The 138,466-nt window shown below is 45.2% G+C and overlaps 2 protein-coding genes across 2 annotated transcripts; both read left to right on the forward strand.

Moving 5' to 3' along the window:
* The first annotated feature begins 17,528 nt into the window (after positions 1-17,528).
* Positions 17,529-108,200, forward strand: SLC4A11 (solute carrier family 4 member 11). The gene is made up of 18 exons (XM_058193522.1): positions 17,529-17,712; positions 40,687-40,733; positions 44,946-45,177; positions 47,759-47,840; positions 62,737-62,860; positions 66,315-66,521; positions 68,934-69,018; positions 75,471-75,596; positions 78,442-78,555; positions 79,855-79,987; positions 82,231-82,304; positions 88,824-89,040; positions 90,948-91,054; positions 95,007-95,175; positions 97,703-97,876; positions 102,388-102,583; positions 105,649-105,818; positions 106,707-108,200. The coding sequence occupies exons 1-18, from the start codon at positions 17,529-17,531 to the stop codon at positions 106,768-106,770; spliced, it is 2,505 nt and encodes an 834-aa protein (XP_058049505.1). The 3' UTR covers positions 106,771-108,200.
* A 14,856-nt stretch (positions 108,201-123,056) lies between these two features.
* LOC131203126 (5-hydroxytryptamine receptor 7-like) lies at positions 123,057-125,338 on the forward strand. The gene is made up of 2 exons (XM_058193068.1): positions 123,057-123,460; positions 124,567-125,338. Exons 1-2 carry the CDS (start codon positions 123,057-123,059, stop codon positions 125,336-125,338), a joined length of 1,176 nt encoding a protein of 391 aa, XP_058049051.1.
* The last annotated feature ends 13,128 nt before the right edge of the window (positions 125,339-138,466 follow it).

Raw genomic sequence — 138,466 nt, forward strand, 5'->3', positions numbered from 1 at the left:
CGGCCGAAAAAATGTTTTTAAAAGTAAAAAAACAAAAACACCCTCTGAAGATCGCGCGGCTCATCTGGAATTGTCAGAGCCTTTTAAAAGCATTTTTTCTACAACCTCTTTGGCAGAAGAGGTTGTAGAAAAAATGCTTTTAAAAGGCTCCTCTGGCCATCCCAGCCGAGTAGAGTAGAGTAGAATAGAATAGAATAGAATAGAATAGAATAGAATAGAATAGAATAGAATAGAATAGAATAGAATAGAATTTTTATTGGCCAAGTGTGATTGGACACATAAGGAATTTGTCTTGGTGCATATGCTCTCAGTGTACATAAAAGAAAAGATACCTTCATCAAGGTACAACATTTACAACACAGCCTGATGTCAGAGCCTTTTTTGTTCTTTTAAAGGCAAAAAAAAATGCTTTTAAAAGAAAAAGAAAAGCCTCTGACGATCAGGCAACTCAGCTGGGAATGTCAGAGGAGCCTTTTAAAAGCATTTTTTCTACAACCTCGTCCGCCGAAGAGGTTGCAGAAAAAATGCTTTTAAAAGTTAAAAAAAAAAGTTGGCCACGCCCCCTAGTCACATTACCCCGCCCCCACCGAGCCACGCCCACAGAACCGGTAGTAACAAATTTTACATTTCACCCCTGCCTTGGAGGTCTTCTAATCCAACCTTCTGCTTAAGCAGGAAATCCTGTATCCATGATGGCGAACCTGTGACACGCATGCCGGAAATGGCACGCAGAACCATCTCTCTCCAGCCATGCCAGTCATCGCCGGTTTTTCTTCCAGGTTACGGTGTGCACATGTGTGCTGGCCAGCTGGTCTTCACGCACGTGAGAGCGCCCAGTACTGTTAAGAGCAGCTCCCTGGCGCGCATGTCAGAATACAGAATAACAGAGGTGGAGGGGACCTTAGAGGTCTTCTAGTCCCACCCCTTGCTCAAGCAGGAGACCCTCAACCATTTCAGACAAGCGGTTGTCCAATCTTAGAACTAAGGAGAAATTTCCTGACAGTTAGAACAATTAATCAGTGGAACGACTTGCCTGCAGAAGTTGTAAATGCTCCAACACTGGAAATTTTAAAGAAAATGTTGGATAACTATCTTTCTGAGATGGTGTAGGGTTTCCTGCCTGGGCAGGGGGTTGGACTAGAAGACCTCCCAGGTCCCTTCCAACTCTATCGTTGTTATTATTATTATTATTATTTTTATTTGCATTTATATCCTGCCCTTCTCCGAAGACTCAGGGAGGCTTACACTATGTTAGCAATAGTCTTCATCCTATTTGTATATTATATACAAAGTCAACTTAATTGCCCCCAACAATCTGGGTCATCCTTATAAAGGATGGAAGGCTGAGTCAACCTTGGGCCTGGTGGGACTAGAACCTGCAGTAATTGCAAGCAGCTGCTGTTAATAACAGACTGCATTAGCAGCCTGAGCCACAGAGGCCCCCCTATTATTATAATCTCTTCTTGAAAACCTCCAGTGTTGGGAGCGCCCACAACTTCAGGTGGCAAGCTGTTCCACTGGTGAATTGTCCTCGCTGTCAGGGAATTTCTCCTTCTTTCTAAGTTGCTTCTCTCCGTGGATCAGTTTCCATCCGTTGCTTCTTGTCCTGCTCTCGGGGGCCTTTGGAGAATAGGTCGAAACCCCCCCCCTCTTCTTTGGGGCAGCCCCTCAAAGTTTGCTATCATGCCCCGTCACCCCTTCCCCAGTCCTTCTTTTCATCAAACTACTTATACCCAATTCCTGCAACCGTTTTAGCCTAAGGATAACGTCTGTGAAGCCCAGGTCCAGCGCAACTGGGAGATGTAGTTTAATGATCTGTGGTACCATGTTTCTCCATCCTAATTATTAAAGAAAAATAACACCTTAAACCAGACGTCTCCAACCTTGGCAACTTGAAGCCTGGCAGACGTCAACTCCCAGAATCCCCCAGCCAGCAAAGCTGGCTGGGGGATTCTGGGAGTTGACATCCACCAGGCTTCAAGTTGCCAAGGTTGGAGACCCCTGCCTTTAAACTAAGGGACTAAAATGGTTGGACTGGCTATCGGGTGGCCGGTGGCAGTCCACAGAGACAGACATCTGTCATACTGATGGGTGGTGTAGATGTGGACAGTGATGGAGTAGAACTGGGAGAAAAAAACAACCAGATGCCTCCGTTTCGGGAGGGTGGACCGAAAGAGAGAGCGCTTACGCAGAGCTCCTCGGCGTAGCGGAAAAGAGGCAATCTAAGTAAATGAGAAAGACGGCACCGCCAACGGTACTTTTACGGAACACTTGCTTTCGGAACGCGAAAGTGGGCAGTTTTCAGCTACCATCTTACTTAGGTTTCTCTTGTTTTTTTTTTCCATCCTAGAAAGTCCACCGGCAGCAATGTCCAGAAATGGGTACTTCTTTGAAGAAACAGGTATGTATTTTCCTTCCTTCCTTCCTTCCTTCCTTCCTTCCTTCCTTCCTTCCTTCCTTCCTTCCTTCCTTCCTTCCTTCCTTCCTTCTCCGTTTCTTCCTTCCTTTTCTCTCTTTCTCCCTCCCTCCTCCTTCCACTTCCACTTCCTTTCCTTCCTTCCTTTCCTCCTTCCTCCTCCCTCTGTTTCTTCCTTCCTTTTCTCTCTTTCTCCCTCCCTCCTCCCTCACTTCCATTTCCACTCCTTCCTTCCTTCCTTCCTCCCTCCCTCCCTCCTTCCTTTTTTCTGTCCTCCCTCCCTCCGTTTCTTCCTTTTCTCTCTCTCTCTCCCTCTTCCCTCCCTCCCTCTCTCTTTTTCTCTCTCTCTGGCTCCCTCCTTTCTTCCTGCCTCCCACTCCTTCTCCTTTCTTCCTTCTTCCTCCTCCCTCTCTTCTTTCTTCCTTTCTCTTCCCTCCCTTCCTTCTGTCCATCCTTTTCTTTTCTCGCCCTATCTCCCTTTCCTCTGTTCCTCTTCTCCCTCCCTCCCTCTTCTCTCTCCCTGGCTCCTTCCTTCCTCCCTCCCTCCCTCTGCTTCCTTCCTTCTTCCTTCTTCCTACTCTCTCTCTCCTTTCCTTCCTTCCTCCTCCTTCTCTCCGTCCCTTCTATCCATCCTTTCTTTCTCTCTTCCCTCCCTCCCTCCCCAGCAATTAGAACCAAATTAGTTGCTTATGTACATTTTTGTTTACATAAATAACATTACATAAGATAATGAACATGTAACACAGCACTAGAAGATGTATACAGTGGAACTACATGGAAGTTGGACAAGCTAGGACTAGAAAACACTGATACAAGTTATATCATCTTTCATTTTGCTTAAGTTTAAGTTCCCAACTGTAAGATCTGTGCAGGAGTGGAACACTTCGCTGAAAAGACCATGGAGGTGAGACAACGAGGGTCCTTTATAAGTATACATAAAAGAGAAGTTACATGGTAGATGATCAAGAACATTTTCTTTTGATTACAGCAACAAGAACCGATGTGATTCGCAGCTATCTAGATTTCACTTTGTTAAGGGTAATCTGGGTTCACAACGAAAATTGTGGACTGTTAAGCAGAGTACCCTACGCATGAAAACGACTGAGACTGGTTGTATACAATAACAGTCACTTGCAGACAAACCGGGGTTTGATATTCCTTTACTTTTAGGGAAAAGGCAAAGACATAGTCCAGAAACAATTCCAGATCATGCACAAATAAAGCCAGCCAGTCAGTCTTCTTACCAATGTAGACTTGCAAAACAAACAAGGTCTTCTTTCAGTTCGGCAAAACACAGTTCAATTCACAACAGTCAGAATCTTGAGGAATCAGTAACTAGCCATGATCAAGCAACGATCATAAAGCTCAAATATACAGTTGCAGCATGTCATTAGGTTACAATGCTGTAGCGTCCCTGTAGCTTCCCCACAAGCCATAATTTAGTAGTCCTTTTATACATTGGCTACAGAGCTCAACCAATCAGGATGCTTGCAATGATGCAGCACAGCCTTAAAGCAATATCATGCCTTTCTGCAAACATACATAGTTAGTTTATATATTGCCTGGCCAACTAGTTAGGCAAATAACAATTTCCTGACACACTTAAATATTAGGAAAAACACTTTTCTTTCCCCCCATAGAAAAGTCAACCTATGGCCCTGATGGTGAACCTATGGCACGCTGCCACAGGTGGCACGCGGAGCCATATCTGTGGGCACACGAGCGTTGCCCTAGCTCAGCTCCTGTGCGCATGTGTGCACCAGCCAGCTGATTTTTGGGCCTTTCAGGCCCACTGGAAATCGGGAAACAGGCCGTTTCAGGCCTCCGGGGGGTGGGGGTGGGGAAGACCATTTTTTGCCCTCCCCAGACTCCTAGAATGTCTCTGGAGCTTAAAGAGGGCAGAAAAGGGGCCTACTGGGCCCACCCTGCCGTCATGTGCCAAAAGAAGGGGGAGCACGGGAGGTGGGTGGGTTGTGTGCGCATGTGTGGGGTCGGAGTGCATTGAATTATGGGTGTGGGCATGCGTAAGTGTGACCCCCCCACCTCCACGCTCCCCCTGCTTTTGGCACGCAGTGGCAAAAAGGTTGGCTATTACTGACCTATGGAGATTGTAGGTTCTCCAACTCTGGAGGTTTTTAAGGAGAGGCCAAAAAGTCATCACTCAAAGATGATTTCATTGGCTTCTCTGCGCCTTGCAGAGAACTGACGATCTTGTAATCTATTTCAACCTTACGTTTTCAGACCCCGTCAGGGATTGGAATTAGAAAAATGTAAGTGGAGCTGCCATCGAGAGCAGGAAATACTTCCACATTTCGCCCCCCCCCCAAAAAAAAATTATGTGCTAGTCTTGTGTCGAGTAAAGTAATACAATACGTTACTCTGGAACAATACCTGTTCTGTCCCCTCCCGGCCTCAGCCACGCGAGCTGGCTAAAGAGCCAGTAATTGAGTTCACGGCTGCTATCAGTCTTGGCAGGCAATTTGCAGCTGCCTGCCCAAAGTCTCCCTTATCTTGGGGTTGCCGGGCAACCAAGAAGTTAGTAATCCAGGCCGAATGTTCAGCTCAATTCTCCACCAGTCAAAGAGGTCAGCTCACTTCTCCACAAGTCAAATAGTTCAGCTCAATTTTTGCTCGTCACGGAGCAGAAGAGCAGCCGGGGCTGCTTTTATACCCTGTAGGGTCTGGCTCCATGACTCAACACTCTCTAGGCCTGCCCCACCCCTTCCTTTGTTGTAGCCGCCTCTCGTATCTCCGAAACCTGGGATCCAGCCAGGCCTGATTGCCATCAGCTGGGTCTGGAGGCATGGCCTGGGGGGGAAGAGTCAGGGGACGGAGGCCTCGTTCTCTCCTCCACCTGGCCTGTCTCTGGCTCCTGGAGCTGAGCCAGAGGAGCCGGTGCTCCCGAGGTAAGTCCTGATGGCCCTTCCCCTTCACTTTCCGAGTCACTTTCTAACAGGGGGCCCGGCTCGTGGGGCGCAGACACAAGAATACCAAACGCTCGCCGTGTAAAGTTTTGCACGTCCCTTGAACGGCTGGGCTAACAATGAGACAAATGACAGGGACCAGAGGTGGCCTTCAGCAGGTTCTCCTAAACCGGTAGCAGAAATTGCAGGTGGGCCAGCAATCCTAATTAGGATCTTTTTATGAGGCCGGGCGCATGCGCAGAAGGCATTCCCAAGAGCAAAGTGCGTGCACGGAAGGCCGGCCGCAGGTGTGGAAGGCAGGTGCACGCATGAACTGGGTGCGCACGTGGGGCGAACCGGTAGTAACATAATGTGAAACTCACCGCAGATGGGGCGGTCGCATTTTAGAAAGCAGCGTTAATCAGCATTCTTTACAAATATATCCCAAACTTTGCCAACAGGTTAAGACAGGGATAGCTAACCTTTTTGCCATCGTGTGCCAAAAGCAGGGGAAGTGTGGCGTGGTCACATGCTCCCCCTGCTTTTGGCACGTGATGGCAGAAAGGTTAGCTATCCCTGTCTTAACCTGTTGGCAAAGTTTGGGCACCTGCGCACTCATAATTCAATACGCCCCCGTGCCCCACCCTCCCACGCATGCTCGCATGACCCCGCCATACTCCCCCCGTTTTTGGCATGCGATGGCACAGTGGGCCTGGTAGGCCCATTTTTCTCTCTCACCTGGCTCCAGAGCCTCTCTATGAGTCTGGGGAGGGCCAAAACGGCCTTCCCCACCCTTCTGGAGGCCCTCCGGAGGCCGGAAACAGCCCGTTTCCCAATTTCTGGTGGGCCCAGAAGGCCCGAAAATCAGCTGGAGCTGAGCTAGGGCAATGCTCGCGTGCCCACAGATATGGCTCCGCATGGCACACGTGCCATAGGTTCGCCGTCACGGCCCTATACCCATTTCAGATAAATGGTTTTTCCCTTCCTATTAGTAAAGCCCCAGAGTCAGGCTGCCCTGCTTGAGAATAAAATATCAATAAAAGTTCTTCTTTAAGGCAGAAACGGTCCCTGCTGCGTATCCGTTTAATCGTCGCAGACAATAACCTGCCCATTCGTGTCATGTGCTCTACTGGCTGGCAGGTTTTCAGGACCACAAAATGTGACGTTTTCTCCCCTTTTTTTTTTTTCGTCGTCCTTCTTCTGAGGATCCAAGTCAAAGCATTGGCATCCGGATCCTTGGGGAGACGAAGAGATTCAGCATCCATATAAGGGCTCGGCTTTGGATTAAGAGCAGCTAAAAATGTCACCCAAGAGCTTGCAAACTTTCACGCTTAGCCAAAATTCTTTAGCAAGCTGGAGTTTGCAAAAATAAAAAATAAAAAATGGGTTAGAAGCAAAAAAAGCCTCAAATGTTTACAGAAAGCCCAGAATCGCTATAAGTGGGTTGGGTGACCATATAGAATAGAATAGAATAGAATTTTTATTGGCCAAGTGTGATTGGACACACAAGGAATTTGTCTTGGTGCATACGCTCTCAGTGTACATAAAAGAAAAGATACGTTCATCAAGGTACAACATTTACAACACAAATGATGGTCAATATATCAATATAAATCATAAGGATTGCCAGCAACAAGTTATAGTCATACAGTCATAAGTGGAAAGAGATTGGTGATGGGAACTATGAAACGATTAATAGTAGTGCAGATTCAGTAAATAGTCTGACAGTGTTGAGGGAATTATTTGTTTAGCAGAGTGATGGCCTTCGGGAAAAAACTGTTCTTGTGTCTAGTTGTTCTGGTGTGCAGTGCTCTATAGCGTCGTTTTGAGGGTAGGAGTTGAAACAGTTTATGTCCAGGATGCGAGGGATCTGCAAATATTTTCACGGCCCTCTTCTTGATTCGCGCAGTATACAGGTCCTCAATGGAAGGCAGGTTGGTAGCAATTATTTTTTCTGCAGTTCTAATTATCCTCTGAAGTCTGTGTTTTTCTTGTTGGGTTGCAGAACCGAACCAGACAGTTATAGAGGTGCAAATGACAGACTCAATAATTCCTCTGTAGAATATAAACTTCACAGAGAGAGAGAGAGAGAGAGAAAGGGGAAGGGAAGGATATGGAAGTAAGTAGATGATATAGCATAGATGATAGAGATAAGAGGGAGATAATAGAGATGAAAGAGCTAAGGAGATCAATAAAACTGGATAGATGGTTTATATATATATTTATATAACTACAGCAAGAGAGATGAGAGATAAATGGATAACTAAAGATGATAGATAGAGATGATAGATAAGGACCCAGATTGTTGGGGGCAATAAGTTGACTTTGTATATAATATACAAATGGATGAAGACTATTGCTTGACATAGTGTAAGCCGCCCTGAGTCTTCGCAGAAGGGCGGGATATAAATGCAAATTAAAAAAAAAAGGAACAGAGATAAAAGGGAGATAGTAGAGATGATAATAAGGATATGAATAAAGCTAGATAAGAGTTTCTGTCTTTATCTAGAGCAGTGGTTCCCAACCTTTTCTTGTTTGAGGCACAACCTTTTCTTGTTTGAGGCACCCTTGGAAAGCCTTTCAAAAGTTCCCGGCACCCTTATAAGGAAATAGATATTTAAAATCTCCGTAGCTCAAAAGTTCCCGGCACCCTCAAAAGATCTCACGGCACCCCTTAGTGCCGCGGCACACTGGTTGGGAACCACTGATCTAGAGAGACAGAGAGATGAGAGAGATAAATAGATGAGTAGATAATAGACACACAGATAGAGGAAAGAGGATAGAAAGATAAAGATGAGATGGATGGATGGATGAATGGACGGATAGATAGATGATGGATGGATGGATAGATATAGATAGATAGATAGATAGATAGATAGATAGATAGATAGATAGATAGATAGATAGATAGATAGATAGATGAGAGAGAGAGAGACAGAGAAACAAGGTTACATGATCAAAATTCAGACGCTCGGCAACTGCCTCATATTTATGACGGTTGCATGATCCCCTTTTGTGACCACAAGTCCATGGGGAAGCCAGATTCACTTAACAACCGTGTTCCTAACTTAACAGCTGAGGCGATTCACCTAACAATCGTGGCAAGAAAAGTTGTAAAATGGAGCAAAAACTCACTGAACAAATGTGTTGTGTCTTGCCCGCCCTCAGAGCAGCCAGGGCCTTCTTACCTGCTCCCGAATATGGAGGAATGTATGCCTCCCGGCCCAAGTCCTGGCTCCATGCCCATACAAACTGCAGAAGAAGGAGCATCTCCCTGCCCCAGCCCTGACTCCATGCCCAGGCAAACGGAGCAGCTAGACCCCTCCCCCTCCTCCACAGCATGTGAGCCTGAGGAGGGTTTATTACCAACAGCTGATTGGAGTGACCCTCGCATCAGAAGACTGGATAGGCGGAGGCAACAGAAGGAAGGGAGGGGCAGGCCTTAATGAGTGCTGAGTCATGGAGCCACACCCCATGGCCTATATAAAGGATCTGCTTTCTGGCAGTCTCTGAGTCAGGCAAAGTCGAACTTATCTTGCTGAAGTCACTTACTGGTCTCCTGCCTGCTCTGAGGACTTTGCTAGGACTTTGGGCAGAGCTGCTGAGGCAAGCCTGATTCGGATTTCCCTGACCCGGCCGTCAGCGGAGGAGTGGGACACGACAAAATGTTTCATTTCGCAACAGAAAAGTTGGGCTCCATTGTGGTCGTAAGTCGAGGACTACCTGTACTTATTAATCTTCCTTACTTAATATGGGTAGTCCTTGACGTTTGACCATAACGGAAGCCACTATGTCCATTTTTCACACTTGTGACTGTTGCAGAATCCCCGTGTGGTCACATGATCAAAAGTCAAATATTCGGCAATTGACTCATATTTATGACGGTTGCAGTATCCCGGGGTCAAGTGGTCCCCTTTTGCGACCTTGCGACGAGAAAAGTCAGTGGGGGAAGCCAGATTCATTTAACGACGCCTGCAAAAGCTGGTCGCCGGATTCACTTTCCCCTCAACCAACTTAACAGTTGCAGAGATTCATTTAACCACTGTGGCAGGAAAGGTTATAATAGAATAGAATAGAATTTTATTGGCCAAGTGTGATTGGACACACAAGGAATTTGTCTTGGTGCATATGCTCTCAGTGTACATAAAAGAAAAAATACGTTCATCAAGGAACAACATTTACAACACAAATGATGGTCAATATATCAATATAAATCATAAGGATTGCCAGCAACAAGTTATAGTCATACAGTCATAAGTGGAAAGAGATTGGTGATGGGAACTATGAAACGATTAATAGTAGTGCAGATTCAGTAAATAGTCTGACAGTGTTGAGGGAATTATTTGTTTAGCAGAGTGATGGCCTTCGGGAAAAAACTGCTCTTGTGTCCAGTTGTTCTGGTGTGCAGTGCTCTATAGCGTCGTTTTGAGGGTAGGAGTTGAAACAGTTTATGTCCAGGATGCGAGGGATCTGCAAATATTTTCACGGCCCTCTTCTTGATTCGCGCAGTATACAGGTCCTCAATGGAAGGCAGGTTGGTAGCAATTATTTTTTCTGCAGTTCTAATTATCCTCTGAAGTCTGTATTTTTCTTGTTGGGTTGCAGAACCGAACCAGACAGTTATAGAGGTGCAAATGACAGACTCAATAATTCCTCTGTAGAATATAAACTTCACACAGAGAGAGAGAGAGAGAAAGGGGAAGGGAGGGATATGGAGAGAGAGAGAAATAAGATGATATAGCATAGATGATAGAGATAAGAGGGAGATAATAGAGATGAAAGAGCTAAGGAGATCAATAAAACTGGATAGATGGTTTATATATATATTTATATAACTACAGCAAGAGAGATGAGAGATAAATGGATAACTAAAGATGATAGATAGAGATGATAGATAAGGACCCAGATTGTTGGGGGCAATAAGTTGACTTTGTATATAATATACAAATGGATGAAGACTATTGCTTGACATAGTGTAAGCCGCCCTGAATCTTCGGAGAAGGGCGGGATATAATTGCAAATTTTTTTAAAAAAGGAACAGAGATAAAAGGGAGATAGTAGAGATGATAATAAGGATATGAATAAAGCTAGATAAGAGTTTCTGTCTTTATCTAGAGAGACAGAGAGATGAGAGAGATAAATAGATGAGTAGATAATAGACATACAGATAGAGGAAAGAGGATAGAAAGATAAAGATGGAATGGATGGATGGATGAATGGACGGATAGATAGATGATGGATGGATGGATAGATAGATAAGATAGATAGATAGATAGATAGATAGATAGATAGATAGATAGATAGATAGATAGATAGATGAGAGAGAGAGAGACAGAGAAACAAGGTTACATGATCAAAATTCAGACGCTCGGCAACTGCCTCATATTTATGACGGTTGCGTGATCCCCTTTTGTGACCACAAGTCCATGGGGAAGCCAGATTCACTTAACAACCGTGTTCCTAACTTAACAGCTGAGGCGATTCACCTAACAATCGTGGCAAGAAAAGTTGTAAAATGGAGCAAAAACTCACTGAACAAATGTTTCATTTCGCAACAGAAAAGTTGGGCTCCATTGTGGTCGTAAGTGGAGGACTACCTGTACTTATTAATCTTCCTTACTTAATATGGGTAGTCCTTGACGTTTGACCATAACGGAAGCCACTGTGTCCATTTTTCACACTTGTGACTGTTGCAGCATCCCCGTGTGGTCACATGATCAAAAGTCAAATATTCGGCAATTGACTCATATTTATGACGGTTGCAGTCAAGTGGTCCCCTTTTGCGACCTTGCGACGAGAAAAGTCAGTGGGGGAAGCCAGATTCATTTAACGACGCCTGCAAAAGCCGGTCGCCGGATTCACTTTCCCCTCAACCAACTTAACAGTTGCAGAGATTCATTTAACCACGGTGGCAGGAAAGGTTGTAAAATTGAGGCAAAACTGTCAGAACAAAACTCTCGCTTAGCCCACAGAAATTTTGGGCTCCGTTGTTGTTGTAAGTAAATAAGATCCCAGGAAAACCCACACCACACAACTCTCAAAAGTTGTCAAAAGTCGCACAACAGGGTTTTAAAGAAACAACTTGGGGACATTTCAGGTTGTATGATACAAAACCCAGATAGTGTTGTGGCCTGTTGACCCCCCAGCCCCTGAGACAGAGGCGGAGCCTGGGCCATCCGTCAGCCCTCAGATGGAGAGTCAACAGCCCTCAGGTCTGGAGGTAGCGGATGAGGAAGTGGAAGAACAGCTGGGTCCAGTGCCTGACGCGCGGATGCACAGAAGGCAGAGGAGAGGAGAGCAGTGGAAATCCGTGGGCTGGTCCTTGGGCCGTAAGAGGCACCACTGCTAGCGAAGCCCTACCCTAGCTCTGGAGATAAAAGGCTGGGGGCGGAGATGAATAGATGTGGCTGACAGCTATTCATCTTCTGACCTGGCGGCCTTATTAGCCTGCGTTGAGAGAAATTTTTTTGCCAGGGGCTGCCGGCGCTCCTAATTAAAGGAATCTTTGAGTTCACTTCAGAGGATTTGTAGTGTTTGAGGAGCTGGGTGAGAACAGATAGGATTTGTGGATTTGGTGTTCCAATGTACTATGAAAAGCGATAGGATAACAGCCTCCGCCTCTCCTCTTTCTTATTTTCCGTGCTTAAATAAACATTTCAAAAATGTGTTCGTATTGTCAAGCCGGAGCTGTCGTGGGTTTTTTTGTGGTTTTTTTGGTGCATTGTCGCAAACATGTTTTGCGTAACAGCTTTGCCAAGGGTGGCTTGAGAAAGGATTTTATTAATTTCCTCTTCTCATCAGCGTTAATTTTTCACGGCTCGTTGGACAGCTTTAAAAGGATGATTAAAAGGCTCTGGCATCCATATTAGCAGCGTTTGTGATGGGCTTGGATTGTGGTGACATTCAAGAGGGAACAGCCATGTGCTGTTGTGGTGCGGCGTGCTCACAACATGCAGAGTTGTTCTTTTAATTACAGGAACATATTTGATTGTTTTTTAAAAAAAAATATTCTTTTTTTCTGCAGCTGGGTACACGTTTCCAAATAAGTAAAGGAAAGCATTGCAATGAGTATTATTTTTCTCTTTGAATGTTTTTTTTCCTGATATGGCTAAAAAGTATTATTATGATTATGGAAACATTATTATGAATGGGAAGTGAACTTTGAAAGCAAAACTGATTTGAAAGGTCTAAGTGGAATGTGATGGGATGTAAGCAGTTGTGTTTTCTTTTTTTTAAAAAAACACAAGTTTTTATTAGTTTATAATATAGAATGCAAAGAAAATACAAAAGTAAACAGTAGGGAAGTTAGGGAAGAAAAAAGTGTGGAAAAGAAGGGGGAAAAAGAAAGAAAAGCCATTGACTTCCGACTCTCTTTGGTGCAGTGGAATAAGGCCTTAGCATCTAATCTCAACTTTTTACTTTTACATAACAGTATAAACTACACATTTATATAACAGCAAACACTGTCAAACTATTTAGTAAGACTGTATTAATATTATTCTTCTCATCTTTCCTGTTACCTATTTCCTTTTCTACTTATGACTATAACTTTGTTGCTTGTATCTTTATGATTTACATTGTTTAGTTAGATTCCTAGTACAATTTATGTTGATTCTATCACTTAAGTGCTGTATCTTATGATTTATTTTTGATTAATATATTTTTATGATGACTATGATCATGATTTATCATATAGCTTTTATGTAAGATGAGAACTTAAAGACAAATTTCAATAAATAATAAATAAATAATTCCTATTCTATTCCATTGCATTCCATTCCATTCCATTTCATTCCATATTTTCTGTTCATTTCATTTCTGTTCTGTTCTATTCTATTCTATTCTATTCTATTCTATTCTATTCTATTCTATTCTATTCTATTCTATTCCTATTCCTATTCCTATTCCTATTCCTATTCCATTTCTATTTCTATTTCTATTTCTATTTCTATTCCTATTCCTATTCCTATTCCTATTCCTATTCCTATTCTATTCTATTATCAAAGTTGGCAGTTGTGTTTTCTGATTAGGAAACTTTATTCAGAAGTTTTTGTACGTAGGGGGAACAAATTAGCCAACCTAGGTTGTGTATGTGTGTATGTTTATTAAATTTTTATTACTTTAGAAGTAACTCAGAGGAGTCAGCATGCCTAATACAGGTAGTTCCAGTGGTGGGATTCAAGTAATTTAACAACCGGTTCTCTGCCTTAATGATTTTTTCCAACAGCCAGTTTGCCAAACTGCTCAGAAAGTTAACAACCGGTTCTCCTGAAGTGGTGCGAACTGGCTGAATCCCACCACTGGGTAGTTCTCAATTTACGACCATAATTGAGTCCAAAATTTCTGTTGCTAAGCAAGATAGTCGTTAAGTGAATTTTGCCCCGTTTTACAGCCTTTCTAGCCACAGTTGTTAAGTGAATCATTGCAATTGATAAATTAGCAATTTGGTTGTTCAATGAATCCGGCTTCCCCATGGACTTTATTTGTCAGAAGGTCACAAAAGGGGATCCCATGACCTTGGGGCACAGCAATGGTCATAAGTGTGAACCAGCGTCTGAATTTTGATCACATGCTCACGGGGATGCTGCAAAGGTTGTAAGTGTGAAAAACGGTTGTAAGTCACTTTTTTCAGTGCCATTGTAACTTTGAACGGTCACTAAATGAATTATTGTAAGTCGAGGTTTATCTGTAGTCCATCCTCCTCCTCTTTCCCCCAAAACAACAACCTTGTGAGGTGTGTTGGGCTGAGAGAGAGTGACTGGCTGAAAGCCACCCAGACATCTCTCATGTCTAACTGACTTCTGTGCCTGGGGCAGGACTCAAACTCACAATCACCTGGTGATTGGCCCTGCGTCATTCAGCCACCTTTCCTTCCTAAGGCTGGACTAGAACTCTCCGTCTCCTGGTGACTGGCCCAAAGTCACCTAGCCAACTTCTGTGCCTGGGGCAGGACTATAACTCACAATCTCCTGGTGATTGGCCCTAAGTCACCCAGCCACTTTTCTTCCCTAAGGCTGGACTAGAACTCTCCGTCTCCTGGTGATTGGCCCAAAGTCACCCAGTCACCTTTCTTTCCTAAGGCTGGACTAGAACTCTCAGTCTCCTGGTGACTGGCCCAAAGTCACCTAGCCGACTTCTGTGCCTGGGGCAGGACTATAACTCACAATCTCCTGGTGATTGGCCCTAAGTCACCCAGCCACTTTTCTTCCCTAAGGCTGGACTAGAACTCTCTGTCTCCTGGTGATTGGCCCTAAGTCACCCAGCCACCTTTCCTCCCTAAGGCTGGACTAGAACTCTCCGTCTCCTGGTGATTGACCCAAAGTCACCTAGCCGACTTCTGTGCCTGGGGCAGGACTATAACTCACAATCTCCTGGTGATTGGCCCTAAGTCACCCAGCCACCTTTCCTCCCTAAGGCTGGACTAGAACTCTCCATCTCCTGGTGACTGGCCCTAAGTCACCCAACCACCTTTCATGCGTTAGTCGGCACTAGAACTCACAGTCACCCACTTTCTTGCCGGTGCCTTAATCAGGGTTGTGAGGAGAGCTTTAAAAGTCAAGCCACGAGCACGGAAAGAGTTAAGTGTGCGCCTCTTTTGTGTCACCAACTTATCCCCTACTCCTTCCTTGCACAACCGCCCCTCCCTGGGGGTATTTTGTCCAATTCTGGAACAAACGAATCTTCCCTTTCATCCAAGGCCGAAAATCAGCCGGTTTTTGCCCTCCTGCAGTGTCACACCGATTGTTGTGTGGCGATTAGGAAACTCACTCAAGAGTTTGGGCGGGGGCCAATAGTTTTTTAAGTACACTTTGTTGTCCCTGCAGCATCGAGATCGGGAGAGGAAGCAAATCTCATTAACCATGAGGTGGGTAGTCCTCGACTTACGACCACAATTCAGCCCAACATTTCCCTTGCCGAGCCAGACGGTTGCTAAGTTGAGTTTTGCCCCATCCTACAGCCTTTCTTGCCACCGTTGTTAAATGAATCACTGCAGTTGTGTCACGTTAGGAACACGGCCGTTAAGCGAATCGGGCTTCCCTGTTGACTTCGCTTGTCAGAAGGTCGCAAAAGGGGTTGTAGTCTCCCGGTGGGGGGGGGGTGTCGCACGACTCACTTTTGCGACCTTCTGACGAGGAAAATCAATGGGAAAACAGATTCGCTTAGCAACCGGGTCACTGACTTAAGAACTGCCGTGATTCACTTAACGACGGTGGCAGGAAAAGCCGTCAAAGCGGGCAAAAACTCACTTAGCAACTGTCTTGCTGAGCGGTGGAGATGCTGGGCTCAGTCGTGGTCGTAAAGCGAGGACTACCGACACCCATAAGGCAGGCTGCCTAAATTTTCAGCTGATCAGCGAAGGCGCTTCTGTGTTGACCAGGAAAAAAGAATCATAAACATTTAGAAATAACAAGCAATTGTGGCATAATTGAAGGTTGTTTCTCTCATAGGTTTGAGTAATTCACACTTTTGTGTCGCTCGTTTAGTAATTGGAACATTACCTTCACAGTTTGTGCAATTACCCACAAATGAGAATCTTAGCTCAGAAGTGGATAAAATGTTCATTAATTTCCTATTTTTTCCCCCCCACCTGCCTCAGGACTGCTGGCCCTTTAAAAAGATTTTCCTGAATGTCCTTTCAAAACCTACGCCAAATAACCATGCTCCTTCTCTCAAGAGTGTTGCATTTTATTTTATTTTTAAAAATCGGTTTTATTCCATTTATGTGACCGCCCTTATTGTAGTGACTCTGAGTGGGCAGCCACAATAAATACCAATAATGGAGATTTTTTTTCCACAAAACAGTCTTGTCGTTTGTTTGTTTTTTTATTCCGCCAAAATCGGAAAGAAAAAGTTTTCCTCCCACTAGATCAGGGGTCTCCAACCTTGGTCCCTTTAAGACTTGTGGACTTCAACTCCCAGAGTTCCTCAGCCAGCTTTGCTGGCTGAGGGACTCTGGGAGTTGAAGTCCACAAGTCTTAAAGGGACCAAGGTTGGGGACCCCAAAACTAGATAGAAGCAGCCTCTAACAAATTTTCCATTTCTATTCCTTTCGATTTTCTTCTTTTTCTCCAGCCAAAAAACAAAACAAAACCGTTGGGTTCAGGTTAAGTCTTCGACTTAACGACCATAATTGTGTCCAACAGTTCTGTTGCTAAGCGAGACAGTTCTTAAGTGAGTTTAGGCCCATTTTACGACTGTCCCCTGCCACAGTTGTTAAGCGAACCGCTGCAGTTGTTAAGTTAGCCACATGGTTGTTAAACGAATCTGGCCTTCCCCAAGGACTTTGTCAGAAGGTCGCAAAAGGGGATCACGTGACCCAGGGACGCTGCAACCGTCATAAATATGAGTCAGTTGCCTCACCTCTGAATCGGGGGTGAAATCCAGTAGGTTCTGACAGGTTTTGGAGAACCGTTAGCGGAAATTTAGAGTAGTTCAGAGAACCGTTAGCGGAAATTTTGAGTAGTTCGGAGAACCGTTAGCGGAAATTTTGAGTAGTTCGGAGAACCGTTAGTGGAAATTTTGAGCAGTTCGGAGAACCAGTAGCGGAAATTTTGAGTAGTTTGGAGAACCGTTAGCGGAAATTTTGAGCAGTTCGGAGAACCGTTAGCGGAAATTTTGAGCAGTTCGGAGAACCGTTAGCGGAAATTTTGAGTAGTTGAGAGAACCGTTAGCGGAAATTTTGAATAGTTCGGAGAACTGGCAAATACCATCTCTGGCTGGCCCCAGAGTGGGGTGGGAATGAAGATTTTGCAGTATCTTTCCCTTGCCACACCTACCAAGCCATGCCCACAGAACCAGTAGTAAAAAAAAAATTGATTTTCACCAGTGGCACAATCACCAGTGGGATCAAAGTATTTTTGGAACTACTAATATTGCTCTGCTTCCTTTCCATGAGTTACTCATTTCTTTGACCTGCTCGGAAAATATTTCGTACAGGCACATCACTTCCATAAGAGTTTAAAAAAACGTCATTTTGCTTTTCTTCAAAATCTCCAAATCTTCAAGATCACCAAACCTGACGGCTTTAAGACTTGTGGACTTCAACTCCCAGAATTCCTCAGCCAGCTGTGCTGCTGAATTCCCCAGCTATGCTGGCTGGGGGATTCTAGGAGTTGAAGTCCACAGGTCTTAAAGTTGCCAAATTCTTGGCTCATAGCAATATCCTGTTGAGACTTGGCTTTGATTTCTTGATAAACTCGTAGCAGGAAATGATCAATAATGGGTCTTTTCATGTGGCAGGTTACCTTAAGTGCGATACGGATGATGGCTGTGATAACAAAGAGGAAGTCGGAGGAGAAGAACTCTTCGACACCGTCAACTCCTCCATTGTGTCAGGGGACAGCATCCGATTCTTCGTGAACGTCAACTTGGATGTTCAGCAAAACGTTACAGGTAAGGTCGCTTCCCCGTAAAATCTCACCTGGTTGCTTTGGGGCTTTGGTGGTTTGTTCTGTGGGATCCTTGGTTGTTTTCTTGCAGACATTTCATGACCCAACTAGGTAGCGCCATCAGTGCAAGAAGGGAGTTGGGTTTGCAGAGTGAAGGAGGAGGGGGAGGACTGCGGGGTCCTTGGTGCTCTCTGAGCTTGGTTGTTTTCTTAAGAAGATGTTTCTTAAGAGATGTATCACCAGTGCTAGGAGGGAGTCCAGTTTGCTCTTTGTTTATATACAACGCCTTGCCAATGTTGGTGGAGTATGGTTTTCTTCTTGGTAGTTCCTTGATTGGGCTGTTGCTTACCGCTTGAACGTTTGTCTGGGGTTAAACCCTGCTTATCTGGGTGTTGTTTGCTACAGAGGATGTGTTCCGGTCTGTTTGTTTCTTCCTTAGAGTTTTATTCTTTTGTGGTCGGTCCTGAGCTACAACTATTCTCTTCTAACGGTTTGTCCCAGAGGGTGTAGAAGTCGTCATGCTAAAATAGCCAATCTATGATTTAGATTAAGCCACGGTTTGTCTCACGATGCTTGCTTTTCTGTGTGTGCGCCTATTGGCGCAGCTCACATGAAGTCAAATTCAGGTCGATTTGTCCTCTGCCTCAAGTCGTTTGACTTCACACAGATAAAAAGTAAACCAAGACAGATTACTACTAATAGTTCATAAATGTCATTATACTGTTATTTCCTTTGGGCAATTACCTAAACCCAAAAGGATTCCATCAAGTCAGGATACTGACAGGATTGTCTTTAGCAAGATTTATTGCAGAGAACTGGAGGGAGTTCCCGTAGATTTCCCATCTATATAACCAATCTGACTGGAGAATGGAAATGTTCTGACTTTTTTTTTTCTCCTAATAACCTTTGTATCATCTTCAAACGAGAAAGTTTGCAGAATTTTGATCCGTCTGAGAATTGGCTGTTAGGATAGGGTTACATGTGAATGCATTGGTGATAATTGATTTTTTTGATGCACAGCTGCCTAGCCCAGGTCCTTGGGTAGAACTTAATAAATGGATAAAAATAAAAAAATCCAGTCTACACATTCTAGGCTGAAGGTACAACCAATCCAGTGGTGAAATGTAAAATTTGTTATTACCGGTTCTGCAGCTTGGTGGGGTGGTAGTGGGGTGGTAATGTGACTGGGTGGGCGTGGCCAATTGTTTTTTTTTTTACTTTTAAAAGCATTTTTTCTACAACCTCTTCAGCCGAAAAAATGCTTTTCAAAGCCTCTGATGATCAGGCAACTCAGCTGGGATCGCCAGAGGAGCCTTTTAAAAGCTTTTTTTTTAACAACCTCTTCGGCCGAAGAGGTTGTAAAAAAAATGCTTTTCAAAGCCTCGGACGATCCCAGCTGAGCGGCGCGATCTTCAGAGAGTTTTTTTTTTACTTTTAAAAGTGTTTTTTTTTTTGGCCGAAGAAAAAATGCTTTTAAAAGTAAAAAATAAAAAACAACCTCTGATGATCGTGCGGCTCAGCTGGGCGTGTGGGCAGGGATTTTTGCTACCAGTTCTCTGAATCACCCGCTGCCATTGCTACTGGATCAGGCGATCCGGTCTGAACCGGGAGCATTTCATCCCTGAACGAACCCATAATACCGTGTTTCCCCTAAAATAAGACATCCCCTGATAATAAACCCAATCGGGCTTTTGAGTGCATGCGCTAAAATAAGCCCCCTCCCCTGAAAATTCAACCTTCCCGAAAATATTTAAACGCATCCACAGCCGGTCCTCTGGTTAGGGCTAGGGAGACAGAGCTGGATATCAGATAAGATGGCAAAAGGAGTCCCAAAATAATAAGACATCCCTGAAAATAAGGCCAAGCACTTATTTCGGGGTTCAAAAAAATATAAGACAGGGTCCTATTTTCGGGGAAACACGGTAGTAATATGGATAGTCCTCAACTTATGACTGCAATTGAATAACCAGATTTTTGTTGCTAAGCGAGACATTTGTTAAGTGACTTTTGCCCCGTTTTACGACCTTTCTTGCCACGGTTGTTAAGTGAATCCCCGCCTCTGTTCAATGAGTAACACATTCGTTAAATGAACCTGGCTTTCCCATTGAATTTGACTGGCCACAGAAAGCCACAAAAGTTGATCCTATGACACCGCGACCGTCATAAGTCATGAGTCCGTTGCCGAACGCCTGGAATTTGGATCACGGGATGCTGCAAGTATGTCGTAAGTATGGCAAACAGCCACAGGTTGTTTTTCAGTGCCGTTGTAACTTGGAACGGTCACTAAACGAACTGTTGTAAGTCAAGGATGACCCGCAGCAGCTGATCTTTGGCAGCTGTTGCCAAGTGGGTCGAGAAGATGGATACCAGGTTAGACAAACCAGCTGAATTAAAAGAGCTCAGTCTCAAAAATGGTTCAACATCATTTCGGTGCTGCGTTGTGTACAGATGTGTTGAAACAAGAACTCACCCGCCTCGTACTCGTGGGCTTCCAAAACCAGTTGGGCCGCTATTGACTGCTTCCTCCCCCTCCCTCCCCCATTGTTGTCAAGTTCCGAGCCTGCACACGTGGTTCTGGTTTGTGTTGACTGGCACAGCATCCCCGTTCCTAGTGCCAAGAACGGGCTTAATTCCTTTAATTTAAATACTTCGCCCTCCTACATAAGAGAGTGTAGAACGGCCTTCGATATTTGTCTATCAAGAGCGGCCTTCGATATTTCTCTTATGAAAGAAAACAGAGGTAGAAATAAGAAATTGGGAAAACATTATGATGCACACTGTCACATAATCTATAATTACGAAGTACGCGTAAATGCAGCCAGGCAGTGCCGACTGGCGACACCCAGGGGAAGGGCCTTTTCTGTGGGGGCTCCCACCCTCTGGAACGAGCTTCCCCCAGGACTTCGCCAACTTCCTGACCTTCGAACCTTCCGCCGCGAGCTTAAGACACATCTATTTATTTGCGTAGGACTGGACTAGAATTTTTTAATTTTAAATCTGGTTTTAATGGGGTTTTATTATTTATATTTCTATTTTAAATATTTGGCCTATTTAATAAGTTTTTTAAATTAATGTTTTATTCTGTATATATATATATATGTTTTATTTGGCTGTAAACCGCCCTGAGTCCCTAGGGAGATAGGGCGGTATAAAAGTACGAACAAATAAATAAATAAATAAATAAATAAATGTTAGAAGTCGGAAGAAGAGTTGAAATAGTAAAAAGGGCAAGAGATGATGGATAGATATAGAATACCTTTTAATCAAGGGTGGCTGCTGGGGGTTCGGGAGAACCTCTAGCTAAGATTCTGCGCGGTTCGGAGAACCCACAAATCACACTCCTGGCTGGCCATCCCCCACCCACCCCTTCCAGGAGTCCCCCACGCGGCCCGTTTTGGATGCAGGTAAGTGCAGCGTATGCGTGGAGGCTCAGGGAGTGCGGAAAAACGGGCCTACCGGAAGTACAGGAAGAACTCCAGAGCCTGGGGAGGCTGTTTTTGCTCTCCCAGAAGCTCAAGGAAAGCCTCCGGAGCCCGGGAAGGGCAAAAAACCTCCCCCCCCCCACCCAGTGGTGCAGGAGGCCAACTTGGCCACGCCCGCCATGCCACGCCTACCCAGCAACCAGGCAGAGAAAACCCTTGCTAAAATTTTTGAAGCCCACCCCTGGTTTTAATAAGGGATTTATTTTATTAAAAACTAGAAAACAGAGGTAGAAATTAGACATTGGGAAAACATGATTATGTTTTACTGTCACATAAATATAACTTACTACAATTACTAAGTATACATAAGTGTTAGAAGTTGGAAGTGTACTACTATGTATCCTTAAATAAGTATTATTTGTTATTAGTATTGTGTATGAAGTAAATTGACCCACTGTTCACTAAAGTAATCATGTATGTTAAAGAAAAAAACTATAAATAAAATTAAAAAGAAAAGCAGCTTATTATTTATTTATTTATTTACATTTATATCCCGCCCTTCTCCGAAGACTCAGGGCGGCTTACAGTGTATAAGGCAATAGTCTCATTCTATTTGTATATTTACAAAGTCAACTTATTGTCCCCCCCAACAATCTGGGTCCTCATTTTACCTACCTTATAAAGGATGGAAGGCTGAGTCAACCTCGGGCCGGGCTTGAACCTGCAGTAATTGCAGGCTGCTGTGTTCTAATAACAGGCTTCTTACAGCCTGAGCTATCACGGCCCTTTCGGATCCCTTAGTCCACTACTTAACAACAATTTGCTTAGCGACCGTTCAAAGTTACAACGGCAGCGAAAAGAGTAACCTGTGAGCCTCTGTGGCTCAGACTGGTAAGACAGTCTGTTATTAACACAGCTGCCTGCAATTACTGCAGGTTCTAGTCCCACCAGGCCCAAGGTTGACTCAGCCTTCCATCCTTTATAAGGTAGGTAAAATGAGGACCCAGATTGTTGGGGGCAATAAGTTAACTTTGTATATAAATATACAAATAGTATGAAGACTATTGCTAACATAGTGTAAGCCGCCCTGAGTCTTCGGAGAAGGGCGGGATATAAATGCAAATAAAATTTTGTAAAAAAATATTAAAAACCACGGTAGCAAGAAAGGTCGTAAAACAGGGCCAAACTCCCTTAAATGTCTCACTTAACAACAGAAACGTTGGGCTCAATTGTAGTCGTAAGTTGAGGACTACCTGTATAAGCTCTGTTGTTGAGATTCCGACATGCATGAACCCACGTAGCCAAAAAACGGAGAAGTAGCTAGTCCGTGTATTCCCGGATGGTTATTTATTGACTTCCTAGCCTAGCCTACAATCTTACCCAAATGTTAACTAGGTCTAAGTGGGCTACGTTTTCTAGAATCCACCAAGGTTGAGTCTTTGCTGCCACCTAGCTAAATAAATATTAGCAAAACTGCAACTGAACCAGTTTGGGCTAGTGGTTAAGGCACTAGGCTAGAAAGCGGGAGAGTGTGAGTTCTAGTTTCGCCTTAGGCACAAATTTGGCTTAGTGACTTTGGGCCAATCACCAGGAGGCAGTGAGTTCTAGTTTCATTTTAGGCTCGAAAGACAGCTGGGTGACTTTGGGCCAATCACTAGGGGCCAGTGAGTTCTAGTTCTGCTTGTGCTAATCACCAGGAGACAGTGAATTCTAGTTCCACCTTAGGCACCAAAGCCAAGTGATTCACCCTTTCTGTTTCATTCCAACCCACCTCACAGGGTTGTTGTAGTAGACAGAATAGGAGGAGAGGAAGGTGTGTTGGATACGTTGGCCACCTTGAATTATTTGTAAAAACAATAAAGGTGGGGTAAAATAAATAAATTGCCATGCAAGTTTGCACTCCTCATCTATCCCTTGCTCCTCGCAATGTTGGAACATCAAGAGAACCATCTAGATCAGGGGTGCCTAACCTTGGCCACTTTAAAAGTTGTGGAGTTCGACTCCCAGAATTCCCTAGCTAGAACATCTGAACTTCCACTCTCGGGATTCCTCAGGAGGATACATGAACTTCAACTCCCAGAATTCCCTAGCTCAGTGGTTCTCAACCTTTATAGTGCTGCGACCCCTTTAATACAATTCCCCACGATGTGGCGACCCCCAACCGTAAAATTATTTTCGTTTTGAATTTATCGCGCCTGAAGCCGTCTTGGCTAGCGATCTGAACTGCTTGCGATTGCCTTGAGGACGGAGGCATTAAAGCAGAGACTCCTCCCCTATTAAGTTTATGGCGCCTGAAGCCGGATTAGGCTAGCGATTGGGAGCGATTGCAGCTGGCTTGAGAGGGAGACATCAGGGCAAAGATTTCTCTCTTTGTTAATTCATCGCGCCAGAAGCCGAATTCGGCTAGCGATTTGAAGAGCCTGCAGCTGGCTTGTGGAGTCAACCATCGGAGCGCGATTCTTCGACTCGCAAGTATACTTCCCATATTTCCGACGGTCTTAGGCGATCCCTGGCAAATTGTCATTCGACCCCCAACGGGGTCCCGACCCACAGGTTGAGAACCGCTGCGCCTAGCTAGAACGTGTTGACTTTGGCTCTCAGGATACCTCAGGAGATACCTGGACTTCACGTTTGTTAAGTGAATCTCTTGCAGTTGATAAGTTAGTAACCCGGTTGTTAAGCGAATCTAGCTTCCCCATTGACTTTGCTCGTCAGAAGTTCGCAAAAGGGGATCACGTGACCCCGGGACATGGTAACCGTCATAAATACGAGCCGGTCGCCAAGCGTCTGAATTTTGATCACATGATCGCAACGGTCATAACTGTGAAAAACGTTCTCAAGTCACTTTTTTCAGTCCCGTGTGCAACTTCAAACAGTCACTAAATGAACTGTTGCAAGTTACAGTCTCCTACACTTAATTTTTTTAAAGCAGCTGCCTCATTCCGGAATCCTAGTTTGCGATCGGAAGCAAAATCGTGCCCAGCCAGGATGCAAAATCGTTGGATGCGTCGGACGTTTTTTTAGATCTGCAATTTATATTCCTGAGTTGGATACGCTCCAGTATCATCCTACATCCTCTCTTCCTTAGCAGCTGCAAATTGTGCCGCAGACGTTAATGAACTGATAAATGTATTTAGTGAAATTGTTTTTTGTTTGTTTTTTTTAAAAAAAATCCTTGGGGAACCATTCAAGACAAAGAAAGTTAGCTTCGTTTCTGAGGCATCTGAGCTGCAAATGGGAATTCTCCAGAGGTTTAGAACATAGAAGAGGAAGGTTGGAAGGGACGTCGGAGGTCTTCTAGTCCAACCCCCTGCTCAAACAGGAGATCCTGTTCCGGTTCAGACAAATTTTTCTTGGAAACTTCCGGCGGTGGAGCATCCCCAACTTCTGGAGGCAAATTCTTCCATTGATTAAAATGTTCTCGCTGCCAGGAAATTCCTCCTTAGTTTCAGGTTGGATGCAGGTTGCCTGTCGTATCCCACTCCTCCGCTGACGGCCGGGTCAGGGAAATCCGAATCAGGCGTGCCTCTGCAGCTCTGCCAAAGTCCTAGCAAAGTTCTCAAGGCAGGCAGGAGACCAGAAAGTGACTTCAGCAAGATAAGGTAGACTTTGCCTGACTCAGAGAATGCCAGAAAAAAGGTCCTTTGGGGTGTGGCTCCATGATTCAGCACTTATCCCGGCCTGCCCCTCCCTTCCTTCTGTTGACGCCCGCTTATCAATTCTCCTGAAGCGAGGATCTCTCCAGTCTCAGCTGTTGGTAATTGACCTTCCTCAGGCTCACATGCTGTGGGGGAGGGGGAGGGGTCTAGTTGCTCCGTTTGCCTGGGCATGGAGCCAGAGCTGGGGGCTGGAGGTATTTCTTCCTCTTCAGCCTGTCTGGGCATGGAGCCAGGGCTGGGGCCGGGAGGCATGCTAGGACATTCCTCAGCGTTCGGAAGCAGATAAGAAGGCCCCGGCTGCGGGGAAAGCGAGCGAGACACAACATTGCCTTTGTGCCCAATTTGCAATGTGCGAATTACTGGGAAAGGTTCCTGTTGAACCTTTAATTATGGCCTATATTTAATAAGTTTTTAAATTATTGTTTTATTGTGTACTTTCTACTGTTTTTTATTTGGCTGTGAACCGCCCTGAATCCTTCGGGAGAAGGGCGGTATAAAAATCTAATAAATAAATAAATAAACCTCCAGGACTACAGTTGAAGGATGTTCAAGGCTTTCTTCTCCCGCATAAATGATGAGGGTTAAAGAGCTGCAAATAAGTCTTTTAACTATCGCATTCTGTGTTTTTATCGTTTTGTAGTCTTTTTTTATATACGGTAGCTTAAGCTGCCCAGGGTCACCGTGCGGTAAGATGGGCAAGCCAATAAATTTAAGGAAGGGAGGGAAGGAGGAAGGGAGGGAGGGAAGGAGAAAGGGAAGGGGAGAAAGAAAAGTGAGAGAGGGAGGAAGAGAAGAGGAGATAGGAAGGAAGGAAGGAAGGAAGGAAGGAAGGAAGGAAGGAAGGAAGGAAGGAAGGAAGGAAGGAAGGAAGGAAGGAAGGAAAAAGTAGAAGGAGGGAGGGAGGGAAAGGGAAGGAAGGGAAGAGGAGAAAGAAAGGGGACGGAAGGGAAAAGTGGAAGGAAGGAGGGATGGGGGGAGAGGGAAGAAAGGGAAGAGGAGAAACGAGGGTGAGAGGGAGGGAGATGGAAGGAAGGGAAGAGGAGAAAGAAAGTGGGAGGAAGGAAGGAAAGAAGGAAAGAGGGATGGAGGCTGAGGGAAGGGGAGAAAGAAAGGGGAGGAAGGGAAGAGGAGAAAGAAAGTGGAAGGAGGGAGGGCGGAAGGAAGGAAAGGAGAGAGAGATGGAGGGGGAGGGTAGGGAAGGAGAGAAAGAAAGGGGAGGGAGGAACGAAGGAAGGAGTGGAGGGAAGAAGGAAAAGAAAGGGGAGGGAAGAGGAGAAAGGAAGGTAGGAAGGAAGGGGGAGAAAGAAAGTAGAAGGAGGGAGGGAGGGAGGAAGGAAAGAAGGAGAGAGGGATGAAGGCTGAGGGACGGGAAAGGGAGAAAGGGGAAGAGGGGAAGGAAGGAAGAAATGAAGAAGGAAGGAAGGAAGAGAAAGGGAAGGAATAGGGCCCCCTCTGTTGGTTCCCAAAACCGATTAGCAGGGCATTTTTCAGATGTTCTCCTTTATCAGCAAGCGCTTCGTTTTTTTATTCCTTCCCACGGCTTCTGCTGAGAGAAGAGCTGCCTGGCATGTTGTTTTGCCTGGAGGCCAGCAGATTGCCTGGCTCGCTCTAGAGAACCCCGTGTTAATATGCAAGAAAAAAAGAAAAAATATCCCCCATCCTGCGTAGACTGGAAGGTGACTCACACCTTCTCTCTTTTTGGGGAGCCCGTCCTGACCTGAAGCCACTTGAGGACTAGCGGGCTGTAATGATAAAATTGCACACTTCCGTTTTTCCAGGTTGTCCCTTCCCAAAACGGGGAAAGCTTGGAGGTGGCTGCAACAGGATAAATGGAAGGAGAAAATGGCCTTTGAAATTGGACAACGTGGAATAAAGTTGCAGCGAGAAGAAAGGCTGTTATGGGGTGCTCTCTGAGCTTGGTGGCTTTCTTGGAGACGTTTCATGACCCAACTAGGGAACGTCATCAGTGCTAGAAGGGAGGAGGAGGAGGAGGAGGAAGTGGAGGAGGAGATGGGAGAATTTGTGGGGTCCTTGGTGCTCTCTGAGCTTGGTGGCTTTCTTGGAGACGTTTCATGACCCAACTAGGGAACATCATCAGTGCTAGAAGGGAGGAGGAGGAGGAGGAGGAGGAAGTGGAGGAGGAGATGGGAGAATTTGTGGGGTCCTTGGTGCTCTCTGAGCTTGGTGGCTTTCTTGGAGACGTTTCATGACCTAACTAGGGAACATCATCAGTGCTAGAAGGGAGGAGGAGGAGGAGGAGGAGGAGGAGGAGGAGGAGGGGAGGGCTGTGGGGTCCTTGGTGCTCTCTGAGCTTGGTGGCTTTCTTGGAGACATTTCATGACCCAACTATTGCAGGTTCGAGCCCGGCCCAAGGTTGACTCAGCCTTCCACCCTTTATAAGGTAGGTAAAATGAGGACCCAGACTGTTGGGGGGGCAATAAGTTGACTTTGTAAAAAATATACAAATAGAATGAGACTATTGCCTTATACATTGTAAGCCGCCCTGAGTCTTCGGAGAAGGGCGGGGTATAAATGTAAACAAAAAAAAAACAACTAGGGAACATCATCAGTGCTAGAAGGGAGGAGGAGGAGGAGGAGGAGGAAGTGGAGGAGGAGATGGGAGAATTTGTGGGGTCCATGGTGTTCTCTGAGCTTGGTGGCTTTCTTGGAGACGTTTCATGACCCAACTAGGGAACGTCATCAGTGCTAGAAGGGAGGAGGAGGAGGAAGTGGAGGAGGAGGAGGGGAGGGCTGTGGGGTCCTTGGTGCTCTCTGAGCTTGGTGGCTTTCTTGGAGACGTTTCATGACCCAACTAGGGAACGTCATCAGTGCTAGAAGGGAGTGGGGTTTGTGGAGAGGAGGAGGAGGCGGCTGAGGAGGAGGAGTCACGTGACCCCGGGAAACCGCAACCGTCATAAATATGAGTCAGTTGCCAAGCGTCCGAATTTGGATCACGTGACCATGGCTGGCCACAAGGGTCGTAAGTGTGAACAACGGGTCCTAAGTCACTTTTTTTCAGGGCCGCCGTCATTTCAAACGGTCACTAAGCGAAACTGCTGTCATTCGTGGACTGCCGGGAGTCAAACCCCACCCTCTTCAGATCTCCAACGTGGGTGCTTCAACGGTCATATAAGCGTGAAAAGCAATCCATTTATTTTTTCAGCACCGTCGGCACTTCAGACGGTCACTAAGCGAACAATTGTCAGTCGAGGACCCACCTGCAGTAGATTTGTGGGCGATGTTCTTTTTATTTGAAATGTCCTTGTTCATCGCCTGAGTTTCTCTCGGATTTTTTGGCTGGAGTGAGGAGCCCGTGTCAAATCCCTCTCTAGGCCTTCGGCTAGATTTTAATGCCTTCCAGATGCCATATATATATATATATATATATATATATATATATATATATATATATACATACATATATATATATATATATATATATATATATATATATATATATATATATATATATAGTTATATATATATTTGTTTTCTGAGGTTTTCATGGGTGTTTGTATGTAGGTCTTTGGTTGTTCGGGTTTTCTCCCGTGTAAAATTGGAAGTGTCTTGGCGACGTTTCGACGAAGTCTCATTCGTCATCTTCAGGCTTCAGCTTCGTGCTTCTGGGAGCAATGTGTGATCGCAGCTGTTTCTTCCTTTTAACTGCTAGTGGGGGTTTGAACTGATTGGGTGGGAGCTTGGCTGTGCTCTGATTGGATGGGGGGGGGTTGTGCTGTGATTGGCTGGGGGTGTGTCCTGTGTTGGTGGGGGCTTGTTTGTGCTCAGTTTAGTCTGTGTTGCAGGGGGATTTGAGCTGGTGAGCTGCATAGCTGTTGTTTGGCTTTGTGGTCGTGCTACATCTTCATAGTGGGTGTCGGTCTGCTGCATGTATGGATTGGTGGGGTTTGAAATTGAAATTCCACTCCAACTCTGCAGCCACCAAACGCATCCTTCCATTCGCTCACGCCTCCCGGGGCCTGCGGGCCGGCCCAAAGGGCTCTCGCGGGGGTGGGTCGCGGAGGGAGGGAGGGAGGGAAACGTCGCCAAGACACTTCCAATTTTACGCGGGAGAAAACCCGAATAACCAAAGACCTACATATATATATATAAGCCCAGCTTGGTAGGAGGTGGGGTGGGGTGGGGGTGGAGGTGGAGGCAAGATGGTTTGTAAGGACGGGTGTTGTAATCCAAAGCAATTGAAGAAGTTGGCCCAGGTACAACGTACCGTTTACAATGGAAGTTTTTTGTTTGTTTTTTACCCCACTTAAAAACTCTTTTAATTTGAACGTTTCCTGTCTTTCCTCGTCTGGAAGCATTTTAACCATACCTCAGTGGGTCGGCATTGTCTACTGCCGGTGTGGGTTTGTGTGTGTTTTGAAAGCCCCGTCGCTATTAGTTAGATTTTTGAAATCTCGCCCATGGCTGCACATAAATCTTTTAACTCCACATGGCACGGTTTCTAAAGTAGTTGCTAAAGTAGCCGGGATACAAATCGGGAATGGCGCTTGTGTAGAAGGTAGAAGCATGAGATTGGTTGACTTGTCTTTCTGTCCTTCCGTGGTCGGTAAAGTGAGGACCCAGATTCAATATGCTGTCTCTCCCTCCCGCCTCTCTCTTCCTCTCCCTCTGCTTCCCCCCTCTCTCCACCTCCCTCTCTCTCCCTTCCTTTTTCTCTCTCTTTCCCTCTCTCTCGTTCTCTCTCTCCTTCCCTCTCTCTCCCTCTTCCTCTCTCTTTCCCTCCCTCCCCCTCTCTCCTTTCCTCTTTCTCTTTCCCTCTCCCTTTCCCCCTCTCTCTCCTCTCTCTCCCTCTCCCCTCTCTCATTCCCTCCCTCTCTCTCTCTCTTTCCCTCTCTCTCGTTCTCTCTCTCCTTCCCTCTCTCTCCCTCTTCCTCTCTCTTTCCCTCCCTCCCCCTCTCTCCTTTCCTCTTTCTCCTTCCCCTCTCCTTTCCTCTCTCTCTCCTCCTGTCTCCCTTTCCTCTTTCTCTCCCTCTCTCTCCTTCCCTCTCGTTTTCTCTCTCTCCTTCCATCTCTCCCACTCCCTCTCTCTCCCCCTCTCTCTCATTCTCTCCTTCCTTCCCCCTCTCTCTCCCTCTCTCCCTTTCCTTCCCTCTCTCTTTCTTTCTCTCCCTTTCCTTCCCCCCTCTCCCCTTCCCTCTTTCCCTCTCCCTCATTCTCTCTCTCCTTCCTCTCTTTCTCCTTTCCTTCTCTCTCTTGTTCTCACTCTCTCCTTCTCCCTGTTCTTCCTCTCCCTCCGTCTCTCTCCTTCCCCTTTCCTCTCTCTCTCCTTCCTCTCCCTCTCTCTTTCTCTCTCCTTCCTCTCTCCCTCTCTCTCTCTCCATCTCTCTCATTCTCCTTCCTTCTCCCTCTCTCTCCTTCTCTCTCTCTTTCTCTCTCCCCTTTGCTTCCCCCTCTCTCTCCTTCCCCTCTCCCTTGTTCTCATTCTCTCTCCTTCTCCCTGTTCTTCCCTCTCCCTCCGTCTCTCTCCTTCCCCTTTCCTCTCTCTCCTTCCTCTCCTTCTCTCTCGTTTTCTCTCTCTCCTTCCCTCTCTCCCACTACCTCTCTCTCTCCATCTCTCTCATTCTCCTTCCTTCTCCCTCTCTCTCTCTCTCTCCTTCCCTCTCTCTTTCTCTCTCCCCCTTTGCTTCCCCCCTCTCTCTCTCCTTCCCTCTCTTTCTCCTTCCCCCCTCTCCCTTGTTCTCATTCTCTCTCCTTCTCCCTGTTCTTCCCTCTCCCTCCGTCTCTCTCCTTCCCCCCTTTCCCTCTCTCTCTCCTTCCCTCTCCTTCTCTCTCGTTTTCTCTCTCTCCTTCCCTCTCTCCCACTACCTCTCTCTCTCCATCTCTCTCATTCTCCTTCCTTCTCCCTCTCTCTCCCTCTCTCTCTCTCCTTCCCTCTCTCTTTCTCTCTCCCCCTTTGCTTCCCCCCTCTCTCTCTCCTTCCCTCTCTTTCTCCTTCCCCCCTCTCCCTTGTTCTCATTCTCTCTCCTTCTCCCTGTTCTTCCCTCTCCCTCCGTCTCTCTCCCTCTCCCTTTCCCTCTCTCTCTCCTTCCCTCTCCTTCTCTCTCGTTTTCTCTCTCTCCTTCCCTCTCTCCCACTACCTCTCTCTCTCCATCTCTCTCATTCTCCTTCCTTCTCCTCTCTCTCTCTCCTTCCCTCTCTTTCTCTCTCCCCTTTGCTTCCCCCTCTCTCTCTCCTTCCTCTCTTTCTCCTTCCCCCCTCTCTCTTGTTCTCACTCTCTCTCCTTCTCCCTGTCCTTCCCTCTCCCTCCGTCTCTCTCCTTCCCCCCTTTCCCTCTCTCTCTCCTTCTCTCTCTCCCCCTCCCCCCTCCTTCTCATGGAAGTACAGGTAGTCCTTAACAAACACAATTGACCCCAAAATTTCTGTCGCTCAGCGAGACACGTGTTAAATGACACGTGAGGACCCAGATTGTTGGGGGGGCAATAAGTTGACTTTGTAAAAAATATACAAATAGAATGAGACTATTGCCTTATACACTGTAAGCCGCCCTGAGTCTTCGGAGAAGGGCGGGGTATAAATGTAAACAAAAAAAAAATGAGTGTCACACCTCTTTTATGACCTTTCTCACCACAGTTGTTCAGTGAATCATTGCAGTTCAGTGAGTCACACGGTTGTTAAGCGAATCGGGCCTCCGTCCATTGACTTTCCTTGTCTGAAGGTCGCAAAAGGGAATCACATTGACCCCCCTGGGACTCTGCGACCGTCATAAATATGAGTCCGCTGCCGAGCGTCTGAATTTTGATGGAGATGGCTGCAACGGTCGTAAGTGTGAAAACCGGTCCTGAGTCCCTTATTTTTTTAGTGGCGTTGTAACTTCGAACCGTCACTAAGTGAACGGTTGTAAGTCCAGGGCCACCTGTACAAAAGCAGGCTGAATTTTTTTCCCAAAAAAAAAAAAAATAGCCAGTTAGGTTTTGGGCTAAGCCCTGCTCCTGAGGCCTGCTGTTGTGATGAATTATACCAGGATTACACAGATAGTAGCTCTTGGTTTAATCTCTTTTGGCATCTCGGGTGTAAATCTTTGCGGTGGTATTTTCACAGGGAAACACGGCATTTCATTTCGAACCTGATTTAGAATAAATTCTTCTGTGATTTATGCCTCCTCTTCCTCCTCTGGCGCTTCGGATCACGCCTTCGTTATCTTTTCTCCTCTTACACCTCCATGGAGATTTCTTTAGTAATTGCCACGGTCTTGCTCTGTAATTACCGGGCTCCCTAATTACTACATTGTGTGAGGGAGCCAAGCGTCGGTCAAAAACAAGGCAGAGATAATCCCTGCGGGTTCGCAGCGTTGCTAGAAGCCACAGTCTGTTGTAGTTTTTAAATACAAGCCCAGTTGCTAGCGGTAGTACCCTAATTGTAATTAAAACTCGTTGCAAAGATATCGCGGGGCATTCAAACACCTGATTTATTCCGCTTGGCTTCGGTTTCCTCAGCTTGCGGGAATATGAGCTTGGGGGATTTGTAGAAAATGCAACCAAGCAGATATTTTCTCCCTGTTGTAAAGCTCTCTTACAGCGCTCGTGTTATCTCCAGTTAGTAAAACCAGAGCTTGGGAGTGCTTTCTGGAATGCAGGCGGTGTTTGCAAAAAGTCCTTCCAGGGTTCAATTTTACTAGTTTTCTTGATAATGTTAGGAAAGTGCCTGAGCAAATGGTGTGAAGATGGTCCAGAAACCGGGAGATGGTGATTTCTAGTTCTGCCTTAAATATGAAAGCTGGCAGGGTGACTTTGGGCCAATCGCCAGGAGATGGTGAATTCTAGTCCTGCCTTAGGCATGAAAGCTGTCCAATCACTTCGGACCAACCACCAGGAGACTGAGAGTTGTAGTCCTGACTTAGCCATGAAAACTGGCTGGTGACTTTGGACCAACCACCTGTAAGCTGTAGTCCCAATTTAGGCATGAAAACCAGCTGGGTGACTTTGAGCCAATCACTAGGAGACGGTGAGTTCTAGTCCTGCTTACCCAGGAAAGTTGGTTGGGTGACTTTGGGCCAATCACCAGGAGATGGTGAGTTCTAGTCCCACCTAGGCATGAAAGACAACTGAGTGACTTTGAGCCAATCACTAGGAGCTAGTGAATTCTAATCCTGCCTTATTCATGAAAACTAGCTGGGTAACTTTGGGCCAATCACCAGGAGACGGTGAGTTCTAGTCCCACCTAGGCATGAAAGACAACTGAGTGACTTTGAGCCAATCACTAGGAGACGGTGAGTTCTAGTCCTGCTTACCCAGGAAAGTTGGTTGGGTGACTTTGGGCCAATCACCAGGAGACGGTGAGTTCTAGTCCCACCTAGGCATGAAAGACAACTGAGTGACTGAGCCAATCACTAGGAGCTAGTGAATTCTAATCCTGCCTTATTCATGAAAACTAGCTGGGTGACTTTGGGTGAATCGCCAGGAGACGGTGAGTTCTAGTCCTGCTTTAGGCATGAAAGCCACCTAGCATCCTGTCCCCAACAATCTGGGTTCTCACTTTACGAACTTCGGAAGGATGGAAGGCTGAGTCAACCTTGAAGTGGCTGAGAATCAAACTCCAGACACTCAGCAGAATTAGCCTGCAATACAAGTAGTCCTCGACTTACAACCACAATCGAGCCCCAAATTTATGTTGCTAAGCGAGACAGGAGTTAAGTGAATTTTCTCCCATTTTACGACCTTACGTGCCACCGTGGTTAACTAAATCACTGCAGCCGTTAACTTAGTAACACGGTTGTTAAGTGAATCGGGCTTCCCCATTGACTTTGCGGGTCAGAAGGTCGCAAAAGGGGATCACGTGACCCCGGGACACTGCAAACGTCATAAATATGAGTCAGCTGCCTGTTGTTTGAAGTTTGATCACATGACCATGGGGATGCTGCAGCGATTGTTAATATAATATAATATAACAACAGAGTTGGAAGGGACCTTGGAGGCCTTCTAGTCCAACCCCCTGCCCAGGCAGGAAACCCTACACCATCTCAGTCAGATGGTTATCCAACATTTTCTTAAACATTTCCAGTGTTGGAGCATTTACAACTTCTGCAGGCAAGTTTTTTCCACTTATTAATTGTTCTAACTGTCAGGAAATTTCTCCTTAGTTCTAAGTTGCTTCTCTCCTTGATCAGTTTCCACCCGTTGCTTCTTGTTCTACCCTCAGGTGCTTTGGAGAATAGCTTGACTCCCTCTTCTTTGGGGCAACCCCTGAGATATTGGAACACAGCTATCATGTCTCCCCTAGTCCTTCTTTTCATTAAACTAGGCATACCCAGTTCCTGCAACCGTTCTTCATATGTTTTATCCTCCAGTCCCCTAATCCTCTTTGTTGCTCTTCTCTGCACTCTTTCTAGAGTCTCAACATCTTTTTTACATCGTGGCGACCAAAACTGGATGCAATATTCCAAGTGTGGCCTTACCAAGGCCTTATAAAGTGGTATTAACACTTCACGTGATCTTGATTCTATCCCTCTGTTGATGCAGCCCAGAACTGTTAAGTGTGAAAAACGCTCAAGTCAAATTTTTTTCGGTGTTGTAACTTTGAACTGCCATTAACTGAACTATCGTAAGTCGAGGACTACCTGTTCTGCATTCTAACCGATGTGACTTTTTAAAATTGTGTCTCTTCCACTTTTCTTTTGCTCATCCGTCTGCTTCCCGAAAGGGCTAAAAACCCCGAATTTTACAAAGGCTAAAACATCTGTCCCGGTCAAAACGAATAACACAACACGCAGAAAAATCTACACTTTTTTTTTGGTCCAAGTTCTCCACGCTTGGATTTAAAAAAAAAAACAAAAAAAACCTATTTGCAGAGCAGGAAGCATCTTTGTTCGCTCTAATAATGGGGCAGGACCGGCCCTTGGGCAGACAAACGCCAATTGATGGATCTAGTCCCACCTCTTCACACAATAGCTTGTCCCCAGATTCGGAGTCAAGCGTTTCCTGAAAGACTCCCGAAACGCACGCAGTCACACACTGGGAGCCTGCCTGGCGGCTTGACCGGTTGAATAGTTTCCAAATCCCAGCGGGAGGTGGTGGGAGGCAGAGGGGATGGAATTGGGCTCCTGGAATAATTGGTAGAAAGGAGGCGCGAGGCTCCGAAGGGAAGCCCCATTCGAGTGGCGCCAACAAATTCCTTCCAGGCGAACGACGGGTGTTTGGAGACATCGCTAGGCAAGACAATGGTTGCATTTCCTTGCATTAATACCGCCCGGCTTTTTTTTTTTTTTTCTGTCGCCACGCACAATAGCCCTCCCTATCTGATAAATTCTTATTTTAGAAAGCTGATGGCGGAGGCGGGAAGCCGGTCGCTTAAGGCCTTTTTCATCGGGCGTGGAACATCTAATCAAAACGCCTCTGTCTCCATTGTCTATGGAGATGCTCCAGCCGTCTGGGTTTGTCCCAAAATCTCAAAGGTGCTTTTATTTAAAAGAGGCAACTTTCTGGTTTTTCTTTGAAGACGTTTCGCTTCTCATCCCAGAAGCTTCTTCAGCTCTGACTGGACATGGGGGTGGAACGGAAGAATCGATCCACCTTGCGGAGAGCTGGTCATTGGCATCCTTTTTAGAGGGTCGTTGAGGCCGCTTGGAGGTTTTTTATTTTATTTTATTTATTTATTTATTTATTGTCACAACAATATATATAAGTATCATACAAAAAAAGATTATATAGTATATAAACATATATATGAGGAAATATAAGGAAGTATAAGCATATATATATAAGAAGAAAAAGAAAAACAATAGGACAGGAACGGTAGGCACGTTTGTGCGCTTATGCACGCCCCTTATGGTCCTCTTAGGAATGGGGTGAGGTCAACAGTAGAAAGTTTTTGGATAAAGTTTTTGGGATTATGGGAAGAGACCACAGAGTCAAGTAAAGTGTTCCAAACACTGATGATTCTGTTACAGAAATCATATTTTCTGCAATCTAGATTAAAGCGGTTAACATTAAGTTTAAATCTATTGGCTGCTCTTGTATTATTGCAATTAAAGCTGAAGTAGTCTTTAACAGGAAGGACATTACAATAGATGATTCTATGAGTTAAACTTAGGTCTTGTCGAAGGCGACGGAGTTCCAAGTTTTCTAAGTCTAGGATTTCAAATCTGGTGGGTTAAGGTATTTTGTTATTTTCAGAGGAATGAAGAACTCTTCTTGTAAAATATTTCTGGACACGTTCAATTGTATTGATGTCAGAAATGTGGTGAGGGTTCCAGACAGGCGAGCTGTATTCTAGAATTGGTCTAGCAAATGTTTTGTCTGTGTCCTCAGTTATCAAAAGGTTTGTCTGTGTCCTCAGTTGTCCCAAGAGGCAACTGGACTTTCTGGTTTTTTGGTTTTTTTTTACATTTATACCCCGCCCTTCTCCGAAGACTCAGGGCGGCTTACAGTGTGTAAGGCAATAGTCTCATTCTATTTGTATATTTTTTTACAAAGTCAACTTATTGCCCCCCCAACAATCTGGGTCCTCATTTTACCTACCTTATAAAGGGTGGAAGGCTGAGTCAACCTTGGGCCGGGCTCGAACCTGCAGTAATTGCAGGCTCTGTGTTCTAATAACAGGCTTCTCTACTGCCTGAGCATTTTCCTTGAAGACCTTTCGCTTCTCATTCTGGGAAGCTTCGTCAGCTCTAACAGGATGGCAGGGAACGGAAGGATGGATACTCCTTGCAGAAAAGTAGTGATTTGCATTCTTTTTAGCGAGTCGTTGAGGCCACTTGGAGGTTTATCTGTGTCTTCAGGGTCACCTGAATATTGTAAATGGGTGTGGAACTTTTTTACAACACAGCAGTTCCAAGGAGTTTCCACACCTATTTGCACCACTCAGGTGACACTAAGGACACAGACCGACCTCCAAGTGGTCTCAACGACCCTTTAAAAAGGATGCAAATGACCAGCTGTCAGCAAGGGGTATCAATCCTTCCTTTCCCCACCATCCAGTCAGAGCTGAAGAAGCTTCTGGGATGAGAAGCGAAACGTCTTCAAAACCAGAATGTTCTACATTCTGAAAAAGAAGATTAAGTTTACTCCACAGTTCTTTCTACTAGGAATAATTATGGATTGTACAGCTATAGAGACTAAATTGATTTTGAACTTAATAACAGCCGCAAGACTTTTGATTGCTCAATATTGGAAGAAAGAAGAATTACCTACAATTGAAGAATGGACACTTAAAGTATCAAATCTGGCAGAAATGGCAAAAATTTCTGCTTATTTGAAAGACTACACACAAGAAAAATATATTTTAGAATGGAAAATGTGGATTGATTATATTCAAAATAAGTATCAGATAAAAAAATATCGAATAGCATATGAGTAAATTTAGGAAATATTTTGTATTAGATATATTTTTGAAGGAGAGGGGAATTGAGAGTGTGATTATGTGTGGAGTGACTAGAGATTATAATTTAAGATTTATTTTGGATTATGATTGTTAGTTTTGATACCCTGCATTTTGTTCTGGGAAGTTGGGGGGGGGTAAGGGGGAGGGGAATTGGGGGTGTAGTTGAGGGTATCATTTTTATCATTTGCATTTATATCCCGCCCTTCTCTGAAGACTCAGGGCGGCTTACACAGTGTTAAGCAATACTCTTCATCCATTTGTATATTATATAAAAGTCAACTTATTGCCCCCAACAATCTGGCTCCTCATTTTACCTACCTTATAAAGGATGGAAGGCTGAGTCAACCTTGGGCCTGGTGGGACTTGAACCTGCAGTAATTGCAAGCAGCTGTGTTAATAACAGACTGTCTTAGCAGTCTGAGTCACCAGAGGCCCCTAGAGGGTAGAGGATGGAGTGATGGTTAATGTACAGGGATTATTGAAGATGTATAAATATAATTAATGTAGGGTCGGGTCTGCCCAGCTACCATTTTAGAATGGTGGGGAGGGAGAAAAGAGGAGAGAGTAGGAGGTAGGAAAGAGGAGAAGAGGAAGGAAGAGGGGTAGAAGAGGGAGAAGGAAAGTGTAGGGTGGAGGGAGGAGAGGATGTAGATAAGAGAAGGGGAGGAAGGTCTGGAAAGTAGAAGAAGGTAGAAGAGGGAAGAGAGTTAAAAGGAGGGGGTGGTGACTGGGCAAGACCGACTAATTGTATATAACTGTACATTAGATGAGTTGTTGGATATGAATTTAAAAATACAACTTTTTTATAAAAAAAAAGAAAGAAAGTAAAAAAAAAAAAAGAAAAACCAGAAAGTCCAGTTGCCTCTTGAAAAACAGAACCTTTGGCACTTCGACAAGCATCGGGAGGTAGTCCTTAACTTACAACCGTTCGTTTAGTGACCGTTGCAAGTTGCAACAGCAAAGAGGTGACTTACGGCCGTTTTTCACCCTTAAGGACCACTGCCGCGTCCCCTATGGTCACGTGATCAAAATTCCGCCGCTTTTGCAACTGACTCGTATTTATGACGGTCGCAGTGGCCTGGGGTCACGTGTTAAAAATTTATTTTAACAACCGCGTTGCTGAGCTAAGAACTGCGGTGATTCACTTAATCACCGGTGGTGAGAAAGGTCATAAAGTGGGCCAAAATTTGCTGAGCAGCCATGTTGCGTAGCAACGGGGATTTGGGGCTCAATTGTGGTCATAAGTCAAGGACTGTCTCTATAGCTCAATGCAATGCAAGGCTTGGGACGATCTCTCTTTCTCCAACTTCCATATTGTTGAAACTTTAGGATCAGGCCAGGAAAACGGAGCGTCGTCCGCCGGGCCTCCTGACCTCCAGATGTGCAGTGTTATCCCTTCCATCATCCTCGGCCAGGCCGAGGATGCAGTGGTTGGGGATGATGGGAGCCCGACTCCGGCAGATTTCCTGGCAGGGTGGGGGGGCATAGCCGGTTGGAAGCGTTCAGTCTCCATTTCCTTTCCACCCACCGCCCTGGTTTAAAAAAAAACCAAAAAACACCAGGGCCTCTGTGGCTCAGACTGCTAATGCAGTCTGTTATTAACAGCAGCTGCCTGCAATTACTGCAGGTTCAAGTCCCACCAGGCCCAGGGTTGACTCAGCCTTCCATCCTTTATAAGGTAGGTAAAATGAGGACCCAGATTGTTAGGGGCAATTAAGTTGATTTTGTATATAATATACAAATGGATGAAGACTATTGCTTGACACAGTGTAAGCCGCCCTGAGTCTTCGGAGAAGGGTGGGATATAAATGCAAATTAAAAAAAAACGAAAACAAAAAACCATCTCCCAACCCTGAAATTAATTCATTTCAGCTCTGGAGATCCCGAATAAACAAAAATCCTTGAGGAATAGTGATGAAATAATCTCGGCGGGTCCAAAATAGAACAGAAAAAACAGCTTTAGGATGCTTGCATTCAGATGCTGCTGCGCCTGGCTTTCGCATGAAATGAAAATTAATTTCATTTCCAGCTCCCGTTGCGTCTATTCTCGTAGCTCGGAAGAGCTGATTAAAATATGAATTGAGGGGAGGAATCGTCTGCCAACGGAAAGGGCTCCGTCTGCCGTCGAACCGTACTACAGATACTCCTCGACTTACGGCGATTCATTTAGTGACGGGTCAAAGTGACAATGGCACTGAAAACAGTGACTTATGATGACCGTTTTTCGCACAACTTTTACGGCATCCCCCCCCCCCCCGGGGTCACGTGACCAAAATTCAGACGCTTGGCAACCGATTCATATTTACGACGGTTGCAGGGGTCACGTGATCCCCTTTTGCGACCTTCGGACAAGCAAAGTCAAGATTCACTTAACGACCGCGTGACTAAACGTAACAACTGCCATGGTTCCGTCAACAACTGTGGCAAGAAAGGTTGTAAAATCGGGCAAAACTCACTTCACAACCGTCTCGCATAGCAATAGAAATTTCGAGCTCAATTGTGGTCATAAGTCGAGGACTACCTGCAATATAAAGGGGTTGTGTTTTTTCCTCCACTAGGTTAAACAGGGGCAATGTAGGTTTGTTTTCAGATGTCGCTTATTTTTTTTTTTTTAATTGAAAAAGTTTTACAAAGATTTACCCCTCCTTTCCTCTCCCCCCTCCCCAGCCTCCCGTCTTCCCCCCTCCCTCGTTCTCCCAAACCCCCTCCCCCCCGCCGGACCTCCCAGAACAAAATACAGGGTATTAAATCTAACAATCATAAGCTAAATTATTAACCATGGTGGCAAGAAAGGTGGTAAAATAAGTGCCTTTAACCTCTCACTTAACAACATAAACTTTGGGCTCAATTGTAGTCATAAAATCGAGGACTACCTGTATTATTATGTCTGTAAGCCACCCAGAGTTACCTTTATGGTAAGATGGGCAGCCAATATATTTTATAAATAAATAATAAATACAAATTATCACCTTGATTGTGGTCGTAAGTCGAGGACTACTGGGAAAAGTGGGGAGAGGCACGATCCAATCTTTTAAGGTAGTATGGTAAACCTTTATATAAATAACCCCGGTTGAGAGTTTCAACAAAGTTTGCATTCTTCTTTCCGTAGCGAAAAAACTGTTAATAATAGATAAAGTGTTGATTTGGGAAGAAAGGGGAGACTCTGGCTTAAACCCCCATAATATAGTGAAGCCCACAATGCAGGTTTAAGCTTGCTGGCCTCGTTCAGTCCGTCCTACCTCACGGGGCTGTTGTGGAGACTTTGCATAGGTCAGCTTGAGCACAGAGCTACCCCAAATGAAGGTCAGCCAACCGTTCAGTCCATCCATCCATCCATCCATCAGCAAATGCTCCAGCATTGGAAATTTTTTAAGAAGAGGTTGAATAAAACCATTTGTCTGAAGGGTTTCCTGCCTAAGCAGGGGGTTGGACTAGAAGACCTCCAGGGTCCCTTCCAACTCTGTTATTCTATTCTATTCTATTCTATTCTATTCTATTCTATTCTATTCTATTCTATTCTAAATAAACAGTAACTTTTCTCTCTCTCTTTTTTTTTCCTTTTAGCAGAAAGCGATGGCTCTGGGTGCGTTTTATTGCACACATCAAGAAAAGTAGGTACAATTTTGCTTTAACTTTTGTTCTATCTCAGTCGTTCCGCTTTATAAAATGAGATAAGATAGATAAGATAACTTTTAATGTATTTTTTTACTGTGAGCACATTGACCGACGTTAAAAATGAAATTCTGTTGCCTGCTCTTAAAAGAAAGCATATATCTACCCAAACACATACATAACACACATACATGTAAGTATTAATCACTGGTTTATGGTTTTTCCAAAAACATAGGAATAAGTTTCATTTTTTCCCCTCAGTTGTGGTTTTTATAACAGGCTAGCTGGGATCAGGTTTTATAAAAAGTTATCTTTTTATCTGAACTTGTCTCTTGCATTTCCCTCAGGACAATATGAAAATTATTTTTTTTAAAAATATAATTATTTTTAATCATTTTACTTCACGATATTGTGGCCTAGTCTGGAAACAGCTGGCTGAAGTTAGAAAACGAGAACCCTCTTCCATTTCAGCTGAAAGAATGGATTGCACATCTGGACGGCCACCGATTATCTTACGAACATGAAAATTAATATTACAGGTCTCTGAAAACGGTGGGTTGGATTGCAAGTAGTCCTCGACTTACAACGGCTCGTTTAGTGACCGTTGGAAGTTACGACGGCACTGAAAAAAGTCACAACCAGTTTTCACACTTTTGACTCCCGCCTCCCCCATGGTCACATGATCAAAATTTAGATGCTTGGCAACTGACTCATATTTATGACAGACGCAGTGTCCCGGGGTCATGGGATCCCGTTTTGCGACCGTCTGACGAGCAACGTCGGTGGGGAAGCCAGATTCACTTAGCAATCGTGTCACTAACTTAACATCTGCCGTGAGTCACTTAGCAACTGTGGCAAGAACGATTGTAAAAGAGGGCAAAAGTCACTCAACAACTGTCTCGCATAGCAACATAAATTTTGGGTTCAGTGGTGGTCATAAGTTGAAGACTACCTGGACTTGGCTGGAAATAGGGTAGTGCCTTCAGAAATCACGAGTGCTCCATCACTCGAGGTTTTTAAGAAGAACCTAGACAGCCACTGAAATACTATAGGTTCTCCTGCTTGAGCAGTGGGCTGGTCTAGAAGATCTCCAAGGTCCCTTCCAGCTCTATTCTGTTCTAAGACTACCTGTATACAGGCCTCTGCACTTATAATTATGGGAGTAAATCTTTGATTGTTTCTAAGTTGGTTGTTGGATGTTGTCCATCCATCTGGGAAATTCCTGGATTACAGATGTTCTATGAGATGTTTCTGCTTACAGTAGGACCTTCTACCAAAATCCACCCGAGTCAGAAATTGTTACGACATAATTGTCATGAAAAAACTAGACATCATAATTGTTATGAAAAATCAGATGTCACGCACAGAAGGAGGAAATCGCTCAAGGGTTGACTTTTTATTATTTATTTATTTATTTGTCACAACAGTATATATAAGCATAAGCATGAAATAACTATACGATATATAAGCATATATATAAGCATAAGTAGGTAATAACTATATGAAATTGGATACAATCAAAGGGAACATTAGGACAGGAACGGTAGGCACGTTGGTGCTCTTATGCATGCCCCTTACAGACCTCTTAGGAATGGGGTGAGGTCAATAGAATAGAATAGAATAGAATAGAATAGAATAGAATTTATTGACCAAGTGTGATTGGACACACAAGGAATTTGTTTTGATGCATATGCTCTCAGTGTACATAAAAGAAAGAAGAAAAAATACCTTCATCCAAGGTACAACATTTACAACACAAATTATGGTCATAGGTTGCAGTTTAACCCTTAATGGTAGCAACAAAAAGTTACAGTCATACAGTCATAAGTGGAAAGAGATTGGTGATGAAAACGATGAGAAGATTAATAGTAGTGTAGATTTAGTAAATAGTTTGACAGTGTTGAGGGAATTATTTGTGTAGCAGAGTGATGGCCTTCGGGGAAAAAACTGTTCTTGTGTCTAGTTGTTCTGGTGTGCAGTGCTCTATAGCGTCATTTTGATGGTAGGAGTTGAAACAGTTTATGTCCAGGATGTGAGGGATCTGTAAATATTTTCATGGCTCTCTTCTATAGTAGATATAGTAGATATATCTATACTATATTATAAGCTTTGGGGATTTTGGGAAGAGACCACAGAGTCAGGTAGTGCATTCCAGGCGTTAACAACTCTGTTACTGAAGTCATATTTTCTGCAATCAAGATTGGAGCGGTTCACATTAAGCTTAAATCTGTTGTGTGCTCGTGTATTGTTGTGATTGAAGTAGAAAACACTTTTAAGTAGCAAACACTCAGGGTAGGAAACCTAACCCATGATCTGACGCTCCGAAATTTTCCTCCCTCAAAATGTTTGCCTGTGTACGACATGCAGACCTTAAACCCTAATTCAAGCAGACGGTCCCAGATTCGGGAAGTCGGAGCAACGTCGTACAAAGAGCCCGACACCCCACTGCGCCATCAATGCGTGGTAATATCCATATCCTTTAATCAAAGCTTTGAAGCCACATCCTGCCGGCTCATGTAGAATTCTCGTTTATCGGTTGCTATCCTATAGCTGCCGGTCACATCTGTCATTTTGGCCGAATTTGAGTAGCGCGTGGAGTACTATAAAACATTTGTAAAGGAAAGTCCATTTCCTGCTGGACGGATGCCTGTGCCAGTTTTCCAATCGGACAGATGAAAAGGACCTTCCCTAAAACGTTAACCTCGTTGGCACTTCCACCGTTCCCTTCCAGCCGAGCCTTTGATGGGTTCGCTGACTTCTGACATCGCTCGGGGGCCCTTCCTTCCACAGCCGGTAACAAGGACGGGACCCAAAGGATGTGCAAAATCTTGTAACTCGCCTCATTTGGGGCGCTCCATCAAAGTTGGGTGGAGAAGGAAGCACCGTGGATCCTGGCTGGGATTTTTTATTGGGTCCTGATGTCGTTGTGCAGACACTAAGGTCAGTTATATAAAATTTCTGGGCACGAGTGAAGGCAGGCTGGGGAATACTCGGAGTTGTAGTCCACCCATCCTGCCGAAGCTGAGAAAAACAACTTTTAGGGTCTGTACAGATCGTCCTCGAGTTACGACCACGATGGGGCCCGAAATATATGTTGCTAAGTGAAGCACTGGTCAAGCGAGCCTTGCCCCATTTTACGACTTTCCTTGCCACATTTCTTAAGTGAATCATTGCAGTTGTTAAGCTAGTCACACAGTTGTTAAAAAATGATCACATGACCCCAGGATACTGCAACAGTCATAAATGTGAGTCAGTTATATCTGAATGTAAATCACATGACTCTGGGGATGCTGCAATGGTCATTAAGTGGGAAAGATGGTCAGTCTCTTTTTTCAAATGCCCTTGTAACTTCAAACAGCCACTAAGTGAACTGTTGTAACTCCAGTTCTACCTGTGATATTGCTCTATATCATAAGTTAAGAGCTGTCGCTCAGTGGCCTTTGAGACCACTTAACGACTGTAACCAGAAGATTCCAGTCCCGAATTGCGGTTGCAAATTGAGAACTACTTGCAATGTGTGTTTGATTTTAACATTTGATTTTAATTTATTCATGTTTTAATGCCAGATATATTTTTATGTCTGTAAGCCGCCCAGAGGGTTATTGTCAGTTTTGGAAGGCAGTCTTCTTTTTGCTTCTTAACTGCCACATATTTTAGCTGGGGAAGTTGGGAGGGGGTTGTTGTTGGAGCGGTAGAAAGTTAGTCATAACAACATTCCGTATTCAAGGTCTTTTGCCTGCGTCTGATGGAAACTGCCTGAAGATTGGATCCAATTGATTGTGAAGAGTTGATTGGACAATGTGATGAACTTGTGGGTGTGGGGGCAGGGCTGTGAACTGTCAACTGGGTGTGGAAAACCCGGAAGCTTTCAGTTTCGGGTTTTCCAAGCTGTGCCAACATGACATCTCTAATAAATTGGAACTTTGAGGAACCTCAAGCCTCAGAGCCTTATTTCGTTGTGGGTGTTCCTTGGAATCCTGACAGTTACCTTACGGTAAGATTGGCGGCCAATATATTTTAATAAATAAATAATATATAAATAAATTGCCGCTCAATGGTGAGATGAGCGGAACATGAATTTAATAAATAAATAGAGGAGTCACTGTGTTCGCACTCACCCCAGCAGACAAAGAAAATGTGTTTTTCCGGAGTTGTGGCTCGTACCAGAGACAAACGTTGTCCCCCGTTTTCTGTTTCTTTTTTTCTTGCAGTACCTAAAATTAAAGAATTTTGAAGAGGAGGTCAGAGCCCACCGCGATCTAGACGGCTTCCTGGCCAGAGCGAGCATCATTCTGGATGAGTCGGCCACTTCTCTGGACGACGTTTTGCGGGAGATGCTAAAACACTTTGCCGAAGATTCAGACAACACCGAGCCAAGCTGCAATTTTGACAAAATTATGAGCACTTTATTCACCGATTCGGGGACGCCCAGAGAGGGAAATGGTACATTTGCTTCTCGTCTGTCTAGGCTGGGAAAAATGGGGTGAAGGGTTGTTGTTTTTTTCGTATGACGTTCTAGGTACCCCCTTCCCAATCCATGTTAGTCTCATTCTCCGTCTGTAATGTTGGAAAACGCCTACAGCTTGATCCCAGGAGTCCTCTGTGCCTTAATTTACATGCAATAGTCCTTGACTTACAACAGTTCATTTAGTGACCGTTCAAAACAGAGGTGGGTTTCACATAGTTACCACCGGTTCGTCCAGCACCAGAAATGTGAACAAAACATGGCAATTTGCTCGCGTGCCGCCTGCACATGCGTGTGGTGTCAAAAACACAGTGATATAGGATGGGATTGCGCCCGGGCGGGTGTTGTGACCCAGGCCCAAATAGATAGTAGGATACTCAGTCAGTGTAAAAACAAACAAACATTATTTGAACAGCTGAGAATTACTTCATTCCCAGCATAGTTCAACTAAATTAAAGCAAATTCCTCCCAACACAAATTCCTCAGTCCTATCGCAAACCTTGGTCCAATTAGCAAATTCCCAAAGGCCTTTCTTGGCAAAAGTTCAGAAGACACCAATACGAAACAAATGCAACAAGACAAAGCTATCAACATTGTTTTCCGGCAAAGAGCCCAAATGCCGTTGCTGGTCTTTTAAGCCTTATGGGAGGGGCCAATCATCTCTTGGCCTTACTCCCGAGTCGTCCTCTTTGCTTGAGCTGCTTTTGCCTTCTGGCAGCTCTTCTCATTAGGAACAGGCCCCTCCTGTTCCTCTGCCTCACTACTGTCAGCCTCTGGAGGCTCCGGAGTCCGCACCTCACTCCCAGATGGCCCTGGCCCCACCTCAGCCTCTGACACAGAGGCCTCATCCGGGCCTCCCCCAGCCTCCAGGACTGGCCCATGTTCTTCCTCAGCCTCATCACTGTCTGACTCCATTGCCAGTTCCACAGGCTGCTGGCGGACCACAATAGTGGGTGGGCGGGCCCACCTGCATGTTACCACTACCGGTTCGCCTGAACCGGCTGAATACCACCTCTGGTTCAAAGTTATAACGGCACTTAAAAAAGGGACTTAAGGAAGTTTTTCAAAGTTACAACCTTTGCAGGATCCCCAGGCAATCCAAATTAGATGCTTGGCAACTGATTCATATTTATGACGGATGCATTGTCCCGGGGTTATCTGGCCACTTTTGGCAACCTTTTGGCAAGCTAAGTCCATGGGGAAGCCAGATTCACTTAACAACCGGGTTACTAACTTACCAACTGCAGTGATTCACTTAACAACCGCGGCAAGAAATATCGTAAAATGGGGCAAAACCCACTTGACAAATTACCAACGTAAATTTTGGGCTCCATTGTAAATCAAAGGACTAACTGTATAGAAAACAGAATCCTAGGGCTAGAAGCGGCCTTGGAGATCTTCTAGTCCAACCCCGTGCCCAGGGTAGGACTCCTTATACAGGTAGTCCTCGACTTGCAACAGTTCACTTAGTGACCGTTCAAAGTTACGACGGCACTGAAAAAAGTGATTTACGATTGTTTTTCACACAACAGTTGCAGCATCCTTGTGGTCACATGACAAGTGACTCACATTTATGACGGTCCCAGGGACATGTGATCCCTTTTTGTGACCTTCCGACAAGCAAAGTCAATGGGGGAATCCAGATTCACTAAACAACCGTGTGACTAATTTAACAACCGCAGCGATTGACTTAACACCTGTGGCAAGAAATACCGTAAAATGGGGGGAAATTCCCTTAGCAAATGTCTCGCTTAGTGACAGAAAGGTGGGGGCTCAATTGTGGTCGTAAGTCGAGGACTGCCTGTAATTGCTTTTTCTGGTGAATTTCCCCACATCACATGGACAGAATAAATCTGACACAATTTTGTGATTTTTGCCAATGGGGGAACATAAAAACACCAGAAAACCAAACTTTCTATATCCCCAATAGTGGTAGTCCTCAACTTACGACCACAATTGAGAGCCCCAAATGTATGTTGTTAAGTGAGAAATTTGTTGAAGTGAGTTTTGCTCCCGTTTACGACTTTCCTCGCCACCTTCGTTAAGCGAATCAATGCCGTTTCTTAAACGAGTAACCTGGTTGTTAAGTGAATCGGGCTTTCCCCATCGGCATCGTTCGTCAGAAGATCTCAAAAAGGGGAATTACGTGACACTGCCGCCCGTCATAAATGTGAGTCGGTGGTCAAATGTCCGAATGTAAATCTGACTGGGGGGAGGGGGATTTTTTTTTTTTTTTACATTTTTTACATTTTTTTACATTTATATCTCGCCCTTCTCCGAAGACTCAGGGCGGCTTACAGTGTGTGTAAGCCACAACAGTCATAAGCGTGATTTTATTTTCACGCTTTTTCAGTGAATATTCAGAAATAGCTTTTTCAGGCTGTTTTCAGTGCCCTTGTCACTGAACGAACTAAACGGTCACTAAACAAACTGTTGTAAATCGATTAGCTGTAGATGTCCGCTTTCTGGCCAACGTGGGGCGAATTCAAAATATGTATGTAAAAATAAATCAAAATGTGATTTTTATTTATTATTATTTATTTTTTGTCTTTTGGATAGTTCACCTTTTGTCGGACACAATTCAGGGTGTGACGGCCACAGTCACCGGGATCCAGTATCAGCAGTCGTGGCTCTGTATCATGTGAGTCCCAAAATTGATCCGGAAGAATCATCGGGAACATTTTGGTGCAAGCAGAATTGAGGCGGTCCATTACAAATCTTCTATGGCAGAAATAGATCTTGTCTCTGTTTGGTTTACTGCGTGGAGGAGGAGGAGGAGGAGGACTGTGGGGTCCTTGGCACTCTCTGAGCTTGGTGGTTTTCTTGCAGACGTTTCATGACCCAACGAGGGAACATCATCAGTGCTAGAAGGGAGTGGGGTTTGCAAAGGAGGAGGAGAAGGAGGGGGAGGGGGGGGAAGGAGGAGGAGAACTGTGTGGTCCTTGGTGCCCTCTGAGCTTGGTTGTTTTCTTGCAGACGTCTCATTACCTAACTAGCTAATATCATCAGTGCCAGAAGGGAGTGGGGTTTGTAGAGAGGAGGAGGATAAAGGAGGAGGAAGAAGGAAGAGGAAGGAGGGAGGAGGAGGAGGAGGATAAACGAGGAGCAGGATGACAAGTGTGGCGTCCTTTGTGATCTCTAAGCTTGGTGGTTTTCTTGTAGACATTTCATGACCCAGCAAGGTAACATCATCAGTGCTAGAAGGGAGTGGGTATATGGAGAGGGGGAGGGGGGAGATGGAGGAGGAGGAGAGAGAGAGAGAGAGAGAGGAGGAGGAGGAGGAGGACTGTGGGGTCCTTGGTGCTCTCTGAGCTTGGTGGTTTTCTTTCAGACATTTCATGACCCAACTAGGGAACATCATCACTGCTGGAAGGGAGTGAGGTTTGCTTCCTGATCGTACAGTAGCTTGCCTTGCCAGTGTTCGTAAGATTGGATTTTTTTCCTAGGTGGTTCCTTGATTTATTTATTATTTATTTATTTATTTAATTAAATTTTTATACCGCCCTTCTCCCGAAGGACTCAGGGCGGTGTACAGCCAAGATAAAACACGGAATATATACAAATTAAAACATTTAAAACCTAGCAAATTACAAAAAGGCTGATAATTAAAATTTAGTTTTAAAATTTTAGAAATATTAATAAAACCCCGAATTAAAATTTAACACTATTATGCCAGTCCCGCTTGAATAAATAGGTGTGTTTTGAGCTCACGACGGAAGGTCCGAAGATCAGGCACTTGACATAAGCCAGGGGGAAGTTCGTTCCAGAGCGTCGGTGCCCCCACAGAGAAGGCCCTGCTCCTGGGGGCCGCCAGCCGACACTGTTTGGCGGACGGCACCCTGAGGAGACCCTCTCTGTGAGAGCGTACGGGTCGGTGGGAGGCATAAGGTAACAGCAGCCGGTCTCGTAAGTACCCGGGTCCTAAGCCATGGAGCGCTTTAAAGGTGGTAACCAGAATCTTGAAGCGCACCCGGAAAACCACAGGAAGCCAGTGCAGGCTACGGAGTAGTGGTGTTACGTGGGAGCCACGAGCGGCTCCCGTTACCACTCGCGCAGCCGCATTCTGGACTAACTGGAGCCTCCGGGTGCACCTCAAGGGCAGCCCCATGTAGAGAGCATTTGCTTTCAGACATTTCATTACCCAACTAGGTAACAACTTCAATGTTCGAAGGGAGTGTTGGTAGGAGTGGTCTGGTGGTTCCTTGTTCTTTACTCTTTCATTGTTAGTTTGAGTTGGTAGTTTCTTCCTTAGTGTACTGTTTTCTGCTTGATTATTTGTCTGGTGTTCATCCCTGCTTATCTGGCTGTTGACTGCTAGAGAGGATGTGGTTTTTTTTAAAAAAAAATTCTTAGCTTTTATTGTCTCTTTTGAAAAGGGTGTTAAAGTGGTTGGTTCTTCTAAGGAACCGGTTCTTCCAAGTCCGTGGAAAATCGGTATTTTCAAGGACTTGGAAAACTATTTCGGGTTACCACTTCGGATTCCAAAAGTTGTGGTCAGTGGTGGGAGGGTGCTAGTTTAACAACGGTTCGGGGAGCGTGTACTTTGCACGTATGTGCGTGCCCAAGGTGCTTGTGTTTGCGTTGAAAATGGAACATTTAGAAGCTCAGCTGTTTACCTTCCAAGTCAGCAACGGTAAGTAGAACAGCGAGGGGGAACAGAAATCAGCTGTGCCGCGTGATTGAGATGAGCTACAAAACGGGAAATAAAGGACTCCTTTATTTACTTTCGCTCCTCCGAAAACAACAAAATACCTTATACCACCAGGCTTGAAATCCTGGGATTAGAAAACTTACAACTCCGTCGACTTCGACATGACCTGTGTCTAACACACAAAATCGTCTATTGCAATATCCTTCCTGTAAATGACTACTTCAGCTTCAATCGCAATATTACAAGAGCAAAAAATAGATTCAAGCTTAATGTCAACCGCTTCAAACTTGATTGCAGAAAATATGACTTCTGCAACAGAGTTGTTAATGCTTGGAACTCATTACCTGGCTCCATAGTCTCTACTCAAAATCCCAAAATCTTCAACCAAAAACTGTCTACTATTGACCTCACCCCATTCCTAAGAGGACTATAAGGGGCGTGCATAAGAGCACAAAAGCGCCTACCGTTCCTGTCCTATTGTTCCCTTTATTATATCAAATTAATATAGCTGATGCATATTCTTTACTTATATATATATATATATATTTTCTTCATGATGTGTTTTTTTTTACTTATGATAATGTTTGTGTATACTGTTGTGACAAAATGAAATTAAAAAAAAAAGAGGACAGGATAGAGCGAGGGCAGGTGGGCGGGGCCAACTGATCGTTGGTGCTACCGGTTTGCCTGAACCGGTCCGAACCGACTGAATACCACTTATGGTTGTAGGTATTTATTTATTTATTTATTTATTTATTTATTTATTTATTATTCAAACTTTTATACCGCCCTATCTCCCGAAGGACTCAGGGCGGTTTACAGCCTTATAAAACATAAAATATAATATAAATACATGTTAAAACAACATTTAAAAAACTTATTCCATTAGGCCAGATTTAAAACTATAGTTAAAATACAAAACCCCATTAAAATTAAATTTATAAAAAAAATCAAACCCTAGGCCAGCCCTGCACGGATAAATAGATGTGTCTTAAGCTCGCGGCGGAAGGTTCGGAGGTCGGGAAGTTGACGTAATCCTGGGGGGAGCTCGTTCCAGAGGGTGGGAGCCCCCACAGAGAAGGCCCTTCCCCTGGGTGTCGCCAGTCGGCACTGCCTGGCGGACGGCACCCTGAGGAGTCCCTCCCTGTGAGAGCGTACAGGTCGGTGGGAGGTAGTCGGTGGCAGCAGGCGGTCCCGTAAGTAACCCGGCCCTATGCCATGGAGCTCCAACACTGGAAGTTTTTAAGAAGAGATGGGACAACCGTTTGTCTGGAATGGTAGAGAGCTTCTTGCCCGAGTAGGAGATTGGACTAGAAGACCTCCAAGGTCCCTTGCAACTCTTACCGTTCTGTTACTTCACTACGCTGAATTTGATTGCCTGGCATGGCCAAGAATCTTCTCAAATAGATATTAGACGCTGATGTTAATACAGTGTTAATAGTGGCCATTCAACGTTACAGCGGCTCTGAAAAAAGTGACTTAGGACCGTTTTTCATCCTTACGACGGTTGCAGCATCCCCATGGTTGCATGTCAAAAATTCAGACATTTGGCATCTGACTCATATTTATGACAGTTATAATATCCTGGGGTCACGTGGTCCCCTTTTGTGACCGTCTTATGAGCAAAGTCAATGAGGAAGCCAGGATCACTTAACAACCGTCTTATTAACTTAAGAACTGCAGTGATTCACTTAACAACGGTGCTATTAATTTACGAACAGTGATTCACTTAACGACGCTGCTATTAACGTAAGAACTGCAGTGATTCACTTAACAGCTGTGGCAAGAAAGGTCGTAAAACAGGGCGAATTCACTTCACAAATGTTTCGCTTAGCAACAGAAATGTTGGGCTCAGTTACGGTCGTAAGTCGAGGACGACCTCTATTCCAAGAAAAAAACCCCAATTTTGTACTTTTATTCCATCACCTCTTTATTAATATGGTGTGGGAAGCGAAAATGGAGACAAAAGGATCGGAGTAGCATTTCTTAATTTTATCCAGTTTTCTTTGTTCGATTTTTCCGCTGAGAAACTTCCCTTTCAACTTGAACTGTTGAGTTCTTTTAAAGCCAAATTATTCTTTAATGCAAAATGAAGGAATACAATGCCAGGAGCACCTGCTAAAACGGAATAAAACAATACTACAGAGAACAAACGGACAAATTTTAAGTCCTTTGGAAGTTGGTAAATTTTTAAAGCTTTTTACATGTACTCTAATATCCTTTCTTGGTACCGTGGGAGAGAAAATAATGAAGGAATAAATTTCCTTCCGTTCAAAATGCAAAAGATCAGAAATTTGAATATAATTTATGACCGCTATAATCCTTGACTTACAACTTCAATTGGGACCAGAAGTTTGTTCGCCAAAAAAGATGATCATTTGCGCCTGATTTTATTTATTTATTTATTTATTTATTTATTTATTTATTTATTTATTTATTTAATCACATTTTTATACCGCCCTATCTCCCGAGGGACTCAGGGCGGTTTACAGCCTATTAAAAACACAAAAACACAACTATAAATACAAGATAAAACACCAATTAAAAAACTTATTGAATAAGGCCGAATTTAAAATTATAATTAAAATACTAAAACCCCATTAAAAACTAAATTAAAATTAACATCCTAGCCCAGTCCTGCGCAAATAAATAGATGTGTCTTAAGCTCGCGGCGGAAGGTTCGAAGGTCGGGAAGTTGACGGAGTCCCGGGGGAAATTCATTCCAGAGGGTGGGAGCCCCCACAGAGAAGGCCCTTCCCCTGGGTGTCGCCAGTCGGCACTGCCTGGCGGACGGCACCCCAAGGAGTCCCTCTCTGTGAGAGCGCACGGGTCAGTGGGAGGCAGTCGGTGGCAGCAGACGGTCCCGTAAGTAGCCCGGCCCTAAGCCATGGAGCGCTTTAAAGATGGTTACCAAGACCTTGAAGCGCACCCGGAAGGCCACAGGTAGCCAGTGCAGTCTGCGCAGGAGAGGTGTCACATGGGAGCCATGAGGGGCTCCCTCTATCACCCGCGCAGCCGCATTCTGGACTAACTGAAGCCTCCGGGTGCTCCTCAAGGGGAGCCCCATGTAGAGAGCATTGCAGCATGACCATTTTTGCCAGGGTTGTTAAGCAAATCACTGCATTTGTTTAGTGTTTAGTGAATCATGCGTTCCTTAAGCGAATCCTGCTTACCCTGTTGACGCCAGCTGGGAAAGTCACAAATGACCCCAAAAACTGCAATTATCATAACTCCATCAAACTAAGCATTCAAAATTTGATCACATGACTGCAGGAATGCTGCAACGGTCATAAGTGCAAGGATCAGTTGCAAGTCACGCTGTCGTAACTTCGGACAGTTGCTAAGTGAATGGTTGCAAGACAAGGTTCTACCCGTGCAGGTAGGCTTCAGCTTATGACCGCAGCTGAGCCCCAGATTTATGTTGCTAAGTGAAAGATTTAAATGAGCCCCGTTTTACAACCTTTCTTGCCATGGTTGTTAAGTGAATCACTGCACTTGTCAAGCTAGTCACAGTGTTGTTAAGTGAACCTGGCTTCCCCATTGAATTTGCTTGTTGGAAGGTCGCAAAAGGGGATCACATGACCCCGGGACACAGCAACCGTCATAAGTACATGCCAGTTGACAAGCATCTGAATTTTAATCACGTGACCACGGGGATGCTGCCGTTGGTCGTAAACGTGAAAAATGGTCGTAAATCACTTTTTTTCAACGTCGTAACTTCCAACGGTCACTCAACGAATGATTTTAAATCAAGGACTACCTTGTGTAAGACAATTTCTGAAGCTTTTAACGAATCCTTACGATGTAGAATTTCTTGGCAGGAAAAAGGACCTTTTGTTTGAAATTAAAGGCAAAGGCTCCCCTCACACATACGTGCTAGTCGTTCCGACTCTAGGGGGCGCTGCTTATCTCCATTTCAAAGCCGAAGACTGTCCGAAGACGTCTCTGTGGTCATGTGGCCGGCAGGACTCAACACCAAAGGCACATGGAACGCTGTTCCCTTCCCACCAAAAGTGGTCCCTATTTTTCTACTTGCATTTTTTACCTGCTTTCGAACTGCTAGGTTGGCAGAAGCTGGGACAAGTCACCGGAGCTCACCCCGTTCCGCGGCGCCAGGGATTCGAACCGCTGAACTGCCGACCTTTCGATCGACAAGTTCAGCGTCTTAGCCACTGAGCCACACACTTTTGAGTTCCAAACATTTTTGGATTTTGAAGCACGCAGGTACAGTGTGGTTCCCCCCCCCCACTTTCCAGTTTGAAGGTTTCAATTACGTGGAGATAATTTTGAGTTGGAAAAGACAATTTTAGCTGTTTACGGCTGTGGGCTGGGCGCGCGAGAAGACCTCTCGATAACAAGTCCCCAAGGAAGTGTTGGGAAAAAAAATTCGGAGGGAAAGTTGGAGACATTAACTGACATATATATGCAACTTACCTACAGCCAGGAACACTCACTGCCAAAAATATTTTAAAAAAATAAATTTAACTTCAATCAAAATGTCTTAGAGCCGAGATGCCCAACCTTAGCAACTTCAAAACTTGCGGACTTCAGCTCCCAGAATTCCCCAGCCGGTCATGTCATTGGAGGAAGCCAGATTGGTTTAGTGGCCGCCTGATCCACTTAACAGCTGCAGTAATCTGCTTAACAACCGTGGCGAGAAAGGTCATAAAATGGAGCAAAACTCACTGTACAAATTTGGGGCGCCATTATAGTCATGGAATTCCTGTATATTCTGCCAGGCTTAAAAAAAAAGACATTTTTATCCAAGGAATATCTTTAATTCATGGACGGTTGTGCAATTTTCAGGATTCTAGGGGGAATATAGTACATATGGACATTTTAAAATCTTTATTTGTTGAGCCTAAGCTTTTGTGCCTACGGCGGGACTAGAACTCACTGTCTCCTGGTTTCTAGGTGAGCACCTGAGCTTCACCAAACTGGTTCTGGTATCTGGTATCACTAAAAGGTAAAGGTAAAGGTTCCACTCGCACATATGTGCTAGTCGTTCCCGACTCTAGACTCATCTCCGTTTCAAAGCCGAAGAGCCAGCACTGTCCAAAGACGTCTCCATGGTCATGTGGCCGGCATGACTCAATGCCAAAGGCGCACGGAACGCTGTTCCCTTCCCACTGAAGGTGGTCCCTATTTTTCTACTTGCATTTTTTACGTGCTTTCGAACTGCTAGGTTGGCAGAAGCTGGGAGAAGTCACGGGAGCTCACCCTGTTACGGGGCACTCGGGATTCGAACCGCTGAACTGCCGACCTTTTGATCGACAAGATCAGCGTCTTAGCCACCGAGCCACCGCGTCCCTATCTGGTATCACTGGTATCACCCAAAAAACTCTGGTGTTCCTAAAAATTAAGTCTGAATGACAGGCTAGTATGAGATACTGTCTGTTTTTTTTTTTTTTTTTAAAAATCAGAAAATATTGCCTCCTTCCCGTGACTAAACCTGATATAAAGATGTAAAGAGAGGAAAGCATTTTTGCTTTCAAGATGACACATATGAAGGGTGAGAAGAGCCTTCGTTCAATTGAATGGCGCATGGAGCTCTTGCTGTGCTCCTCTGCAGATAAGAGATGTTTCAAAAGAAGGAAGAAAAGCTGAATAACCAGAGGTGGTCTTCAGCCGGTTCGGAACGGTTCTGTTCTGTCCCCTTCCACAGTCCGGGAGACACGAGCGATGACTTAATTAGCCGGCAGCTATCAGCTCTGGCAGCAAACTAGCGAGCGTCTGCCAAGTGTCTCTGTTATCTCTCTTGATGCCGATGAGTCAGCCAGGAAACCCAGGAACAAACAGGACTTCAGCTCTAATTCTCCCTCTAAGCAGTTGATTTGCTTGCCACGAAGTGGTATAGCAGCCCTTGCTGCTTTTATATCCTGTGGGGTGTGGCTCCATGACTCTGCACTTCCTAGGCCTGCCCCACCCCTGCTTCTGTTGTTCCCGCCTCTCCTGCCTACGAAACCTAGGGTCCAGCCAGGCCTGATTGCCATCAGCCGGGTCTGGAGGCATGGCCGGGGGGGGGGAGTCAGGGGACGGAGGCCTCGTTATCTCCTCCACCTGGCCTGCCTCTGGCTCCTGGAGCTGAGCCAGGGAAGCTGGTGTTCCAGAGGTAAGTCCTGATGGCCCTTCCCGCTCACTTTCTGAGTCACTTTCTGATAGGGGGCCCGGCTCGGGGGGCGCAGACACAACAGGTTCTGGTGAACCCATAGCGGCGACCTGCAGGTGGAATCCCATCCTATATCGCTGTGTTTTTGACGCCGCATGCAAAGTGGACGGCGCGCGTGAGTGAATTGCTTTGTTGTTTGACGTCGCACGAATGTGTGGACAGCGCACGTGAGCGAATTGCCAGGTTTTGTGATGCCGCGCATATGCACATTTCCGGTGCTGGGTGAACCGGTTGCTACAGTATGTGAAGCCCACTTTTGCGAATAACAATGTTGGAAGGGACCTTGGAGGTCGTCTAGTCCACTGCTCGAGCAGCGACGGAGGGACAGTGCATTACCTTGGGAGCCAGAGATGGATCCCTCTGAATCATTTTTCCGAACCGTTATGGTGGAAATTGGTCACCATGGTACAAAAAAAAGGATGTTGAGACTCTAGGAAGGATGAGGAGAAGAGAGCAACCAAGATGACGATGGGGCTGGAAGCTAAAACATATGAAGAACGGTTGCAGGAACTGGGCATGGCCGGTCTAGTGAAAAGAAGGACCAGGGGAGACATGAGAGCATCTTCCAAGATTTGAGCGGCTGCCCCAAAGAAGAGATGGGTCAACTTATTCTCCAAGGCACCTGATGGCAGGACAAGAACCGACGGATGGAAACTAATCAAGGAGAGAGAAGCAACCTAGAAATAAGGAGAAATTTCTTAACAGTCAGGACAATTAACCAGTGGAACAGCTTGCCACCAGAAGTTGTGGGTGCTCCATCGCTGGAGGCTTTTAAGAAGAGCCTGGACAGCCATTTCTCCAGAATAGCAATAGCACTTAGACTTATATACCACTTCACAAGTGCTTTACAGCCCTTTCTAAGCAGTTTACAGAGTCAGCCTCTTGCCCCCAACAATCTGGGTCCTCATTTTTACCGACCATAGAAGGACGGAAGGCTGAGTCAACTTTGAGCTGGTGAAGATCGAACCCCTGGCGGTCAGCAGAATTAACCTGCAATGTTGCATTCCAACCTCTGCGCCACCTGGAACGCTATAGGGTCTCCTGCTTATTTATTTATTTATTTATTTATTATTTAAATTTCTATACCGCCCTTCTCCCGAAGGACTCAGGGCGGTTCACAGCCAAATAAAATACACAATAATGTTACAATATAAACACAATTAAAATACAATTAAAAAACTTATTCAATTGGGCTGAAATTAAAAATTTAGAATAAATAATAAAAACCCAATTAAAACCCATAAATTTAAAAAACTAACCCAGTCCTGCGCAGATGAATAAATGCGTTTTAAGCTCGCGACGAAAGCTTGAGAAGGGGTTGGACTAGAAGGCCTCTAGGTCCCTTCCAAAGTCTGTTCTTCTGTATTAAATTGGCAAACCGCCACTTGGCTTTTGCGCCAGCTGTTCCTTTCGGGATGACAAGTTTTCCCATCTCCGCAGGAGCCGTAAATGTGCCAAGAAGCACTGAATTATTTCTGCAAGTGATTTAAAAGTAATTTTATGCCTCCTGCTTGGACAGGAGGCGACTTCCACCTTAACGGGACTGAATTACCGTGAGTAATTCAGGTCATTATCAAACAATGGTTTTTAAAGAGCAGGGTTTTTTTTAATTTCCAAGGGTCTGAAAAACGTCATGATTTAATACACAGCTAAGCTCTTGGGGTGATGTAAGCGATATATCTGTTTTCCATTATTATTATTTTTGGTTTTCTCTTACGCTGGGAGACCTGCTCTGAAGCAATCAATTCGTAACTCAACTACAATATGAAATACGACGCAGTAGTATCATAAGACCAGTGGTGGCTGCTGCCGGTTCGGGCAAACCGGTAGTTGCAATCTGCGGATGGGCCTGTGCTCACTCACATTTTTGATGCTGGGCAAACCAGTTGTTACGGTATGTGACGCCCACCTCTGCATAAGACTAATATTGGTGGGGAATCCCACCTCATTTATTAATTATTAATTATTTAGTTATTTATTATCATTTATGAATAACTAATTAATTTCATTTATTTACTTCTTTATAGAAGTAAAGGTCTGAAAAAAGTGACTTACGAATGTTTTCACACTTATGACCATGGCAGCATTCCTGGTACTAAATGAATTTTTGTAAGTCGAGGACTACCTATATCTTTTTTTTTTTTTAAATGGTCCTGTGTAGAATATTGTGGCTTAGGCCACTTTCTTCCCTGGATTCTGAATTTCTCCAGAATTTCCTCTTTTTCTTTTCTTTTTTATAATTTTATTTATGATTTTTTTTCTTTCACATCCAAAAGTGCTCGGTGAACAGTGTATTGTCTGGGATCTTTGTATACTTTGCATACAATTCTGATAATGGATATTTCCATTTAAATATACATAATTGTAATTTTTCAACTTCTAACATTTGTGTATACATTAGTATTTACAATATGTTCCATTATATCTTAGTTTACATAATACTGTTTTCCCAATTTCTACTTTCTACTTGTTTTTTCTAACACTTAATAAAATAACCACTCTGTTAAAAAAATATTCCACATCTATCCATCATCTCTTGCCCTTTTTAGAAATTCCTCTTTTTCAATCCCTCTAAAATCTAAGGTAGATTTCAATTTGGGAAGCAGTTTAGCCACACAAACCTCCAAGAACTTTTGATAAAGACTTTTTGTTTTAAAAAAACCCTAAAAAGTGATTATGAAAGAATTTCCACAACTCGGGGATCTGGAGAGTTATTTATAGTCAACTAGCTGATAACCCGGTATTGCCCAGGTATACCAGAGGGAGCCCCCTTCAGAAGTATTGTGAAGCCATTACCATGGCAAGTCCACTGTGATGTACAGTAGAAGCTATTTTAAGGCACAACAGGCTGTATCTTAACAGAACTTGAATCCAAAATGCACACTATCACTGTCAAAAGTACTGTGAATTGACAGTACTTTTCATTTCAGCAACCCAGACATTCCAGAGTTATGCTGGAATATACACACCCACACACCTGAGAGGTGTTAGGGGTGTCTTACCCCCACAGTATTTCTTTCCAGAGAGTAATTCATCTGTGTACCAAGTTTGGTTGAAATTGCTCAAGGCATTCCAGAATTATGCTGGAACATACATACACACACAGAGCCATTTACATATATATATAGTTTCAGCGTTCAAATTTCCACCTCTTTCGCTTGCCCAATATCAAGAGTGTTGGACAGCTTTTCGTTTTGGGGCTGAAAGCTCAGTTTCCATCTGCTTTCGTATTATAAATGGACGGATCTGCCATCAAGTTTTTTTTTTATATACTTCTGACAAGTGTGAGAACTTCACTTCGCACTTCAGGATGCTTCTCACAAAGCCTTGTCAGGACCCTGAATTTCATCCTTAAAATGTAATTTTATTTTTTGAGCCGAGCTATGAAATCTCAGCTGCTTGTAGATTGTGAGGAGCTGAATGGATGAATTCCTTGGATTTCGGGTCAGTTAAGGCCTCCAATAAGATACAAATACGAACAGGGGTCGTTTTCATTTACCTTAACTACCAGTTCGCCATGCGCCCAGCCTTCCGTGCATGTGCTTTGCTCGCTCATGTGCCTTCCACACATGCGCCCGGCCTCGAAAACATGCCTAAATAGCACGACTTGGAGCCGGGGCGGATGGCAGGCCCACCCACAATTGCTGCTATCGGTTCGCCCAAACTCATGCGGTTCACCAGTTTGGGCGAACCGGTTCAGCCGGTTTGTACTAGTTTGGGCGAACCAGCTGAATACCATCTCTGAATATGAGACTTCCAGATTTTATAGTGCATGATTGTGTCATGGCAAATCTCGGGGGCCCGAAGTGATGTCAAAAAGAGACCGCCATTCATTTAGGGACCGTTTGAAGTTACAACGGCACCCAAAAAAAGTGACCTACGGCCGTTTTTCACACTTAATGACCGTTGCAACATCTCCACGGTCACGTGATCAAAATCCAGACTCTTGGCAACTGGCTCATATTTACGACGGTTGTAGTGTCCTGTGGTTCCCTTTTGTGACCCTCTTGGCAAGTCAGTGGGGAAGCCAGAGGCACTGAACAACTGTGTTACTACCGTGTTTCCCCAAAAATAAGACCCTGTCTTATATTTTTTTAAACCCCGAAATAAGCTCTTGGCCTTATTTTCAGGGAGGTGTTATTATTTTGGGACACATGGAGCAAGATGGGGCTCCTCTTACCTTCTTACTTGATTTCCAGCTCTGTCTCCCTAAACCTATCCAGAAGAAATGGCGGGGACCGGCTGCACATGAGTTTAAATATTTTCGGGGAGTGCTTATTTTTGGGGAGGGCTTATTTTTAGCGCATGCACTAAAAAACTCAATTGGGCTTATTATCCAGAGAGGTCTTAATTTCGGGGAAACACAGTAGCTTAATGCCTGCAGTGATTCATTTAACACTTACGACAAGAAAAATCTTAAAATGGGACAAAATTCACTTAACTTAGCGGCCCCCAGGGGAAGGGCCTTCTCTGTGGGGGCTCCTACCCTATGGAACGAACTTCCCCCTGGACTTCGACAATTTCCTGACCTTCGGACCTTTCGCCGCGAGCTTAAGACGTACCTATTTTTCCGCGCGGGACTGGCATAGAATTTTTAGATGTTTTTATGGGTTTTAATTTTTAATTAGTTTTTTTGGGATTTTAAATGTATTTTAACTTTGGGCCAAATTTGAATAAGTTTTTTAGCTACTGTTTTATCTGTATTGTGTGTATTTGATTGTTGTTTTTATTTGGCTGTTCACCGCCCTGAGTCCTTCGGGAGAAGGGCGGTATACAAATTAAAATATTATTATTATTATTATTATTATTATTATTATTATTATTATTATTATTATTATTATTATTATTATTATTATTAACAACTGTCTCATTTAGCAACGGAAATTTGGGGGTTCCATTGTGGTCGTTAAGCCAAGGACTGCCTCTAGTAATTTTCGCCTAGAAGTTGATGCTTTGAGGAGCTCAGCGTTTCCCAAAGATGATAATAATAATAAAAAAAATAAGCCCTCCGAGATGGGATAAATGTTACTGCTATTGAATAAAAATGGAAGCTGTGCCATCTTAGTGGATTGAAAGAACAAAACCCTGAATTGCAAATAGTGCATTAAGCAGTTCCCTTCGCGCACCGATTTGGGCTGATGAATATACATGAGAGCTTAGAGCATCTAAGAAGCTGGAGGATTTGACAGATAACCCGAATTGCCCCAGAAATTCTCCAGCATCTTTTGCCCGTAATTGCAATACACGGACGTTTGTGCCAGAAATAGACCCGCTTTCAACTTATTTGCAGATTGATGATCTTCAGCCGTCCTGAAGTGGAGCTGACCAACATCAATGCAATATGAATGGCTTAGCATATAAGTCTCATTAGCCAGTTTTCTTACAGATTATTTTTTTAAAAAAATTGATGAACTTTCACTGGGCATCTATGGAGATTCTCAGCCATCCAGGTCATGGATGAAAGGCTTGGCAAATAAAACAGAACGGTTGCATGATTGGGTTTGGCCGGTCTAGAGAAAAGAAGGATTAGGCGTGGACATGATAGAATATTAATATTTTATTTGCAGTAAAAGGAGTGTCACCTAGAATATGGAGATCGGTATAAAAATAACATACTGAAATATCAAATAATCAAAGAATGAAAAATGATAATTCAGCAAAATATGGGTGCTATTACTAAAACTCTTTTAAGATTGTCAACTGTATTAAATATGAAGAATATTGTTCTATTTGTATTAAAATATAAGATACTCCGGTACCACACTGTTCAATGATATGTTTGTTAAAAAAAAAAAACTAAAAAAAGAAAGAAAGGAGGAGATTTTTGGCCTTCAGTTATCCTAACATTAAAAATGTGGGAAGAGTATCCCTAAATGAGAAAAAATTAACAGTGTTTAGCGTAATCAAGAAAATGCAAGAACACTCTCACCAATATTGACAGGATAAGCTAATAGTTCATAAACGAAGACCAATCCCACTCCGTTCTAGCACTGATGATGTTACCTAGTTGGGTCATGAAATGTCTGCAAGAAAGCCACCAAGCACCAAAGACCCCACAGTCGTCGTCCTCCTCCTCCTCCTCCTCTCTGCAAACCCCACTCCCTTCTAGCACTGCTGATATTACCTAGTTGGGTAATGAGACGTTTGCAAGAAATCAAACTCAGCACCAAGGACCCCACAATCCTCCTCCCCCTCCTCTGCAAACCCCACTCCCTTCTAGCACTGCTGATGTTACCTAGTTGGGTAATGTGATGTCTGCAAAAAATTAACCAAACTCAGCACCAAGGACATCATCCTCCTCCTCCTCTCTGCAAACCTTACTCCCTTCTAGCACTGATGATATTACATAGTTAGGTTGTAAAACATCTGCCACAGAACATCCAAGCTTAAAGAGAGCTCAGAGACTACCAAGGACCTCATGGTTGTACATAGATCCACAGGGACAATGTTGACATTCTCCTTAATTTTGTTCCCAAGTGGGCTAATGGGTCGCTTCATCACAATCCTTCCAAGAAATAAGCATTTGATGCACGAATGGTACATTTCCTGTACAAATTATAAGGGTCTTTCCTAGTCGGTTCCCTGTTCGCTAGTCCATCATGGAAACAGGTACTCATTGTTCCTTCCTTTCAAGCCAACTTCTTGCCCAGAATATGACCCCAACCATCTTCCGGGTCTCTCAATCCTGCTGAAATAACCCGTATCTTGTTTTGACAGTTGCACTATAAAATCCCTCCAACGACGCCATGTTTGTATCAGCCGCCTTGAAAGACCCCAGAACTGGGGAGAGAATTCCTGTGAAGTGAGATTCGTCATTTTGGTGCTGGCGCCTCCGAAAATGGTACGTTGACTTTGCCTTCCGGGAAATTGATGTGAATTGATCTTCCTGGCTTTGCTGGAATGTCCAAGCTAAAATCTTGCCCCTCATTCACGTGACAGTGAAAGAACGCTATGTGGGATATCATCGGAGGTGGGATCCAGCCGGTTCGGGCAAACCGGATGTTAATTTTACATCCGGTTCGGCAAACCAGTAGTTCCGACGACCGGCTGGCCCCACCCATCCCAGGGGTCCCCCATGCCGCCTGTTTTGTATCCCAGGTAAGTGCAGGGGGTATGTGGAGCCCGGGGAGGTGGAAAACGGGCCTCCCAGAGGCTCATGGAGGGAGAAAATGGGCCTATTTCCAGCCTCCGGAGAGCCTCCAGAGCCCGGGGAGGTTGAAAATAGGCCCTCCACAGCCCGTTTGTTCCCAGGAGGCTGCAGGACGGCCTACTAGGCCCAAAATGGAGCGTGGGGGAGCAGTGCCCCCCCCGGGTCCCGTTTTTGCTCCCAGGGGGTTGCAGGAGGCGGAATGCTGCCTGTCACACCCCCTGGCCACGCCCACCGTGGCCACGCCCACCCAGCCAGTCATTAGGGCAGAGAACCGGTTTATCGTATTTATATATTAAGTCGGTGCCATGACCTAATAACACAGGGGTCTTTATCAACTTTAAGACTTGTGGACTTCAAACTCCCAGAATTTCCGTCTGGGGAATTCTGGGAGTCGATCTCTACGTGTTTTAAATTAACCCAAGATTTGAGAGACGCTAGGAAAGATCGGACGGCTTTTTGTCCAGAATGGCTTTGGGTCCTTCATGGGCCGAGGGGTGGACTAGAAGACTTCCAAGGTCCCTGCCAAGTCTATTGTTGTATATTCTGTAATCTAAAGCAGGTGTCTCCAACTTTGCTCCCTTTAAGACTTGTGGACTTCAACTCCCAGAGTCCCTCAGCCAGCAAAGCTGGCTGAGGAACTCTGGGAGTTGAAGCCCGCAAGTCTTAAAGGGACCAAGGTTGGAGACACCTGATCTAAAATCGTAAATCTGATGTGAAGTGCTTATCTGAACAACAGTTGCAGGAATTCGGTAGGGCTAATCTAGGGAAAAGAAGGACTGGGGGGGACATGATAGCAGTCTTCCAATATTTGAGGGGTGCCCCAAAGAAGATGGGGTCCACCTCTCCTATCCTGAAGGCAGGATAACAAGCAACGGATGGAAACTAATCAAGGAGAGAAGCAACTTGGAACTAAGGAGAAATTTCATAATGGTAAAGTCGGTAGAGAGTCTTCATCATCCAGGTCATGTTTGTCCCAAAGGTGCTTTTTCAGGAGGCAAACTGGACTTCCTTGTTTTTTCCTTTGAAGACGTTTCACTTCTCATCCATGAAGCTTCTTCCGCTCTACTGTCCTGTCAGCAGAGGCGGGTTTCAAAACCCGTCGCTACCGGCTTGCTTGCGGGTGCGCGACGCTTCTGCACATTCTCCCCCAGCCGCCGCTACTAGTTCGCCTGTTCTGGGGCGAACCGGTAGCAACCCTCCAATGCCCGTCAGAACTGAAGAAGCTTCTTGGATAAGAAGCGAAACGTCTTCAAAGAAAAATCAAGGAAGTCCAATTGCCCCCTGAAAAAAAGCCCCTTTGTGATTCCTAACAGTGAGGACAATTAATCAGTGGAACAGCTTGCCACCATAAGTTAATGGGTGCTTCATCACTGGAGGTTTTTCCAGAAGAGAGATGTCTTCTTAAAAATGCTGACGGGTCTTCTGCTCGAACAAGGGTTTTTGACCTCCCAAGTCCCTTCCAATTCTGATGGTGTCTTATGTTCTATGCTGCACAGCCTCAGCATACAGTAGATACGGATACGGATTAACAGAGTTGGAAGGGACCTTGTAGGTCATCTAGTCCAACCCCCCTCTGCCCAAGCAGACCCTACACCATTTTTGACAGATGGTAGTCCAGTCTGTTCTTGAAAGCTTCCAGTTCCAGTACATGGAGACAGAGGCCAGTGGTAGGATTCAGGCGGTTCGGGCGAACCGGTAGTTAAATTGCTGGCTGGCCCCACCCCTTCCTGGAACCCCCATGCACCCCAGTTTGGCTGCTAGATAAGTGCAGGGAGGCCTCCTAGGCCCCCAAAAAATGTCACAACCCCTGGCCACGCCCACCAAGCCACACCCACAGAACCGGTTATAAAAACTCTTTTTTTTTTTAATAAAAGTTTTTATTTTTCACAACAACAAAAATAAAACACATTCACATCAAACAATTACAATGTGCTGAAGGGGTGTTTACATATCTTCTTGTGCAATCTCAAAATAAACATCTCTTTCATACATATATTATCTTTTCCAACATATCTTTCCTTCTAACCAGTGGTAAAATAAATCCCATATTTTGTAATATTGCTTATCTTCTTGATCTCTAATTTCAAATGTCAATTTACTCATCTCTGCTCATTCCATCATCTTCCTAATTATTTCATCTTGCAAAGGTAGTTTCTCATTTTTCCAGTTTTTAGCAAATACAATCCTGGCTTCTGTAATAATATTCACAATGAAATATTTAACGTCTCTAGTATATATCTCAGGAATAATTCCCAACAGAAAGACTTCTGGCTTAAAATCTATGTGTTTTTTAATCATTTTCTCCACTTGTGTGTTTTGGTCCAATATCTTTTCGCTTCAACGCATGTCCATCACATACGGTAATATGATCCAGGTATCTGATGACACTTCCAACATTTTTCGGATTTATCTTGAACATTCTGGCAATTCTTGTCGGGGGTAGATGCCACCTGTAAAACATCTTATACAAATTCTCTTTATATGCTGTAGACATTGTCGTTTTATAATTATACATCGATAATTTTTGCCAGGCTTTTTTTTTTAATTTCTTTTTGTCACAACAGTATACACAAACAATTGTCATAGATAAAACAACATATCTTGAAGAAAAAATATATATATATACAAGTAAAAAAAATATGCATCAACTATATTAATTTGATATAATGAAGGGAACAATAGGACAGGAACGGTAGGCACTTTTGTGCTCTTATGCACGCCCCTTATAGATCGATCGATCTATCTATCTATCTATCTATCTATCTATCTATCTATCTATCTATCTATCTATCTATCTATCTATCTATCTATCTATCTATATATATATCCCATGGCCAAAATTCTTCCCCCAAGCAATCATTGTCTCTTTTACTTGTTCTTCTCCCAATTTTTCCCTCATAAATATCCATACAGTTTCCTAATCAAATTGTCATCAGGACCTGTTAAAATCTTATCAAAACGGTTTTGAATCCCGCCACTGCACCAAGGTCCTTGGAAGTATCCGCCATCCACTGGGCCAGCCAGTTTGCGTCAAATCTAGGACGGAGACGGAAAAACATGGAGATATCATAAAACATAATGTAGAATTTTACCTCATCCATCATCAACATCTCTCTTGTTTTGCTTGTTGTGTTTGCTTCCTCAGAAAAGTACCAAAACAGCAACCGAAGTGGGCCGGACCTTTGCCACAATGTTTTCGGACATCACCTTCCGACAGAAACTTCTGGAAACCAAAACTGAAGAAGAATTCAAAGAAGCTTTGGTCCACCAGCGTCACTTGTTGATGGTGGTCAACCAGAGGCCCTCGACAGTGACCGATGACCACAAAGCTCATGGTTCCAAACCTCTGAAGGTATAGGAGGAGGGACGAAGCTGGTGTCTTTTGTCGGGTTTTCGAAATACGACCATGTCTCTTAGAAGAGGTGAAGCAGAGATGGAATTCAGCCGGTTCGGACCGGTTCGGGCGAACCGGTAGTGGCGACCTGCGGGTGGGGGTGCAGTCCCGTCCTATATCGCTGTGTTTTTGACGCCGCGAGGGAGAATTGCCGCATTGTTTGATGTCGTATGTAAGAATGGACGGTGCGCGCTAGCATGTTTGGTGACACCACTCGCATGCACGGATGGGGCGCGCAAGAGTGAAGCGAGCGGGTGCGCGCACGCGCTCACATTTCCGGTTGCTGGAGTATGTGACCACCCACCTCTGAGTTGAAGGTCTCCTCCTCAGTTCAAGGACGGGTGTTATGGGTAGTTCTCGACTTATGACCACAATTGAAGCCCAGAATTTCCATTGCTAAGCTAAGATAGGGGTTAAGTGAGTCACATTTTATGACCTTCCTTGCCACAGTGGCTAAGTGGAGCGCTGCAGTTGCGAAATCAGTACCACGGTTGTTAAGTGAATCCCCGGCTTCCCCATGAACTTCGCTTTGTCAGAAGGTCGCAAAAAGGAGATCACGTGGCTGCAGGACAATGCGACGGTCATAAATCTGAGCCAATTGCCAAGTGTCTGAACTTCGATCGAACGACCGTGGGGATGCTGCAACAGTCGTAGTTTGAAAAACGGTCATAAGTCACTTTTTTTGGGTGCTGTTGTAGCTTCTCATGCTACTAAACCAGGGGTCTCCAACCTTGGCAACTTTAAGCCTGGAGGACTTCAACTCCCAGAATCCCCCAGCCAGCAAAGCTGACTGGGGAATTCTGGGAGTTGAAGTCCTCCAGGCTTAAAGTTGCCAAGGTTGGAGACCCCTGCACTAAACAAATGGTTGTAAGTCAAGGACTACCTTTATGTGTGTAATTTTTAGGCTCTGCTACATAACCACACCTGGAGGAGTAGGTTGGTTGAAAATTCAGTGATAGACACCCTCAGAGACAGGGAGGTGAGCCGCCAACCACCAAACGACAGAAAGAAAAATTAACTTTGTGGGGTCCTTGGTGTTCTCTGAGCTTGGTGGTTTTCTTGTGGACGTTTCATTACCAAACTAGATAACATTATCAGTGCTAGTGATATTATTGAGTATTGTACTGTTACTGCAGCACTGAAGATGTTACTTTATTGGGTGATGGAATATCTGCAAGAAAATCACCAAACTCGGATCACACAGTCCTCCCCCTCCTCCTCTTCCTCGTCCTCCTCCTCCCTCTCCCTTCTAGCACCGATGATGTTACCTAGTTTGGTAATGAAACATCTACAAGAAAATCACCAAGCTCAGAAAGCATTCAAACACCCCACAGTTGTCATTGTCCTCTTCCTCCTCTTCCTCCCACTCCCACATTCCACTAGTCCGCAAATCCTTCTCCCTTCTAGCTCTGATGATGTTATCTAGTTGGGTAATGAAAAGTTTGCAAGCAAATGACCAAACTCAGAGAACACCAAAGATCTCATAGTCCTCCTCCTCCTCTTCCTCCTCCTCCTCCTCTTCTCCGCAAATCCTCCCCTCTAGAACTGATGACATTACCTAGTTAGGTTATGAAACGTCTTCAAGGACACCACCAAGATTAGAGAGCACCACAGTTCTCCTCCTCCTCCTCTTTCTCTTTCTGCTTCCCCTCCTCCCCTCCCCCTGTCCTCGTCCTCCCTCCTTCCCCTCTCCCATTCTCCCCCACTCCCTTGTAGCACTGATGACGTTACCTAGTTGGGTCATGAAAGGTCTGCAAGAAAACCCACAAGCTCAGAGAGCTGCTGCTGCTCCTGTTCCTCCTCCTCCTCCTCCTCCTTCTTCTCCTCCTCCTCTATCCTCTCTGCAAACCCCACTCCCTTCTAGCACTGATGATGTTATCTAGTTGGGTAGTGAAAAGTTTCCAAGAAAATGACCAAGCTCAGAGAACACCAAAGACAGTCCTCCTCCTCCTCCTCCTCCTCCTTTCCTCAAATCCTCCCTTCTAGAACTGATGATGTTACCTAGTTGGGTAATGAAACGTTTTCAAGGAAACCACCAAGCTCAGAAAGCACCAAGGACCCCACAGTTCAGCCCTGAGGTTCCAAAATCCTCTCCTAAAATCAAACCGCGTTGACGGTGGTTTTGACGGCTTTGTGTGCCAACAGGAGAACCTTGCCAGAAGGACCCCGTGTGCCGTCCGGGTCCCATCCCCCCTATCCGTCCCCCGACCCCCGTCTTTTAAGTCCCATGGCAGTGCCCCGTCATCATTTCTTTGAATCCCCGTCCCGGCCGCTGACTTTTTTTCCGTCTGGCTGGCTGCGCGCTTCTCGTTTCCTTCAACAATAGAGGAGCATTTTTGAACCGAAATAACATTTCCTTCCTTTCCTCAGCTGCACGAGTTCTTCAATGTTGGCAAAGGGATTTTTGATGACATAGCACGGCGGTTTCCAGTGTACGCTCTGGACTTCACGGACGGTAGGTGAGCGGCTGTTTACCGGGGGGGGGTGGGGGAAGAGAGCCCAGACTGCCCACCCCCACCCCGTGTCCTGTTTACGGGTGTCTGACCACTCGGCCTGGTTGTTGAAAGGAAACTGAGGCGCTGAGTTGGTGGTGAGAAGATTCCCCAGGTCCTCAAGCCAAAAAGGATACGCTGTGACCACATCAAGGGTTAGCCAGGTGTGCAAAGAAGTTGACACGCAGGGGCAAAACACAATATTCTTCTCCCATGCGCCATATAACTCGCTCATTCCCAGAGTCACATTTTAAACATAGTGTGAGGGGTCCTTGGTGTTCCCTGAGCTTTGCTTTGTTTTTGTTTTTGTTTTGCAGATGTTTCATGCCCAAACTAGGTTAACTTTTATCAGGTGCACTAAATACCTGCGCCAAACCCCATGGCCTTCTAGCACTGATGCTGTTACCTGGCTTGGTAATCAAATGTCAGCAAGAAAACCACTAAATTCAGAGAGCACTAAGAAGCCCACAGTTCTCCTCTTCCTCGCCCCTCCTCCTCTTCCTCTTCCTCCTCCCCTTCTCCTCCTCCTCTTCCCCTCCTCCTCCTCCCCTCCCCTCCTCCCCTCCCCTGTCCTCGTCCTCCCTCCTTCCCCTCTCCCATTCTCCCCACTCCCTTGTAGCACTGATGACGTTACCTAGTTGGGTCATGAAAGGTCTGCAAGAAAACCCCCAAGCTCAGAGAGCTGCTGCTCCTGTTCCTCCTCCTCCTCCTCCTTCTTCTCCTCCTCCTCTATCCTCTCTGCAAACCCCACTCCCTTCTAGCACTGATGATGTTATCTAGTTGGGTAGTGAAAAGTTTCCAAGAAAATGACCAAGCTCAGAGAACACCAAAGACAGTCCTCCTCCTCCTCCTCCTCCTCCTCTTCTCCGCAAATCCTTCTCCCTTCTAGAACTGATGATGTCACCTAGTTGGGTAATGAAATGTTCTCAAGAAAACAACCAAACTCAGAAGGCATCAAGGACCCCACAGTTCAGCCCTGAGGTTCCAAAATCCTCTCCTAAAATCAAACCGCGTTGACGGTGGTTTTGACGGCTTTGTGTGCCAACAGGAGAACCTTGCCAGAAGGACCCCGTGTGCCGTCCGGGTCCCATCCCCCCCCTCCGCCCCCCCCCCCCCCCCTTTTAAGTCCCATGGCAGTGCCCCGTCATCATTTCTTTGAATCCCCGTCCCGGCCGCTGACTTTTTTTCCGTCTGGCTGGCTGCGCGCTTCTCGTTTCCTTCAACAATAGAGGAGCATTTTTGAACCGAAATAACATTTCCTTCCTTTCCTCAGCTGCACGAGTTCTTCAATGTTGGCAAAGGGATTTTTGATGACATAGCACGGCGGTTTCCAGTGTACGCTCTGGACTTCACGGACGGTAGGTGAGCGGCTGTTTACCGGGGAGGAGTGGGGGGGGGGGGGAAAGAGAGCCCAGACTGCCCACCCCCCACCCCCGTGTCCTGTTTACGGGTGTCTGACCACTCGGCCTGGTTGTTGAAAGGAAACTGAGGCGCTGAGTTGGTGGTGAGAAGATTCCCCAGGTCCTCAAGCCAAAAAGGATACGCTGTGACCACATCAAGGGTTAGCCAGGTGTGCAAAGAAGTTGACACGCAGGGGCAAAACACAATATTCTTCTCCCATGCGCCATATAACTCGCTCATTCCCAGAGTCACATTTTAAACATAGTGTGAGGGGTCCTTGGTGTTCCCTGAGCTTTGCTTTGTTTTTGTTTTTGTTTTGCAGATGTTTCATGCCCAAACTAGGTTAACTTTTATCAGGTGCACTAAATACCTGCGCCAAACCCCATGGCCTTCTAGCACTGATGCTGTTACCTGGCTTGGTAATCAAATGTCAGCAAGAAAACCACTAAATTCAGAGAGCACTAAGAAGCCCACAGTTCTCCTCTTCCTCGCCCCTCCTCCTCTTCCTCTTCCTCCTCCCCCTTCTCCCCCTCCTCCTCTTCCCCCTCCCCTCCTCCTCCCCCTCCCCCTCCTCCCTGCAAACTTCATCCCAACGGTGAAATATAATTTTTTTCCCCTACTGATTCTGTGGGTGTGGCTTGGTAGGCATGGTGTGGCTTGATGGGCGTGGCAGGGAAAGGATACTGCAAAATCCCCATTCCCTCCCCACTCCTTGGGGAAAGATATTGCAAAGTCTCCATTCCTACCCCACCCTGGGGCCATCCAGAGGTGGTATTTGCCAGTTCTCCGAACTACTCAAAATTTCCACTACCGATTCTCCGAACTATTCAAAATTTCCACTACCGGTTCTCCGAACTACTCAAAATTTCCACTACCGGTTCTCCGAACTACTCAAAATTTCCACTACCGGTTCTCCGAACTACTCAAAATTTCCACTACCGGTTCTCCGAACTACTCAAAATTTCCACTACCGGTTCTCTGAACTACTCAAAATTTCCACTACCGGTTCTCCGAACTACTCAAAATTTCCACTACCGGTTCTCCGAACTACTCAAAATTTCCACTACCGGTTCTCCGAACTACTCAAAATTTTCGCTACCAATTCTCCGAACTACTCAAAATTTTCGCTACCGGTTCTCCGAACTACTCAAAATTTTCGCTACTGGTTCTCCAGAGCCTGTCAGAACCTGCTGGATTTCACCCCTGCTTCATCCCCTTCTACAACTGATGCTGTTACCTAGTTTCATAATGAAACATCTGCAAGTAAACCACCAAGCTCAGCGAGGACCAAGGGCTCCACAGTCGTCCTCCTCCTCAAGGCACGAGTCTTGACACCATCCTGGACAAATGGTTTTCTAGTCTCTTCTTGGAAAACCTCCAGCGAGGAAGCCCCTACGACTTCCGGTGGCAAGCTGTTCCACTGGTTGATTGTTCCGTCAGGAAATTCCTCCTCAGCGCCAGGTTGCTTCTCTCCTTGATTAGTTTCCATCCGTTGCTTCTTGTCCTGCCTTCAGGTGCTTTGGAGGACAGGTAGACCCCCTCTTCTTTAGGGCAAGCCCTTCAAGTACCTGAAGATAACTGCATCATGTCCTTAAGCAGTAACAGAGTTCGAAGGGACCTTGGAGGTCATCTAGTCCAACCCCCCTGCTCACGCAGGAGACCTGTTCTAGGGATTTGAACTGCTGACCTGCCGACCTGTCTGATCTACAAGCTCAGCGTCTTAGCCACTGAGCCACCTAGTCAGGCTTAATCGTTAGACTAGAGCCAGGGGTCTGCAAACTTGGCTCCTTTAAGACTTGTGGACTTCAACTCCCAGAGTCCCTCAGCCAGCCATCTAGATCAGGGGTCTCCAACCTTGGCAACTTGAAGACTTGTGGACTCCAACTCCCAGAATTCCTCAGCCAGCTTTGCTGGCTGAGGAACTCTGGGAGTTGAAGTCCACAAGTCTTAAAGGAGCCAAGTTTGCAGACCCCTGGACTAGACATACCTAGTTCCCTTAACGGTACCTCATACATCCTTCTTGGGCACAGCTACCATTCCAATACAGGTAATCCTTGACTTACGACCTTTCATTTAGCTCAAAGATACGACGGCGCTGAAAAAGAAGTGACACGACCATTTTTCATACAGCCATTGTAGGATTCCCCATGAGTTACGCGATCAAAAATTCAGTCGCTTGGCAACTGACTTGTATATATGACAGTTGCAGGGTTCCGGGGTCACATGATCTCCTTTTGTGACCTTCTGACAAGCCAGATTCACTTAACAACACTGTGATGAATGGAACGACTGCGGTGATTCACTTAACGACTGCGGCAAGGAAAGGCGTAAAATGGGGCAAAAACTCACTTAACAACTGTCGTGCTTAGGAAGGGAAATTTTGGGCTCTGTTGTGGTTGTAAGTCGAGGACTACCTGTCCATTATATGAGATAAAATGAAAGAGGGGTTTTTTTTAAAACTGCTTTTCGCTTAAAATAGCTCCGCTCCTTCCTTCAGGATTTTTCCCATATTTAATTTCATTGGTCACAATGGAGCGTGAAGGAATGTCGAAGAACCAGCATTTGGAAATATAATAAGTACAACTGGGGCTGTGAAGCGTATATTAGCAAGCTTGGAGTGCTATTTGGAGCTCAGATGAAATACAAGTTGGTTTCTAAAAAAAAAATCCTCATTGCGCAGTGCTATAAAAGCTCAGGATAAGGAAGGATTGCAGTCCAGAATAGACTGTATCCTATTTCAGCTTCACTACGATTCTTCTGGTGAACAGAATAGAATAGAATAGAATTTTTTATTGGCCAAGTGTGATTGGACACACAAGGAATTTGTCTTGGTGCATATGCTCTCAGTGTACATGAAAGAAAAGATACCTTCATCAAGGTACAACATTTACAACACAAATGATAGTCATAGGGTACAAATAAGCAATCAGGAAACAATCAATCAATATAAATCGTAAGGATACCAGCAACAAAGTTACAGTCATACAGTCATAAGTGGAAAGAGATTGGTGATGGGAACGATGAGAAGATTAATAGTAGTGCAGATTTAGTAAATAGTTTAACAGTGTTGGGGGAATTATTTGTTTAGCAGAGTAATGGCCTTCGGGAGAAAACTGTTCTTGTGTCTAGTTGTTCTGGTGTGCAGTGCTCTATAGCGTCATTTTGAGGGTAGGAGTTGAAACAGTTTATGTCCAGGATGCGAGGGGTCTGTAAATATTTTCACGGCCCTCTTCTTGATTCGTGCAGTATACAGGTCCTCAATGGAAGGCAGGTTGGTAGCAATTATTTTTTCTGCAGTTCTAATGATCCTCTGAAGTCTGTGTTTTTCTTGTTGGGTTGCAGAACCGAACCAGACAGTTATGGAGGTGCAAATGACAGACTCAATAATTCCTCTGTAGAACTGGATCAGCAGCTCCTTGGGCAGTTTGAGCTTTCTGAGTTGGCGCAGAAAGAATATTCTTTGTTGTCCTTTTTTGATGACGTTTTTGATGTTAGCTGTCCATTTTAGAACTTGCGATATGGTAGAACCTAGAAATGTGAAGGTCTCTACTGTTGATACTGTGTTGTCTAGTATTGTGAGAGGTGGACGTATGGAAGGGTTTCTCCTAAAGTCTACCATCATTTCTACGGTTTTGAGTGTGTTCAGTTCCAGATTGTTCTGATCGCACCACAAGGAGAGAGAAGAGAGACTTAATGGAGAAACTAGACATTCAGATTGCGAAAAAAGTAAAATATTAGGAATCCAATTAACTTCAAGATGCATAATGATTAAAGAGGATAATTATTATAAACTGAAAAATCAAATTGAGAAAGACTTGGAGAAATGGAAAAAACCTACAGTTAGCACTAATGGGAAGGATTGCGATAATTAAGATGAATATATTACCGAGACTCTTATTTTTATTTCAAATAATACCGATAAAAGTGGGAAAGAAATACTTTGAAGAATTAAATAAAATAGTAATGAAATTCATATGGCAAGGAAAAAAAGCGAGAATTAACATAAGGATGTTACAGGATGTGAGACTTCGAGGAGGCCTTGGAGTGCCTAATTGGGAACTATACTATCAGGTAGCGGCATTGGCGTAGATGAGAGAACGGATTGAATTAAGAAATACAAGACTATTAACTTTGGAAGAACGTGATTTACAATTGGGATAGCAATATGTAGGTAGTAAAGATGGCAGGGAGGGAGGGAGGAAAAGAGGAAGGAGGGAGGTTGGATGGATGGATGGATGGAAGAGGGAGAAGGAGGGAGGGAGCGAAGGAAGAATAGAAGGAGGGAGGAAAAGAACAAAAGGGGAACTAAGGAAGCAAGCGGAAGAAAGAGTAAAGGAAGGAAGAAAAGAGGAAGGAAAAGAAAGAAAGGGAGAGAGGGAAAAATGGGGGGAGGGAAGGAAGGAAGAACGGAAGGAAAAGAAGGAGGGCAGATGGATGGATAGATGGAAGAGGTAGAGAGGGAGGGAGGGAGGGAAGGAAGGATAAAGAGGGAAGGAGGGAGGAAAAGAACAAAAGGGAAACTAAGGAAGGAAGAGGAATGGAAGAAAGAATAAAGGGAAGGAAGGAAGGAAAGAGGAAGGGAGGGAGAAGGAGGAGGAAATGGAGGGAAGGAAGGAAGGAAAAGAAGGGCAGATGGATGGATGGATGGATGTATAGATGAGGGAGGGAAGGAAGGATAAAGAGGGAAGGAGGGAGGAAAAGAACAAAAGGGAAACTAAGGAAGCAAGAGGAAGAAGAAAGGAAGAAAGAATAAAGAGAAGGAAGGAAGAAAAGAGGGAGGGTGGAAAAGAAAGAAAGGGAAGGGAGGGAAAAGAAGAAATGATAGGAAAGAAAAGAAAGGGAAGGAAGGGAGAAGAAGGAAGCAATAAAGAGATGAAGGAAGCAAGGGAAGCCCCTATCTAATTGTCACAATGGCCTTCGCGCTCCTGTGAGATGACTACAGTTCCCAGAATCCTCTAGGCCCACACCTGGTGCCTTTCCACCTTTTTAATCCCCTATTTGGTTTTTCTTTTAGGCATCATCGGCAACAACAAAGCCATAGGCAAATACATCACCACCATGATCTTCCTCTACTTCGCCTGCCTCCTGCCCACCATCGCTTTCGGCTCCCTCAATGACGAAAACACTGAGGGGGTCATAGGTGAGTTGCAAAAATGGGCTGCCGCCGGTTCGGGCAAACCGGTAGCTGTGACCAGCAATGTGGGCCCGCTCCCGCCCACTCGCCTCGGCGCTACCCCGTCCTATGTCACTGTGTTTTTGAAGCCACGCGCATGCAGTGAAGGCGCGCAGGCGGGCGTATCGCTGTGTTTTTGAAGCCGCGCGCATGCTCACGTTTTCGGTGCTGGGCGAACCGTTTGTTCCATTATGCGACGTCTACCTCTGGTGATTTGCCGTTGTCTTGGTTACCTCAGGATTACCGGAGAGGGGCTCTGGACATTGGGGAAAATCCCAACCAAGTCTTTGCCCAGAAAAAAAATCCCTCTAGCAGAAAAGTACAGGCAATCCTCGACTTATGACCACAATTAAGCTCCACATTTCTGTTGCTAAGCGAGAAATGGGTTAAGTAAGGTTTGCCCTGATAACCTGTAAACCCCCCCCCCCTCAATCAAATAGGCAGCATTGGGAACCATCTGCACATTTTAATTATTTGCAGAATTTACTTATGAACAGGTCATCTTCCACAGTTCGTTTAGTGACCGTTAGAAGTTACGATGGCATGGGAAAGAGTGATTGGTGACCGTTTTTTTCACACTTAACAACCAGTTGCAGCCACATGATCAAAATTCAGATGCTTGACAACTGACTCGCATTTATGACGGTTGCAATGTCCCGGAAGTCATGTGACCGACCCTCTGGCAGCCTTCTGACAAGCCAAGTCGAGGGGGGACGCCAGATTCACTTAACAACCGTGTGACTGACTTAACCAACGTGGCAAGAGAAGTCATAAAACGGGGCAAAACAGTCCCCTCACAAATGTCTCACTTAGTGACGTAAATTTTGGGCTCCACTGTGGGTCGTAAATCGAGGACACCTGTCTTTAAAAACTCGATAAAATGTTTGTGGGTAGCAATGAACGAACAAAAAGAAAAAACCCTTTACAAGGAAGGATGGTTTTTAAAAACGGTCATTAAAGCTGGAGACGGCTCTAAAAATAAATAAAAGACCGTCGCAAGGATTTTTTTAAAAAAAATAATAATTTAAAAACAGTCTTCTGTGCAAAGAAAAACAAAAACCTTTGTTGGAACCAGACCAGGAACTCTTAGCTTTATTTATCTGCTTGTCTACTTGGGCCCAAAGTCCAGGAAATTCCATTTTTCTGATTTGGAAGGTTAGAAAAGATAAGAACAGCCAATCTTGCTGAGCTATAAGGACAGAATTGTGCTAAGACACACACACACACACACACACAACTCCTCGAAAACCCAAAGGAGTCTAAGGTTGTAGCTTCTTAAACCTTGTTTATCCCTGGATGTGCCTCTTGCAATATTTTTAACGAAATGAAATTTTGCAGAGCAAGGAACAAAATTTTCTGATTCTCCGTCCCCTCTTAACCAGATTGGATAGATTTCAGAAACCCATCATCCCCAGCAGTGTGGCATTCCAGCATCCGAAAAATCCTAGACCCGAATAGAGATAGTGTGTGTGAGGGGTGTTGTAGCCAAAACAAAAATACTTTCTCGTGGGAACCAAGGACATTTCTGCAGGTGCTCGGAAGGAGGGGACTGGAGTCACTTAGCAACTGGACTGTATCCTGATTGGACCATGTGGCGGATTGTTTTGAGAAAGTGACAAACTTTCACTTTTAATTTGGTGAAAACCGCAGGGATATTCAGAGCCGGTTTTCACCAGCCTGGGCCAATGTGACATATCCTATAAACCTATTCTTTGAGGAAATGGCCTGCCTCAGAGTTTTGTTTGCTACGGGTATGTTACTTGGATCCCTGGCAGCCATCTTTACTGTTCGACCATATTTGTTGGGCCCACTTGGCACCAACGCACGGTGAATTATTCCTAAACCCTCCCGAGATGCTTGTAGGAGAAAGACTGGCAGAAACTGGGGCTGGAGTTAAACGAGGGAGCAGCCTAGTATCCCTACATAGCCACAAGCAACCCAAGTTGTTGTTTTTTATTTGCATTTATATCCCGCCCTTCTCCGAAGACTCAGGGCGGCTTACACTGTGTTAAGCAATAGTCTTCATCCATTTGTATATTATATACAAAGTCAACTTTATTGCCCCCAACAATCTGGGTCCTCATTTTACCTACCTTATAAAGGATGGAAGGCTGAGTCAACCTTGGGCCTGGTGGGACTTGAACCTGCAGTAATTGCAAGCAGCTGTTGTTAATAACAGACTGTCTTACCATTCTGAGCCACTAGAGGCCCTTTCAGCTCCTCTTGAATTCCTTGACTTCTAGCAGGTGCTCACTATTACAGATTTGACCTCAACTTACAACTATTCATTCAGTGACTGTTCAAAGTTAACTATGGCTTAGATAAAAGGGACCTAACAACCGTTTTTCACACTTACGACCGTTGCAGCAAGTCAAGCGATCAAGATTCAGACACTTGGCAACCGACTCGTATTTATGACGGTTGTAGCGTCCCGGGATCCCCTTTTTGTGACCTTCCGACGAGCAGAGTCAATAGGGAAGCCAGATTCACTTAACAACCGTGCTACTAGCTTAATAACCGCTGTGATTCACTTAACGACAGTGGCAAGAAAAGACGCAGAATGGGACAAAGCTGACTTAGCGACGGTCTCGCGGAGAAACAGAAGCTTGGGGTCTGTCGTAGCCATAAGTCGAGGACTACCTAAAGCTCAGAAGATTCCTGCACGTAGCGTTTTAGCAATAAAGTGGTTTCATTGGGCCCATTTATATGGATCTGTTTTTTCCTGCCTGACGGTGCTGGGGTTTAAGGCCAGTTTGACTCCAGCCGATTCTGAATTTATTTATTTTTTCCGGTCTTGTCTTTTGATTTCCAGATGTGCAAAAGTCAATCGTGGGCCAGTGCATCGGCGGCCTGCTTTATGCGCTCTTTGCCGGCCAGCCTCTGGTGGTGCTTTTAACCACAGCTCCTTTGGCACTGTATATCAACGGTGAGTTCATGGGAGCCGCTTTTTGGGGTTCTCACAAGTGATAGGCTTTTGAGCAGGGGTCCCCAAACTTGGCAGCTTTAAGACTCGTGGACTTCGACTCCCAGAATTCTCCACTTCTTCCTCTGGATCAGAGGTCGTCAAACATGGCCGCTTTAAGACGTGTGGACTTCGACTCCCAGAATTCTCCACTTCTTCCTCTGGATCAGAGGTCGTCAAACATGGCCACTTTAAGACTTGTGGACTTCGACTCCCAGAATTCTCCACTTCTTCCTCTGGATCAAAGGTCTTCAAACTTGGCAGCTTTAAGACTCGTGGACTTCGACTCCCAGAATTCTCCACTTCTTCCTCTGGATCAGAGGTCGTCAAACATGGCCGCTTTAAGACTCGTGGCTGGAGAATTCTGGGAGTCGAAGTCCACAAGTCTTAAAGCTGCCAAGTTTGAAGACCTTTGTTTTTGAGCATTACCAATGCTCTCAAAATGCTGCCCGCTGCACATTTCTCGCCCGCCCCGCTCTTGCCCCTTTGATCAGCCTCTCCCTTTGAGGTTCCTTGCATAATTCGATCCAATTAATCTCCTGGGATACCTTGAAGGTCAAGACCCATAGTCCTGGCATGGTTGCAAGGCCTCTGGCCCATCGCTGGGTGATCATCAGTTGTGCCCCAACATTTTCAAATGTACCCAACATTTTCAAATGTACAATTTATTGGCCCAAAGCCACCCAGCTAGCTTTGATACCTAAGATGGGGCTAGAACTCACAGCATCCTGGTGATTGACCCGAAATCATTAAGACGGCTTTCATGCCTAAGGCAGGACTAAATTCACCTTCTCCGGGTGATTGGCCCAAAGTCACCCAGCTGGCTTCCATGTCTAAGGCAGGACTAGAATTCACCATTTCCTGGTGATTGGCCTAAAGTCACCCCACCAACAGCTTTCACGTGTAAGTTGGAACTAAAACTCACCATCTCCTGGTAATTGACTCAAAATCACCCAGCGGGCTTACAGGTCTAAGGCAGGACTAGACCTCACCATCTCCTGGTGATTGGCCCAAAGTCACCCAGCTGGCTTTCATGCTTAAGGTGGAACTAGAATTCTCCATCTCCTGGTGACTGGCCCAAAGCAACTCAGTGGACATTCATGGCTAAAGCCGGACTAGAACTCACCGTCTCCTGGTATATGGCCCAAAATCACCCAGCTGTCTTGCAGGTCTAAGGCAGGACTAGAACTCACGGTTTCTTAGTTCCCAGCTTAATACTTTCATCAGTAGATCAAACTGGCTCTCTTGCTTTCTTGCTTCCAGTGATCAAAGGAATCTGTTACGACTACAACTTGGACTTCCGTGCGTTTTATGCGTGGGTTGGACTCTGGAACAGTTTCTTCCTCGTGCTGTACTCACTCTTTAATTTCAGTCTTGTAATGAAGCTCTTTAAAAGGTAAGAAATGCCTCTCCTCCTCCTCCTCCTCCTCCTTCTTTTATTCTTCACCTTCTCCTTCTTTTCTTCTCCTCCTTCTCCTTCTCTATCTTCTTCTCCTCCTCTTCCTTCTCTTCCTCTTCCTTCTCCTCCCTTGTCCTCCCCCTTTTCCTTGTCCTCCCCCTTCTCCTCCTCTTCTTCCTCTCCTCCTCCTCCTCCTCCTCCTCATTCTTTTCTTCTCCTCCTTCTCCTTCTCTGTCTTCTCCTCCTCCTCTTCTTCTCCTCTTCCTTCTCCTCCATCGTCCTCCCCCTCTTCTTTGTCCTCCACGTCCTCCTCCTTCTTTTCTTCTCCTCCTTCTCCTTCTCCTCTTCTTCTCCTTCTCTTTCTTCTTTTCTTCTCCTCCTTCTTCTTCTCTGTCTTCTCCTCCTCTTCCTTCTCCTCCCTCCTCCTCCCCCCTCTTCCTCGTCCTCCCCCTTCTCTTCATCTTCCTCCTCTTCCTCTTCTTATTTTTGCCACTCATCTCGTAATTGTGACTCTGGGCAGCAACTTGGAAATCTTAAAATCAGTGCAAAAATACAATATAAAACATAGCACTACGTATAGCAGTTAAGGAATCGAAGTAGTCTAAACAAAAGAATGCAGGTAGTCCTTGGCTTACAACAGGTCATTTAGTGACCATTCGAAGTTACACTGAAAAAAAGTGAACTTATGATCCTTCTTCACACTTACGACCGTTGCAGCATGATTCGTATTTATGACGGTCGCAGCGCCCCGGGGTCATGTGATCCCCTGTAGCGACCTTCTGACAAGCCAAGTCGATGGGGAAGCCCAATTCACTTAAAAAACCATGTCACTAACTGAACAGCTGCAGTGGCTCGCTTAATAACTGTGGCAAGAAAGGTCGTAAAACGGGGCACAACTCATTTAACAGCTGTCTTGCACAGTGATGGAAAATTTTGGGGTCATTGTGATCGTAAGTGGAGGACTACCTGTATATCGCCTGGGGGAAAAATATGCTTCAAAATGCTTTGAGGTCTTTCAGATTTTATCTGAAATAGATTTTTCTGCCTGAACAGGGGGTTGGACTAGAAGACCTCCAAGGTCCCTCCCAACTCTATTCTGTTCTGTTTTGTTCTGTTCTGTTTCTTCTATTTTCTCTTCTCTTCTCTTCTCTTCTCTATTTTACTTTCTATTCAGGTCTGTTCCATATTTTCTGTTCTGTTCTATTCCATTCCTGATTCTATTCTATTCTATTCTATTCTATTCCATTCCATTCCATTCCATCATCTATCTTCTCTTCTCTTCTCTTCTCATTTTACTTTCTATTCTGTTCCGTTTCATATTTTCTGTTCTGTTCTATTCTATTCCTGATTCTGTTCTGTTCTGTTCTGTTCTGTTCTGTTCTATCCCATCATCTATCTTCTCTTCTCTTCTCTTCTCTTCTCTTCTCTTCTCTTCTCTTCTCTTCTCATTTTACTTTCTATTCTGTTCCATTTCATATTTTCTGTTCTGTTCTGTTCTATTCTGTTCTATTCCATTCTATTCTATTCTATTCTATTTGATTTGATTCTATTCAGTTCTATTCCTTATTCTATTCTATTCTATTCTATTCTATTCTATTCTATTCTATTCTATTCTATTCTATTCTATTCTATTCCAGATTCTATTCTATTCTATTCTATCCCATCATCTCTTCTCTTCTCTTCTCTTCTCTTCTCTTCTCTTCTCTTCTCTTCTCTTCTCTTCTCTTCTCATTTTCCTTTCTATTCTGTTCCGTTTCATATTTTCTGTTCTGTTCTGTTCTGTTCTGTTCCGTTCCGTTCCGTTCCGTTCTATTCTATTCTATTCTATTTGATTTGATTCTATGCAATTCTATTCCTTATTCGATTTGATTCCTTATTCTATTCTATTCTATGCTGTGCCGTGCCGTGCCGTGCCGTGCCATGCCGTGCCATGCTATGCCATTCTATTCTAATCCCCATTACATATTTTCTATTCTATTCTATTCTATTCTCATTCTCATTCTCATTCTATTCCATCCCATCATCTATCTTCTCTTTTCTTCTCTGTTTTACTTTCTGTTCTGTTCCATTCCATATTTTCTGTTCTGTTCTGTTTTCTATTCCATTTCGTTTTCTATTCTGTTTTCTCTTCTATTTATTCTACCTCAAAAGATGCTTCTAGAGAGACTTGGTGTCATTGCTGGCCTTTTGGCTGACGGTCTTCTCCTGTTGTGTGTGTGTGCGTGTGTGTGTTTTCGTAGGTCCACAGAAGAAATCATTGCACTTTTTATTTCCATCACCTTCGTGCTCGATGCCCTGAAAGGAATCACAAAAGGTAAACCTGATGGAAAAGCTCACCTGGCTACTACATTCGTCGTTCTTAACGCAGAGCAGGACGTTCTGCAGAAAACAAGGTGGCCCATGCTCAAATTGGAGACTCTTTCAACAGTGAGCAGCAAATTTTGCTTTCAGGTTAGGCTTAACCGCCCCCACTGCCAAAAAAAAAAAATTGCATTTAGTCCTCGACTTACAGCGGTTCATTTAGTGACCGTTCAAAATACAACAGCATTGGAAAAAAGTGACTTATGACCGGTTTTTACACCTACGTACAACCATTGCAGCATCCCCATGGTCCCGTGACTTACATTCAGATGCTTGGCAACGGACTCACACTTACGACGGTTGCAATGTCCCGGGATCACGTGATCCCCTTTTGAGGCCACTTGGGGGTTTATTTGTGCCCTAAATCAGCCTCCGAGGGTCAGATAAACCTCCAAGTGGCCTCCACGACTCTCAGAGAGAGCGCTAATGGCCAGATGACTGCAAGGACTATAAATCTTTCTTCCTTTCTCCACCATTCACTCAGAACCGAGGAAGCTTCTCGAACGAAAAGCGAAATGTCTTCGAGGGAAAAAAAACACAAGTTTGAAAAAGCACCTTTTGAGACAACCACGATCTGAATCTCCATAGATGTTAAACGAGGTTACGACACAGGGTCATAAAAAGGAAAAAAATGGGGTGCTTCTTGTGGGGAAGGCCCCGCGAGGCCTAGCGCAGGCCCAGGCCCATCTGCTCAGAGCCTCCCAAGGCCTCCTCACACACATACCCATGTGTTACCCCCGTAATGGTGAATCTATGGCACATGTGCCACAGGTGGCACGTGTAGCCATATCGGTGGGCATGCAAGCTCAGCTCCGGTAGGACTGGAAGTTGACAAACGGGCCATTTCTGGCCTCCGAGGGAGAAAGGCCATTTTCACCCTCCCCAGACTCCTAGAAAGGCTCTGGAGCCTGGTGAGAGAGAAAAACGGATTTACTGGGCCATCACGTGCCAAGAGAGGGGGGAAGGGGGGTCACGCGTGCATGTGTGGGGGCAGGTGCATAAAATTATGGATGTGGGCACACAGATGTGCAACCCAACCCCCACCCACCCCATTCTCCTGGCACGCGATGACAAAAAGATTAGCCATCACTGTGTTACCCCATAGATTTTCGTCCCTTGTTTTCACCCAGTCCTGGGGTCTGCTTCCCACCCACCACTTTGGAGACCTTCCTGGGGACCCCCAGCAATCCATCCTTCCTCAGGCCTTCTTTCTTGCAAAATCAGACAGGCTGCCCCTCATTTTTGGCATGGGCACAAGTTGCAGATGTGAGGCTGCCAGCTGTCTGCACTCAGCTCAGGGCACATTGTCGTAATTTCCTCCCACCAAAGGTGAGCAGTGAGGTAAATAATCATTTCCCTTCTTCTTTTTTTTTTTTTACTCCCTCCCCCCAACCCTCCCTCTTTCTGCATCGGGCGTCCCCCCCCAAAAAAAACAATTTACCATATTTTTCGGACTATAAGACGCACCGGACTAGAAGATGCACCTAAATTTACAGGAGGAAAACAAGAAAAAAATAGATTTTTGCCCTCCCCGGCCTATAGAAGCATTCTGCGGTGCTCCGCATGGCCCGTTTTTGCCAAAAACGGGCCCGTCTTTGGGCTCCCAAGCTCTCCGTATGTCGCGTGTTTGCCTTCCCGTGCTCTGCACAGCCCATTTTCATTTTGCAGACTGCTTCTGGGGGCCTGGGAGGACAAAAATGCGACACGCAGAGGGTTTGGGAGCCCAAAGAGGCCTGTTTTTGCCAAAAACGGGCCCGTCTTTGGGCTCCCAAGCTCTCCGTATGTCGCGTGTTTGCCTTCCCGTGCTCTGCACAGCCCATTTTCATTTTGCAGACTGCTTCTGGGGGCCTGGGAGGACAAAAATGCGACACGCAGAGGGTTTGGGAGCCCAAAGAGGGCCTGTTTTTGCCAAAAACGGGCCACGCGGAGCACTGTAGAGTGCTTTTGGGGGCCGGGGAGGGTGAAAACGCGATGCGCAGAGGGTTCGGGAAGCCAAAAATGCCTGTATTCGTTCTATAAGACGCACCTAAATTTTCACCCACTTTTAGTGGGGGGTGGGGAAAGGTGCATCTTAAAGTAAGGTTCTACATTTAGGCAAAAAAACCAAAATGCACAGGTACCCTATAGGTGGTACCTTGCTCACTGGTAGTAACTGTGAGAGGGATCTTGGAGTCCTAGTGGACAACCATTTAGATATGAGCCAGCCGTGTGCAGCAGCTGCCAAAAAAGCCAACACAGTTCTGGGCTGCATAAACAGAGGGATAGAATCAAGATCACGTGAAGTGTTAATACCACTTTATAATGCCTTGGTAAGGCCACACTTGGAATATTGCATCCAGTTTTGGTCGCCACGATGTAAAAAAGATGCTGAGACTCTAGAAAGAGTGCAGAGAAGAGCAACAAAGATGATTAGGGGACTGGGGGCTAAAACATATGAAGAACGGTTGCAGGAACTAGGAATGTCTAGTTTAAGGAAAAGAAGGACTAGGGGAGACATGATAGCAGTCTTCCAATATCTCAAAGGTTGCCACAAAGAAGAGGGAGTCAAACTATTCTCCAAAGCACCTGAGGGTAGAACAAGAAGCAATGGGTGGAAACTTAATCTAGGAGAGAATCAACTTAGAACTAAGGAGAAATTTCCTGACAGTTAGAACAATCAATAAGTGGAACAACTTGCCTCCAGAAGTTGTGGATGCTCCAACACTGGACATTTTTAAGATGATGTTGGATAACCATTTGTCTGAAGTGGTGCAGGGGGTTGGACTAGAAGACCTCCAAGGTCCCTTCCAACTCTGTTGTTGTTATTATTATTATTATTATTATTATTATTATAGTCTGAAAAATAAATCCTTTGTTCTCTTTTCATCTCTGATCTCCGAACCCCCCCGTGGCTTGGAAGCGCCCTCCAGCCTCCAGGTTTCCTTCTGAAAGGAAGATTAGCCGAATATTCCCTTTCCGTGCCTGACCTGGAAAGGAGTGGGAGGGAGGGTGTGTGTTTTGCGTCACATTGCAAGAGGGGAGGGGGGGAAAGGGGAAGGACGGGGGTCTGCAAGGCTGCTGCCTATCCTTTTCAGCTGCCTCCAATTCTGTTTTGTTTTTCAACGGGGGCCGGTTGTGATGCAATACTCCCTACCTAATGCTCCACAGCCCTCTTTGATCTTGACTTTTGCTCTCGGGCAGGAAACGCAACGGCTGGGTTCGAAGCAAACAAGTGATTGCTAATGGGATCAGAGGGACCTTAAATAACTCCCTTGCCACACACACACACACACACACACACACACACACACACACACACACAGAGTTTTGTTAGGCTGTTGCAGCCTCTGACACACACAGCGAGTCCCATCCGTTCAGCTGCCAGGATGAATATCGCTTGCAAAGGGCGACCTCTTAAAATCTTTGGGAAAGGAACGCCGGCAGCCATGGGCGCCAGCAATTGAGGAAGATAAGTTTTGTATAGGGGATAAACAGAGTTGGATGGGGCCTTGGAGGTCATCTAGTCCAACCCCCTCCCCTGCTCAGGCAGGAGACCCCTATACCATTGTGGACAAATGGTTTGTCCGATCTCTTCTTGAAAACCTCCAGTGACGGAGCACCAGAACTTCTGGAGGCAGGTGGTTCCACTGATTAATTGATACAGGTAACCAGAATAACAAAGAGTTGGAAGGGACTTTGGAGGTCATCTAATCCAACCCCCTGCTCAGGTGGGAGACTCTATATCATTGTGGACAAACGGTCGTCCGATCTCTTCTTAAAAACCTCCAGTGATGGAGGACCTACAACTTCTGGTGGCAGGCTGTTCCACTGGTTAACTGTCCTCACTGTCAGATAGTTTCTCCTTAATTCCAGGTTGCTTCTCTCCTTGATTAGTTTCCAGTATTGTAATTCCTGAAGTTACGTACTTATTGATAAATGTAACATTTATAAATGGTATTGAGCAGAGTATATGAAGTTGTTTTTATGATACACATTTATATAAAGCTGAAAGCAGTATAAAGTTTCAAATTTAATTTTTTTAAATTTGCATTTATATCCCGCCCTTCTCCGAACACTCAGGGCGGCTTACACTGTGTCAAGCAATAGTCTTCATCCATTTGTATATTATATACAAAGTCAACTTATTGCCCCCAACAATCTGGGTCCTCATTTTACCTACCTTATAAAGGATGGAAGGCTGAGTCAACCTTGGGCCTGGTGGGACTTGAACCTGCAGTAATTGCAAGCCGCTGCTGTTAATAACAGACTGTCTTACCAGTCTGAGCCACAGAATGCCCAAAACCTCCACTATATTATTATTTATAAACATTTAAAAAGAGAAAAACCCGTGAAATTAATATGAGTAACTATTGAGTTTCTGACTTCCTTCTTTCTTGAGCTCCAACATTTTACAGTATCCGTTGGTGTAGACTTTTAAAAAAAATACATACTTTAAATCTTTGGTTTTTATCTAATTGTGTAATATAAAATATGAATGGAAGCCATTCCTGCTTAAACTTATTTCAACTTCTGTTAGGTAAGAAAGACTTTAATTCTCATATGGTCTCCTGCGTACAGGTAGTCCTCGACTTAACGGCCATAATTGAACCCAAAATTGACGTTGCGACGTGAGACATTTGTTAATTGGGTTTTGCCCCATTTCACAACTTTACTTGCCACTGCTGTTAAGTGAATCTTTGCAGCTGTTAAGTTAATAACCTGGTTGTTAATGGAATCTGGTTACCCTCTTGACTTGTCGCAAAAAGTGTTCACATGACCCAAGGACACTGCAACTGTCATAAATATGAAGCTGTCGTGTCCCACTCCTCCGCTGACAGCCGGGTCAGGGAAATCCGAATCAGGCTTGCCTCTGCAGCTCTGCCCAAAGTCCTAGCAAAGTCCTCAGAGCAGGCAGGAGACCAGTAAGTGACTTCAGCAAGATAAGTTCGACTTTTGCCTGACTCAGAGACTGCCAGAAAGCAGATCCTTTATATAAGCCATGGGGTGTGGCTCCATGACTCAGCACTCATTAAGGCCTGCCCCTCCCTTCCTTCTGTTGCCTCCGCCTATCCAATCTTCTGATGCGAGGGTCACTCCAATCAGCAGCTGTTGGAAATAAACTTTCCTCAGGCTCACATGCTGTGGAGGAGGGGAAGGGGTCTAGCTGCTCCGTTTGCCTGGGCATGGAGCCAGGGCTGGGACCGGGAGGTGCCCCCTCCTCTTCAGCTTGTCTGGGCATGGAACCAGGACTGGGGCCGGGAGGCGTACATTCCTCCGTGTTCGGGAGCAGATAAGAAGGCCCCGGCTGCTGTGAGAGCGGGCAAGACACAACAGAAGCATGAGGATGCTGCAATGGTCATAAGTGTGAAAAATGATCATAAGCCAGTGGTATTCAGCTGTTTCCGACAGGTAGTGGTGACTGCGGGTACCCCTCGCCAGCGTAATACTGTCCTATTTAGCCATGTTTCCGCGTGCGTGCAGGGCGAAACCAGTGGTAAGAATATGTGAAACCCATCGCTGGTCGTTTGTCATTTTTGTCAGTGATGATGTAACTTCGAACAGTCACTGAATGAACTATTGTAAGTCGAGGTCTACCCCTATTTGCAAAAGATGAGTCCTAATGTATTTGATTCAGGACGTCTTCTTTTGCAAGATCTAGTTTGTAGGACAACTGCAAACTAGATCTTGCAAAACTCTTTTTCCCTGCAGTGAGATTTACGATTACAGTCTGCGGAGCATTTCAGATTTGATCAATTTTAGATGTGCAAGCATCCTGTCAAAGGAGAGTAAGGAAGCGCTGCCGTATTTGGAAAGTGTCTCTCACACTCAAAATAGCTTTGCTTTGAAACCGAGCGTAGAGAATATGGGGATAGCCCTGAGGGATAGGAAGAAAAGCTGCTACCAAGAGAGTGCTCAGATAAGGGTTGTCCTGTATCCAACTTTCCGCCGCCCCCCGCTTTTCATATCCTCTAACACAGGGGTCTCCAACCTTGGCAACTTGAAGACTTCAACTCCCAGAATTCCTCACCCCTGCTCCCTGTTTGGGCTCCCTGCAGCCTCCTGGGAGCAAAAATGGGCTGCAGGGGGGCGCACCGCACCCCGTTTGGGCTTAATAGGCCTCCCTGCACTTACTTGGGAGCCAAAACAGGGTATGTGGGGACTTCTGGGAGGGGCAGGGCGGGGAGCGGCGGGGCCAGCCAGCAATTTAACAACCGGTTCGACCGAAGTGATGTGAACCAGTTGAATCCCACCACTGCCCCCTCCCTAACCGTCAACTCCAGCGAGGCAAAATGGCTTCGGTCAGGCCAGCTTCAGGGTTGACAGACTGCCTATTCTCTTGTAATCCCTTTCTCTCCAGCGAAGCATTCACAGAACAGCTAGTTCTAATAAATGTATCCATGTGTCTAAACAAAAGGGGTGAAATATATATCTATATTTTTACCTTTCTGCTACCTAAAATTGTTTGTTTTCTTCCTTCCCGCCACCCACCCAGTTTTTACAAATTACTACCACGGCCCAAGACCTCACAGTCTGACCATCAACAACACCAACTTATTGCTGAACATCTCCACCGAACGTTCGTCGATGGGAAATCAGAGCGACGGTCCTTCGGCCACCACGCATGAGGGGCGTGAAACCGCCGTTCTGAGTCTCATGCTGATGCTGGGGACGTTGTGGCTTGGTCACACACTCTATCAGTTCAAGAAAAGGTAAGCTACTTCCTGTGTAGATTGTGTGCGCAGGACCCGCTGACTGTGTTTCTCAACCTCGGCGACTTGAAGACGCCTGGACTTCAACTCCCAGAATCCCCCAGCCAGCCATCTAAATCAGGGGTCTCCAACCTTGGCAATTTTAAGACTTATGGACTTCAACTCCCAGAATCCCTCAGCCAGCTTTGTTCAGAATTCCTCAGCTAGCTTTCCCAGAGGTATTCTGGGAGTTGAAGTCCACAAGTCTTCAAGTTGCCAAGGTTGGAGACCCCTGATCCTAGTCCATATAATATGGAGGCACTGTAGATGAGCGATGCGGTGGCCTAGAGGTGGAGTTCTCGCCTCACAATCAGGAGGCTGCGAGTTCGATCCTAGGTAGCGGATCTTAAAGGTGTCACGGTTGGAGACCCCTGATCTAGATCAGGGGTCTCTAAATAGGGCAACCTTTAAGACTTGTGGACTTCAACTCCCAGAATTCCCCACCCATGCCTCTTGAGGTTGCCATGGTTGAGGAAATATCTTTTCCAATATCCATTTTGGAAAATGAGGATGAAAAACGGTGTAAGAAGAATGATGAGAATTGGAGAGAGGCAAGGATATTTCAAAAACAGCAAAGAAAGAGAAGGTGGGGGTTCAGAAGAGTTCGCTGACAGGGTTAAAGGACCTCGGTAGGAGGAACCGCCATCTTAGACAAACAAGCTAACAATAAACAATGGGCTAATCAAGAAACTACCAAGAAGAAAACAATAACAACCTCCCACCACCAAAAGGGCAATCCACTCGTAGGTAAACAGAGAGTAAACCCCATGTCCTTCTAACACTGATGGTGTTACCAAGTTGGGTCGTGAAATGCCTATAAGAAAATCACAAAACTCAGAAGACACTAAGGACCCTACAGTCCTCTCCTCCTCCTCTTCCTCCCCCCAAACTCTATTCCCTTCTAGCACTGATATTGTTACCTAGTTGGGTAATGAAACATCTGCAAGAAAACCACCAAGCTCAGAGAGCAGCAAGGACCGCATAGTTTTCCTCCTCCTCCCAAACCCTCCCCACTTCTAGCACTGATATCGTTACCTAGTTGGGTCATTAAATATCTGCAAGAAGATAACCAAGCTCCCCATAGTCATTGCCCTTCTACTTCTCCTCCTCCTCCTCCTCCTCCTCCTCCATTTCCTCTTCTTCTCTACAAAGCCAATTCCCTTCTAGCACTGCTGATGTTACCTACATGGGTCATCAAACATCTGAAAGACAACAACCAAGCTCAGAGAGCAGCAAGGACCCCATAGTCATTGCCCTCCTCCTCCTTCTACTTCTCCTCCTCCTCCTCCTCCTCCACCACCTCCTCCTCTTCTCTACAAAGCCAATTCCCTTCTAGCACTGATGATGTTAGCTACATGGGTCATCTGAAAGACGACAGCCAAGCTCAGAGAGCACCAAGGACCCCATATGCTATCATTTCTCCAAAGAAAACCCCTACACTCTCTTAATTTTTTTTTTTTAATTTGCATTTATATCCCGCCCTTCTCCGAAGACTCAGGGCGGCTTACACTGTGTTAAGCAATAGTCTTCATCCATTTGTATATTATATACAAAGTCAACTTATTGCCCCCAACAATCTGGGTCCTCATTTTACCTACCTTATAAAAGGATGGAAGGCTGAGTCAACCTTGGGCCTGGTGGGGCTTGAACCTGCAGTAATTGCAAGCAGCTGTGTTAATAACAGACAGACTTAGTCCGTTGAGCCACCAGAGTCCCTCTTGGGGATGTTCTAACGATGCTCCTTGAGCAATCCTCTCTCCTTTGGGCAAGAAATAGGTTGGCGATTCATCCCAATCTTTCAAACCACCTTCAACAGGGTGGTAGTTGAGTTGGTACATCCTAATTCGGTGTTTCTAATTTCATTGCAGCCCATACCTCCACCCTCGCGTCCGGGAAATCCTTTCGGATTGTGCGTTGCCTATTTCGGTCCTCACCTTCTCCGTGATCGGATCCCACTTCTTCGAGGAAATAAAAAGTAAGTTCTCTTGAGGGCTGGGGTTCTTGAAGTTGAAGGGAGGGCTAATTTATCTTTTGAATTCATTTGGCACTCTAGAAAGAGGGCAGAGAAGAGCAACAAAGATGATTAGGGGACTGGAGGCTAAAACATATGAAGAACAGTTGCAGGAACTCGGTATGTCTAGTTTAATGAAAAGAAGGACTAGGGGAGACAGGATAGCAGTCTTCCAATATCTCAGGGGCTGCCCCAAAGAAGAGGGAGTCAAGCTATTCTCCAAAGCACCTGAGGGCAGGACAAGAAGCAGTGGATGGAAACTAATCAAGGAGAGAAGCAACCTAGAACTAAGGAGAAATTTCCTGACAGTTACAACAATCAATAAGTGGAACAACTTGCCTCCAGAAGTTGTGAATGCTCCAACACTGGAGGTTTTTAAGATGCTGGATAACCATTTGTCTGATGTGGTGTAGGGTTTCCTCTCTAAGCAGGGGGTTGGACTAGAAGACCTCCAAGGTCCCTTCCAACTCTGTTACTATGTTATGTATGAATGAATCTCCTTGTTGCAAACGACTCCATATCGTTGCAATATAGAATAGAATAGAATAGAATTTTTTATTGGCCAAGTGTGATTGGACACACAAGGAATTTGTCGGTGCATATGCTCTCAGTGTGCATAAAAGAAAAGATACGTTCATCAAGGTACAACATTTACCACACAATTGATGGTCAATCTATCAATATAAATTATATGGAGTCCACCCTGCCAGATAAACCAGACAGGAACCATGACCGGATGAGGTAATTCTGTTTTATGGTAGGGCTACATTAAAGACAAATCTCGCAAGTCTGAAAGTACAGGTAGTCCTCAACTTATGACTGCAATGGAGCCCAACATTTCTGTTGCTAAGCGAGCAGGCACCAGGAGACAAGAGTGTTCTAGTCCTCCATTAGACGTGAAAGCCAGCTGGGTGACTTTGGGCTAATCAGTCTCTCTCTGAGCTCAACCCACTTCACAGGGTTGTTGTTATGGGGGAAAATATGAGAAGGAAGGTGGCTTGGATATATTCGCCCCGGGGGTAATATTCACCTTATTTTTCGGAGTATAAAACACACCATTTTTCCCCAAAAAAGAGGGTGAAAATCTGGGTGCGTCTTATACTCCGAATGTAGCCCTCCCCCTCCCCCCAGCTTCTCAAACGGAGGTTTCAGAGGCTGAAAAAAGCATCAGAAATGAAGCTTCAGAAAAAAAGCCACCAAACAGAGCTTCAGGAAAGAAGCCCCCAAACAGAGCTTCAGGAAAGAAGCCTCCAAACAGAGCTTCAGGAAAGAAGCCCCCAAACAGAGCTTCAGAGGCTTTTTTTCTGAAGCTGTTTTGGAGGCTTTCAGAGGGAGAAATAAAAAAATTTTCTAAAACAGTTTCAGAAGTTTCAGAGGCAAAAAAAAAAAAGCAAGGCGCAGAGCTCACAACCAAGGAACCTGTTGCTAAAATTCACCTCTGGGAACAGCTGATTGGGGGTATTCCAGGAGGCCAATCTACCTGCCAATCAGCTGTTTTCTTATTTTCCTCCCCAAAAACTAAGGCACGTCTTATACTCCGGTGCGTCTTATACTCCGAAAAATACGGTACTTTCCCTACCAGTTCGCAAATGTGAGGGCGCACCCACGAACCGGTTGGAACCGGCTGAATACCACCTCTGATTCGCCCCCTTCTTGTGTTTTTTTGTAAAAATAATAATGGCAGAATAGAAGCAAACAACGACCGCAAAATACCTCACAAAAGTTATTCCAGGCCAAATAACCCAGGTCCCAACCTGTATCGCGACAACCAAATTTTCCAATCTCAGCCTGAGTGGGCTCCTTTGAACTCGTCCTGAGGCGGGATTCCCTTCCCTTCCCTACCGGTTCGCAAATGTGAGCATGCGCGCCCCACCTCTGCACATGCGCAAGACCTTGTGCATGCGCAGTAGTTGCGCATTAGGTCCGGGCAGGTGGGCGGAGCCTCCCACAGTCGCTGCTACCGGTTCGCGCAATCCGGACTTAACCGGCTGAATCCCACCACTGAACTCGTCCTTACAATTCCTCGCTCAGCACCAAGCGTGTATTATTGCAGATATTAAATTCTCTGCATGCTTCTAGTCCACAGTTTAATTTCGCTTTCATGGGAAAAAAAGGCACTCTTCCTGAGGGGGTTGTGTGTTTTTTGTTTTGTTTTTGAGGAGGGGGGGGGAAATTTTTTTCTCCCCACAATTATTCTGGCAGCCAGCAAAAGGGCTGCCTCATTTATCAGAGGAAGGAAGAACCGCTGACGGACAGACAGATGTGAACGTGATGAGTTTGACTCACCATTTTTTCTTTTTTTTTTTATGCTGTTATTTTGTATTATCCTAATTAAATGGCGCAAACAATCCGGAACATCTGCTAGGAGCATCAGATGTTGAAGGAAATCTAAAATATTATTATCCACGGCTGCGTTGGTCAAACGGATCACCTTTTCCGCAGTAGCAAGGGAAAAAACCGATTCTCCGTCCTCCGGAATGACGTGGATTGGGGATGCGTGGGACAGGGATCAAAGGGAATTAAGGCATCTCACACCTCCCCCTTTGTGTGGGTCGCATTCCACCAAAGGGGCGAAACCTCTGCAGATGGTGTTGACCTGACACAACGGTTTCCGCGTGCTCCCTTCCTTGTTGGAAAGTGACAATCTCTCCATGCTTTTAAATTTTACTGTTTTGCTTTCCCTGGAAGGATGCACAAAATCCATTTCGACAGCTAAGAGAGAAGAGCCTCCTGTATCTCTGTTTATTTATTTTTACCTGTTTATTTGTATCCTGCCTTCATTGTCGTCCGTAAATCACTCAAGGTGGTGAACGTACCTAAGACGTCTTCGCCTTCGTATTTTTCCCCCACAACAACCTTCTGAGGTGGGTTGGGCTGAGAGAGAAAGACTGGCCCAAAGTTACCCTGCTGCAGGGGTGAAATGCTCCCGGTTCGGACCGGATCACCCGATCCGGTAGCGATGGCGGCAGGTGGTTCAGAGAACCGGTAGCAAAAATCCCTCCCCCCCATGCCCAGTTGAGCCGCACGATCATCAGAGGGTTTTTTTTTTAACTTTTAAAAGCATTTTTTCTTTGGCCAAAAAAATGCTTTTAAAAGTTAAAAAAAAAAAAGACTCTGATGATCGTGTGGTTCAGCTGGGATCGTCTGAACCTTTTAAAGGCATTTTTTCTACAACCTCTTCAGCTGAAGAGGTTGTGAAAAAAATGCTTTTAAAAGGCTGCTCTGATGATCCCACCTGAGTTGCCTGATCATCAGAGGCCTTTTTTTTCCTTTTAAAGGCAAAAAAAATGCTTTGAAAAGAAAAGAAAAGCCTCTGACAATCAGGCAACTCGGCTGGGATCATCAGAGCCTTTTAAAAGCATTTTTTACAACCTCTTCGGCCGAAGAAGTTGTAGAAAAAAATGCTTTTAAAAGTTAAAAAAAAAAGTTGGCCACGCCCATCCGGTCACATTATTCCACCCCCACCAAGCCACGCACACAGAACCGGTAGTAACAAATTTTACATTTCACTCCTGACTAAAAACTCACCATCACCTGGTGATTGGTTCAAAGTCACCGAACTGGTTTTCATGCCAAAGATAGGACTAGAATTCCCGTCTCTTGGTGATTGGCCCAAAGTCATGAAGCTGGCTTTTGCGCTTAAGGCGGGACTAGAACTCATCACCTCTTGGTGCTTTTAAAACTTGTGGACTTCAATTCCCAGAATTCATCTGCCAGGAAGGAAGGAAGGGTGGGAGGGAACGGCTGGCTGGGCAATTCTGGGAGTTGAAGTCCACAAGTCTTAAAGTTGCCAAGACTGGACACTCTTAACCTTATCAGTCTGGGCAAATGGTTGTCCAGTCTTTTCTTGAAGACTTCTAATGATGGAGCACCCACCGCCTTATCATGAATCTGTCCACCTTCCTGTATTTTTCAGTGTCCAAATTTAACTACAATCAGTCGGAGAGCTTGTTCGTCTTGGCTCCCTTGAAGGATCTCTATCTCGGATCAGTCATGAGCGCGATGGGGCTGGGTTTCCTGCTATCTATGCTTTTCTTCATAGAGCAAAACATCGTGGCCTCGCTCACCAACGCCCCAGAGAACAGGTAAGGGCTTCCCATCGCGGCCCGTTGGCTTTTGGGTTTCGGGTTCGGATTCTCCAGCTGAGGCCCCGTCTTGTAACAAAATGAGGACCCTCTGAGGATGCCCAGAGTCCTGCTGGTCCTCACTGCAGCCAGCACTAACTCAAATGAAGGGTTTCGGTAGCATTTCGGAGTAGCGGTAGCCCTTGGACTTATATGCTGCTTCATAGCGCTTTACAGACCACACGCTAAGCATGGTTTGCAGAATCGGCCTCTTGCGCCCCCCCCCAACAACCTGGGTCCTCCTTTTACCCACCTCGGAAGGACAGAAAGGCCTGAGTCAACCTTGAGCCGGTCAGGATCGAACTGCTGGCAGTCGGCAGAGTTAACCTGCAATACTGCATTCTAACCGCTGCATCACCGCAGCTCAGATGGATGGATAGATAAGATACAGTACAGAATAAGAATAGAATAAGAGAATAAGGATAGGATAGGATAGGACAGGATAGGATGGGATAGAATACTGTACACACTATCTAGCTAGCTATGTAGATAGATAGATAGATAGAGAGAGAGAGAGAGAGAGAGAGAGAGAGAGAGAGAGAGAGAGAGAGAGAGAGATAGCAATAACAGCACTTAGATTTATATACCACTTCACAGTGGTTTTACAGCCCTCTCTGAGCGGTTTACAGAGTCAGGCTCTTGCCCCCAACAATCTGGGTCCTCATTTTACCAACCTTGGAAGGATGGAAGGCTGAATCAACCTTGAACTGGTCAGGATCGAACTGCTGGCAGTCAGCAGAATTAGCCTGCAATACTAACTTCTACCCACTGCGCCACCACAGCTCATTCCTTCCTTCCTTCCTTTTCCTTCCTTCCTTCCTTCCTTCCTTCCTTCCTTCCTTCCTTCCTTCCTTCCTTCCTTCCTTCCTTCCTTCCTTCCTTCTTCCCTGCTTTCCTCCCCTATCGCTCTTCTCCCTCCCTGCCTCCCTCCCTCCTTCCTTCCTTCCTCCCTTCCTTCTTTCCTTCTTCCCTGCACCCCTCCCCTATCGCTCTTCCCCCTCCCTCCCTCTCTCCCTCCTTCCTTCCTTCCCCCCCTCTCCTTCTCTCCTTCCTTCCTTCCTTCCTTCCTTCCTAAATAGCAATAGCAGACTTATATACCGCTTCTCAGTGCTTTACAGCATTCTCTTAAGCGGTTTATAGAGTCGGCATATTTCCCCTCAACAATCTGGATCCTCATTTTACTGACCTCAGAAGGATGGAAGGTTGAGTCAACCTTGAGCCGGTCAGGATCGAACTGCTAGCAGTCGGCAGAATTAGCCTGCAATACTGCCTTCTAACCACTGCCCTTCACCCCCCACCCCATGGCTCTTATAACAGCTGTCTGCAAGTTTGCCCGTAGAATTATAAAGCTCTGCTTTCCTTGCTCTTTAAAAATGCGACTAGAAATTGACTTTAAGTATTAAACCTGAAGACGTTTCGCAGCTAAATAAACGTAGGCTACAGGCAAGGTTTTGCAAATGAGACGTTAAGTGTGGGGACCTTAGCGCTCACTGAGCTTGGTTGTTTTCTTGCAGGCTTTTTATTACCCAACTAGGTAACATCATCAGTGCCTACCATATTTTTCGGGGTATAAGATGCACTTCCTCCCCCCTCCCCCAAAAAAGTGGGTGGAAATGTCTCTGCGTCTTATAGAGCAAATGTTGTTTTGAAGCCCCGCCCACCCGCCAGCCCCCATCCTTCGGCTTCTGCTTCCCAGCAGTTTCCCTCCTTGCAGCAAACAGCTTGGTCAGCTTCAGCACAGCCCGATTTAGCACAATCAGCTGATCGGCGGTTGGCTTGGACTCCTGGAATACCACCGATCAGCTGTTCCAGGCTGTGGGGATCGCCATCGCTGCTGCTGCTGCTGCCTATCCCCGCTGCCTGAAACAGGCTGAAAATGGGACGCACAGAGGCGGCCATAGGCAGCGGCGGCGATGGGCGGCGGCTATCCCCGCAGCCTGGAACAGCTGATTGTCTGTATTCCGGGAGGCAGATCCAACCACCAATCAGCTGCTCTTGCTAAATCGGGCTGTGCTGAAGATGACCAAGCTGTTTGCTGTTTGCTGCAAGGAGGCAAATTGCTGGGAGGCGGAGGCAGATTTTTTTTTTCCTTGTTTTTCTCCCGAAAAGCTAGGTGCGTTTTATAGTCCGGAGCGTCTTATAGTCCGAAAAATACGGTACTTTGGTAATGAAATGTCTGCAAGAAAACCACCAAGAGACCACCAAGGACCCCACAGTTGTTGTTGTTGTTGATGTTGTTGGCGTTCTCCTCCTCATTTCTGCAAACCCCACACTCTTCAAGCACGGATGACGTTACACAGTTGGGTCATGAAATGTCCGCAAGGAAACCACCAAGCTCAGAGAGCACCAAGGACCCCACAGTTCAACCCTGAGCTACAACTATTCAATTGGAGACCCCAAGGTTTCTGATTCTTGGGTTACAGGTGGTTGTGGCTTGGCTCCGTGTTTCCCACACTGAGTCTTGATTCTAACCAAGATTTTACTCCAGGTTGGTGAAGGGGACAGCCTATCACTGGGACCTGCTCCTGGTAGCACTGATCAACACGGGGCTGTCCGTCTTCGGATTGCCCTGGATCCACGCTGCCTTTCCTCACTCGCCGATGCACGTCCGAGCCCTGGCCTATGTGGAGGAAAGAGTTGAGAACGGTCACATCTACGAGACGTAAGTCCTGCGAAGAACTTGCTGTGTTTGGATTGAGTCCAAAGCCAATCACAGTTTGGATTGAATTCACAGCCAATTCACGGCTGTGAAACACCCTGAGCTGGGCCCCAGTGCTTGAAATCCACTAAAAACTGAAAGGGGAGAATTTCTCAAAAGTGGGAAGGGAGTGAACCGCTAGCTACAGATAGTCCTCGATTTACAACGATCTGCTGAGTGACCATTCAAAGTTAACAACGGCACTGAAAAAAGTGACTTATGACCATATTTCACACCTAACGACGGTTGCGGCAACCCCCCAGGATCACGTTACCAAAATTCAGATGCTTTGGCAACTGACTCATATTTATGACGGTTGTAATGTGATCCCCTTTTATGACCTTCTGACAAGCAAAATCAACGGGGAAGCCAGATTCATTGAACGTGTTAATAACAACCGCAATGCTTCACTTAACAACTGAGGCAAGGAAGGTTGTAAAACGGGGCAAAACTCAACTGCCTCACGTAGCGACAGAAATTTTGGGCTCAGTTGTGGTCATAAGTCGAGGACCGCTTGTACGTGTTTACAAAATATTTTAAATAAATAAGGTAAATATTGTATAAATTACTTACATTGTAAATATTCTGGGTCTAAATATGCAGTCTATTAGCATCTTAGGGGATTTGCATTGCTTTGTCCCTAAATATATTTTAATTATTCAGTTCATTAAAAAAATAAGAAATGCCTTTTTTGTCAAGTGATTAAGGCCGTCAGGAAGCAGATGGGCAGCCGTGGGACCAATTTACCTCTCCTACCCTAATAAAACAAGAAAAAAAAACAGGAAAAAATGTCAATTGAAGCCAAACGTATCTTGAACCTAAAGACTGAGGACAAATTTGTTCTGCCCCTATGAGAAATTTGATTTTTTTTAAAAAACAACAACAAATACATATGATTTGGTCTCGTTCTGCTACAGCCTCACTTTGATTTCCAATTATCACATACGTTAGTACAAGTTCAGAAACGAAGATTATACTTCAGGGAGACTGAATTTGGATTTGGAACTATAACCTTAAAACGCCGAATTTTGTCATCTCAAAAAAAGCATTGGCTCGGCTGAGCCCGGGGCATGGCAATAATTTGATATAAGTGGAAAGCAACTTCTGATTTTAATGAACTGGTTCAGGATATGAGTCATTTGTTTTTGTTTTTCAAAAGTCCTAAAATAAAAAATAAAAAAAGAACAGTTGTGTTTTTACGGGGTCCAGATTTAATACCAAGGTGAATCATGCAATTAATGTTACATCACTTGTAGATGCTGTTTGGCATTTTCTCTCTTATTTGTCTCTTTTCTCTCTTATGAACAGCAGCCGCAATAAAACGTAAGTCCTTGACTTATGACCGCAGCTGAGCCCTAAATTTTTGTTGCAAAGCGAGACATTTCTTAAGTGAATTTTGCCCTGTTTTACAAACTATCTTGTCTCAGTTGTTAAGCTCAGTGGTTAAGCAAATTACAGCCGTTGTTGTTAGCAACACGGTTGTTAAGTGAATCTGGTTTCCCCATTGAGTTTGCTGGTCAGAAGGGGATCACGTGACCCCAGGACACTGCAAACCGTCAGTGGCCAAGCACCCGAAATTCGATCCCTTGACCATGGGGAATACTGCAATATTCGTAAGTGTGAAAAACAGTCACAAGTTATACTTTTTGCAACTTTGAACGGTCACTAAACGAATCGTTGTAAATTGGAAAGTTTATTCTTGCTAACAGGAAATGCCACTCGCCGCCACCAGAGGGCAGCACTTGTTTGAAAGATCTTTTTGGACCAGCTGTTACCTGTATCTCAGGTGGCTTCAGATATAGGATTTTGCTGATGCAAATTGATTTGGGGGAAAAAACAAAACAATGTGCCAGAAATCCCACAAATAAAAGTTTCTTTTAACGGGATCTCCCAAAGGTGCTTTTTTTCAAGAGGCAATTTGGACTTTCTGGTTTTTCTTTGAAGACGGTTCACTTCTCATCCCAGAAGCTTCTTCAGCTCTGACTGGATGGCGAGGGAACGGAAGGACTGATATTCCTTGCAGAGAACTGGTCCTTTGCATCCTTTTAGAAGGTTGTTGAGGCCGCTTGGAGATTTGTCTGTGTCCTCAGTTGTCCCAAAGGTGCTTTTTCAAGAGGCAACTGGACTTTCTGGTTTTTCTTTGAAGACGTTTCGCTTCTCATCCAAGAAGCTTCATCCGCTCTGACTGGAATGGTGAGGAATGGAAGGATTGATGCTCCTTTGCAGACAGCAGACTTCTACAGATCCTGAAGACACAGATAAACCTCCAAGTGGCCTCAACGACCCTCTAAAAAGGATGCAAATGACCAGCTGTCTGCAAAGAATACGAATCCTTCCATTCCCCACCATCCAGTCAGAGCTGAAGAAGCTTCTCGAATGAGAAGCGAAATGTCTTCAAAGAACAACCAGCAAGTCCAGTTGCCTCCTGAAAAAAGCACCTTTGGGACAACCAGGACCTGGATGGTTAAGAATCCCGACAGACATTTAGCAGGATCTGTAATTACTTCAAACGGTCACTAAACAAAAGGTTGTAAGTCAGGGACTACCTGTACATACATCCGGTTTCTGTTTAAAACACCAGCGCGATCCTTTGATCCCTGGAATTCTTGAAACGTGTTTTCCATAATCGGCAAAAGAGATGAAACTTAGCTTTGCTGTTATCGATAATGCTGAATATTATAATTAACGTCTTTTCTTGGATCCAGATGTTCATCCAAACAGCTGGGTCTCTCAAGGAGGAAGGTTTTTTTTAAAAAAAAAAAAAATTGGCTGAGCTCCTGTTTTTTTGTGTTGTTTTTTTTTGACTTGTCCCATTTCCTTCTTCTTTTTTTCCCGTTTCTTTTAATGCTCTGCGGAAAAAAAAGAAAGTTGAAAGATTGGATTGCAAAAATTAAGGAGCTGCAACCAGGAAGGATTAAAAAGTAGAAGGGAGCTGGCACGGCGAGATAAAAGCTTAGCAGATCCCAGAGTCTAAAATTTTTCTCTTAAGCTCTGACGATGGGAAGAAATGAAAGGGGAGCCTAGAAGGTTGAAAAAAAATTCATTAGCCGGAATGGAAATGAACATTTCAAGAGTATTTCCCAAAATCTGTTTTGTCTTTTTCAGTGGTTATAGAACCATGCTTAAGTTAAGATCAAAGCAAATGTGGAAAACACGCCCCCCCCAAAGGATACAGCTAGTCCTCGATTTATGACCACAGTTGAGCCCAACATTCCCGTTGCTAAGTGAGGCAGGGTTAAATGAATTTTGCCTAAATTTTACGACTTTTCTTGCCACATTTGTTAAGTGAATCATTGCATTTGTTCAGTGAACCTGGCTTCACCGTTGACTTTGCTCGTCAGAAGTTCGCAAAATGGGATCACATGCCCCCGGGACACTGCGATCGTCATAAATATGAGTCAGTTGCCAAGCATACAGGTTTTTTATCACACGACCATGGGGCATACTGCTGTGGTCGTAAGTGTGAAAAACGGTCGTAAGTTTTTTCCCCAGCGCTGTTGTAACTTTGAACGGTCACTAAACAAAGAGTTGTAAGTCGAGAACTCTCTCTATCCCTAGACTTCCTTTAATGGCAAGTCATCATTTGAGAGATGGGTGTAGAAGACCCTTACCGGCCTTTGCTTTATTATTTTGAGAGGCCTAGTGGTTAAGGCAGCAGGCTCAAAAAAGCAGGAGACGGTGAGTTCTAGTTCTGCCCTAAGGCACAGAAGTCAGCAGGGTGATTTTGAGCCAATCACCAGGAAAGAGAGAGAGTTCTAGTCCCACCTTAGACAACTGACTGGGTGACTTTAGGCCAATCAGAAGGAGGCAGTAAATTCTAGTGCCGCTTTAGGCACAAAAGCCAGCTGGGTGACTTCGGGCCAATCACTAGGAGACGGTGAGTTCTAGTTCCGTTTTAGGTACGAAAGCCAGCTGGGTGACTTTGGACTAGAACTCACCATCTCCAGGAGATGGTGAGTTCTAGTCCCTCCGTAGGCATAAAAGCTTGCTGGGTGACTTTGGCCCAATCACCAGGAGATGGTGAGTTCTAGTCCCACCTTCGTCATGAAAGACATCTGGGTGACTTTGGGCCGTTCACCAGGAGACCGTGAGTTCTAGTTCCGCCTTAGCCATGAAAGCCAGCTGGCTGACTTCGGACCAGTCACTCACTCTCAGCCCAACCCACCTCACAAGGTGGTTGTTGTGGGGAAAACAGGAGAAGGAATGAGTGGTTAGGTACGTTCACCTTCTTGAATTGTTTACAAGAATAATGAAGGCCGGATAGAAATAAAATAATGCAGTGTTTGTCAACCTCAGATATTGAGTGGACTTCAACTCCCAGAATTCCCCAGCCATCTCTGCTGGCTGGGGAATTCTGGGAGTTGAAGTCCACCCCTCTTCTAGGGGCTGAGGTCGAGAATCCCTGAAATAATAAATCAACGACGCTTCAAACGTCACGTGTCCAACCCTGACTCTGACTTTTCTCCCTGTTTTAGGATTGTGAGCGTGAAGGAGACGCGTCTGACCACGTTGGTGGCCAATTCCCTGGTGGGCCTGTCTCTCCTGCTCCTTCCTTTCCCCCTCCAGCTCATCCCGAAGCCCGTCCTGTACGGTCTCTTCCTCTACATCGCCTTGACTTCCATCGATGGGAACCAGCTGTTCGAGAGGGTGGCCCTTTTGCTCAAGGAGCAGGTAACTTGCAAGTGTGCCGGCCGGCTGGTTGGGCTCTGTAGAGCGACGGCTGATGCAGTTCCTTGAGGAAGCTCATTGGGGGTGAAATGCTACTGGTTCAGACTGGTTCGCCCAAACCGGTAGTAAAAAAATGCTACCGATTCGGGCAAACCGGTAGTTAAAAAATGCTATCGGTTTTGTTTTGTTTTTTAATTTGAATTTATATCCCGCCCTTCTCCGAAGACTCAGGGCAGCTTACTGTGTTAAGCAATAGTCTTCATCCATTTGTATATTATATACAAAGTCAATTTTTATTGCTCCCAACAATCTGGGTCCTCATTTTACCTACCTTATAAAGGATGGAAAGCTGAGTCAACCTTGGGCCTGGTGGGACTTGAACTTGCAGTAATTGCAAGCAGCTGCTGTTAATAACAGACTGCATTCGTCTGTTGAGCCACCAGAGGCCCTGATTGAGGTGAACTTGTATTTCCGATGATCAGCTGTGCTGTGTGATCTAAATCATGCGGCTCAGCTGTTTGCCCCCCTCGCTGTTCATTGCAGACTCAGACAAGTTTCTTAATCCTCCTTTTTTAGCGCTATGCGGTAGCGCCTGCGGTGCGCATCCATGTGATGCGTGTTTTTGGCATGCACCACGCATGCACGCGCAAAGCGAACCGGTAGCAAAGCGAACTGGTAGCAGACTTCAGAGCATTTCACCCATAAAGCTCATAATCCCGAGTTGATTGCGTCGGGTTGCAAAACAGGGCTGTTGTTATCGCCTCGGATTGCCGTCCATGATCTGACTTTCTTGCTCACACCCTGGCCTTGAACATCCTCCCAGGGGGGGTTACTAATAGAGGTAGTCCTCGGTTTAACGACAGTTCATTTAGTGACCGTTTGGAGTTGTAACCGAAAAAAAGTGGCTCGGGACTCTTTTTGACACTTGCTATATGACCGTTGTATCCTCCCTGTGGTCAAAATTTAGATGCTTGGCAAGTGGTTCACATTTATGACAGTTGCAGTGGCCTGGAGTCAACGCGATCCCCTTTTTTGCGACCTTCGGACAAGCGAAGTCAAGCGGGAAGCCAGATTCACTTAATAACCGTGTTTTTAATTTAACAACCGCAGGGATTCATTTAACTGTGGAAAGCAAGGTTGTAAAATGAGGCAAAACTCACTTAACAACTGTCTCGCTTGGTGACATAAATTTTGGGCTCAATTGGGATCCTAAGTCAAGAACTAGCAATAGCCCTTAGATCAGTGATGGCTAACCATTTTTTCCTCGGGTGCCAAAAAGTGTGCGTGCGCACCCCCCGCACTGCCCCGCAACACCCCCCCCCCCCCCGCGCATGTGTGTGTGACACCTCTCCCTGCGCCCAGTTTTGGGCCTAGCAGGCTTCCCTGAAGCCTCTGGAGGACAGAAATAGCCTGTTTCTGGACTTCTACTCCAGGGGTCTCCAACCTTGGTCCCTTTAAGACTTGTGGACTTCAACTCCCAGAGTCCTCAGCCAGCAAAGCTGGCTGAGGAACTCTGGGAGTTGAAGTCCACAAGTCTTAAAGGGATCAAGGTTGGAGACCCCTGTTCTAGTAGGCCTGTTTTTCGCCCTCCCCAGGCTTCGGAGGCTTTTCTCGAACCTCCAGGAGGGTAAAAATGGAGGCTGGAAATGGACTTCTGGTAGGCCCGTTTTTCGCCCTCCCAAAGCCTTTGCACAAGCTCTGTACTTATTTATTTATTTATTTATTATATTTGTATACCGCCCATCTCCCGAAGGACTCAGGGCGGTTCACAGCCAATAAAACAACAGAAAACATATAATACATATAAAACAGCAAAAAGAATAGACAAGTAAATTCAGTTGATGCCTTAAAACTTTTAAATACAAATTTAAAATACTTACTGTACTTACCTGGCATCCAAAACGGGCCACCTGAAGACACCTGAAAGGGGCTGGGCGGCGTGGGCATGCGCGCGCATCTCCCGCATGCACGGCAGAGACCTGAAAATCAGGTGCCCAGAGGGAGGCGAACATGCCTACGCGGTGGAGCTGACCAAGGGCAACGGCTCGCGTGCCCGCAGAAATGGCTCCGCATGCTACCTGTGGCACTTGTGCCACAGGTTCGCCATCGCGGACTTAGATTTATATACCTCTTCACAGTGCTTTTACAGGCCTCTCTAAGCAGTTTATTGAATCAGCATATTTCCCCTCAACAATCTGGGTCCTCATTTTACCCATCTTGGAAAGATGGAAGGCTTAGTCAACCTTGAGCCGGTCGGGATCGAACTGCTGGCAGTCAGCAGAATTAGCCTGCAATGCTGCATTCAAACCTCTGGGCCACTATAGCAAAAGAAATAGAAATAATAGAATTAGAAATAATAGAATTACAAATAGAAAACTAATTAGAAAAAATAGAAATAGAATTAAGTAGAAGTAGAAATAGAAATGGAAATAATACTAATAGAAATAGCCCTTAGACTTAATATGGTGCTTCACACTGCTTTATAGACCTCTAAGCGGTTTACAGAGTCAGCCTCTTACCCCCAACAATCTGGGTCCTCATTTTACCCACCTCGGAAGGATGGAAGGCAGAGTCAACCTTGAGCTGGTCAGGATCGAACTCCTGGAAGTTGGCAGAATTAGCCTGCAATGTTGCATTCTAACCACTGTGCCACCACAGAAGGGAGGGAAGGAAGGAAAGAAGGAAGGAAAGAAGGAAGGAAGGAAGGAAGGAAGGAAGGGGAGAGAGGGAAGGAAGGAAGGAAGGAACGGGAAGGAGGGAGGGAGGGAAGGAAGGAAGGAAAGAAGGAAGGAAGGAATAGCAATAGACTTATATACTGCTTCACAATGTTTTACAGCCCTCTCTAAGCATTTTACAGAGTCAGTCTCTTGCCCCCAACAATCTGGGTCCTCATTTTACCCACCTCAGAAGGATGGAACGCTGAGTCAACCTTGAGCCAGTCAGGATCGAACTGCTGGCAGTAGAATGCAGAGTTTTTGCCTGCAATGTAGCATTCTAACAACTGCACCGCCACAGCTCAACTACTGCCGGTATTTGTTGATGCTTACTCTTTCCTTCCTTCCTTCCAGACGGCCTATCCTCCGACGCATTACATCCGCCGAGTGCCCCAAAGGAAAATCCACTATTTCACGGGCCTGCAGGTTCTTCAGCTCCTCATTCTCTGCAGCTTTGGGATGTCCCCTCTGCCGTACATGAAGATGATTTTCCCGCTCATTATGATTGGAATGATCCCGATCAGGTGAGTGTCAGTTTTGGAAGGCAATTTTCTTTTTGCTTCTTAACTGCCACATATTTTAGCTGGGGAAGTTGGGAGGGGGGTCGTTGTTGGAGCGGTAGAAAGTTAGTCATAACAACATTCCATATTCAAGGACTTTTGCCTGCGTCTGATGTAGACTGCCTGAAGATAGTATCCAATTGAGTGTGAAGAATTGATTGGACAATGTGATGAACTTGTGGGTGTGGGGCAGGACTGTGAACTGTCAACTGGGTGTGGAAAACCCGGAAGCTTTCAGTTTCGGGTTTTTCCCAGCTGTGCCAACACGACATCTCTAATAAATTGGAACTTTGAGGAACCTCAAGTCTTGGAGCTTTATTTCGTTGGGGGTGTTCCTTGGAACCCTGGCAGTGAGATCTTGGCCGTGGCCTCCTTTGCGGAGATTGCTTTTGACAGAATAAGGCGGAAATACAGGTAGTCCTCACTTAGCGACCAGTCTCTTAGCGTCCGTTCAGGGTTATGCTACTTACGATCTGGATTTGAAGTTCCCGTGACCTCTGGGTTCCCTCTGGGTCACATGTTCACATTTCAGACCCTCAGCAGCCAGCCCCCACTTACAACTCTTTGCGGCATCCCACGCTCACATTATCGCAATTTCTCAACTTTTATACCTGAAGTCAGGTTTTACTTCAGTGGCTTCGCTTAACGACCGTGGCGTTTGCTTTACAACCGCTAGGGAAAAAAAAAAAAAGGTCCTAAAATCACACCAATCGTGATGGCCCGCTTAAAATAACCAGGCTCAATTACAGTCATAAATCAAGAACTACAGGGATTAAAAATTTCCTGTCGTCTCAAAAAAAAAAAAAAAAAGGACTCATAATGACGTGTTGTTTCTCTCTTCTTCTCGCTCAGATACAACCTGCTCCCCAGCATCATCGAAGCGAAATATCTAGACGCCATGGACGCCGAACACTGACCGCGCAACTATCTCCATCTTGGTGACGGTTCGTCGCTCGTTGTGTGGTCTTCCGGAACGGAAAGGGAGCTGCCTGAGCGAGCGAGCGAGCGAGTCACTCGTTTGGACGCGGGTCAACCTCAGTGCCGAAACCTGCGATCTTCCTTTTGTACTGCACTACAACTCCTCCTACCCAAAGTCCTGACCCCATCAAGTGCCCCCTCCCCCATTTCAGGTTGTGAGAGGGAGGGGGGGGGACAAGAGGCACCTAGTGAGGAGACCTTTCCCCTCTTTTATAGACGGATAGCTAGAGACTCTCCGGATCCCTTTTTTCGTTGGACGTGAATTTCTATGCAAATTACTGGAGCTTCGGCGAGCGACCTCTTGCGGCCCTTGGACGCCCGTCGTATTCTGAGCGAGATGCACCCCGTTGTCCTCCCCGAACAAGGAGGTCGCCGTAAACACCGAGATGTCCCCCGTCCCCCCACCCACCCCGTGGGATTTTCGGCCTCCCATTCCATCGGGGGTGTCTTCGCACGTGGCAAGGGTGCGGAAGTGAGTTTCGGCGGAAACCAGAACCTTGCCGAAGGAAACCCAAGGCTTATTTTGGAAGCTGCTTTCCGTACACCACGGTGACTTTGGCCCGGTGGCTTTTCCTGAGCAGCCTCTCCTCCGACGTGCATTATGACTTGAGCCGCTCTCTCTTGGCCCTGGTATCAAGGACTAACTTCCCTGTACATAATATACATAGCGGATCTAAATTTTCTGTATATATTTTGCATATAAATACCGTATCCTCGGGTAGCCGATGCCCGTCCTTTCAATAGACTGTGAGGGTTTTTGTGCAATCAGTGTTAACTCGTACTGTAACCGCCCTCGTTCTTCATTTCCCCGCACCCCCCCCGTTGTTTTCTTTTACTTGGATGCTGTTTTGTGTTATTTTTTTTCCTCTCTCCTTGTTTACATGGATTGCTGACATGAATCTGGGGAGGGGGAGATGTTGGTTCTGGCTTTTAATCCCCATCTCTCGGGATTGCTGCTGGCGTTGGAGATGATGGGATTTGTGTTTGGCCCAGCGTTTTTGCAGCTTGGTGCCTTTCCAGTGGGGCGGGGAGAGCGGGCGGATTCGATTCCCATCGTCCGCAGTTAGCCCAGGAGAATGGGAACTTTAGTCCGAGACGGTCCAGAGAAGTCTTTTAATTCCTAGAAGGGTTACCAAAGGTCTGAATCTCGTTGCTTTTTTTTTTTTTTTTGGTAATTTCTATCCTGGGCTTCCCTGTTTTTTTCCTCTCCCCCACCCTCCTCTCCCCACGAAATTGTATTTCTGGAATGATGTTCAAAGTTTGTAATTTTCTCCGGATTTATCACTCGTTTATGCATTGGGCTGTTTTGTCCCCTTCGACCCTCCTTCTGAGGCCTGCAAAGACAAAAAGAAAAGAAAAAGAAAAAAAACACGTTATATTTGAGATCGGTGTCTTGTTTTTTTTCTTTTCCCTTCTTGCTCTTCCTTTTTCTTTTCTTTCTTTTTTTGTTTGTTTGTGGGAGGTTAGAAATCCCCACAATTCGCATGGAGTCCGAGAGAGAGAGAGAGAGAGAGAGAGAGAGAGAGCGCTTCTTAAAACGTTTCAACAAAGAATAAGAGAATTGGAAGGGGCCTTGGAGGTCTTCTAGTCCAACCCCCTGGTCAAGCGGTAGATGCTATACAATTCCAGACAAAGGGCTGTCCGATCTCTTCTTAAAAAACCTCCCACAACTTCTGGAGCCAAGTAGTTCCACTGGTTAATTGCTCTCACTTGTCAGGAAATAAAATGAATAGCATGTGGACATTATGAGAACGTAGACGGGAAGGGAGATTAAGAACTTTGTCGTCAATGACAATCCCTAGTTTATCATGTCTGTGGAGATTCTCCATCATCCAGATCCTGGTGGTCCCAAAGGTGCTGTTTTTCAAGAGGCAATTTGGACTTTCTGGTTTTTCTTGGAATACGTTTCGCTTCTCATCCCAGAAGCTTCTTCAGCTCTGACTGGATGGTGAGGGAACGGAAGGATTGATATTCCTTGCAGACAGCTGGTCATTTGCATCTTTTTAGAGGGTCGTTGAGGCCACTTGGAGGTTTATCTGAGTCCTCAGGGTCACCCTGAGTGGTGCAAATAGCGGTGGAGCCTTCTTGGACCTGCGGAAAGGACTCTGTTGTAGACTGGAGATAGATGATATCGTATCCCCACTCCTAGCACTGATGATGTTACCAAGTTGGGTCGTGAAATACTTATAAGAAAATCGCAAAGCTCAGAGAGCACCAAGGACACCTACAGTCCTCTCCTCCTCCTCTCCTCCTCCCTTCCTCGCTCCAAACCCCACTCCCTTTTTTTGTACTGATGATGTTACCTAGTTGGGTCATGAAATGTCTGCAAGACAACAAACAGAGGGACCACTCAGTCGTCGTCTCCTCCTCCTCCTCCTCCTCCTCCTCCTCCTCCTCCTCTCCTCCTCCTCCTCCTCTCCTCCTCCTCCTCTCCTGTCCACAAACGCCACTCGCTTCTAGCACTGATGATGTTATCTATTTTGGTCATGAAACGTCTGCAAGGAAACCCCCAAGCTCACAGGGCACCAAGGACCCCTCAGTCCTCTCTCTCTCTCTCTCTCTCTCTCTCTCTCTCTCCTTCTCCTCCATCATCATCCAGAAATGCCACTTGCTTCTAGCACTGATGACAATACCTACCTGGGTCAGAAAACGTCCGCAAGAAAACAAACAAGCTCAGAGGGCACCATGGACCCCACAGAATATTTTATCTTTAATCCTGACAGCCCCTCCCCCCCCTTTCCTGCAGGCACAGTCATGCAATTTAAGACAACTCCCCATTCTCTGCAGGGGCAGCTCTTGTGAAAATTGAATCACTCCGTTGTTGCTCGTGCAGAGGCGGGCTGAGGCAGCAGGCGGAGGGCAAACAGGAATCCTAGCCAGGTTGGATTGCTTTTGAACAGGTGACTCATCTCCAGGAGGCGTTCAGGAGAAGAGCTCTTAATATAGCGAGGGAAGCCCAAGTGCGTTTGTTCCATTGCACGCGCCCTGCCCAGCTTATTCCGTTGCACATCGCCTCTCGTTTTTAAGATGGGGTGTACACAGGGTGCATCGTTAGAATCTGCATCTTTTTTTTTTCATAAAAAAGTTTTATTTTTACAATCATATCAAACAGCTCATCCAATGTACAGTTATATACAATTAGTTGGGCTTGCCCAGTCACCACCCCCGTTTTTAACACTCTTCCCTCTTCTACCTTCTTCTACTTTCCAGACCTTCCTCCCCTTCTCTTATCTACATCCTCTCCTCCCTCCACCCTCCTTCTCCCTCTTCTACCCCTCTTCCTTCCTCTTCTCCTCTTTCCTACCTCCTACTCTCTCCCCTTTTCTCCCTCCCCACCGTTCTAAAATGGTAACTGGGCAGACCCGACCCTACATTAATTATATTTATACATCTTCAATAATCCCTGTACATTAACCATCACTCCATCTCGGCATCTTGAAAGGGTGCGGAGACGAGAAACAAAGGTGATTAGAGGACTGGAGCTTAAAACATAACGGAGAATAGTTATTGCAGGAATTGGGTGTTGTGACCAAGGTCCAAGTAGTGATTAGTAAACACAATTCAGTCCTCAACAAAATTATTTTATTAAAACAGCTGAGAATGAATTCATTCTCAGCTTTGTCCAAAACAAAATTCTTAACCGGTCCGTCGGCTTTATCACCAACCTATGATGTCTTTGGCAACCTGCCAAGGGCTTTTCTTGACAAAAAACCCCACAAAGTTCAAGAGATGCTGACAAGAAGCACGGAAATCAACGTTGCTTTCCTACAAAGAACCCAACGGCTCATTGCTTCTCTTTTAAGCCTTACGGGAGGGGCCAATCATCTCCTGGCTTTACTCCTGAGTTGTCCTTTTTTCTTCAGCTGCTCTTGCCTTCAGGCAGCTCTTCTCATGTGTGCACTAGGAACAGGCTCCCGATGTTCCTCTACCTCTGCTGTCTGCCTCTGGAGGCTCCGGAGTCCGCGCATCGCTCCCAAATGGCCCTGGTCCCATCTCTGCCTCTGATGCAGAGCCTTTGTCCGGGCCTTCCCCTGACTCCAGGACTGGCCCATTGTCCTCCCGAGCCTCCTCACTGTCCGACTCCGCTGCCAGCTCCACAGGCTGCTGGCAGACCACAACATTGGGTAGATCTAATGTAATGAAGAGAAGGACTAGGGAGGGACATAATAGCAGCCTTCCAGTATTTGGGGGGCTGCCCCAAAGAAGAGGGAGGGGGTCCACCTATTCTCAAAGCCCCAGAAGGCAAGACAAGAAGCAACGGGTGGGAACTAATCCAGGAGAGAAGCAATCTGGAATTAAGGATAAATTTCCTAATGGTGAGAACAATTCACCAGCGGAACAGCTTGCCACCAGAAGTTGTGGATGTTTCTTCACTGGAGGTTTTCAGTCAGGGGCTGGACAGCTACTTGTCTGGATTGGTACAGGTGGTTCCTGACCTACGACCACAACTGAGCCCAACCCTTCTGTTGCTAAGCGAGACGTGTGTGTGAGTTTTGCCCCATTCTATGACCTTTCTGAAGTGAATCACTGCTGTTATTAAGTTGGTAACACGGTTATTAAAGGAATCTGGCTTTCCCCCTTGATTTCGCTTGTCAGGAGGTCGCAAACGGGGATCATGCAACCGTCATAAATGTGAATCAGTTGCCAAGTGGCTCGATTTTGATCACCTGTTACTGCAATGGTCATAAGTGTGAAAAATGGTCATAAGTCACTTTTTTCACTGCTGTTGTAACTCTGAATGGCCACTAACAGAACTGTTATAAGTTGAGGACTACCTGAATAGGATTTCCTGCCTGAGCAGGGGGTTGGACTATAAGACCTCCAAGGTCCCTTCCAACTCTTGTTATTCTGTTAAAATGCTTTTCTTTTTCTCCACAATTGCGAACTCCATGTAACACAGAATCTGGCGGAATATTCTTTTCCAATTTAGTAAACCTGGAGATCGCACCCAGCGATGCCATTAATATTTCCAACCACCCCAAAGTTCTCATTATTTGTTCCTCTCAAACAGAAGAGAGCTGGAAGGGCCCTTGGAGGTCTTCTAGTCCAACCCCCTACTCAAGCAGGAGATCCTATACCATTTGGAGACAAGGGGCTGTCCAAGCTCTTCTTAGAAACCACAAGTGTTGGAACACCCACAACTTCTGGTGGCAAGCTGTTCCACTGGCTAATTGTCCTCACTGTCTGATTGCTTCTCTCCTTGATTACTTTCCATCCGTTGCTTCTTGTCCTGCCTTCGGGTGCTTTGAAAAATAGGTTGACCCCCCTCTTCTTTGGGGCAGCCCCTCAAATACTGGAAGAGTGCTATCATGTCCCCCCTTAGTCCTTGTTTTCTCTAGACTGGCCAAGCCTGCTGGTCCTTTCCCTCCACTATACATGATATTTTTGGTGAATTTTAGATGCGTTTCCTTCTTTCCGCTTCTCTCCAAAGATGGAATGAAGCTGCCACCTACCGTTTGGAGGAAGCAAGTGCCCTGTGGTGCTCTTGTCAAAAGTACACAGAATATAGAATAAATAGGGTTGGAAGGGACCTCGGAGGTCTTCTAGTCCAACCCCCTGCTCAAACAGGAGAACCAGGGGTGAAATGCTCCCGGTTCAGTCCGGTTTGCCCGAATCGGTACCAACAAAGGCTACAAAGTAAAAAATGTAAAAAAAAGAAGTTCTGATGATCAGGTGAGCGAGGCACGATTGTCGGAACTTTTTTTTTAAAAAAAAATTAGCATTTCTTACTAACTGTTCTCCGGAACCAGTAGCAAAAATGCTTTTAAAAAATAAAAAAAAAAAACGATCACAGCAATGGCACACAATTGTCAAAGCCTCTTTTTTTTTTTTTACTTTTTAGCCGAATAGGTTGTAAAAAATGCTTTTAAAAGTTAAAACAAAGGCTCTGAAGATCGCGCGCCACAGCTGATCACACATGCACACCCTCCGTGCTATTCTACTTACCCCATGCCTTACCTTGATGAACGTATCTTTTCTTTTATGTACACTGAGAGCATATGGACCAAGACAAATTCCTTGTGTGTCCAATCACACTTGGCCAATAAAAATTCTATTCTATTCTATTCTTCTTTTGGCGTGCACTGCGCATGCGCTCACAGCATGGCTTTAGCATGTAGCACGCATGCGCAGCCAACAAACCAGTAGTAAACCGGTTCAGATTTCACCACTGAGGAGACCCTATACTATTCCAGACATATGGCTATCCAGTCTCTTCTTAAAAACCAGCTGTGATGAAGCACCCACAACTTCTGGTGGCAAGCTGTTCCACTGATGAATTGTTCTCATTGTCAGGAAGTTCAAAATTACAACGGCACTGAAAAGTGGCCTGTTTTTCACACTTACGACCGTTGCAGCATCCCCATAATCACATGATCAAAATATAGACGCTTGGCAATTGGTTCATACTTACAACGGTTGCAGTATCCCGGGGGTTATGCGATCCCCTTTTTGCGACCTTCTGACAAGCAAAGTCAATGGAGAGGCCAGATTCACATAACGACCATGTTAGAGACTTAACGACAGTGCTTCATTTAACAACGGTGGAGAGAACGGTCGTGAAATGGAGCAAAACTCACTTCTCAACCGTCTTGCTTAGCATCTGCAATTTGGAGCTCAGTTATGGTTGTAAGTGGAGGACCCCTTAGCCCTGTCATTGATCTGAAATAAAATTAATCTTAACTGATCTTAAGTAAAATTGCTTCGCTTTTGTTTAGTGCTCAATTTTTAGCGCTAAATAAAATAATAATAATAATAATAATAATAATAATAATAATAATAATAATAATAATAATAATAATAATAATAATAATAATAATAATGATGATGATATTTTAATTTATAAACCGCCCTTCTCCCGAAGGACTCAGGGCAGTTTACAGCCACTATAAAAACAGAAAACAACACATACAATGCTAAAAAACAACCCTTAAAAAACTTATTCAAATGGCCAATTTAAAATACAGTATCAACCCTATAAAATTTAAAATTTAAAATTTAAAACCCATATTTAAAAATTCAAGCCAGTCCAGCAAGGCAGAATAGGTAGGTTTTAAGCTAAGGAAATGCTGAAGAGCTTACTAAAAGGCAGTCCCTTGGCCGCGTTGCTCTGCCTCCCACTTATCCTACCTCACAGGGCTGTTGTGAACAACAGGGCCTGCAATGTGTGGTCAAAAAAATAATAATAATCAAGAAATTGGACTCTATGCTGTAATCAATGCATGGCTTGCTTTTTTAGAGGCATCACAGAGCTTCGCTTCCATCATTGCCGTCCGCCATCTTGCCTTTTTTGAACATCCCCTGATTGTGAGGGTGAACCAGCACCAGAATAGAGCTGGAAGAGACCTTGAAGGTCTTCTAGTCCAGCCCGGAATTGTGGGCGCTCCATCACTGGAGGTTTTAATAAAAGATTGGACAATAGACTGTCCAGGATGGTATAAGGCCTCCTGCCTTGGGCCGGGGGGTGGGGGGACTAGAAGACCTCAAAGGTCCTTTCCAGCCTTATGAATCGATAATTCTATAGCCACCCATCCCAATCGAGGAGGAGGAGGAGACTGGGTGGTCCTTGGTGCTCTATGAGCTTGGTTGCAGACATTTTCATGACCCAACTAGGTAATGCCATCAGTCTATGTAGGACAAACAGGCAGAAGACTAGCAGAAGGCCTCTGTGAACTCCCAAGGAGTAGTCAGAAGACACGACAAAAACTTGCCAATTTCACAAAGCATGGAGAGATCTGACCATTGTTGCAACTGGGAAACTCAATATCCTAGACCAGGCTAAGTCCAAAAACACTAGAGAAGCCTGGCGCTCAAACAAATCAATCAATCTATACAGATTAACAGAGTTGGAAGGGACCTTGTAGGTCATCTAGTCCAACCCCCTGCCCAAGCAAGGGACCCTACACCATTTCTGACCAATGGCAGTCCAGTCTCTTCTTGAAAGCCTCCAGGGATGAAGCTCCCACATTCCATTGGTTGATTGCTTGTATCAATCAGAATAGAGCTGGAAGGGACCTTGGAGATCTTCTAGTCTAACCCCCCTGCTCAACCAGGAGATCCTACCTACATCATTTCAGACGAGTGGCTGCCCAGTCTTTTCTTAAAAACCTAATGAAGCACCCACAGCTTCTGGTGGCAAGCTGTTCCACTGGTTAATTGTCTTCACTGTTAGGGAGTCTCTCCTTAATTCTAGGTTGCTTCTCTCCTGGATTAGTTTCCACCCATTAGTTGCTTCTTGTCTTGCCTTCTGGTGCTTTGGAGAATAAATTGACACCCCCCAATCTTCTTTGTGGCAACCTCAAATACTGGAAGACTGCTATCATGTCCACCCCTAGTCCTTCTTTTCTCTAGACCGGCCAAAACCCCAATCCTGCAACTGTTTTTCATGTGTTTTTGTCTCCAGGCCTGGACCCCCTGTCGGGAGCTCCTGATGGGGTGATGAGCTATGAATAAACATGATAAATAATCTCCAATTCCTGGCGCAGTTTGGCTCTTCAGCTGGCCATATGGGGAGATGACTAACAGGGTATATTTTAAAGAAATCACAAGATGCACAGGGATAATAAGTCAAGTATTTTGGGGGACCTGTGTCGTACCTCCCGCTTCCTCTCTCCCGCTTCCCCCAGATGAATAATATAATTATAATTCTGGGCAAAGAGCCAGAAATAAGGCATCTTTGAACAGGAGGAGGCTGTCGTGTCCCACTCCTCCGCTGACGGCCGGGTCAGGGAAATCCGAATCAGGCGTGCCTCTGCAGCTCTGCCCAAAGTCCTAGCAAAGTCGTCAGAGCAGGCAGGAGACCAGAAAGTGACTTCAGCAAGATAAGTTCGACTTTGCCTGACTCAGAGAATGCCAGAAAGCAGGTCCTTTATATAGGCCATGGGGTGTGGCTCCATGACTCAGCACTCATTAAGGCCTGCCCCTCCCTTCCTTCTGTTGCCTCCGCTTATCCAGTCTTCTGATGCGAGGGTCACTCCAATCAGCAGCTGTTGGAAATAAACCTTCCTCAGGCTCACATGCTGTGGAGGAGGGGGAGGGGTCTAGCTGCTCCGTTTGCCTGGGCGTGGAGCCAGGGCTGGGGCCCGGGGGGGGGGTGCCCCCTCCTCTGCAGCTTGTCTGGGCATGGAGCCAGGACTGGGGCCGGGAGGCATACATTCCTCCGTGTTCGGGAGCAGATAAGAAGGCCCCGGCTGCTGTGAGAGAGGGCAAGACACAACAGAGGCTCCTTGGTGAGAGAATGTTCTCCAGGAGACATTTTTGGGTCCGTGATTTCAATTCTGCATCAGATCCTTAATTTCAAGATACGGCGAGCTCTTGGACGCAACGGGTTAGTCCTCGACTTGCATCGATTCACTTAGTGACCGTTCAAAGTTACCAAAGCACTGAAAAAATGCGGCTTGTGACGACGGTTGCTTCTTGGAAACAGCATGTTCAGTTTTGACCTAGATGGGTTTTTTGACCCCGCTTTCAAACCAGCGGCCCCCTCTGTCCAAACTGGGGACTTTGCTGTCTTCAAAAGAGCGGCCTTTTAAATGCAGATGGACGGCTGACTCTGGCCCCGATGGGGTTTGTTCTCCTGTGTTTTGCCATTGGTTTGTGAAGTTTTGGTTCCCCAATGTAAGAGCAAAAGGGAAGTCTTGCGCTGGATTAGCCACTGTCTTCTGCTGCTGCTGCTGCTGCTTTCAGTGGGACCCACTTCTGGCAGGCTGAAAGGGCCATCAAAAAAGGGCCATAGTTCCCTCATGCTGGCTGAGGAATTCTGGGAGTTGAAGTCCACAGGTCATAAAATAGCCATCATTCTCCAGACTGGGTCAAGAATTCTGGGAGTTGAAGTCCACAGGGTAAAAGGGCCATCGTTCCCTCATGCTGGCTCAGGAATTCTGAGAGTTGAAGTCCACAGGTCCTAAAAAGGTCATTATTCCCTTATGCAGGCTCAGGAATTCTGGGAATTGAAGTCCACAGGTCCTAAAAAGGCTCATCATTCCCTCATGCTGGCTGAGGAATTCTGGGAGTTGAAGTCCACAGGTCCTAAAAAGGCTCATCATTCCCTCATGCTGGCTGAGGAATTCTGGGAGTTGAAGTCCACAGGTCATAAAATAGCCATCATTCTCCAGACTGGGTCAAGAATTCTGGGAGTTGAAGTCCACGGGTCCTAAAAAGGCCATCGTTCTCTCACGCTGGCTCAGGAATTCTGGGAGTTGAAGTCCACAGGTCCTAAAAAGGCCATCGTTCCCGCATGCTGGCTCAGGAATTCTGGGAGTTGAAGTCCACGGGTCCTAAAAAGGCCATCGTTCCCTCATGCAGGCTCAGGAATTCTGGGAGTTGAAGTCCACAGGTCCTAAAAAGGCCATCGTTCCCGCATGCTGGCTCAGGAATTCTGGGAGTTGAAGTCCACGGGTCCTAAAAAGGCCATCGTTCCCTCATGCAGGCTCAGGAATTCTGGGAGTTGAAGTCCACAGGTCATAAAAAGGCCATCGTTCCCTCATGCTGGCTCAGGAATTCTGGGAGTTGAAGTCCACGGGTCCTAAAAAGGTCATTATTCCCTTATGCAGGCTCAGGAATTCTGGGAATTGAAGTCCACAGGTCCTAAAAAGGTCATTGTTCCCTCATGCTGGCTCAGGAATTCTGGGAATTGAAGTCCACAGGTCTTAAAAGGGCTCATCATTCCCTCATGCTGGCTGAGGAATTCTGGGAGTTGAAGTCCACAGGTCCTAAAAAGGTCATTATTCCCTTATGCAGGCTCAGGAATTCTGGGAATTGAAGTCCACAGGTCCTAAAAAGGCTCATCATTCCCTCATGCTGGCTCAGGAATTCTGGGAGTTGAAGTCCCCAAGTCATAAAAGAGCCATCATTTCCCACCCTGGTGCAGAACTGTGTTTCTCAACCTCGACAACTTTAAGATGTGTGGCCTTCAACTCCCAGAATTCCCCAGCAAGCCATACTTATGTAGAGAAAGCTGAAAAATTTACGGGAGGTGGGTGGGTGGGAAAACAGATTATAAAGCCCAAAGGAACACATCATAAAAAGAAAAACAGGAAAAAAATATATGATTCAACCACTGAATAATCATAAGAATTCTTGGACAAATACCTGACATTTAAATAAATGTCATTTAAAACTTTGGTGTACTTAATGATTTTTTAAAAATTATTTCTGGGTTCAGCTTTTTTCTCATCTGAGGGGATCCTGGCACTTAATTTATGCTTCTCTAATCTTAAGAAGTAATTCTAGGAGCCAAAGATATTTCCCTTGCCACGTGATCTGCGCAGATGGCAAATACTCTCCAATGATTTCTATGGGTAACCCAAGGAATATTTTGAAAGAAACTGAAGATAAAGAGCAGTTTTAGGTTTCCCAGGAGATGCAATGTTTAACTTATAATTGGAGATGATAAAGGAGATTATAAAGCAGAAATGCAGGCAAGATTTTGATTTCTGTTTAAGAACCTGTGAAGCCTTCCTTCCTTCCTTCCTTCCTTCCTTCCTTCCTTCCTTCCTTCCTTCCTTCCTTCCTTCCTTCCTTCCTTCCCTCCCTCCCATCCATCTCTCTTCTTTCTCCTTCTGACATCTCCTTCCCCTTCGTTCCTTCCTTCCCTCCCTCCTTCCTATCAATCTTACTTCTGTCTCCCTCTGACATTTCCTTCTCTTCCTTCCTTCCTTCCCCCTCCCTTCTTTCCTTCCCTCTTTTCCTTTCTTCCTCTCTCCGTCTTTCCTCCTTCCCTCTCTTCTTTCTCCCTGAGATTCTTCTCCTTCCTTCCTTCCTATCAATCCTTCTTTCTCCCTCTGACATTTCCTTCACTTCCTTCCTCCCTTCTTTCCTCCTTCCCTCTTTTCATTTTTCTTATCTCCTTTCCTTTCCAGCCATCCCTCTCTTCTTCCTCTGAGATTCACTTCCTTCCTTTCTTCCTTCCTCCCTTCCCTCCCATCCATCTCTCTCTTCTTTCTCCTTCTGACATCTTCTTCCCCTTCGTTCCTTCCTTCCCTCCCTCCCTCCTTCCTATCAATCTTTCTTCTTTCTCCCTCTGACATTTCCTTCTCTTCCTTCCTTCCTTCCCTCTCCCTTTCCTTCCCTCTTTTCCTTTCTTCCTCTCTTCCTTCTCTTCCTTCCTCCCTTCTTTTCTTCCTCCCCTCTTTTCCTTTCTCCCTCTCTCCCTTTCCTTTCCATCCATCCCTCTCTTCTTTCTCCCTCTGAGATTCTCCTTCCTTCCTTCCTTTCTTCCATCCATCTCTCGCTTCTTTTTCCTGACATCTTTCTCCTTCCTTCCTTCCTTCCTTCTTTCCTTCCTTCTTTCCTAAAAATCCTTCTTCTTTCTCCCTCTGACATTTCCTTGTCTTCCTCCCTCCCTCCCTTCTTTCCTTCCCTCTTTTCCTTTCTCCCTCTCTCCCTTTCCTTCCCATCCATCCCTCTCTTCTTTCTCCTTCTGACGTCTCCTTCCCCTTCCTTCCTTCCTTCCTTCCTTCCTTCCTTCCTTCCTTCCTTCCTTCCTTCCTTCCTCCCTTCCTTCCTTCCTTCTTCCCTTCCCACCCATCCCACTCTACTTTCATCCTCTGAGATTCCCTTCTCCCTCCCTCCCTCCCTCCCTCCCTTCCTTTTTTCTTCCCTTCCCACCCATCCCACTCTACTTTCAACCTCTGAGATTCCCTTCTCCCTTCCTTCCTTACTGCATTCCTTCCTCCCTCTCTCCCTCCTGTCAATTCCTCCTTTCCTACTCTCCCCAACTAACAGGGAGAGGAGATCTGGGAGCAAAAATTCAGGAGCAAACCAACCTTTGGGGCCGACTAGGCAGAGGCAGGGAAGTTGAGGCATCTGGTCTCACTCCAGTAGCACATCTGGGGAGGCCGGAGGTACCTCCAGAGAGGCATCGCTCTCTCTTGCAGTCAGAGCCCTGGATTGCATCTTTCCTTCTGACCACGGAGGACACAAACTGTGTTGGTTCTCGTCTGCCTCCCGTGCAGCTCCAAGCCCAGGAATCACGGACTGAAGAATAAGACTGGGCAGAAGATGCCACAAGCCAAGAGGAGATATTGGCTACCTTTCTCTTCTCTTTTGCCTCTTTCAAGGTAACATTCCACCCCACCCCTCTCATTCTTTTGAAAGAAGATCTCAGCTCCTGGTCCTAAATTGCACGAAAGACCAGAGATATTTTTTTTCTCATCTGGCCTGTTGCTTGACGAAGCCAGAAACGAGATTCAGTGTAAGATCCGATCCTTTGTTTTGGAACATTATTTTATTTTGTTTCTTATTTATTAAATGTATTGACCGCCCGTCTTACCGCGAGCTCTCTCGGCCAAGTTCCTCCTCCAGTCTGACACTTTTAATTCTTGATCTGCAAAGATCTCCCTTTTAATATAATATGCTGTTAGAATGGCGACAATCCAGCGGATTGCTTATCTTTTCTTTGATAGAAAAAACTTTGCCCCTGAAAGGGAACGTAAGCGATACGCGGCTATGAAAAGCCATTTTCCAAAAGCAATTTTTCCACAGATAATGGAAAGAAGAAAAGAAAGAAAGAAAGAAAGAAAGAAAGAAAGAAAGAAAGAAAGAAAGAAAGAGGGTGAGAGAGAGAGAGAGAAAGAACAAAGGAAGGAAGGAAGGAAGAGGGAGGGAGAGAGAGAGAGAAAGAAAGATAGAAGGGAGGGAGGGAGGGAAGGAAGGAAGGAAGGAAGGAAGGGTGAGAGAGAGAGAGAAAGAATGAAGGAAGGAAGGAAGGAAGGAAGGAAGGAAGAGGGAGAGAGAGAGAAAGAAAGAAGGGAGGAGGAGGGAGGAGGAGGAGGGAGGAAGGAAGGAAGAAAGAAAGAAAGAAAAGAAAGAAAGAAAAAGGAAGGAAGGAAGGAAGGAAGGAAGGAAGGAAGGAAGGAAGGAAGGAAGGAAGGAAGGAAGAAAGAAAGAAAGAAAGAAAGAAAGAAAGAAAGAAAGAAAGAAAGAAAGAAAGAAAGAAAGAAATTGCAGAAGTAAATCCAGGTTAGTTTATTGCACCAAATTAACAGTCTGGTAGCAATTGAAAAGTTAGAATAGAATAGAATAACAGAGATGGAAGGGACCTTGGAGGCCTTCTAGTCCAACCCCCTGCCCAGGCAGGAAACCCTACACCACTTCAGACAAATGATTATCCAAGAAGCTTCTTAAAAATTTCCAGGGTTGGAGCAGTTAATTATGATTGGTGAGCTACTTGATCAAGATGTAAGAGGGGTTATTCTTGGAACAGGACTTCAGGTCCTGGCTAGGTAAGGAAGAAGCAAATGACAGATCAGAGGAAAAATGAAGAACCGGAGATACAGGCGGTGAAAATGATTTTTACTGTTTGTGGCTATTTCCTTGCTGAGCGTCTTCCATCTGTTCTGACGCTCATAAAAAAAATCTGCCCAAAAAACATTCCCTTTTCTCTGCTTCGTGCAAATCCTTTTGGTGTCATCTTCTCAGAATTCTCCTTTTTTGGTAGTATAAAGTCAATTTTGATTCATTTGCAAATGCCTCCTATTTAATCATCTGTCTGAGGATAATGCAGCTGAGGCTGTTTCCACCAACACTTTAATTTCCTTGCATCGGATTGTGTTGTTTTACTTTATCATTTTATTTTACTCTTTTATTTTGTCTTTACTTTTCATTTAACGTTCTTTTTATCGTTTGCCAAGTTTTATCCTATCATTTAATTGAGTCCATTCTATTATTTTATGATTCGTTATGATTCGGCGCAGATATGATAGAGGAAGACGGTGCAGATAAATCGAATAAGCGTAAAGAGAATGATGGATTATTACTCACCACAGAGCGGGGAAAAAATGGATGGAGGGAAAAATGGTTTGGGGTTTGAGGTGGCAGAGCCAACAGCTTCAAACCAAAAAGAGATTTTATTCAGTCCTGATTCCACTGGGAAATGGCTTCTCTTATTAAGCTCAGAATAGAGAAAAAAGAAATTCAAGATCATTGTGTGGTTAGCGAAAAAGCTTGAACTAAATGAAATTCATGTGTTCCTCAACTTACGACCACAACTGAGCCCAAAATTTATGTTGCCAAACAAGACGTTAAGTGAATTTTGCCCCGTTTTACGACCTTTCTTGCCACAGTTGTTAAGTAAGTCATTGCAGTTGTTAAGTTAGTCACACGGTTGTTAAGTTACTCGGGCTTCCCCATGGCTTGGCAGAAGGTCGCAAAAGGGGATGACTCCAGGATACGGCAACCGTCATAAATATGAGTCAGCTGCCAAGTGTCTGGATTTTGATGATGTGACTTGTGGGGCTGTCATAAGTGTGAACAATGGTCCTACGTCATAAGTCGCTTTTTCAGAAGGGGTTGTAACTTCAAATGGTCACTAAATGAACCGTTGTAAGTTGAGGACTACCACCATGTTGGTTGTGTAGCTAGGGACCTTCCTCAGGTATTTATGGAGGAAAGGATGAAGTATCTCTATGACTTTGACTCAGGGGGTGAAATGTAAAATTTGCTACTACCGGTTCTGTGGGCGTGGCTTGATGGGGTGTGTGTAATGTGACTGGGTGGGCGTGGCCAATTATTTGTTTATTTATTTAATTTAAAAGCATTTTTTCAGCCGAAGAGGTTGTAAAAAAATGCTTTTAATGATCAGGCAACTCAGCTGGGCTTGCCAGAGGAGCCTTTTAAAAGCATTTTTTAAGCAACCTCTTCGGCCGAAGAGGTTGTAGAAAAAATGCTTTTAAAGGGTTCTGATGATCCCCGCTGAGTTGCCCGATCGCCAGAACCTTTTAAAAGCATTTTTTTAACAACCTCTTCGGCCAAAGAGGTTGTAGAAAAAATGCTTTTAAAAGGCTCTAACGATCCCAGCTGAGCCGCACGATCATCAGAGGCTTTTTTTTTTTCTTTTAAAAGCATTTTTTCGGCCGAAGAAAAAAATTATTTTAAAAGTAAAAAAAACAAAACTCTGATGATCGCGCGGCTCAGCTGAGCATGGGGCGGGAGGTTAGGGATTTTTGCTACCAGTTCTCCGAACCACCCACTACCATCGCTACCGGATCGGGTGATCCGGTTCGAACCGGGAGCATTTCACCCCTGTTTTGACTTCAAGGTCAACTGCTGTAGCTAACCACCCACTGTTATGAAAACCTAAAGCCAACTCATGGTCCGTTCCTATTCTCCACGCAGCCGTCAGCTTGAAGATGTTGATAAAGATCCAATCCAGTCAACTTTGGGAGCTGCGACCTCTCCTTGTGGAGACCACGAAGCAGGAGCCTCTCTTCCTGGAAGTCAACATTCATGACTGACGGACTTTCCCAACTCAATGAACCGAGGGCCGTACTCTCCAATGCCACCAACTCCACCGATTGCGGAGAGGACATCGTGCTATATGGGGACACGGGGAAAGTGGTCATTGGGATAGTCATCTCCATCATCACCCTGCTGACCATCGCCGGGAACAGTCTGGTGGTCATTTCCGTCTGCACCGTCAAGAAGCTTCGGCAACCGTCCAATTATCTGGTGGTTTCTCTGGCCGCTGCGGATCTGTCCGTCGCCCTGGCAGTCATGCCTTTTGTGATCATCACGGATTTGGTGGGAGGCAAATGGCTGTTCGGAGAAGTCTTCTGCAACGTGTTCATTGCCATGGATGTCATGTGTTGTACGGCGTCCATCATGACCCTCTGCGTCATCAGCGTGGACAGGTAAGGGCTGCGATGAGGGTCTTCAGGTTTGATCATAGAAGATGGGAGTGATCAGAGGTGATCATAGAAGTACAGCTTGGAGATGACCAGGGGAAACTAGACCTCCTCCATCTGGGGTCTTCCAGGTGTGTTGGTCTTCAAAGACTCTATTGAAGTCCGGCACATTAGAATAGATTAGATTTAGATTAGATTAGATTAGATAAAATAAGATTAGAATTAGAATTAGATTAGATCACATTAAGATTATATTAGAATAGATTAGATTTAAATTAGATTAGATTAGATCTAGATTAGATTAATTACACATTAGATTAGATAAAAAGATTAAGATTAGAATAAGAATTAAATTAGATCACATTAAGATTATATTAGAATAGACTAGATTTATATTATTTATATTAGATCTAGATTAGATTAGATTACAGATTAGATTAGATAAAATAAGATTAAGATTAGAATTAGAATTAAATTAGATCACATTAAGATTATATTAGAATAGATTAGATTTAGATTATATTAGATTGATTAGATTAGATTGATTAGATTAAGATTAAATTAGATTAGATTAGATTTAGATTTAGATTACAATAGATTTAGATTAGATTGATTAGATTAGATGATTAGATTAGATATTAGATATTAGATATTAGATAATTAGATATTAGATAATATTAGATATTAGATTAGTTTACCTCTTAATGTGATCTAATCTAATTCTAATTCTAATCTTATTTAATCTAATCTAAATCTAATCTATTCTAATATAATCTTAATGTGATCTAATCTAATTCTAATCTTAATCTTATTTTATCTAATCTAATCTGTAATCTAATCTAATCTAATCTTAATCTTAAATACCAATTTCCCACAAAAAAAAAAAAAGATGAGAAATCATTGTTACGTGACTGCAGGATTCTGCAAATAAGTCTGGGTTGCCAAGTGCCCAAGATGTGATCATGTGACCATAGAAGGGGCAGCCATTGGAGCTTCTAATCCGGGTCATAAGTGACCCTTGAGGAGGTCTGTTATCACTTTGCATGTTCGCTAAGCGACCGGTCGTAATTCGAGGCCTCTCTGCACGCTCAATCTGCACCCATGTTTTCCAGATACCTGGGAATCACTCGACCTTTGACCTACCCAGTGAGACAAGACGGGAAACTCATGGCCAAGATGGTCTTTGTGGTTTGGCTGCTTTCCGCCTCCATCACTCTCCCTCCCTTGTTTGGCTGGGCCAAGAATGTCACGGTGGAGCGAGTGTGTCTCATTAGCCAGGACGTTGGCTACACCATCTACTCCACCGGCGTAGCCTTCTACATTCCCACGACTGTTATGCTGGTCATGTACCACAGGATCTACAAAGTGGCCAAAGCCAGCGCTCAGAAACACCGTTTCGTCGACTTCCCGAGACCTCACGACCAGGACCGTATCGTCTGCGTAGACTCTGGCGTACGGCTACCACGGAGCACCAAACGCAGCCAGGCCACCGTGGAGTGTGCCACGTTGTCCAAGTTTCTTCAGGAGGACCACAAGAACATCTCCATCTTCAAGAGGGAGCAGAAGGCCGCCAGGACCCTCGGCATCATCGTGGGCGCCTTCACCGTTTGCTGGCTGCCTTTCTTCTTGATGTCCACCGCCAGGCCTTTCCTCTGCGGCAGCCGATGCAGTTGTATCCCGCTGTGGTTGGAGAGGACTTTGTTGTGGTTGGGTTACACCAACTCCCTCATCAACCCCTTGATTTACGCCTTCTTCAACCGTGACCTGAGGACTACTTTCTGGAATCTTCTGTGCTGTAATTATCGGAACATTAACCGGAGGCTTTCGGCGGCAAGTATGCACGAGGCCTTAAAAGCTACCGAAAAGCATGAGTGTGTGTTTTAAAACACGGAAAACTTTGGCAATATTAGAAATTTGGCCCTCTTCTCAAAAACTCCTACCCACCCACAATTGGTGGGTAGGACAGCAAAAGTGCATAAAATCTCACTGAGGTAGGCATTCCTGGTCTTGTACAGAACCCACAATTAGATCTCAATAGAAGATAATATTTGTAGCTCAGGGTTGAACTGCGGGCTCCTTGGTGCTCTCTGAGCTTGGTGGTTTTATTACAGACGTTTCATGACCCAACTAGGTAACATCATCAGTTCCAGAAGAGAGGGAGGTTTATGGAAAGGAGGAGGAGGAGCAGGAGGAGCAGGAGGAGGTGGTGGTGGTGGTGGTGGTCGTGGTGGAGGAGGAGGAGGAGGAGGAGGAGGAGGAGGAGGAGGAGGAGGAGGAGTTGATAGAGGAGGACTATGAGGTCCTTAGTACTCTCTGAGCTTGGATGTTTTCTTTGTAGACATTTCATGACCCAACTAGGTAACATCATCCATTCTAGAAGAGAGGGAGGTTTATGGAGAGGAGGAGGAGGAAGAGGAAGAGGAAGAGGAGGAGGAGGAGGGCAATGACGACAACGACAATTATGAGGTCCTTAGTGCTCTCTGAGCTTGGATGTTTTCTTTGTAGACATTTGATCACCCAACTAGGTAACATCATCCGTTGTAGAAAAGAGGGAGGTTTATGGAAAGGAGGAGGAGGACAACAACGACAGTGATGATAATGACAACTATGAGGTCCTTATCGCTCTCTGAGCTTGGTTGTTTTCGTTGTAGATGTTCCATTACCCAAACTAAATAACGTCATCAATGCCAGATAGAAGTGGGGTTTATAGAGGAGGAAGAGGAGGAATGCTCGTATATTTAAAGGTAATTCAAGGAAGACACGTTCCTTTATGCCTGCCCCATACAGAGTCGCTTAAACACAATTACCTAATTTTGTTTGTCGAGTGAAATAAAGTATTATCTGTGTCCCACACGGACCTCAACTTCCAGGTGAACAACCTTTGTCTTTCTGCCTCCCTGAACCTGCCTGTCAGCCTGGAACAAATCGATGGTCAAAGGAAGAAACAAATGAAGAGGGTTGTGCAGCTGCCAATCTGACCGAAGGACCTACAGGGCCACAGAACCCCAGGAGAGAGTAGAACAGAAAGTTTGGAGAAGACGAGAAAAGGATCCAAACGTCAACATCTAAGTTGAGTGTTGAATGGTGTGGGAAGCTCCACCTAGAAGAATGTAATATTTTAGGAAATATTTTTTTAAAAAGGCAGAATATTATATTTCCCCAAAGGAGAAATGGAGAAACATGTTCTTAGAGGCAGAAAGCAGCCCCCAAATCTTTCTTAATTGCCCGCAGCAGACACCAGCACTTAAGGAGATCACGAGATTATTGAAAGAGGAAGCCAACTATCTAAATGGCTCCATTTATAAGCAAAGCAAATACTACCGGCAGAAGCCCGTTCAAGATAGGATACATATAGGCATTCCTCGACTTATGACCCCAATTGAGCCCACAATTTCTGCTGTTAAGCGAGACATTCGTTAAATGAATTTTGCCTCATTTTACAACCTTTCTTTCCATGGTTGTTAAGTGAATCACTGTGGATGTTAACTTAGTAACACAGTTGTTAAGTGAATCTGGCTTCCCCATTGACTTTGCTGGTCAGAAGGTTGCAAAAGTCGATCACATGACTCCCGGACACTGCGGCCGTCATAAATATGAACCTGTTGCCAAGCATCTGAATTTTGAACATGGGATCACAGGGATCCTGGAAAGGTCACAACTGTGGAAAAACAGTCATAAGTTGCTTTTTTTTTTCCAGTGCTGTTGTAACTTTGAACAGCCACTAAATGAGCTATTGTAAGTCGAGGACTACCTGTATTTCGAAATGCCTTGCAGCAAAGATTGACAGCTAACAAGAGCAGAAGGGATAGGATTAGAACCAGCAGCATTAAGCCACAATAGGAATGGCCTGACACCAATGGTGCAATTCAACATTTTTTACTTCTGTGGGGGTGGCTTGGTGGGCGTGGCAGGGGAAGGATACTGCAAAATCCCCATTCCCTCCCCACTCCTGGGGGAAGAATACTGCAAAATCCCCATTCCCTCCCCACTCCAGGGGAAGGATACTGCAAAATCCCCATTCCCACCCCTCTCCAGGGGAAAGATATTGCAAACTCTCCATTCCCTCCCCACTGCTGGGGGAAGGATACTGCAAAATCCCGATTCTCACCCCTCTCTAGGGGAAAGATATTGCAAAATCCCCATTCCCTCCATACTGCTGGGGGAAGGATACTGCAAAATCCCCATTCCCACCCTTCTCCAGGGGAAAGATATTGCAAAATCTCCATTCCCACCCCACTCCTGGGGGAAGGATACTACAAAATCCCCATTTCCTCCCCACTCCTGGGGGAAGGATATTGCAAAAACTCCATTCCCACCTCCACTCTAGGGCCAGCCAGGAGTGGTATTTGCCGGTTCTTGGAACTGTCAAAATTTCCGCAGCTGGTTCTCCAGAACCTGCTGGATTTCACCCTTGCCTTTCAGAACACAAAAGCCCCTTCACTGCAAGACTCCCTGAACAATCCAAAATTCAAAGTCATGGAAACCTATAAGGGTCCATCTTTTTTTTTTTTTTTTTGCATTTATATCCTGCCCTTCTCCGAAGACTCAGGGCGGCTTACACTATGTCTTCATCCATTTGTATACTATATACAAAGTCAACTTATTGCCCCCCAACAATCTGGGTCCTCATTTTACCTACCTTATAAAGGATGGAAGGCTGAGTCAACCTTGGGCCTGGTGGGGCTTGAACCTGCAATATTGCAAGCAGTTGCTGTTAATAATAGGCTGCATTAGCCTGTTGCGCCACCAGAGGCCCCTTCAACCGTTTGATCAGCTGGGACTGTCCCAAAATCACATGCGGCTAATGGTGTTGCATTATCATCAATCAACGGACCCTTCCTTTCCAACCAGCCTCCATTTTATTTCCCGTGTCTTTCTCCCGGCTTGGACCTGAACCAGATGGATTTTCTTTCCGACGAGTATATTTACAACGGTGACTTACGACCACCCCAGAAACACGCTGCTGTCACTGACATTTCTAGCTATCAATTAAACACAGACCTCCTTCCAGGGGTGAAATGTAAAATTTATTTCTACCGCTTCTGTGGGTGTAACTTGGTGGGTGAGGGGGGTAATGTGACTGGGTGGGTATAGCCAACTTTTTTTTTTTTTAACTTTTAAAAGCATTTTTTTCTACAAACTCTTCGGCCGGAGAGGTTGTAACAAAAATGCTTTTAAAAGGCTCTGACGATCAGGCAACTCAGCTGGTATTGCCAGAGGAGCCTTTTAAAAGCATTTTTTTCTACAACCTCTTCGGCCGAAGAGGTTGTAACAAAAATGCTTTTAAAAGCCGCTGATGATCCCAGCTGAGCCACGCGATCATCAGAGGCCGAAGAAAAAAATGCTTTTAAAAGTAAAAAAAAAAAAACCACCTCTGATGATCGCGCAGCTCAGCTGGGCATGGGGGAGGGGGGCAGGGATTTTTGCTACCGGTTCTCCCGCCACCATTGCGATCCGGTCTGAACCGGGAGCATTTCACCCCTGCCTCCTTCCCAAAATGCAGCCTGCCTCCATGGACGTGGATATTTCTTCCAAGAATGGCATAATAAACTGTCTTGGGTAGTCCCCGGTGGATCCCGGCACAACTGCTGTGATTTCAAGTAACATGTAACAAGAAAAGTCGTAACATGGGGTAAAAGCTCCCTTAAGAAATGTCTCGCTTAGCAACGTGAATTTTGGCCTCCGTTTGTTGCTCGTAAGTCGAGGATATTATCTATATCGTGTGCTGAATAAATGAAAAGAGGGATGCGATGGGATGCTTGGATGTAGCCCAGCCCAAATAGAGCGGATGCTGAAATTAATGTTCAAATTAATCGGTCATTATTGTAAGCAGTAAACCTGCCACCAGCTCTCCAGAGCCCCGTGGATATTTTTATTTCTTAAATGCTTGAGTAGAAAATTTAGCACTGCATGAAACGGAGAGAAATCGGTCTGATCTGAAGCTAAAAATGCCATATTTTAAATCTTTCTGGCGCAGGTTGATTTTAAAGGCAGGGGGAGAAAAATCAGATTTTTCCAAGTAGAAAGGTATCAATAGTCCTTGAGGTATGACCACAATTGAGCCAAAAGAATTTCTGTTGCTAACTGAAACCTTCGTTAAGTGACTTTTGCCCCACTTTAGGACTTGTGAATAGTCACATGTTGTTAAGTCAGTGACAGGGTTGCTAAGTGGATCTGGATTTTCCCGTTGACTTTGCTTGTTAGAAGGTCACAAGAAGCGGATCACGCGACAACCCCCCCCCCTCCCCGGGCCACTGCCACCGTCATAAATAGGAGTCAGTTGTCAAGCGGCTGAATTTGGATCACGTGATCACGGCGAGGTTGCCACGGTCGTAAAGTGTGAAAAACGGTTCTAAGTCCCTTTTTTTCTCTGCCGTTGTGACTTTGAATGGTCACTAAGTGAACTGTTGTTAAGTCGAGGACTGCCTGTATTGCAGAGTCCAGAGAAGAGGATAGAAATAGAGTTTGCAGGGGGTCTTGGAAAAATAATTTTGGTTTTTCTTCTTCCCTGGCGCAGCCTTTAAGATAAAGGCGTCCAACGTTGGGAACTTTAAAGTCAGTGGTGGGTTTGCTCCCGGTTCGGTCCAGTTCTTGCAAACCGGTAGTAAAACCATCGGGAGGCTCTGCCCACCCGCCCGAACGTCATTATGGACGATCTGCGCATGTGCAGAAGCGCGTGCGCTCCCGTTGCAAACTGGTAGTAAAGATAAGTAGAACCCACCCCTGTTTAAAGTGCTCCATCACTGGAGATTTCCAGAATGGACAAGCGTTTGTCTGAAATGGTATAAGGTTTCCTGCTTGAGCAGTGGTTTGGACTAGATGACCTCCAAAGTCCCTTCCACCTCCGTTATTCTATGTTACCGAACGAACGTTGCCTCTCTTTCTTCAGTCCTCTGTCTCCTTCTCTCTTTCTCCCCTTCTCGCCAACGCAAACACCCCATTTTAAGCCTGAATGTAATGATCTAATTTCACACTTCTTACCCATAATAATTATCTCAGCTGGATGGTTCCCTTTGTCGTAACGCGAACCCCCTGTTTCCATTCCTCCGGGGGGTGGGTGGGGGTGGCATTTATTTAATTAACATGACCTTTTCCCGACATCGTTAAAGGCTGCATTGCGAAATACGGGTGAAAAAAGAAAGAGGGGCCCAAATTTGGCAAATGGAAATGAGCAGAATTAACAATTTTTGATAAGGAATACAAAATAAAAGTCTAGATCGTGGATATTTCGGTTCTTGGAGGTAGCAGAAGGAAAGAGAAAGAACTGGAAAAAATCCCAAAGTACAAAGACCTTCAAATAGAAACACGACGACTTTCTAAAAGAAAATAAAGGTAGTCCCAACGCAGGTAGTCCTCAACTTACGACCACAATGGAGCCCAAGATTGACGTTGCTAAGCGAGACGTGTGTTCAGTGAGTTTGGTCCCATTTTACGACTTTTCTTGCCCCGTTCGTTAAATGAATCGCCCTAGTTGTTAAAGGAGTAACACGGTCGTTAAGTGAATCTGGAATTCCGATTGACTTTGCTTGTCGGAAGGTCGCCAGAGGATCACGTGATCCTGCGATGCTTCAACCGTCATAAGTGTGAATCAGTTATGAACCACCCGAATCTAGATCAGTGTGAATAAATGGTCCCAAGTGACTTTTTTCAGTACCGTTGTAACTCTGAACAGTCATTAAGCAAACTGCTTTAAGTCGAGGACTACCTGTAATCCTTGACTTAACAACAGTTCGTTTAGAGGCCAAAAATACAATGGCATTGAAAAAAACAGACTTACAACTGTTTTTCTGCATTTACGGCCGTTGCAGCTTCCCCGTGGTCAAAATTCAGATGCTCGGCAACTGACTCACACTTATGACGGTCGCAGTATCCCAGGGTCATGTGATTCCCCTTTTGCGACCTTCCGACGAGTGAAGTCAACGGGGAAGACCGATCCACTTAACAACCATGCTGCTAACTTAACAATCGCAGTGATTCACTTAACGACTGCGAGAAGCAAGGCCGTGAAAATAGACAAAACTCACTGAAGAACCGTCTCTCTTAGCAACGGAAATTTGGGGCTCAATTGTGGTCGTACATCACATACGCCGACCCCGTATTCTATCCACCTTGAGGGGCCAAGATAGGTTGGAAGTGTGAGTTGTCTACGTCACTGAAATCATATCTTCTTTTAACAACCCCATAATCCCTTGCGGGATGGAATCTGGGCAACTGAATGGTGCTAGGAGAGTGTTTACTGGCCGGATGCCCTTCCTGTTGCCAATGCAGAGTTTTGTTCGGCAGATATATTCTCATTGTGCCCAGAGAGGGAAATATCTGCCTCTATCTAGGATCAAACTCACAGCCTCCTGATTGTGAGGCGAGAGCTCCACCTCTAGGCCACCACACCACTCCAAAGGTCCCCCTCTAGCCATCGTCATCATCTTTTAACGACCCCGTAATCCCTTGAGGGGTGGAGTCTGGGCGACTGAATGGAGCTAGCAAGCTGTTTACTGGCCGGATGCCTTCCTGTTGCCAATGCAGAGTTTTGTTCGGCAGGTAATATTCTCATTGTGTCCAGAGAGAGAAATAACTGCCTCTACCTAGGATCAAACTCACAGCCTGCTGATTGTGAGGCGAGAGCTCCGCCTCTAAGCCACCCCCCCCCCACATTCCTGTCCGTGGTTTTCAATTATGTAGACCAGTTGGAACATGCCCTCTGCCCAGAAATACAACGAAACCAATCGGAAACCAATTGGAAAATATTTTGTTCTGGAGAAATTAAACTGATTCACACATGGATTCATGTCTTAGTTGATTTTTCATTTTAAATAATCAACAGAGATTAAAAAAAAAAATTCTGGCATATTTAGCTCAAAAATTTGTAGTACAGGCGGTTCTCGACTTACCACCACAATGGAGCTCAAAATTTCTGTTGCTAAGCGAGACGCTGGTTAAGTGACTTCTGCTCCATTTTATGACCTTTCTTGCCACCATGGTTAAGTGAATCTCACTGCGGTTCTTAAATTAGTAGCCCGGTTGTTAAGTGAATCTTCCCTGTTGACTTTGCTTGTCGGACGGTCGCAAAAAGGGGATCCTGTGACCCCGGGACATTGCGACCGTCGTAAATGTGAGTCGGTTGCCGAGCGTCTGAAGTTTGATCATGTGACCACGGGGAAGCTGCAACAGTCGTAAGTGCAAAAAGCAGTCGTAAGTCTGCTTTTTGCACTTACTTTTTGCACTTCGTCGGTCGTAAGTCGAAGGAAAATGGCCAAAAAGGAAAACAATAGAAAAAGGAATAAAAGCGTAAGAATGTCAAAGCAGCACATAACAGTGATATAACAAATCTTTTTGCCATCGCGTGCCAAAAGTGCGGGGAGTGGGGGGGGGGTGTCACACGCGTGCCTGCTCACACCCATAATCCTTTGCGCCCCGCCCTCCTTGCATGCGCATACAACCCCACCACTCCGCGCTCCCCCGCTTTTGGCCCGGTGGGCCCGGTAGGCCCATTTTTTGCTCTCCTCAGGCTTCAGAGCCTTTCTAAGAGCCTGGGGTGTGTGTGTGAAAAGAGCCTTCCCCACCCCCACCCCCGGAAACGCTCCAGAGGTCAAAATCGACCCGTTTGCCGACTTCCGGTGAGACGGGAAGGCCTGTTTTTTTCCTCTCTTCAAGCTCCAGAGCCTTTCTAGGAGCCTTGGGAGGATCAAAATGGCCTCCCCCCTCCCGGAGGCCCTCCGGAGGCCAGAAACAGCCTGTTTTTCTACTGCCGGTGGGCCCAGAAGGCCCAAAAATCAGCTGGCCGGCGTGCACATGCACATTGGAGCTGAGCTCGCGTGCCTACCAATATGGCTAGGTATGCCACCTGTGGCACACGTGCCATAGATTCGCCATCACGGGCATATAAAATAAAATTTGTACAAAATGTTCTATAGATCAGTGGTCTCCAACCTTGGCAACTTTCAGATTTGTGGACTTCAACTCCCAGAATTCCTCAGCCAGCTTCCACTTATCTTCGCTACCGGTTTGCAAACGTGACCCCGTGCGCAGATGGCCCAAGATGACGTCCGGGTGGGTGGGCGGAGCCTCCTGCTGCCGCTACCAGTTCTTGCAAACCGGTGCAAACCGGCAGAAACCCAGCACTGGTTACATGTAATAACAGCAGCTAGGATTATAGATGCACAAAATTGGGGAAAAAACGGCAGTGTACCTCCAGAACAAATGGTAATAAAGGAAATATTAGTACGGGCCGAATAGGGCAGATTAACGATGGACCTTAAAGATAAAGGGGAAACAAGAGTATTACTCAATGTGGGAGTAATTGTATAAGTGGCTAGATAGCAGGTGCCGAGATTAGAAACTTAATAGTGAAAGAAGATTAACCAACTAGAAACAAATACAGGGATATAGATATATATAAGAATATATACTGTAAGGAATATTTCTATCGGACGGTACATGACTATGGATTAAAATGTATAGAATGTGAAATATATAGAGCGCTATTGTACAACTAGGAAAATAAGGGACATAAATATCACGTACGATATCATGTATTTAAAAGAGACTATGGTGTATGAGTACGAGAATAGTGATTACCATCAGGGTGGTATCATATTATGCATATTTAAAAAGGACTAGATACAACCAGTACACTGTTGTTGCAAAACTGGAAATGTGGTGTAGAATAAAGGAAAAGGCATAGTAAAAACATTTAAGAAAAAGAAATGGAATCAAAACGGAGCGAGCGAGAGCAAACCTTTTATTTAAAACAAAGCAACTAAAACGAAAATGCCTTCAAAGGGCCTTCTGTAAATTCACCCGCGGTTGGTTTTGCTCCCATCGTGTCGGCATCGCAATTGGGGGAAAAGGCTCTCTTCTCTTGCTCCCACCCACTCACCATCTGCCAAAACCTTCAGAAGTTTTATTAGGAAAAAAGAAAATCAAAATTATTTATTGGAAGTCGTCTGCTTCCAGACCGTGGGGGGTGGGTGGGTGGGTGGGTGGGAGGTTTTGTCCAACACAACATCCTCCAGATTTGTTATAATAACCCTCACAAAATTGGCTTTGGTAGCTTCAACAGTGGAGGATTTGGGATCCAACCCACCCAGCTAGAAGCATAGAATCCTAGGGCTGGAAGGGACCTTAGAGGTCATCTAGCCCAGGGGTCCCCAACCTTTCGGACCTCAGGGACCACTAAATTCATAATTTTAAATCCCGCGGACCACTAATATGTCAACCTCCCCTGAAAATAAACCCTCCCCTGAAAATAAGCCCTCCCCCAAAAATAAACCCTCCATGAAAATATTTAAACACATGCGCAGCCGGTCCCCGCCATTTCCTCTGGATAGGGTTAGGGAGCCAGAGCTGGAAATCAGGTAAGATGGCAAGAGGATCCCCGTCTTGCTCCATGCGCCCCAAATTAATAAGACCTCCCCGAAAATGAGGCCAAGCGCTTATTTCAGGGTTCAAAAAAATATAAGACAGGGTCTTATTTTCAGGGAAACACGGTATGTAATTAATTCCCATATTGCAATTGAGCAAAACGACTTAGACGGGGGTCTGTGAAATCACTAGCAATGCAATCTGGAAAAATAATAGAACAAGAGAGGCTGGCGGAGACCTTGCTTTCATTCTCTAATTGCGTTGAAGGCTTTAATTCCTAATAGCGAATTCTGAATACTGACCCCGAAGAATTAATCACTCCTTTGAGGTCTCTTTTGTAGGCGTTCCCTCCCGAGAGGAATCGAATCACATCCTGTGTTTTTTGCGTTAATCTGTTTTTTTTTGTTTTTTTTTAAAGTACATGCGTTTGCCTGGAAGTACCATTAAACAGATATTCTGAATGTGTTTTTATTTATTTATTTTATTTCTAAAATGTCTTTAAATCCATTTTCTCCCAAACGATCCATTTTTGCATTAGCACTAGCCAGAATTTCCAGCTCGAATATTCAAAGCAGGCGAGGCGAACTGGGGAAATCCTAGACAAATGTCGAGTTTTCTTTTTAACAATTTTTTTTTGGGGGGGGGGATGCCCCAGAGAGTGGGCGAAAAAGTCAAGATGCAGCCATGACGGTGTGATTGCAGCCATCTTTCACTTTTTGGACCACAACCTGGGATACTCGCTGATTAATCTGCTTGTGCAGGGGGTTGGACTAGAAGATCTCCAAGGTCCCTTTCAACTCTGTTATTCTGATATTCTGTTGTGCATCCAAGAAGCTTCTTCAGCTCTGACTCCTTACCTTCAATCTACCTCTTTAGCACACAGACAAATACAGTAGTGGCCAAAATTGTGGAAACCTTTTGGGGAAAGTGTATTTCTTTTTTCTTTTTTTAAAGTTTTATTTCTGAGGTTTGATGGCTAATAACACAACTTTTTTTTTTGGTGTTTCAAGATAATCCTATTCTACTGCTGGAATGGCCTGGGAATAGCCCAAACCTTCACCCAATTGAAAATTCTATGGAGCTGAATTAAGAAACTGGTTAGTCAGAAGTGACACAGCAATAAAACCCAGTTAATCGAAGCCATCATTCAATCTTGGTTTCACATTATTATAACAGCTGCAGAACTCAAAGACTTGGTTCGTTCCATGGGAAGACGTTGTAAGGCCGTCATTCATGCTAAAGGTTAACCCAACGAAGTATTCACTGATATGGGGATAATTCTTGTATATCTCGTTTTTTTCTATGGTTATCACTTTTATATATCTCATTTTTTTTCTACGTGTTTCACTTTTCTTTATACTGTAACGGCTCTTCTAACAGCAAATCCTTCCTAAAAGTTACTGCATCACATCCTTGATTAAATTATCTTTCCACTGATATATAATTTTATGGTACTACTGCAAAAAAAAAAAAGTGGTATTATTCAGAGGTGGGTTTCAGCAGATTCTGACCAGTTCTGGAGAACTGGTAGCGGAAATGTTGAGTAGTTCGGAGAACCGGTAGTAAAAATTCTGGCTGGCCCCGCCCCCTCTATTCTCCGTCTCCCAAGTCCCAGCTGATCAGGAGGAAATGGGGATTTTGCAGTATCCTTCTTCTGGAGAATAGAATAGAATAGAATATTTTATTGGCCAAGTGTGATTGGACACACAAGGAATTTGTCTTGGTGCATATGCTCTCAGTGTACATAAAAGAAAAGATACCTTCATCAAGGTACAATATTTACAACACAAATGATGGTCAATATATCAATATAAATCATAAGGATTGCCAGCAACAAAGCTACAGTCATACAGTCATAAGTGGAATGAGATTGGTGATGGGAACTATGGGAAGATTAATAGTAGTGCAGATTTAGTAAATAGTTTGACAGTGTTGGGGGAATTATTCGTTTAGCAGAGTGATGGCCTTCGGGAAAAAACTGTTCTTGTGTCTAGTTGTTCTGGTGTGTGGAGTGTGGTGGGAATGGAGATTTTACAGTATCCTTCCTCTGCCATGCCCACCAAGCCACACCCACCAAGCCACACCCACAGAACCGGTAGTAAAAAATTTTTTTGAAACCCACCACTGGAGTTATTAGCTAGTTTTAGAAAATGCACTTTTCCCAAAAAGGTTCCCACAATTTTGGCCACTACTGTATGTAGCTAAAACCTAGCAAGGGCCACTAGGTGGCACCAGAGTCAAAAACTGTCAGGTCTCACTGGGGTCTTTCATTTTTTTTTAATTAAATTTTGTCACACCAGTATACACAAACATTGTCATAAACAAAACAACATATCATGAAGAAAATATATATATATATATATAAGTAAAAAAGATATGCATCAGCTATATTAATTTGATATAATGAAGGGAACAATAGGACAGGAACGGTAGGCACTTTTGTGCTCTTATGCACGCCCCTTATAGTCCTCTTAGGAATGGGGTGAGGTCAATAGGAGACAGGTTTTGGTTGAAGATTTTGGGATTTTGAGTAGAGACTATGGAGTCTGGTAATGAGTTCCAAGCATTAACAACTCTGTTGCGGAAGTCATATTTTCTGCAATCAAGTTTGAGGCGGTTAACATTGAGTTTGAATCTATTTTTTGCTCTTGTAATATTGCGATTGAAGCTGAAGTAGTCTTTTACAGGAAGGACATTGCAATAGATGATTTTGTGTGTTAAACACAGAGAGACTCAGTTAGAGGGCTGGCTTTAAGCTGACCTGATTGGCCTATCTCAGGGGTCTGCAAACTTGGCTCTTTTAAGACTTGTGAACTTCAACTCACAGAGCAAAGCTGGCTGAGGGACTCTGGGAGTTGAAGTCCACAAGTCTTAAAAGAGCCAAGTTTGCAGACCCCTGGTCTAAGGGGTGCACTTATCTCCTATTGTGGGATGTTGCTGTATAGGTGGACCCTCAACTTACTCCCGTTCGTTTAGTGACCATTCAAAGTTACAACGGCACTGAAAAAAGTAACTTAGCGACCGGTCTTCACACTTACGACCGTTGCCCGTGGTCACGTGATCAAAATTCAGACCCTGAGCAACTAACTCCTATTTATGACGGTCGCAGTGTCCCCCGGTTCACGCGATCCTCTTTCGCGACCTTCCGACAAGCAAAGTCAATGGAGAAGCCAGATTCATTTAACAGCGGTGTTGCTAATTTAACTGCAAGGGATTCCACTTAACGACCCTGGCAGGAAAGGTCGTAAAACGGGGCAAAACTCACTTGACAAATGTTTGGAGCTCGACGGTGGTCATAAGTTGAGAACTACCTGTAGTTAATTTTTTGGGACACCCCACAAACTTTGGCAAGTTGGGAAAGGCCGTGGAGGAGGCGAGCGTGTGGGTGGGCAGGCTGCCATCCAACAGGGAGAGTTCCTTCCCCTTCGTTCTTTGAGAGCTTCTTTGAAGCCTACTGAATGTTTTTTTTTAAAAAAAAATTAAGATTTGTCTCATTTTTGTATGGCTGCTTGGGCTCAAACGGTGGTCGTAAGTTGAGAACAAAATGGGGGAGTTCAAGTCAAATGTCAGAAGGCAGAAGATTGATCGGTGATGAGTGGAAGAGCCCGTTTCCGATCCTTTTTTGGCCTTTTCTCCCTCCCCTTCTCCTGA

The sequence above is a fragment of the Ahaetulla prasina genome, chromosome 8, assembly GCF_028640845.1.
Source record: "Ahaetulla prasina isolate Xishuangbanna chromosome 8, ASM2864084v1, whole genome shotgun sequence".
NCBI classification, from domain to species: domain Eukaryota; kingdom Metazoa; phylum Chordata; class Lepidosauria; order Squamata; family Colubridae; genus Ahaetulla; species Ahaetulla prasina.

Bases quoted from the DNA above. Each gene is read 5' to 3' on its own strand.
- LOC131203126 (XM_058193068.1), top strand. From the start codon at position 123,057: ATGACTGACGGACTTTCCCAACTCAATGAACCGAGGGCCGTACTCTCC. The intron at 123,461-124,566 runs GTAAGGGCTGCG...CATGTTTTCCAG, and splicing joins TGCGTCATCAGCGTGGACAG to ATACCTGGGAATCACTCGAC.
- SLC4A11 (XM_058193522.1), top strand. From the start codon at position 17,529: ATGATCAATAATGGGTCTTTTCATGTGGCAGGTTACCTTAAGTGCGAT. The intron at 17,713-40,686 runs GTAAGGTCGCTT...TTTTCCTTTTAG, and splicing joins TGTTCAGCAAAACGTTACAG to CAGAAAGCGATGGCTCTGGG. The intron at 91,055-95,006 runs GTAAGTTCTCTT...TGTATTTTTCAG, and splicing joins CTTCTTCGAGGAAATAAAAA to TGTCCAAATTTAACTACAAT.